Raw genomic sequence first — 127,129 nt, forward strand, 5'->3', positions numbered from 1 at the left:
CATCCTTGTAGGCTGGGGAGATTTCTTTGGCTATCAATGCATGAGATTCCCTTCCTGCTTCGGGTGTGCCTGGCTCATACTGAATGTGCAACAGATGTTGAATGAAAGTTTCTGCCCACCTGAATGATGACTTCTTGGGGCAGAGATAAAATGAGTTGAAAATGTTGATGAGGCCACGTTTCTCAGTTTTGTCTGCAAGGGTTCACAGACACATCTTGGTGGAATCCTGTGCTACATGGATCCTTGACACTCAAGTCATGATCTATGAGCTAGCATCATCAGGATCACTGGGAGCTTGTTAGAAATGCAGAGTCCCAGGCTCCTCCCTGAACTGCTGAGTCAGAATCTGTGTTTTAACAAGGTTCCCAGGAGATCTGTATGCACACTGAAGTTTGAGAAGCAGTGACCCAGAGCAGAGTTTGGCAAACTCTTCCTGTACGGAGCAGCCACAGAGTGAATATTTTTGACTTTGTGGGATGGCCGCTGTTGCATCTACTCCACCTTTTCATTGTAGCACGAAAGCAGCCATAGACAGTATGTAAATAAGTGGACATAGCTGTGTTCCAATAAAACTTTATTTCCCTAAACAGGTATAGCTAGAATTGGCCCAAGGGCCATAGTTTACTGTTGGTATATACCCAGGAGAGAAATTGCAGACTTGCATGGTGTTTGTCTTCAACCTTGACACTGTCAAAGTGTTCCACTGAGTGGTATTACCAATCCACACTCCTTTGTATGCAGAGGATGTCCGTGTTGTGCTGACATATAATGATTTTTATGAACTGTTTGGTTTTTGCCAATCTGGTGAGTGTAAAATGAATTTAACCTGCATTCATCTGCTGAACATCTTTGCCAAAATCTGTTGACCACTTGGGTTTCCTCTTCTATGAATTGCCTGTTCTGCTGGGATATTTACCTTTTTCTTGTTGATTTCTCAGAGCTCTTTATATATTTCAGATATACATCCTCTGTAACATGTGAACATCACAGCATTCTTGCCTGACTTGTCTTTTCATCTTTTTTCTGGCAGATTTTGTTGAAGACAAGTTCTAAAATCAGATGTTGCCAAATGTATCCTTCTTTTCTATTACAGTTGTACATTTCTGTCTTTTTTAAGAATCCTTCCATGCCTCAAGGTCATGAAGATAGTCTCCTAAATGTTCCCATAAATGTTTATAAGTTTTGCTTAACCCATCTCTTTGTGTATGTGTGTGTGTCATTTTGTGGTGGGTTGTGGTTTAGTCCCTAAGTCGTGTCCGACTCTTGCAACCTCATGGATTGTAGCCTGCCAGGCTCCTCTGTCTACGGGATTTCCCAGGCAAGAATACTGGAGTGGCTTGCCATCCCCTTCTCCAGGAGATCTTCCCAACCCAGGAATCCAACTGCAGGTCTCCTGCCTTTCTTTACCATCTGAGCCACCAGGGAAGCCCTTCATCCTCACAGAGAATGTAACTAATCTTGTTTCCCTTTCTGCTTTGGCCACCAGGGGGCTTGGGGGTAAACTTACAGCTCAGTCATCATAACCATTCATTCATTCATTCATTTAGAAAATTCCTTTACTCATTTAGGAAATATTTATTGATTGGATACCATGTTCCAGGTACTGAGGAAAGAGCAATGAACAATCTTGACTCTGTAGTGCCAGCAGCCTAGTGAGGGAGACATATAAAAGAAATAAACAAGAAAAAATGTATAGCAGGGTCAGTGGTGATAAACGTCATGGAGAACAAAGAGGTAAGGGGATTGGGAGAGGTAGTGTTGGATGAGTCATAAAAATTGAAATTGAGAGATCAGGAAAGGCCCTGCTGAGAAGATGACATTTGAACAGAGTTGAGGGATCTATATATGTACTGGGGGAAGACCCCCTCCTTCGGCTAAGAGAACTGTCTGTGCCAAGGTCTGGAAATGGGACCATGCTGGGTGAGTTGGTGAAACATAGAGGAAGCTCATGTGGCTGAGGCTGTGATGGAGGGGGAGAGTGGGAGGAGGTGGGGACAGGGAGGTGATGGGGGGCAGGTCACGCAGGGCCTGTGGGTCGAGGTGAGGACTCTGGTTTCCTCTCTGAGTGAGATGGGGGTGCCGGGGAGTTTCTGAGTGTATTTCTGCTATAACTGTCCTTCTTTCCCACCCCACTCCATCCTGTGGTGTGTGAGACTGAGTGAAAATAAATAAAGCCACCACACAAGCACAGGAGAGCTGGCTGGCTCATCATCTTGAGAAAAGGGGTGACTGACCACAGCCTTGCTGTGCCTCATCTTCCCACGGGTGGCCAAAGGCCATCCCCCTCAGCCCTCCTGCCAAATTGCTCATCTATCCCTGTTTCCGACCCTCTCTGAGCTGTGAGGGGATGAAGCAGGTAAAGCTGCTCCATGAGGAGGATTCATGGAAGGAAAATTCATGTGGTTTTCTTTTCTGCTTCGTAAAACTGCCTTCCACAAAAACCCATTTAGGGCAAGTGTGAGAGGGTGGGCTTTCAGATGTGTGTGTGTTGGCATGGGGGGAGCGGTGGAATGCCAGAAAGATGAAGGACCTGCTGAGGCTGGGGGGAAAGGTCAGCAAGGTAGTGAGCAGGAATAGTTGAGGTGGAGGGGGCTCAGGTAAATTGGAGGGGCTGTAGATAAGCTGTAGATAATTGGCTCCAGCTGGCAACAGTGGGAGACTGGCTCTGCAAGACGAAAGGGTGGAGGAGGCAGAGGTTTACACCTACCCGACAACGGCCGTGACCCCCTGGAGTCCATCCCCCAGGACAGGTGGGCTCATCTCTCGGCTGCCAGTTCTGAGCTGGTCCCTGTGCACTGGATTTTGTTTCATCTTTTACAAAAGGCTTCATTATTATATCCTCATGAACAGACAGAGAAACTGAGGCTTGGGGCAGTTAAATGTATGCTGCCTAACCTCAAACAGTCAGCAGCGAATGGGCCACTCATCTCCCTCATCACTGCACTGGTGTCATGGCCAACTTTCTCCTCCTTGAAATCCTCAGGTCTCTGTCCTTTCTATTCCTTCTCCCTATAATGCTTTATTTACCTTCAGTCTTTAAATGACTCTCTCTTGGCTCAAACATTACTTTTTTGAAAAAAAATTATTTATTTATTTATTTAGGCTTGTCCAGGTCTTGGTTGCAGCATGTGGGATCTTTAGTTGGAGCGTGCAAACTCTTAGTTGTGGCAGGGGAGATCTAGTTCCCCAACTAGGGATTGAACCTCCACCCCCTGCATTGGGAGTGCAGCGTCTCAGTCACTAGACCACCAGGGAAGTCCCAAACACTGCTCTCTTGGGCAAGACTATCCTTCAACACCCACTGTAAAATACCAGATATTAATATTTATGTCAATCCTACACACAGTAAGTTTTCCATAAATATCTGTGGAATGAATAAGCAAGTTGGATAGGAACAGTTGATCCTTCTAGTAACAACTTTGATTGCAGTTAAATCCTGTGTCGGCAGTGAGAAATTGACTATTTTATGCCATATCAGTAAACAGGGATGTCACAGTTTATCAGCGATTGCAACCCTCCAAGGTGAGCCAGTGAGCCCTAAGAGCACTCAGGAAGGAGAAGAATACCTACAGTCTAGCAGCCATCCCTGGGTTGGGAAGATCCCCTGGAGAAGCAAATGGCTACCCACTCCAGTATTCTTGCCTGGAGAATTCCATGGACAGAGGAGCGTGGTGGGCTACAGTCCATGGGGTCGTAGAGAGTTGGACATGACTGAGCAACTAACATGTTCAGCAGTCATCAGTGACTGCAGCCACTCCCTACGGTGAGCACCAAGGGAGCTCAAGGTGTGAAAACAAAGGTTACTGGCCCTGGAGAGCTGAGCTGCATAAGAAAGGAATAATTTCAGTGACTCCAGGCTCTTGCATGTTCCCCTACATAGAAAAGTGCTAAATTCCTTAACTTGGGATATCTGGTTTTCTTTAATTAACAATCATATTTTGATGTTCAGACTACTTATCTTTTATTGCAAAACTTTTAAATAACCTGTCTCCTCCCCTGCCTCCTCAGAGGAGCAGTTCTCTCAGGGTCATTTGAAATGCTGTCTCCCAGGTTTAAAGTCTTAAAAATTTCCACTGAATAAAATATAACTCTCAACTTTTAGGTTGTAAATAGTTTTTAAGTTGACACCAGGTAGACTGCTTCCACCTGGATGATGAAGGTGCTGTGGGGAAGGGGATCCCACCTGTTGTTTCCCCTGGGGGAGCCCAGTATCTGGGACAGGACCTCTCAAGCAGTAGGTGCATGATTAAATACTGTTGTACTGAATCTGAGGATTGAAGAGGAAGTTGAGGCTACGTTACTGGGCAGAGAGAGACAGGAAAGGACAGAGTCACACGGGTCATTCATTCAGTCACTGACAACTTTCCAGAGAGGATGAAACCTATCCTTGTCCTTTAGAGCCTGTGCCTTTGGGGAGAAGGACCACTGAGAGAATCAGAAGGTCAAGACTACGTCAGATGCTGCTGAGGATTGTGGGCCAAGGTTTCTGGGGATGGGGGAGGTCAGGGAAGGTCCCTTGGAAGAGGTGACATTTGATCTGAGATCTAGAAAGCATAAGTGTAAGAAGCCAGTCCCTGAAGGCCACGTGTTGTATGATTCCATTATATGAAATATTCAAAATAGACCAATCCACACAGGCAGATAGTGGTTGATGGTTGGTTGTCAGAGGCTAGGGGGTGGGGAGGGGGGAGTCAGGAGTGATGAGTTCTTGAGCAGGGGGTTTCCTCTGGAGGTGATGAAAATGTTTTGGACTGAGATAGAGGTGGTGCTGAATGCATTAAATTCCTCAGAATCGTTCACTTTAAAATGTTAATTTTTCTTGTTTTGTGAATTTCACCTCAAGTTAAAAAAAAATTTGCCATCGAGTCTGTCCTGCACAGAGGACTGATGGCCAATTGAGGGATGGAAAGGAAGAAATTGGCCAGAGAACTGGGTTCAACCTGCAGGGGGAATGTGGAAGGAAGGACATGGCCCCGGGTTTGGTCCCAGCCTGTACACACTGCCCTCAGGGAGATGGGGGCGGGGGCCATCTCCGGTCGCCTCAGCCTGCAGCCGCTAGAATCAAGGTTTCGATTCCGGCCGGAGACTGAAGTCTGGCTGCAGCAGTGAGAGCACAGAATCCTAGCCACCAGACCACCAGGGACCACTGGCCAGTGACCAGGCCCCTGGCCCGTCAGCTGTGCAGAAATGAATTTCCACACAGAGACAGAAAGTAGTGAAACAAGTAAAGTGCTTGTTAGGAGGAAAAAGGGGTACGTGTTGATAGACACACGGGTGGGCTCGGAGAGAGTCGCACCCTCCTGGTAGTTTGAATCACTTTTATGGGGCATGTCTTCCGGGTTTCCTCTGGCCTCTCATCTTGCTTTTCCTGAGCCCGTATTGGGTGTATCGCAGCGTCCTCCTGTGTGCGTGCGCATCTCTTAGCCAAGATGAATTCCAGCAAAGAGGCCTATCAGTAGGCTGACATCACTCCATTTCTGACCTCCAAGGAGCCTTTCTGCGCTTGTGTAATCAGGAAGGTCTCCTTGACTTCCAGAATGAGAAATCTGCGGTCTTATCTGGGCAAGGCTCAACTCTGCTCTAGCTTCTGCTATTTTGGAGTTTCTGTTCATAGGGGACGAACTCCAGCTGCTCAGCTTGGGGGCTTATCTATCTTGGGTTTTGTGATGTACCTGGGTGACTGGGGGTGAAACGCCTGGGTCTACCTGAGTTGACTCACTGAGCAGGTGTGCACGCGTATGTGCGCGCGCACCCCCCCCCCCCCCCACCTGGCCTGGGTGTGCATGTGTGACATGACATGCATGTATACCTGTGTACCGGGGCCTCCGTGGAGACATGAACCACACATGCACACACAGGCTAACGCCTAGTGTAAAGGGGGCCCCACAAGTCTCCTCATTATGTGGGGGGTGAGGTGGAGGGATGGAGGAGAGAGGAGGCCCTTTTCATAAGGCCTGAGCTGGGCCTCCCCACCCCCATCACCCGCCTCTCCGGCACCCACTCTCCCTGTGGTTGCGCAGGCCCTGGGGGGCAGCCCAAGCGTCCCCTCCCCCCATCCTACTGTAAATTCTGAGAAACCCTGTCCGCGGTTTGGCGCATCCCCGCCCCCGCCCTCTAGCAGGGCTGTCCTGGGCACTGTCTTCCTGTCTTGGGGCCTGGGTGGGGGGCTCTAAAGCGGGGTCGGGGGAATGGCTGGGAGCCACGCCCTCTTAGCCCCGGGGTCCCAGGCCGAGGCGGCTCTGGACTGCTTCAGGGATCTTAGCATCCCCTCCCGGGGCCCTAGTCTTCTCTTCTGTAGAACGGAGATAATATCAATTAGTCCCAACCTCAGAGAGACGAGTGCAGGTGGTGACTCGCACTGGGCGGTGAGCGCAGCTGAGTCTGGCAGGTAGGAAGGGCTAGAGGCTATTATTATCCACTTCCTGCCCCTAGCTCCGCCCCACTTCCCCGCCGCCTCCAGCTTCCACACGGAAGCTTGGTGGTCTGCTACCCAGAATGTCTGTCTCCTGTCCCCCTGGTGAAACCTAGGAATCATTCAAATTTCAGATTCTCCGGAAATAAGGGAGAGCAGTGGGACCAGCCGGATCTGGGAGACAGGGAACCTGGGTTCGAATCCGGCTGTGCCGAGGGCGCACCGGGCAGCCAGTTTTCCTTGAGCGCTCCGATGCTCTGTGGTTCTAAGCCTCCTTGATGAACAACAACTCTTCTGCCTCAAGGTTACTCTTATTTTCCGATGCTAAGCCACCTTCCTGGGCTGTTCTTGCCACAAACAGTGGAACTCTCTGGAATTTAACTTGCTGGAGGTTTGGAGACCTCCAGAGACTTGCCTCTAATTCTCATATTTCTGCCCACTCGCCCTCCAAAATGCAGCTTAAATCTGTCCATTCTCCAGCTAGATCTACAGCTTGAGCATTTTCATGGTTTCCCTGAATCCACTTGGTTGTCCCAAAGGCGCCCCGCCCCTGCTCTCAAGCCTTCCATGGGGCCCTATTGCTCCTAGAAGAAAAAATCTGAAGTCTTCCCTGCAGCTGTCAGTTAAAAAAACAAATCTGGACTCAGTAAGTTAGTTAGTGTTAGTCGCTCAGTTGTGTCCGACTCTTTGCGACCCCATGGACCATAGCCTCCCGTGTTCCTCTGTCCATGGGATTCTTCAGGCAAGAATACTGTTGGGGATTGCCATTTCCTTCTCCTGGGGATCTTTTTGGACCAGGGATCGAACCCAGGTCTCCTGCACTGCAGACAGATGCTTTACTGTCTGAGCCACCAGGGAAGCCCAGACTTAGTAAGGAGAGCCTTTATTCAAAAGGATTATGGCAAGGGGAGAGGAGAAAGATGATGCCCTGGGGAGAAGGCTCTGACTGTGGAGTCTGCAAGCCTCCCAAGAGTGAGGCCAGAGGGTGCTCTTTTCATGAAGACAGTGAACAAGGCAGAAGAGGACCAGGTGTAGGGAGGGGATGAGAGAGGGGCAGGATGAAATACCGGATGAGAGGATACTTTGCGCTGGGCCAGCCTGTTCTCAGTGGGCTGTCTGCTGGTGCTTAGGTTCAGGGACCTGAAGGAAGGAGAGGAGTTAAGCAAAGTTTGGTTGGCAAGCATTTTGTTCTAGCTGGTCAGTGGGGACACCCAGTCCAGCTACTCATTTAGGAGGCAAAGAATGGAAATTTGGAGGGTTGGCATCTGGTCTTGTTACACAAGAAAATCTGTATTGGGATTCTTGATAGAACAGATAGAGTGGATCAGTCTATCTTATCTATCATCTATCAATCTTCAATCATCTATCTATTTATCTATCATCTTTCTATCAATCTACAGTTTCATCTGTCTCTCTTTATCCACTATATATACCTCTATCTATTTATCTCTCTATCTCTACACAGCTATAAGAGCTTCTCTGGTGGCTCAGAGGGTGAACAATCTGCCTGCAATGTGGGAAATCCATGTTTGACTTTTGGGTTGGGAAGATCCCCTGGAGAAGGGAATGGTAACCCACTCCAGTATTCTTGCTTGGAGAATTCCATGAACAGAGGAGCCTGGCAGGCTACAGTCCATGGGGCCACAGAGAGTTGGACATGACTGAGTAACTAACATTTTCACTTCACTTTTCATATGGCTATAAATATATAGATAATATCTATATAATATAGATATCTATAGATCTTAGAGATATCTATAGATCTGTCTAAATCTTAATATAGGTATCTCTATATACCTATACATTCTAGCCAGGCTCCTCTGTTCATGGGAATTCCCAGGCAAGAATACTGGATTGGGTTGTCATTTCCTTCTCCAGAGGATCTTCCTGACCCAAGAATCAAACTCGAGTCTCCTGCATTGCTGACATCTCCTGCATTGCAGGCAGATACTTTCCTGACAGAGCTACGAGGGAAGCCCATATCCGTAATATATCTATATATTACATATCTATACTATATATTGGGCTTCCCTGGGGGCTCACATGGTAAAGAATCTGCCTGCAATGTGGGAGACCCAGGTTCAATCCCTGGGTCGAGAAGATCCCATGGAGAAGGGAATGGCTACCTACTCCAGGATTCTTGCCTGAAAAATCCCAGGGACAAAGGAGCCTGGTGGGCTACAGTTCATGGGGCTGGAAAAAGTCAGACACGACTGAGTGACTTCCACTTTCACTTCATACTACATATGTATATCTATATCTATTTAGATATCTATCCACTTTGATATAATATCTGTCTATAGATCTACCTGTAGCTCTAGATATATGTCTGTAGCCTGGAATATCTATTATAAGGAGTTGGCTTGTGTGATTATGGAGATGAGCAAATCTCAAGATCTACAGGCTCAAACTGAGATCAACAGGAGGAAGTGAGGTTTCAGTTCAAGTCCCAAGGCCAGAAAACAGATGGTCTTTCAGGCAGGTGGAATTCTGTCTTAGTAGGAGGACCGTCAGCTTTCTGGTCTAGTCAGCCTTCAACTGATTGGACAAGGCCCACCCTCACCAGGAAGGGCAATCTGCTTTACCCAGTCTACAGATTTAAATGTTAGTTCATGCACAAACACCCTCCCAAACGCACCCACAATAATGTTTGACCAAATATCTGGGCCCTGTGGCCCAGTCAAGTTGAGACATAAAATTAACCATCAGAGCATGTTGTCTGTGGGACTCCTCTAAGTCATATGGGAGGGTGGTTCCTTAGAGTAACCGTGAAAGGTGGAACATGAGAGGTTGGGAAGGGGATTCTTAATCTTCAGCATTTTCCAAGATCACAGAGCTTTGGTAAAGTTTATTTAAAAAAATTTTTTTACATGTTTTGGAGTATGTTCTATTCCACATACAGCCAAGTATGTTTATTAAGATTAATTATTTTAATTGAAGTATTGTTGATTTATAATGTGTGAATATTGTTTTTAAATATGTTTTTAATTTAATTTTGACTGCGCTGAGTCTTTGTTGTGGGGTCTGGGCTTCTCTCTAGTTCCCTCACAGTGTGTGGGCTTAGTTGCCCTGCAGCATGGGGGATCTTAGCTCCTTGATCAGGGATCAAACCCATGTTCCCTGCATTGGAAGGAAGATTGTCAACCACTGTACCATCAATGCAGTTTAATATTGTTAATATTGAAGTCTCAGGCAAGTTTAATATTGTTGTGCTTCATAAGGGCCTGCATGACCTGTGGTCACCCCTCCCTTGCTCCCTCCCACCCAATCCACTGTGATCTCCAAACCCGTCAAGCTGGTCCTTGTGGGTCCTTCAGTCTGGAATGCTTTTCCCTCATCTTCTTGGATCCTCTCCTATCACCCATCCCGTCACCCTGTTTAATTTTCTTTTTTTCTTATTTATTTATATATACTTAGTTGGTTGTGGCGCGTCTTAGTTGTGGCACGTGGGATCTAGTTTCCTGACCAGGGATTGAAGCTGGGCCCCCTGCATTGATAGTGAGGAGTCTTAACTGCTGGCCCACCAGGGAGGTCCTACATCACCTTGTTTAATTTTATTCAGGGCATTTTCTACCATGTGTCTTATTTCTTTCCATGTTTATTATCTGTTTCTTCCACTGGGCAGAAAGCTCTCAAACTGTCAAGTAAGTGTTGGCTGAGGACTTACTATGTATCAGTGTCCAGACCTCCCAGAAGTCACAGTTCACTGGGGGAGGCTGAAGTGAGTTGTGTCACCTGGGCAGACAGACATAATGTATAATCCTGATACATGTTAGGCTGAAGCCTGGTGCTTGGAGGACTTGACCTGCCTGGGTGGTCACAAAGGGCTTCCCAGAGCTGAGATCTGAAGCAGGGGCATAGCATTAACTCGGGAAAGACGAGAAAATAAAGTGCTCTGGGTGGAGGGAACAGCTTGTGCAAAGGTCCTGAGGTGGAGGGAAAGTCCCCCTGACCTTGAACCCTGTCACCTGGCCCAGTACTCCCTCCACCTCCCCATCCCCATCTGGCAGCCATGTCTGTCCATGCAAAGTTTCAAGAGACCCCAGGTAATAGGGGTAGGAATACATGTGTGATTGTGTGAACAGTCCTGCTAAAACCAGAATTTAATTACACTGTGCTTGGGTGGGGTGAGTGTTGGCTGTGTCCCTCTTCTCCTGGGGCAGTGAGCTGGACGGGGGCCAAGAAGCAGCTGCAGGTGTCCCACCGTGGGTATGGGTGGCGGTGCCGATGACTTCCTGGTTTCCATGGGAAGCCCTGTGGCCAGGGTCTCCAGGAGCCTGACCTTCCAGTCTCTACTTCTTGGGCCAGCCTCATGCACACTGTCTCAGTGCCTCACCGCCTCCCCTGTCTTCATACACACAGCTGAGATTAGGGCAAGGCAAGTGAGGCATTCTGCCTCATAGCTCAGTAATCAAAGTGAATAAACCTTGAAATATGCTTCACATATGACATTGTGTAAATTTAAGGTGTACCACATGCTAATTGGATATATTGCTACATTGTAACATGATTGCCATTGTAGTAATATTTATACCTCTGTCACTATTACTGGGGCTTCCTAGGTAGCTAGTGGTAAAGAACCTGTCTGCCAATGCAGGAAACTTAAGAGATGCAGGTTCGATCGATCCCTGGGTCAGGAGGATCCCCTGGAGGAGGGCATGGCAACCCACTCCAATCCATGGGGTCCAAAGAGTTGGACACGACTGAAGTGACTTGGCACGTGCGCACATCACTATCATTATCACCTCTGTTCCATTATTATAGTTTCTCTTTAGTGGTTAGAACAATAAAGTTCCAGTCTCAGCAAATTTGATGATTACAGTATTGTCTATATGCTCTAGACTGTGCATTAAATCTCTAGGGCTTATCAAGTAAATAATATTTCAGTGCAGTGTTTTTTGTTGTTTGTTTTGGGGTTTTTTTTGGTCACACCATGTAGCAGGTAGGATCTTAGTTCTTTGACCAGGGATTGAACCCACGCCCCCTGCAGTGGAAGCAGAGTCCTAACTGTCAGGGAAGTCCCAATGCAATGATTTTAATTGAGAGTGTTTTCTGTGCCATACAATTCACCCTTTGGAAAGTGTATAGTTCGGAGGCAGTTAGTATATTCATGAGGTTGTACGGCCATCACCCCTGTCTCCTCCAGAATTGTTTCATCATCCCAGAAAGAAACCCCATACCCATAGACATCACTCTGTATCCCTCTCTACCCTCAGCTCCTGGCATCAATGCACGTAAAAAAATCAACATTAATGCAAAAAATTCCATGATAAACAAAGTGTCAAATTTTAAGATGCAACCTTTCAGTTGTTCAGACTTATTCAGTCAGTAAGTTGTGTCTGACTCTTTGCAACCCCATGAACTTTAGCCTGCCAGGCTCCTCTGTCCGTGGGATTATCCTGGCAGGAAGATTGAAGTGTCTGCCATTTCCTCCTCTAGTAGATCTTCCAGACCCGGGGATCAAATCCAGGTCTCCTGTGGCTCCTTCTCTGGCTCATGAAATGCTAAGTCACTTCAGTCGTGTCTGACTGTTTGGAACTCATGGGCTGTAGCCCGCCAGTCTCCTCTGTTCATGGGATTCTCCAGGCAAGAGTACTATAGTTGGTTGCCATACCCTCCTCTAGGGGATCTTCCTGACCCAGGGATCGAACCTGCATCTCTTATGTCTCCTGCATTGGCAGACGGGTTCTTTACCACTGAGCCACCTGAGCAGCCTGATATTATCCTCAAAGAGTGAAAAGTGGTTTGGGGATATGTGCACAGACATACATAGACTGTATATGTTTAGATATGGTAGACACATACTGGTTCTGTGGCATTAAACTTTTATACAGGGCAATTAAAAAATGTCTAAAAATGATTGCTCCTTAATGTGTAATAATGAAATAAAGTTTGAGAACCTCTGATCTAATAGCAGCCACTACTCAGAATTTTTTCTGAGAACTTCCAGAGATATTCTAGGCATTTTCAAGCAAATATCTACACTTCCATTTATTCATTTTTTAAAAAAAGATTGATTGATTTATGGCTACACTGGGTCTTTGTTCTGCACATGGTCTTTCTCTAGTTGTGGCGAGTGGGGGCTACTCCTCATTGGGGTGCACAGGCTTCTCGTGGCAATGGCTTCTCTTGTTGTACAGCACAGGCTCTCGGTGCTCGGGCTTCAGTAGTTGTGGTACATGGGCTTGGTAGTTGAGGCTCATGGACTCTAGAGCACTAGCTCAGTTGTTCTGAGGCATGTGGGAATCTTCCTGGACCCGGGATTGAACCTGTGACCCCTGCATTGGCAGGTGGATTCTTATCTACTGGACCACCAGGAAAGCCCCTCCTTTATTTATTTATATTTCTAGCATAAATGGTCACAAACCATCCTGTGGCCTTCTTTTTTTTCACTTTGAGTATATCTTGGTGAACACTCCATGTCAGTGAACAGAGCTTGCTGGTCCCTTTTTTAGAGTTATGCCTGGAAAATCCCATGGGCGGAGGAGCCTGGTAGGCTGCAGTCCATGGAGTCGCACAGTCGGACACGACTGAGTGACTTCACTTTCACTTTTCACTTTCATGCATTGGAGGAGGAAATGGCAACCCACTCCAGCGTTCTCGCCTGGAGAACCCCAGGGCCGGCGGAGCCTGGTGGGCTGCCGTCTATGGGGTTGCACAGAGTCGGACACTGAAGCGACTTAGCAGCAGCAGCAGCAGTATTCCTCTATGTTTGAATGAAATGTATGTTCTCATGGATGTGTTCTCATGGATGCTCACATGATGTTGGCAACATATGATGTTGTTTCCAACCTTTTGCCACAATAAAGTGCTGCAGTGTGTGATGGACAAGTGCATTTGCGTCATCTCACATACAAGCGATTGTATCTGAAGGAGAAATTCCTAGAAATGTGATAACTGGCTTGGAAGCTGTGTGCATTTGTCATTTAGGTAGATATTACCACTTGTTCTGCATAGAGTTGGTACCAGTTTCCTTCTTCATCATCAGAATAAGAGAGTGCCAGTTTCCTCAGAGCCTCACCAACAGGAGGTGTTATCAAACCTTTTGATCTTTGCCAATCTGATCGGTTAAACATCACATTGTGGTGTAGTTTTAATGTTCACTTCCCTTTTGAAGTTGAGAATCTTCTCTTGTGACTAAGAACCATTTGTTTCTCTTCCTCTGTGAGCTCAAAGTTCATATCCTTTGTTCACATTTTTATGGACTGTTGTAATATTTTTCTTATTGTTTCTAAGCGTTCTTTATATATTAAGGACATTGTCCCTTTGTGTTACGCCCCTTTGTTTATTATTTGTCATTTGCCTTTTAAAAGTTTATTATTTTTGAATTGTCATTTGTCTTAACATTGTTCAGGGTGATTTTTACCAGATTTTTTTTTGATGTTTACATGAGATAACTATTTTAGTTATTCCTTTTATGGCATCAGAGCTTTGTGTTATACTGACAAGACAGGCCTTCCTTTGATAAGATAGGAGGTGGAAAGGAGCATTCTGAGTAGAGGGAGTAGCAGGTGCAAAGATCCTGAGGTATGTAAGTCAGGGTTCTCCAGAGAAACAGAACCAACAGGATGTGTGCATAGAGAGGGAATATCATTTTAAGGAATTGACCCATGTGGTTGTGGAGGCTGACAAGTCCAAAATCTGCATGATGGCCAGCAGACTAATGACCCTGGAAGCGTTGCAATTTGATCTGAAGGCAGTCAGCTGAAGAATTCCTCCTTTCTTGGGGGCAGTCAGTCTTTGTTTCCTTAGACCTTCAACTGATTAGATGAGACTCATCTGCATTATTGGCGGGGGTGGGGGAGGTAATCTGTTTTATTCAAAGTCTACTGATTTAAATGATAATCTTACCTAAAAAAAAAAACAAAAAAACCTTCCCAGCAACATCTAGATGGGCACCATGGCCTCACCAAGTTGATACATAAAATAAGCCATCACAAATCTACCCATTGTCAACCTGACATGCACACAAACTCCTTAAACCACACTTAATCTGCAAAAAAAGGCAATAACAAGATGATGCTCCCACCTAATATGATAAAACTGTCCTGCAAATGACTGAAAACATGCTAACCCTTGCCTCAGAAGAGGAGACAAAGTCCTTGAGTGATGTTTACCCTTCTCTTTGATATCCTAATTTAAATACTACGGTCTAGGGGCTTCCCTGGTGGCTCAGTGGTAAAAAATTTGCCTGCCAAGACAGGAGACATAGGTTCAATCCCTGGTCTGGAAATATCCCACATGACATGTGGAAACTAAGCCCATGGACCACTACTACTGAGCCTGTGCTCTAGAGCCTGGAAACTGCAACTGCTGAAGCCCGCACGCCCTGGAGCCCCTCCACAGCAAGAGAAGCCACCGCAGTGAGAAGCCTGTGTACCACCACTGGAGAGTAACCCCTGCTCTACACCACTAGAGAAAAGTTCGTGCACAGCGACGAAGACACAGCGCAGCCAAAAACAAAGAATTAAAAAAATACTACGATGTGAAGTTAATGATACTTAAACACTATGTTATAAAGTCAACACATCTTCTGTTACACGATATGGAAATAAAAAAGGGAGGAAAACAAAGGTATTTGCTTAATTTGTATACCTGCGTCTCCCACAGCTCCTGTATTGCAGGTGGATTCTTTGTCATCTGAGCCACCTGGGAAGCAATTATATGTGTAAATTTGTACTATCCACACATATTCATAACAAAACAGGGGAGAAATTCTCATGAGAGTTGTAGTCATTTCTTGTGTAACTTGTCACGTGGTTGTAGCCGATATTTATAACTACCTTCTGAGCCACCCTTGGTACCAAATTTCTCTTAGTCTCCTGGGGTCGCCATAACAAAACACTTAACAGATTGTGTGGCCTAAACTTCAGACATTAATTTTTTCACATTTCTGGAGGCTAGGAATTCAAGACTGAGATGTTGACAGGGCTGGTTTCTTCTGAGGCCTCTCTCCTTGGTTTATAGATGGCCGTCTTCTCGTTGTGTCCTCAGAGGCTGTTTTCTCCAAGTGGTATAATAATTTCTCCCTCTTTATAAGGACTCTAGCCATATTGGACTAAGACCCAGCCTAATGGCTTTATCTTAATTATATCTTTAAAGGTCATATCTCCAAACACAGTCATATTCTGGGGTGCTGGGGTTAGGGTTTCAACATACGAATTTGCCGGGGTAGGGGGTGGTGGCAGTGTCACAGTGCAGGCCACGACAGTACTCCCTTTGAGGAACAAAGATGTGACTGGTGTGGTAACAATGAAGATGTGCTCAGTCATGTCTGACTCTTTGCAACCCCATGGACTGTAGCCCGCCAGGCTCCTCTGTCCATGGGATTCTCCAGACAAGAGTACTAGAGCGGGTTGCCTCCTCCAGGAGAGCATCCTGACTCAGGGATAGAACCCATGTCTCTTGCATTGGCAGGTAGGTTCTTTACCACTAGTGCCAACTGGGAAGCCCAGAAGAAGAAGGTGGTGGGAAGGAAAGCCAAGGAAAAGTTTGGAGAGGTTGGCAGAGGGTTCAGAGCTGTCGTGAGAACTTGGTTTTTTCTTTTCCACCAGAGTGTTTTAAGTTGCAGTTTGCAAAAATCCTCTGCAAGGTCTTCTGGAAGGTGAGAGGGGTGACCGAAGTGCCAGTGAGGAGGCTCCCCTGATCTTCCAAGTGAGCAATGAAGGGACTTGGGCTGGGGTGCGAAGGAAGGAAGTGGGTGGTTTTGAAGCCACAAGAAGGAAAGGACTGGAACTTTCCTGGTGGTCCAGTGGTTAGGAATCCACCTACTAATGCAGGGGACATGGGTTTGATCCCTGTTTGGGGAAGATCCCACATGCCTTGGAGCAACAGAGCCCGTGCGCTGCAACTACTGAGCCCACGCTGTAAAGCCTATGCCCCACAACAAGAGAAGTCACTGCAGTGACAAGCCCATGCACTGCAACTTGAGAGCAGCCCCAGCTCGCTACACGTGGAGAAAGCCCACGTGCAGCAATAAAGACCCATAAATACATAAATTACTTAAAAAAAAAAAAAAAAAGAAGGGAAGGACTTGTGGGTCAGTGTGTGGAACAGATATCAGCCAGTGGGAAATTGATGGAAAGTGATCAACCCACTTTCTCTGGTAGGACCTTCCAAGGAGGGTTTGGTAGGCTGAGACTGCATTTCCTGTTCACTGTGGTTTCCTTAGATTTGAGTAGAATGCCAGACATGTAGTGGGTGGCCAGTGAATGTTTCTGGACTGGATGCATGAATGACTTAAAACCAGAAGTGGGAAAATTTGATGATGTTGGGTTTGGGAGAGTAGACTCCACGGGTGGAGAAGGCAATGGTACCCCACTCCAGTCCTCTTGCCTGGAAAATCCCCTGGGCAGAGGAGCCTGGTAGGCTGCAGTCCATGGGGTCGCTACGAGTTGGAAACGACTGAGCAACTTCACTTTCACTTTTCACTTCACGCATTGGAGAAGGAAATGGCAGCCCACTCCAGTGTTCTTGCCTGGAGAATCCCAGGGACAGGGGAGCCTGGTGGGCTGCCGTCTATGGGGTCTCACAGAGTCGGACACGACTGAAGTGACTTAGCAGCAGCAATAGCAGCAGCAGACTCCACGGGTGCTCGTGCGCCTGAGGTGGGGGGAACTCAGAGTCTCTGTAGCCCTCAGTGCTCTGGATTGAGGGTGGCAAGCAGAGTGCAGAGGTTTACCTAAGTCTGCTGGGAGGAACTGCTATTTCTAACAGATTTGAAGTAGTGAGCTCCCTGTTCCCAGGAGTATGCAAGTGGGAGAGGCACATTTCCAGAGGGTTGTAGAGCAAATCTCTGTCCCAGGGAAGGTTTGGAGCTGGGAGAAGCTTAGTGTGGTCTAAATGAGAGTCCTTTGGGTTTCCCAGCAGCCCAAGGGTCGTGGGGATTTCTGCATCATCACTTTCTGTGATTTCTGAGTCTCAGCCTGTCCCACATCCCTTCTGTGTGTGTGTGTGTGCCTGGCAGTGCCCTAATATTGTGGTGTGGGTGGGTCTAGGGTGCCAGGTTTGCTGCAGTCATTGTGGTTCTAAATTCCGTGCTGCGCTCCCCAGTAGCCTTGTGTTTGGAGGGGCTGCCCCCTGGTGGGAAGAATGAGCAATTCCCCTCACCACTTCCTAACCTCTTGGGAGTTCCCTGGTGGTCAGGTGGCTAAGACTCTGCCTGTAGTCCCAAAGCGGTGGGCTACAGGTTCGATCCCTGGTCAGGGAATTAGGTCCCACATGCTGCAACTAAGACTCGGTGCAGCCAAATAAAAAAAAAAATTTTTTTTTAACTGTTAAGAAAATAAAAAAAGAAGAAGTAGTGCTAGGCGGTGAGTCAGAGGGACACATCTAGTTTGCAAATAAAAATCCAAAACAAAGAGACTCACAGAAAGACTCACGGAGAGACAAAGACAGGCAGTGATGCTCAGTAAGTAATGATTGGTTGAAGGAATGAATGAAGGATCCCTTGGAACAAATGTAAACATGAATAAAGCTCTGGCAGCTCAGGCTTAATTCTGTTGATACACTGGGAGGATGTGTCCAGGGGTCCTGATATTCACCAGGCTGGATGGCATAAAGGCAAAGAGTCTTGCCTCCAGCAGGGGCCCAGGTGTCTGAGGATGAGGGTGGCAGGGTGGAGTGGAGGGGACTGAGGGCACCCTTTGGGGAGAATGTCTGGCCCCTCCCCAGCAGGTGAGGTACGAGAGACCACCTAGGGTGTCCTCAGGCAGGTCCCTGAGAAAGTCCCTGGGGTGGCATAGTAGGAATAGGTTGAAAGAGGTTTGGGGAGATGGAGTTAACTTGGAATGAATTACTAGAGGAATGGAAGGAATGGGGAATGGACATCCCAGGACGATAGGCCCCTGCAGACTTGTATGGGGGTGGCAGGAGGGAGCCAGAGTCCAGGGGGAGCCCCCCTCTACCCCAAGCATGCCTCAGGGTTACATTGTCCTGGGCCACTCTTGTGAATGTCACTGGCCATTGGTGTCTCAATTAAAGGGATGGGACCTTGGGGGGGGTGGTCCTGGGGGTGAGTTCTGGGGAGTCTGAGAACCCCAGGGTGGGTGTTCTGGGGCTCACCATAGGGCAGCCTTGGGAAAGTGTCTTTGGGGAGGCAGTTGGAGAATCAGAACACAGGGGTCAGCCTAGGGTGTTAGTGGGATCGTCACAGGATGATCCTGGAGACTGGAGCTTTCCTAGGATCATTCCAGGGGCTGAAGAATGTGATCCGGAAGTACATTGAGAAACCATGTGGGAGGGTTTCTGGGGGAGTTGCAGAGCAAGGGGGAGGGCTGAGAGCAGAGGGCACCATCCTTGGGGCGGGGGAGGGGGGATGGGGTGGTCTCAGAGCATGGTGTCCTCTGGGAGTACAGATGGGGTGGGGTTGTGGGAGCATCTGGATGGAAGAAGTTTGGGAAAACAGATCATGCAGGGTGGGCAGAGGTGGAACTTAGGGGATGAGCTTTGAACATGGGATCCTTTAGTGAGTCACAGTAGGGAGAGACCCTGAGGGTCAGAATTGGGATCTTTGTAATGGGTGTGGGGGTTCAGCACTTGGGGGGATGTTCAGGACATCAGGGTGTCAGAAAATTTTGGATAATGAGAACTGAAAGGCCAATGAGAGGGTGGATTTGAGGTGCCCAGAACCAGATATGTCTTTGTGGATGGGCCTGGGAAGTAGACCCCAACCTGAGTTTGTAGGAGACTAGGATCCTACTACTACTACTACTAAGTCGCTTCAGTCGTGTCCGACTCTGTGCAACCCCATAGACGGCAGCCCACCAGGCTCCCCCGTCCCTGGGATTCTCCAGGCAAGAACACTGGAGTGGGTTCCCATTTCCTTCTCCAATGCATGAAAGTGAAAAGTCAAAGTGAAGTCACCCAGTCACGACCCCATGGACTGCAGCCTACCAGGCTCCTCCATCCATGGGATTTTCCAGGCAAGAGCACTGGAGTGGGTTGCCATTGGATCATGGAAGCTGGGTCTGACAGAGTTAAGACATGATGGTATGTGTGTGTGAGCAGTGTGGACTGATTGTGGGGGAGGGGGGTTCTGGGAGTCAGATTTGGGGTGTATCATGGGGCTTCCCTGGTGGCTCAGGCTAGAATCTCCGCCTGCAATACAGGAGACATGGGTTCGATCCCTGGGTCAGGAAGATCCCTTGGAGAAGGGAATGGTTATTCACTCCAGTATTCTTGCTGGGGAATCCCATGGACAGAGAAGAGCCTGGAAGGATACAGTCCATAGGGTCGCAAAGAATCGGACACGACTGAGTAATTAAAAATTTTCACTTTCATGGGAGGTGAATGCAGGCAGGGAAGAACCAGAGATATCTTGAGAGGCAGACCACCTTGGGTGGGGGAAGGTGAGTCTGTGGCGTGGGAACCAGGTGCCTCGGGATGGGTTCAGCAGTGGACCTGGGCGAAGGCAGGACAGAACCAGCTTGGGTAGCAGAAACTTTACTGCTCAGGACTGTCTCCCCGCCACCCCACCTCGCCAACACCCACCCCCGCCCCCGGTCAGTAGCATTTGCGGTACACGATGTAGGGCCCCTGTTCCTCATATTGCTCCCGCAGGACCCAGCAGGACTGGAAGGTGCGCAGCGAGGCCAGGATGGAGCCCCCGATCCACACGGAGAAATTCCTGGTTGGCTGGGCCATCACCACTACGTGTGCCTCTGGTGGCAGATTGCGGAGCAGTTCTGTTTGGAAGCGCGCCTGGAACCCGGTGAAGAGAGAAGAGCCCCCGCACAAGAGCACGTTCTGGGCCAAGTCGGTCCGCAGCTCCGCGGCCACTTTGGAAAGGCTCTGTTGGGCCATGGTGGGGACGCCCACGGGGGACAGCCCTGGGATCTCCGGGGGACTGAACAGCAACTCGGGGCACTGGAACAGCTCTTTGCCCAGCGTGACCGTCCGTCCATCTGGCAGCTTCAGGGTCTGGCGGCATTCCAGCTCTGGCCGGGCCTGTTCCTTCAGGAAGTCCGGGGCCACGTAGCAGTATCTGTGCTTGATGTTCTCCACCGTGTCCAGGTCCTGCTGTCCCAGGGGTAGCCCAGAGCCGAGCAGCATCTCCGCCAGGAAGGCGGTCAGGTGGGTGCCTGCCAGGTCCAGGCGCTGTGTGGCGTGGGGCAGGTTGTAGCCTTGGAAGACGGGCACGGTGTAGGTGACTCCGTGGCCCGTGTCCACCACCAACCCGCTGACCCGCCCGTGTGCGTAGACCGACAGCACTGACTGAGAAGCCACGTACATGGCCGGGGAGCTCAGCGACTCAAAAGCCACCTCCACTAGCTTCTCGCGGTTGGTGGAGGGGCTGAAGGGCGGGTCGGAGAACAGCAGCGGGTGGTCGCGGGTGGCCACGCGGAGGTCATGCTCCAGCATGTGGCGCCAGATGAGCTCGGCCGCATCCCAGTCCACCACGATGCCGCTGTGCACGGGTTGCACTAGCGTCAGCTCTGGGCGTTTGCGGGCTGCTTCGCCGATGAAGGTTTCCATCACCGGCTGCCCTGAGGTGGCCGGTTTCTGGGGCTGGCAGCCGACGATGGTGGCCACGGTATAGGTGGGCCAGGCCTGCCCGGCGAAGCCCACCTTACACGTGCCTGTGCCCATGTCGATGACCACCGCCCCGGTCTTTGGGGGCAGTCTGTCGCCCACCATGCTGGGGGGTTCCTGAGGGAGGGTGCTTTTTGCCAGGATTGAGCTGAGGTTCAGGCTAGGCTTGGGGATCTCCGGAGAGTCTTGGGGCTCTGAGGGGTTGCCCTGATTTGGATCCATGGCTGTGAGTAGTTGCCTGGGCTGCTTGGCAAAGCTGACTACTTTCCTCTGGGGTGCGGGTGGGGGAGAGGTGGGAGTGGAGAGGCTGGGCCTGGAGCAAGCACAGGCAGAGAGAGGGAGAAGGGGCTGGGCCGGGGGGGGGGGGCGGTCTGTGACATCATTCTGTTGCTCACAATGCAGAAGGGGGGGTGGGGGTAGGGGTGGACCCTTCCTTTCTGCGGAAAACCCCCAGAGTATTCATCTATTCTGAATTCCCTACCCTCACCTACCCACCCCAGTGCCAAATTTGGAGAAGGAATAAGCTAGAAGGTGTCCAAAGAGGAACCTCTGACCCAGCGCCCTGATTCAGTAAGACCCATGAATCCTTCTCTTGGTGACTTGTCTTGAAGTTATTTATAGTGTGGTCTCTAAGAGCTGCTCACAGTTCTCCTTAGAATATTAAAATATCGATCCTTAGAATATTAATCAGAAAGTGGTTGGTGTTAGGGTGACTTTTTGATTTCTTTAAGTACTTTAAAGTACATAGCTATTTATTTAACTGTGTGGGGTCTTTCATTGCAGCATGTGGGCTCTAGTTCCCTGACCAGGGATTGAACCTGGGCCCTGGGCATTGGGAACGTAGAGCCTTAGCCACTGGACCACCAGGGAAGTCCCGGCTTTTTGTTTTCCCAGAGGAAACAGAAACCAGCTTGGGATGGGAGGCAAAGAGAGACACAGACACCCCCTATACTAGATTCTTTGACATTTCTGCTTTTCCTGCTGCCTGAAACAGCCTCCCTTCCTGCAGGGCAGGAATTTGCTCTTCAAATCACAGCAGGAAAACATCTCCTTCTGTAAGTCTTCCTTGATTCCCTCTCCCTCTCTCTACTGCCTGGTGATGGTAGGAGCTGTCTGCCTTCACTGCAGGGACTTTATCTGCTTTCTCTTGGTGGAAGGGAGTGTCTGGGAGATACAGAAGGGAGCTTTCAGGATAGATAGGGCTTCCCAGGTGGCACAATAGTAAAGAATCCACCTGCCAATGCAGGACTGTGAGTTCTATTCCTGGGTCGGCAAGATCCCCTGAAGTGGGAAATGGCAACCCACTTTAGTATTCTTCCCTGGATAATCCTATGGACAGAAGAGCCTGGCAGGCTACCGTCCATGGGGTCACAAAGAGTTAGACACAACTAAACGAGTGAAAAACATCAACAATAAAATAGATCCAGATGGCTCAGTGGTAAAGAATTTGCCTATCAATGCAGGAGACACAGGAGACGTACATTCAGTCTCTGGGTTGAGAAGATTCCCTAGAGGAGGGCATGGCAACCCACTCCAGTATCCTTGCCTGGAGAACCCCATGGACAGAGGAGCCTGGCTGGCTACAGTCCATAGGGTTGCACAGAGTCGAACATGACTGAAGTGACTTAGCACTCATGCTGGTGTTTCACCTCAAAAAAGAAATGATAATTATGCAAGATAGTAGATGGTGGTAAGCATTTTGCAATATGCAATTGTATCAAATCAATCCATACATTTAAACTGACAGTGTTATATGTCAATTATATCTCAGTAAAACTGGGGAAAAAAAGCACCTCCCATCTCCCCCCTCATCCTCCACCACCCACCTCCAATGTGGATCTCAAACCCATTGCTTCTTGGGGGAGAACCTCTGCAATTGTAATTATTCTCCCATTTGTGGGTCATCTATCCAGGGGTATGGGTCTTGACTATACCATATCTTTGCCCTTCCTACCCATTTCATTGTGGTTCCTTCTTTTTTTTTTTTTTAAATTATTATGATGATATTGGCATACTTTTTTTTTTTTTTTTTTGGCCAAGCGGCACATGGATCCTAGTTCCCTGACCAGGGATGGAATGCGCATCCCCTGTGTCAAAAGTGTGGAATCTTAACCACTGTAGCACCAGGGAATTCCCCTGCTGTTCCTTCTTTATATCTTTAGATATAGAAGATCTTCTCTGTTAGTCTTCAGGCCTTCCTCATCTATAGCTGCTCTGTAAATAGTTGCAATTTTAGTGTGCCTTTGGGGAGAGGCAAACTCAAGTCCTCCTGGTCTGTCATCTTGGTCACTCCCCATCCATCCATCTTTGATGCAAATCAATGTGGTAGGTGTTGAGAATCCGAGACCCACCAGCCACTTCTCCATATCTCATTTTCTCTTTCCAACCTCCTGTCTGCATCAATAAATATTGATGTGTCCATGTGCCTTGGGTACCAGCTACACAGAAATGGCTAATAGCAGGTACCTTACCAGCATGTGTCTATGGTCTATGACAGTGTTACTCACATTGTGGTCCATAAACTGTTACCGTTTCTTAAAGAGAAAGGAACTTTGGAAGAAACCATAAATCAATATCACTAAACTTTCATTCAACCGATATTTCTTACACAGCAAGCATTTCTCAGTGAAGGAAGCAGTGTACTATATAACTTTCTGGTGCAAGCTCTTTATCTCCATGCGGACTGTCACCACTGCTTTGAGTACTGGTCTAGAGTTTGAAAAGATCCTTTCATGATGAATGTCAAATCCAGTTCGTAAAATTTGTTTGTACCTTGTGCTGAATCATGAAGCTTTATCCAGACTTAGGTAGAAAGCAATGAGATCAATGCTAAAGTATGCCATGGAGTAAGGTGGTGTGACACGCTGCCTGGGATCCTTTCCCAACTGGGACTCCAGATGTGCTGTGACACAAAACTTCCCAGCATTGCTGAAGTCTGGATGAAGTCAAAATCCAATTTGGTGATGTAGTCTCTGTTCTTTCTACTTCTCTTTTCTTTTAATGTTAGTATGTTGAAAGTAAGCTAGATAATTCTCTAATAAATACCTGTATTATTTATTTGTATATAATAAGAGGCTTATTTTGTTAACAAATCCTTTGAACCTGAGACAAAGTGAAAACTTCTGGCAAAACATTCCTTCAAGTGTTCAATATGATTCATTATTTGTATATATTGCAAAATGCTCACCACAATGAATCTAATTCACATCTGTCTCCATACATAGTTACACATTTTTTCCCCTTCATGATGAGAACTTTTACGATGCACTCTCTTAGGGACTTCCCTGTTGGCCCAGTGGCTAAGACTGTGCTCTCAATGCAGGGCAGCTAGATCCCTGGTCAGGGAGCTAGATCCCACATGCCACAATAAGACCCAGCACAGCCAAATAAATTAAAAAAATTAAAAGATCTACTCTCTAAGCAACTTTCAAACATGCAATACAATATTATTAAGCATAGTCACCACTCTGTACATTGCACCCCCCGACTTGTTTATTTTATTATTGGAAGAATGAACCTTTTGATCCCTTTCAGCTTTGTTTCAAGCAGCACTCTTGGCAATGTTGTAGGAAGGGGGACCCCTTCCAGGGCCCGAAACTGGGCTCTTGTCTAACACTTGGAAATAAATTGTCTGAGGAGACACATGTGCTGACAAAGCAAGAGATTTTATTGGGAAAGGGCACCCAGGTGGAGGACAGTAGGGTAAGGGAACCCTTTTATGGTGATGGGATTAGTTTCCGGGTTGTCTTCAGCCAATCATTCTGTCTCAGAGTCCTTTCTGGTGGTGCACGCCTTGTTCAGCCAAGATGGATGCCAATGAGAAGGATGCTGGGAGGTGGTCGGACATGTGGTGTCTCCTTTTGACATTTCCTGAACTCTTCCAGTTGGTGGTAGCTTATTAGTTCCGTGTTCCTTACCAGGACCTCCTGTCGTAAAACAACTCATGCAAATGGTTACTATGGTGCCTGGCCGAGGGCGATTTCAGTCAGTGTGCATCCCCTAACAGTAACTCACTCTGTCTTGGCCACTCCTGTGAATTCTTGTGGTGAGCATCCGTGATCCGGGTGGCCTGGCTCTCTGATCTCTGTCCTTACCCTAAGCTCTGGCCATGGGCACACAATAAACTCTCAACACTAGAACCATCTATGTCTAAACCATTGTATCTCCTGAGTCTTAAAGGCCCCTCAAGAATGGAGTTTAGAGGAAGGAATTTCCTGACCCAGGAAAACTGTCTCCTGACTGTTCCCCTACCATCATTGTCTCATTATTTAATGCAGAGGAAATATCCTGGACTTCAGAATTTCTTTTTTCCTTTTGAGCATGGGGCCCATTGGCAGTAATGCATTGCCACACCCCTTCCTCCTAATTAGATGCTCAAAGAAGGGCTTGGATATCTGTCACATGCAAAGATCCACATCAGTGATGCCCATCCTGCCTTTGGTTGAGATGAGTGAATGTTTTTCCATTATCCTCCAGGGACAATCCAAATAGCCAGGCTTCTTGGCTTCTGCTGCAACTCATTCTCCCTCTGGCAGAAAGACCCAGAGGGACTGATGATGCAACAGTGCTCTCTGGAGCCTCAGCTCCTAGATGATGACATCTAAGTCTGCAGAGACAGAGGAAACCCTGGTGAAACCCATGGCATGGGAATCCAGGGAGGTTTTATCAGGGACAATCCTGGAAGAAAGGTGTTGACATGCAAATGGGGTGTTGAGAAAGGTTCTTCAGTCTACACACAGACCTTGGTAAGTGGGGCAGAGGACTTGGAACTCAGCCAGCCTTCTGGGGGTCTTGGGGATGCAGGCTTGATTTAGGAGTTAGGCATTAGTGGTGGGATGGAGCCAAAGAACTGACGAAATTTTCCATGGATATACTGGCTTGAGTCAATACAGGTACTTGAATGGAAAGATGGGTTCTTGTCTATTTCTTTGATATTCGCTAACTGGCAGGCAGCTATCTTATTATATTGAATACTTATTAATTCCCTGTCTGTCTTTGTTGTTATGAACCCAAGAAGGTCAGTCCTCCAGACAGCAGAAAGTCATCTCTATTGATGTGCAGTCCATGTTGAATGTCAACCCATGCTGACCTTCTAGAAAAGCTCTTGGAAGCTGCCAAGCACTGGTACCTGACCATGGTCTCAGAGCCAATGCCAGAATGACTTGTATGGCATGGGTTGGGGGCACCTTTAGCTCACTTTCTGAGGACTGGCCATCCACAAGGGTGCTTCCTCTGAGGAATTCTGAGTTCTGAGCTCCTGGGCAGAAGAGTGGAGCCTTTTCTCTAAGAAAGAGGCAACATGCAGAGTCGAGAGTGCTCAGAATTTGGACTCCTTAAGACAGATTCCAAATCCTAGCCTGCTTTCTTAACAGCTGTGTGACATTAGTTAAGTCACTCACCGTTTCTCAACTCATTTGTCAGTAACATTAGTTCTAACACAATAGTGTTTCCCTCACAGAATGTGTTCATTCACCTACTGTTTATTGAACAGGATCTGCTGTGGATCGTTGAGCAGGGGTAATTGAATGTGAGGATTAAATCAACAATGTCAGTGACAGGGTTCTGATTATTAAGAGGATGAAGAGTCCAGATCTTACCTGGTCATGGTGGAGAGATGTGAGAATTTTAAGGGCAACCAGAAAGTGAATAACGCCAGCCCCTTTCCCCAGGTCACTCAGCATCAGCAGAGGGCCCCCCAGATCAAAATTTTGGTATCATGCAGGAAAATGGGGAAAGGAAGAGTAATATACAGTTTGGAAACTTGCCAAAGGAGATCCTCTTGGACCCAAATGAGAAGCAATGTTGTGAGTCACAGTAGGATAATCCAGCTCAGATTTGAGTGAATCCTGGCTAGCTGTGCCCAGCTCTTGGAGGAGGTTGGAAATGTTTTTTTTTCCAAGAGATTTTGTAGGAGAACGAGTTTATCAAAAGCTTAGGACACAAGGGAATCACAATCAGAGTCTCTAGCCACCAAAGAACTTCAGGCTAGAGATTCCAAAAACCCAGAGGTTTAGAACCCATCTCTTTAAAGATGCATCAACAGTGGGACCACCTGGGAATCCTGGAAGGAAACGTAAGTTTGTAGGCACACAGGACTGAGTGTGTGTGAGTGTGTATAACAAATTCGAAATGTATAACTACAGTGCTTGGGAGGAGTGTGTAGAATGCAAAGGGAAAAATGGGAACTTTGGAATTGGATCCCTATGCTATGCTATGCTATGCTACGCTGTCACTTCAGTCATGTCCGACTCTGTGCGACCCCATAGACAGCAGCCCACCAGGCTCCCCCGTCCCTGGGATTCTCCAGGCAAGAACACTGGAGTGGGTTGCCATTTCCTTCTCCAATGCATGAAAGTGAAAAAAAAAAAGTGAAGTCGCTCAGTCATGTCCGACTCTTAGCGACCCCATGGACTGCAGCCTACCAGGCTCTTCCGTCCATGAGATTTTCCAGGCAAGAGTACTGGAGTGGGGTGCCATCGCCTTCTCCGAATCGGATCCCTATTTTGTTCAAATCTTGATTCTGTTACTTGTTGCTGGACAAGTCACCAGACTTCTCTGAATATCTGCTTCTCATCCAAAAAATACAGAAAAACAGCAAGACCTATAGTCAGTGTTTCTTTTTTTATTGTTATAAAATATATATTGTTGTTGTTCAGTTGCTCAATTGTGTCGGATTCTTTGAGGCCCTATGGACTGCAGCACACCAGGCTTCCTTCCCTGTCTTTCACAATCTTCTGGAGTTAGCTCCAATTCATACCCATTGAGTCTGTGATGCTATCTAACCATCTCATCCTCTGTTGTCCCCTCCTCCCGATGCCTTTAATCTTTCCCAGCATCAGGATTTTTCCAATACATAATTTTAATACATAAAAATTACCATTTAGACTACTGTCAGTTTAGTTCAGTTCAGTCGCTCAGTCGTGTCTGACTCTTTGCGACCCCCATGAATCGCAGCACGCCAGGCCTCCCTGTCCATCACCAACTCCTGGAGTTCATTCAGTCTCACATCCATTGAGTCAGTGATGCCATCCAGCCATCTCATCTTCTGTCGTCACCTTCTCCTGCCCCCAATCCCTCCCAGCATCAGAGTCTTTTCCAATGAGTCAACTCTTCGCATGAGGTGGCCAAAGTACTAGAGTTTCAACTTTAGCATCATTCCTTCCAAAGAAATCCCAGGGCTGATGTCCTTCAGAATGGACTGATTGGATCTCCTTATAGTCCAAGGGACTCTCAAGAGTCTTCTCCAACACCACAGTTCAAAAGCATCAATTCTTCGGCACTCAGCTTTCTTCACAGTCCAACTCCCACATCCATACATGACCACTGGAAAAACCATAGCCTTGACTATACGGACATTTGTTGGCAAAGTAATGTCTCTGCTTTTCAATATGCTATCTAGGTTGGTCATAACTTTTCTTCCAAGGAGTAAGCGTCTTTTAATTTCATGGCTGCAATCACCATCTGCAGTGATTTTGGAGCTCAAAAAAATAAAGTCTGACACTGTTTCCACTGTTTCCCCATCTATTTCCCATGAAGTGATGGGACCAGATGCCATGATCTTCGTTTTCTGAATGTTGAGCTTTAAGCCAACTTTTTCACTCTCCACTTTCACTTTCATCAAGAGGCTTTTTAGTTCCTTTTCACTTTCTGCCATAAGGGTGGTGTCATCTGCATACCTGAGGTTATTGATATTTCTCCTGGCAATCTTGATTCCAGCTTGTGCTTCCTCCAGCCCAGCGTTTCTCATGATGTACTCTGCATAGAATTTAAATAAGCAGGGTGACAATATACAGCCTTGATGTACTCCTTTTCCTCTTTGGAACCAGTCTGTTGTTCCATGTCCAGTTCTAACTGTTGCTTCCTGGTCTGCATACAGGTTTCTCAAGAGGCAGGTCAGGTGGTGGTGAGGAGATACCCCTCACCTTAATCTGATTTCAGTGTTGACCATCTGGTGATGTCCATGTGTAGATTCTTCTCTTGTGTTGTTGGAAGAGGGTGTTTGCTATGACCAGTGTGTTCTCTTGGCAAAACTCTATTAGTCTTTGCTCTGCTTCATTCTGTATTCCAAGGCCAAATTTGCCTGTTACTCCAGGTGTTTCTTGACTTCCTACTTTTGCATTCCAGTCCCCTATAATGAAAAAGACATCTTTTTTGGGTGTTAGTTCTATAAGATCTTTTAGGTCTTCATAGAACCATTCAACTTCAGCTTCTTCAGCATTACTGGTTGGGTCATAGACTTGGATTACTGTGATATTGAATGGTTTGCCTTGGAAATGAACAGAGATCATTCTGTCGTTTTTGAGATCACATCCAAGTACTGCATTTCAGACTCTTTTGTTAACTATGATGGCTACTCTATTTCTTCTAAGTGATTCCTGCTCAAATTAGTAGATATAATGGCCATCTGAGTTAAATTCACCCATTCCAGTCCATCTTAGTTAGCTGATTCCTAGAATGTCAATGTTCACTCTTGCCATCTACTGTTTGACCATTTTCAATTTACCTTGATTCATGGACCTAACATTCCAGGTTCCTATGCAATATTGCTCTTTACAGCATCAAATCTTGCTTCTATCACCAGTCCCATCCACAATTGGGTGTTGTTTTTGCTTTGGCTCCATCCCTTCATTCTTTCTGGAGTTATTTCTCCACGGATCTCTAGTAACATATTGGTCACATACCAACCTGGGGAGTTCATCTTTCAGTGTCCTATCTTTTTGCCTTTTCATACTGTTTATGAGGTTCTCAAGGCAAGAATACTGAAGTGGTTTGCCATTCCCTTTTCCAGTGGACCACATTCTGTCAGACCTCTCAGCCATGACCTGACCATCTTGGGTGGCCCCACATGGCATGGCATAGTTTCATCGAGTTAGACAAGGCTGTGGTCCATGTGATCAGATTGGCTAGTTGTCTGTGATTGTGGTTTCAGTCTGTCTGCCCTCGGATGCCCTCTCAGTGCCTACCATCTTACCTGGGTTTCTCTTACCTTGGACATGGGGTATCTCTTCATGGCTGCTCCAGAAAAGCGCAAGAAAATTAGAGATACCAAGGGAACATTTCATGCAAAGATGGGCTCAATAAAGGACATAAATGTATGGACCTAACAGAAGTAGAAGATATTAAGAAGAGGTGGCAAGAATACACAGAAGAACTGTACAAAAAAGATCTTAATGACCCAGATAATCAACATGGTGTGATCACTCACCTAGAGCCAGACATCCTGGAATGTGAAGTCAAGTGGGCCTTACGAGGCATCACTATGAACAAAGCTAGTGGAGGTGATGGAATTCCTGTTGAGCTATTTCAAATCCTAAAAGATAATGCAATGAAAGTGCCGCATTCAATATGCCAGCAAACTTGGAAAACTCAGCAGTGGCCACAGGACTGGAAAAGATCAGTTTTCATTCCAATCCCAAAGAAAGGCAATGGCAAAGAATGCTCAAACTACTGCACAATTGCACTCATCTCACATGCTTGTAAAGTAATGCTCAAAATTCTCCAAGCCAGGCTTCAGCAATACGTGAACTGTGAACTTCAAGACGTTCAATCTGGTTTTAGAAAAGGCAGAGGAACCAGAGATCAAATTGCCAATATCTGCTGGGTCAATTGAAAAAGCAAGAGAGTTCCAGAAAAACATCTATTTCTGCTTTATTTACTATGCCAAAGCCTTTGACTGTGTGGATCACAATAAACTGTGGAAAATTCTGAAAGAGATGGGAATACCAGACCACCTGACCTGCTTCTTGAGAAACCTATATGCAGGTCAGGAAGCTACAGTTAGGACTGGATATGGAACAACAGACTGGTTCCAAAGAGGAAAAGGAGTACATCAAGGCTGTATATTGTCACCCTGCTTATTTAACTTCTATGCAGAGTACATCATGAGGAACGCTGGGCTGGAGGAAGCACAAGCTGGAATCAAGATTGCCGGGAGAAATATCACTAACCTCAGATATGCAGATGGCACCACCCTTATGGCAGAAAATGAAGAACTAAAGAGCCTCTTGATGAAAGTGAAAGAGGAGAGTGGAAAAGTTGGCTTAAAGCTCAACATTCAGAAAACTAAGATCATGGCATCCAGTCCCATTACTTTTGGCAAATATATGGGGAAACAGTGGAAACAGTGTCAGACTTTATTTTTCTGGGCTCCAAAATCACTGCAGATAGTGATTGCAGCCATGAAATTAAAAGGTGCTTACTCCTTGGAAGGAAGGTTATGACCAACCTAGACAGCATATTGAAAAGCAGAGACATTTTTTGTTGACAAAGGTCCGTCTAGTCAAGGCTATGGTTTTTCCAGTGGCCATGTATGGATGTGAGATTTGGACTATGAAGAAAGCTGAGTGCCGAAGAATTGATGCTTTTGAACTGTGGTGTTGGAGAAGACTCTTGAGAGTCCCTTGGACTGCAAGGAGATCCAACCAGTCCATCCTAAAGGAGATCAGTCCTGGGTGTTCATTGGAAGGACTGATGCTGAAGCTGAAGCTCCAATACTTTGGCCACCTAATGTGAAGGGCTGACTAATTTGAAAAGACCCTGATGCTGGGAAAGATTGAGGGCAGGAGAAGGGAACGACAGAGGATTAGATGGTTGGATGGCATCACCGACTCAATGGACATGGGTTTGGGGGGATTCCAGGAGTCAGTGATGGACAGGGAGGCCTGGCATGCTGCGGTTCATGGGATCTCAAAGAGTTGGACATGACTGAGTGACTGGACTGAACTGAACTGAAGCCATGTCTGACTCTTTGTGATCCCATGGACTGCAGCACTCCAGGCTCCCCTGTCCTTCACTGTCTCCCAGAGTTTGATCAGATTCACGTCCATTGAGTTGGTAATGCTATCTAACCATCTCATCTCATCCTCTGCCACCCTCTTCTCCTTTTGCCTTTGATCTTTCCCAGCATCAGACTCTTTTCCAATGAGTCGACTCTTCAAATCAGCTGGCCAAAGTATTGGCATATTGAAGTGTTAATTGTGAAATAGCCAGATACCCACTATACAGTCAGTGCTCAGTTGGTGTCAGCTCCTCTCAAGATGAGCATAGTGAGTGAACAGAGCAAGACTAGGTTCATTTTGACTCTTAAATAGCCCTTGACATTTTACCAGCTGGGACTGGTAAAATTGGTGACTAAGGTAATTGATTGGTTCCACATTGGCAGAAAATTGTTAAGGATTGTTAAGGATTAGTTTTTAAGTTTTTCTTTATGAAGCCGTGGAAATAGTGAGATATTCCCAGGATTTATTTAATATAGTTTTAGACTGGACTGCCAGGGAAGTCCCCAGACCATCAATTTGATCCCAGTGCTTGCTCATCAGATTTCTCTTTAATCCAGATTCTCATCCAGGCTACTGGACCAGATCTTTCTCTGTTTTCTTGCTTGGTTTGTTGATTCAACTCCATCTATTTACCAGTCCTTTTGGAATATTACTTCTGCTTTGGCCCCAGCACCACTCGGATGAGGGGTATTGAGACATTCTACTGGGGTTGTGTTCTTTGACTTGGGCCATGAAATTGGGACTGCAAGAGTCAGTGGGAACACAACTTTGTAAAGCAACTATGTGTGTGTGTGTGTGAGTCACTTAGTCATGTCTAACTCTTTTTGATCCCACGGACTGTAGCCCACCAGGCTCCTCAGTCCATGAATGCTCCAGGCTAGAATACTGGAGAGGGTTGCCATTCCTTCTCTAGGGAATCTTCCCAACCCAGGAGTTGAACCCAAGTCTTCTACATGTCTCCTTCGAGGCAGGCAGATTGTTTTACTGCTGAAAGCAACTATACTCCAATAAAAATTAATGTTTAAAAAAAGTGAAAGTGAAGTCCCTCAGTTGTGTCCGATTCTTCACGACCCCATGGACTTGCAGCCTACCAGGCTCCTCCATCCATGGGATTTTCCAGGCAAGAGTGCAGGAGTGGATTACCATTTCCTTCTCCAGGGGGTCTTCCTGACAGAGGAATCGAAACCGGGTCTCCTGCATTGCAGGCAGACGCTTTACCATCTGAGCCACCAGGGAAGCCCATTTAAAAAAGGGGAAAAACTAAATTGCTATTATTAAAAAAAAAAAGAGTAAGTAGGTAGCTCTTGATCAACGTGTGGCCAAGTATCTCATTCAGAGGTTCCAGTTATGGTTTTCCCATCCTATGCCTGTGACAGACATTACTAATCAATCATGCCTTTTTCTACCTATTAATCTTAGCTGTGACCTCATAGTTCTCAAGATGGCACTCCAGGCAGCCTTTACCAATCAATAGCCATTGGCACGTGGGATGAGACGTACATACCAGCCCCAACTTGGGCTTCTTGCCATGGATCTCCAGTTCTTCTTGCAGCAAAAGTATGTTGTGTAAAATACGACAGATATGAATCAGTCAGTGGCTTCTGACTTCATTCTGGTGGGGCTCTTCAGCCGCTCAGGGTCACCTCAGCTACTGTTCTTCCTGGTGGCTGTCATGTTTATCATGGGGCTTCTGGGCAACACCACTCTGCTCTTCCTGATCTGCGTGGACTCCCGGCTCCACACACCGATGTATTTTCTGCTCAGTCAGCTCTCCCTGTTTGATGTTGGCTTCCCCCTGGTCACCATCCCCAAGATGGCCTCAGACTTTCTGCAAGGAGAAGGTTCCATCTCCTTTGGGGGTTGTGCAGCTCAGATATTCTTCCTCACGCTGATGGGTGTGGCTGAGGGCATCCTGTTGGCCCTCATGTCCTATGACCGTTATGTGGCTGTGTGCCACCCGCTGCAGTATTCTCTGCTCATGAGGCGCCAGATGTGCCTGCTCATGGTGATCTCCTCCTGGCTGGCGGGTGTGCTCAATGCATGCATCCAGACCTCCATCACTCTGCACTTCCCCTACTGTGCCTCGCACACCGTGGACCACTTCTTTTGTGAGGTTCCTGCGCTGCTGAAGCTCTCCTGTGCGGACACCTCCACCTATGAACTGGCGCTGTCCACCTCGGGAGTGCTGATCCTGGTGCTTCCCCTTTCCCTCATTGCCACTTCCTATGGCCACGTGTTGGGGGCTGTTCTACGTATGCGCTCAGAGGAGGCCCACCACAAGGCCTTCACCACCTGCTCTTCACACATCACAGCAGTGGGACTCTTCTATGGAGCAGCTGTGTTCATGTACATGGTCCCGGGTGCCTACCACAGCCCACACCAGGACAACATGGTCTCCCTGTTCTACAGCCTTATCACCCCCACACTCAACCCCCTCATATACAGCCTGAGGAACCGGGAAGTGTGGATGGCTTTGGTCAAAGTTCTCCGCAGACCTGGGCTCAGGGCAAAGTGATAATCACAGAGGGAGCTGCGGGTGTGATCTTAGTGGTCCTCCATTCCACCCATCTCACCCAAGTACCAATTTATGGTGCAGCTGCTAAGGCCTTAGATCCAAGGCTAAGTGTCTGCCCAGCTTCTTCCCATCCCTTGAGGAGTTGGGTTCATGTTTTCTCGCATGGACTTGTGGAAAGCAATAGTAGCAGTCCTGTATTAAAAAGAAATATACTTTTAGTGTATTCTTGCCCTATTTTTAGCACTATTTACATGAATAGAAGGGGGACTTCCATTCATGGCTCAGACGGTAAAGAAATTGCCTGCAATGCAGGAGACTCAGGTTCCATCCCTGGGTCGGGAAGACACCCTGGAGAAGAGAATGGTTACACACTCCAGTATTCTTACCTGCAGACTTCCATGAGAAGCCTGGCAGGCTACAGTTCATGGGGTCACAAAGAGTCTGACATGACTGAGTGACTAACACACATGCATGAATGGAAGACCCTACTTTGTAAACTTGAAATTTCCTTGTTATTGAATTGATAATTATACTAGTAATAATTAACGTTTTTGACCAATTGATCTACTGAGTAAATGTTATTTTGTCCTCATGACAGCTTTTGAGATGTAGTGACTATGATGTGTTATGTGTAAGAAAAAAGACTCAAAAAGGGAAAATAAATCATCAGTGGTCAAACTTCCAGGAAGTGGCACAGCTGGGGCTTGAGCCCATGATGTTCTGATGCCAAACTATTGTGCTATTTGACTGCTAAGCAGTGATCTGTTACCTGCCATAGGTGTGTGTGTATATGTATAAAGATGGAAAAACCATGCATATCTCCTTAAAAAATGAAATATGGAGTGTTTCATTTGGAACCCTAAAAAGAAACTCCATCTTTGCTCTTAAGCCCAGCCTTGAAAACAGTTGTAAACAAGAGCAACTGAAACAAAAAAAGCCAAAGTGTAAATATTGAACATAAATCATTAGTCTGCTTCATGTTCATTAGACATCCAAACTTTATTTTGCCCTTGGTTAGATAACTAAAATAAGTGCTTGATTTTTAAAAAATAGATTTAAAACTATATATTTCCTAAAGAAATAATATTTGCTTTTCTCTTTATTTCTTCCTGCTTTCCTTGATATTCTTTTGTTCTTTTAAAAAGATTCTTCATTTTTAAAATTAAGTTAAATACTTTGCATGAGTTAAAAAATGTTTTCGGTGAAATATTTCTTCTCAATGATCTGCCTCTTGAGAAACCTATATGCAGGTCAGGAAGCAACAGTTAAAACTGGACATGGAACAACAGACTGGTTCCAAATAGGAAAAGGAGTACGTCAAGGCTGTATATTGTCACCCTGCTTATTTAACTTCTATGCAGAGTACATCATGAGAAACGCTGGGCTGGAAGAAGCACAAGCTGGAATCCAGATTGCCGGGAGAAATATCACTAACCTCAGATATGCAGATGACACCACTCTTATGGCAGAAAGTGAAGAGGAACTAAAAAGTCTCTTGATGAAAGTGAAAGAGGAGAGTGGAAAAGTTGGCTTAAAGCTCAACATTCAGAAAATGAAGATCATGGCATCTGGTCCCATCACTTCATAGGAAATAGATGGGGAAACAGTGGAAACAGTGTCAGACTTTATTTTTTGGGCTCCAAAATCACTGTAGATGGTGATTGCAGCCATGAAATTAAAAGTTGCTTACTCCTTGGGAGGAAAGTTATGACCAACCTAGATAGCATATTGAAAAGCAGAGACATTACTTTGCCAACAAATGTCCGTATAGTCAAGGCTATGGTTTTTCCAGTGGTCATGTATGGATGTGAGAGCTGGACTGTGAAGAAAGTTGAGCACTGAAGAATTGATGCTTTTGAACTGTGGTGTTGGAGAAGACTCTTGAGAGTCCCTTGGACTGCAAGGAGATCCAACCAGTCCATTCTAAAGGAGATCAGTCCTGGGTGTTCATTGGAAGGACTGATGCTGAAGCTGAAACTCCAATACTTTGGCCACCTCGTGCGAAGAGTTGACTCATTGGAAAAGACCCTGATGCTGGGAGGGATTGGGGGCAGGAGGAGAAGGGGACAACAGAGGATGAGATGGCTGGATGGCACTACCAACTCAATGGACATGGGTTTGAGTGGACTCCGGGAGTTTGTGATGGACAGGGAGGCCTGGTGTGCTGCGGTTCATGGGGTCGCAAAGAGTTGGACACGACTGAGTGACTGAACTGCACTGAATGTATTATGTATTTTCCAGTGATTTCAATATAATAATTCTATGTATTTGGGGGGCCATTTTTTTCAGAGTGTTTAAGAAGCATTAAAAGACTTGTTGGTGAAAACTGGTTTCTTGTTTTAATATACTTTATTTATTTGTTTGATGTGGACCATCTTTAAAGTCTTTATTGAATTTGTTACAAGACTACTTCTGTTTTATGTTTTGCTTTTTTAGGCCATGAGGAATGTGGGATCTTAGCTTCCCAACCAGGGATCGAATCTGAGCCCCTGCATTGGAAAGCAAAGTCTTAACCACTGGACTGCCAGGGAAGTCCATTAATGTATTTTTTAAAATTACTTTCAATTACAGGATAATTGCTTTACAATATTGTACTGGTTTCTGCCCTACATCTACATGAATCAATCATAGGTATAAACATGTCCTTTCCCTCTGGAAGATCCCTCCCATCTCCTACCCCATCCCACCCCTCTAGGTAGTCACAGAGCACTGGGTTGAACTCCCTACAGCACACAGAAAATTCCCACTGGCCATCTGTTTTACGTATGGTAATGCACATGTTTCCATGCTCCTCTCTCAATTTTCCCCATCCTCTCCTTCTCCCACTGTGTTCACAAGCCTGTTCTCCATGTCTGCGTCTCCATTGCTGCCCTGCAAATGGATTCATCAATACCATCTTTCTAGATTCCCTATATATGCATACTGTTAAAATTGAACTATAGATCATGTATAATAGTATGTTAGTTTTAGGTGTACAATATGGTGATCCAACAATCAAATACACTGCAAAATGATCGCAGTGAGAAGTTCAGTAAGTTCTCTCACTCTCCAAAATTATTAGTGTTAATGACTGTATCTCTTGTGCTGTATATTATATCCCCATGACCTATTTATTTGATAAATAGGAGTTTGTATTTCTTAATCCCCTTCACCTAGTTTGCCCAACCCCCAACCCCCCTCCCTCTGGCAACCGCCAGTTTGCTCTGTATCTGTTTTGTTTGTTTTTAGATTCCACGTATCAGTCAGATTATATGGTATTTGTCTTTCTCTGTCTGACTTATTTCACTTAGCATAATACTGTCCTGATTCATCTGTATTGTTGCAAATGGCAAGATTTAATTTTTTTGTTGCTGAGTAATATTCCATTTTATGTACATACCACATCGTCTTTATCCATTCATCTATTTAAAAATATTTTTAGATTTTTAATTGAAGTATAATTGCTTTAAAATGTTGTGTTGGTTTCTGCCATACAACAGCCATAAGCATACATATATCCCCTCCCTCTTGAGCCTCCATCCCATCCCTCCTCCATTTGTCCATTGATAAGACATTTAGAATGTAAGTTCAAAACACTAAGTAATTCCTGAGCCCAATTGTCTTGTAGACTTTAACATAAAATGAAGAAAGATTATGGTAAATAAATATTGAGATTCACCATGAAAAGGGAAGACCATGATAGATACTGCAAAGACATGCGGGTGAAAGTCAAGTCTGTCTTTCTCAAGGACCACCACACTCTCCTTTTCTTTGGCACCAATGTAGCCTGTCTCATTGTGTTTTCAGGGCTCTTTCTTGGTTCCTCTCTCTTCCTCCCTGGCAATCCTATTGGCCCTCAAGGCCAGAGTCAGTCTCTCCTCTTACTTCTTACCATATGCATCTGACTCTTGCTATCTTCAGAGGTTACTTGTTTCTTGCAGACAGGCTGTGAGAGATCCCAGCTGGTTCCTGGACTCCTCTATAGCTGATATGGACACCACCGGGGCTGTCAGGGCTGGTGTGCACACACCGACCCATCCTTAGGTTGGTCCAGACTTTCACCTGAACTACTTGGTGGAATTGTTGTTAAGGCATTTGTAAAATCCAAAGGACTTTCACCTTCGTGGCTGCAAGTAGGAGTCCTCGCGTTCTCTTGTTCTCCAAGGTCTCCTCCCTTTGGCTGTCACCTGAACTCACTGTCAGCCTGGAAAGGTATTCTAGTCACTGATCTCTGGAATATGCAGCTGATCAGTCTTCTTTTCCTTTTTTTTAAAAAAATAATTTTATTTACTTACTTTTGGCTGTACTGGGTCTTTATTGCTGCTCAGGCTTTTCTCCAGTTGCGAAGAGCCAGGGCTACTCTCTAGTTTCAGTGCCTGGGTTTCTCACTGTGTTGGTTTCTCTTGTGGAGCACAGGATCTAGAGCACAGGCTCAGTAGCTGTGGTGCATGGGCTTAGTTGCTCTGAGGTATGTGAGATCTTCCTGGACCAGGGATTGAACCTACTTATGCATTGGCAGATGGATTTGTCACCCCTGGACCACCAGGGAAGCTCTGGTCAGTCTTCCCGAGTGTCTAGGGCTTCAGCCAGTTTTCTGCTTGGCCTGTGTCATGGTCTCGTTTCTTCCTCTGTGAAGTTGGTGTGGAGCCCTATACCACAGTCACAGGTGTGGAACTTTGTACCAAGGTCACAGGACAAGAATCTCTGGAATTAACCAAGCTCCATAGCAAATGTTGTCATGAACATCCTGATCTAAACCAGCTAGTTCTCTGACCTTCAGATTGCAGGTTTCCCAGATAGTGCTAGAGGTAAAGAATCTGCCTGCCAATGCAGGAGACATAAGAGACTCGGATTCCATCCCCGAGTCAAGAATATCCTCTGGAGAAGGAAATGACAACCCACTCCAGTATTCTTACCCAGAGAATCCCATGGACAGAGGAGCCTGGGGGGCCACAGTCCGTGAGATCACGGAGTCTGACACTACTGAGCTTTTGAGCACACCATTACCCACCTGCAGCATCCTAAAGCGAAAACGTTAGTCACTCAGTCATGTCTCTTTGTGACCCTCTGGACTGTAGCCCACCAGGCTCCTCTGTTCATGGGATTCTCCAGGCAAGAATACTGGAGTGGGTTGCCATGCCCTTCTCCAGGGATCTTCCCAACTCAGGGATGGAACCCACGTTTCCTGTGTCTCCTGCACTGGCAAGTGGATTCTTTACCAGCTGAGACATAATACAGCATACACTTAGGTAAAGATATCACATTTTGAATGATATACTGCAATAAACTAGGAATTACAGCTTAGATTTCAAATCTTTTTTCCACATAATCCAATTTCGAGATTCTAATCACAATGATCTGTTTAAAATGCAAAACTGATCATTTACTTGAACTTTTCGGTCCTTTTCATTTTTGTCTTTGGCAGATATTTATCCTGTTGTCCTGCCCTAATAACACTGCCTTCTTTATTCCCCAATGTGTCTCAATTTGGAGAAAAAAAATTTGGTCACCTTTTTTGCAAAGCACCTACTATGTGCAAAGTGCTGGTATAGAACTTGTGGTCCAGAATTAAACAGTGCTGCTCCTATTTCCTTAGTGAAAGGAAATGGTAAGTAGAGCAAAGAGTTCATAACATCATATAGAAATAAATGCTGTGATCAACAGTAAGACAGAGAGAGACGGAGGGAGGGAGATAGTTTAAGTATGAGCATTTATTCACATTTAAGTGTTTTTTCATGTGTTCATGTACATAAACTCTTGGTGGGGAGTGGATTGTCTCCTTCCGGGGTTTGAGGGAGGCTCCTATGCATTGTAAATTCCTTCCAGGTGCACTTTTTTTGGACTTTATCTTGTTTTTTAAATTGATTTGGCTGTACTGGGTCTTAGTTGTGGCACAGGGGTTCTTGGTTGCAGCAAGTGGGATCTAGTTCCCTGACCAGAGATAGAACCCAGGCCCCCTGCATTGGGAACATGGACTCTTAGCCACCGGACTACCAATAGGATATAAAGTATATTGAAGAGGAGACTTATTTAGAAATTCACTCACCTAGTTATGAAAGTGAGAAACCTTGCAGTCTGGTTTCTGAGTCTGATACTGAGCAGGGGTCTATGGGACTCCAGGGCACAAAGCCTTTCCATGTCCCCCATTTCTTCGACTACAGGAAATAGCCTTCATTTAGCCCCCATGACCTTCCCTGAGCCCCAGTGGGCAGATTCAAGCAGTTGTTAATTAGGGAAGGGTGGGAATGCAAGACCAGGGAGAAATGGTCAAGAGCGACCTTAGAGCAAGGTCTTGTGTTGTTGTTCAGTCACTAAGTCGTGTCCAACTCTTTGCCAGCCCATGGGCTGTAGCACGCCAGTCTCCTCTGTCCTCCACTATCTCCCAGAGTTTGCTCCAACTCATACCCACTGAGTCAGTGATGCTATTTAACCATCTCATCCTCTGCTGCCCCCTTCTTTTACCTTCAATCTTTCCCAGCATCAGGGTCTTTTCCAGTGAGTCAGTTCTTTGCATAAGGTAGCCAAAGTATTGGAGCTTCAGCTTCAGCATCAGTCCTTCCACTGAATATTCATGGTTAATTTCTTTGAGGATTGACTGGTTTGATTTTCTTGCTGTCCAAGGGACTCTCAAGAGTCTTCTCGAGCACCACAGACTCCTACTTACCTCACCACTAACCCAGCAGAATGCAAGCCTGTCACTCACTGCCTTGATCCTTATCACCTACCCCTGACCAAGAGCCCAGACTATAAGACCGCTCCCTATTCCCCATTGAGGGGGTGCAGTTCTTGAGGCGCTAGCCTACTCTGGTCCCTCTTTGCCTGGCAAAGGAATAAAGCCACTCTTTTTTTCTCCTTCATAACTGTCTTCATCTTTCCACTTGGCATCAGTGCACAGAAAGGCAAGATTTTGGCAGCATTACCTGCAAGCTGGAGAAGCAGAAAGCCAGTAGTAAAATTCAGTTCAAGTCTGAAGGCCTGAGCTCTGAGTCCAAGGGAAGGAAAAGGTGGACATCCCAGTTCAAGAAAAGAGAATGGATTCACCCTTCCTTCGCTTTTTTGATCCATTTGGCCCTCAGCAGAGTGGATGACACCCCGCCTCCACCTGCCCACTATCCTCCGCCACACTGGGGAGGGTGGGGTCTCTTAACTTAGTCTATGGAATCAAATGCTAATCTCTTCTAGAAATATCTTCAGGAACACACTCAGAATTAATACACAACCTGCTAACTGGGCATTCCCTAGCCCAGTCATGTTTCTCCCTATAATTAAACATCACATGTTGTATTATCCACTCAACACCAATAGAACAAGGTGACCTAGGTGATTTTTTTAAATTAATTTTATTTTATTTTTAAACTTTACAAATTGTATTAGTTTTGCCAAATATCAAAATGACCTAGGTGATTTTATGTTTTAATTTATTTTTATTTTTTAAACTCTTCTGGGCTTCCCTGGTGGCTCAGATGGGTAAAGAATCTGCCTGCAATATAGGAGACCTGAGTTTGATCCCGGAGTTGGTAAGATCTCCTGGAGAAGAAAATGGCAATCTACTCTAGCTTTCTTCTTGGGAAATCCTAATGGACAGAGGAATCTGGCAGGCTACAGTCCATGGGGTCGCAAAGGAGTTGGACACAACTTAGCAACGAAACCACAAAATACATTCTTGTGGAAGGACTGATACATGGCTGCAGCTTAATGTTCACTCATGATTACTTTCTGCACATTGTTGGGGGTATAACTGATTATATAATTTTAAATTAAAAAAATGTTATAGGTGTATAATTGCTTTACAGTTTTGAATTAGTTTCTGCTGTACAACAACATGAATCAACCTTAAGCATACATATATCCTTTGCTTCTTGAGCCTCCCTCCTGCTCCTCCCATCCCAGCTTGCTAGGTCATCATAGAGCACCGGGCTGAGCTCCCTGTGCTATACAGCAACTTCCCACTAGCTATCTATTTCACACATGGTAGTGTACATAGGTCTGTAATTTTAAATATTTTAAAACACACGTTAAAGAAAGTAAACAGAGAGGAAATTGGTTTCTATACTATTTCTATTTACCAAAGAAATTGAAATTATTTCAAAATGTAGTCCACATCAGAATGAAGAAAAAGTTAAATCACAGTCAGTGAAATAAAGATAGTTAAGAGACTATTTAAAGGGCTTCCTAGGTGGCTCTAGTGGGAAAGAACCTGCCTTTCAGGAAATGTAAGAGAGGTGGGTTTGATCCCTGGGTGGGGTAAATCCCCCGGAGGAGGGCATGGCAGTCCACTCCAGTGTTCTTGCCTGGAGAATCCCATGGACAGAGGAGCCTGGTGGGCTGCAGTCCACAGGGTCCCAAAAAGTCAGACATGACTGAAGCGACTTAGCAAATGCACAAAACACTGATTTCTTTGGAATGGCTATTGGCATAGACTTTATAGATTTTTAATAAAGATTTGGACTTTTACTGATAAACATTTAAACAGCCTCTACTTTATTGTGTTAAAACATAAGCTTATGGATATTTCAGTCCCTTGGACTGCAAGGAGATCCAGCCAGTCCATTCCAAGGGAGATCAGCCCTGGGTGTTCTTTGGAAGGAATGATGCTAAAGCTGAAACTCCAGTACTTTGGCCACCTCAGCAAAGAGCTGACTCATAGGAAAAGACTCTGATGCTGGGAGGGATTGGGGGCAGGAGGAAAAGGGGATGACAGAGGATGAGATGGCTGGATGGCATCACCGACTCGATGGACATGAGTCTGAGTGAACTCCAGGAGATTGTGATGGACAGGGAGGCCTGGCGTGCTGCGATTCATGGGGTTGCAAAGAATCAGACACTGAGCCATCAGATCAGACTGAGCTACTGATCTGACCTGATCTGATGGATATTTCTGTGTATAAAAATAATTTTTTTTTGTAGAATGTATCCTGACTGAGAGTAAATGTTAAAAATGTTGGTAGAAACTGCCAACAGCACTCCCAGACACAAATGTATTACATTTTTTTCATTTACAAGAGTATCTGACAGTGTCAATAGCCTCAAATTCTCAACTTTGTGGATAAAGTTTCATAAATCTCTTCAAAGCTTTTGATGAGAGGGAGGGGTGTGTCCTCTGGATTGGGTTGTCCCCTGATTGGGTTGTCCCCTGATTGGGTTGTCCACTCTCTTCCCCTATAAAAGGAGAATCAGAAGCAGAAGTTCCTGTACTTTCCACCAAGTCACAGGCTTTCTGCATCTCCAGAGTGGTCAGAGGACAGCACTTGGAAGACAGGGAATCCTGCATAGACCAGAGTTCCAAGCAGGCCTCTTCTGGTGAGTGTGGAATCTCTCTTGATTGCAAGAGAGTGTTCACGTATATACTTGTTTTTTTTGCAAAGTCTTTTTAAGTTGGCAGACAATAGCTCTTAAAGAGGTTACCTTGTTGAAAGTTATTTCCTTGGTGTTAGTGTTAGGAATACTGAAAATTTCGTATATTTTTGAGTCTGAAGATTTTTTAGGATAGTAGCCCAGATTTTTTTCTTGGCATGTGGGATCTTAGTTCCTAGACCAGGGATCAAACCCCATGCAGTGGAAGCTTAGAGTCTTAACCACTGGACCACCAGGGAAATCCCAGGTTGTACGTATATATTTTTTTTTAAAAACAAAATCACTATGAAGTAGAAGTATTTGGCTGTGTTCTTTAAATAGTTCTCTCTGAGAAGTTGTTTTACACACTATGTGTTTAGTTTTCCTTCCTTTCTTTAAAAAAATTCAGTTCTTTGCTTCAAGAACTATTTGAACCTATTGCTTCAAATAGGTCATCAGTTTGGCCTTCCACAATTTCTTCATCAACAATTGTCATTAATTTTTTCTCCCTTCTTACCTCTCTTCCTCCATATCTCCTTCTTTCTCTGTCTCTCTGTTGGCTTTATTGATGCTCACAATACTTAATTATACCTGAAACTATAGTAGATATGGGCTTCTCAGGTAGCTCAGCTGGTAAAGAATCCACCTGTAATGCAGGAGACCACCGTTAGACTCCTGGGTCAGGAGGTTCCCCTGGCGAAGGGATAGGCTACCCACTCCAGTATTCTTGTGCTACCCTGGTGGCTCAGACTGTAAAGAGCCTTCATGCAATGTGGGAGATCTGGGTTCAATCGCTGGGTTGGGAAGACACCCTGGAGGAGAGTATGGCAACCCATTCCAGTATTCTTGCCTGGAGAATCCCCACAATAGTAGATATTCTTTAGTCTATAACCCTTTTTACTCATTAGGATTCAAATAAACTGGGGCAGTGACTTTAATTTAAACTCAAGGGTTTTAGTACAATGTGGCATATAATTGTTGTTCGGTGGCTAAATCATGTCTAACTCTTTGCCATCCCATGGACTGCAGCATGCCAGGCTCCCCTGTCCTTCACTATCTTCCAGAGTTTGTTCTAATTCGTGTCCACTGAGTTGGTGATGCCATCCAACCATCTCATGCTCTGTCATCCCCTTCCTCTCCTGCCTTCAATCTTTCCAAGCATCAGGGTCTTTTCAATTTTTCTTTAGATCAGGTGGCCAAAGGATTGGAGCTTCAGTTTCAGCATTAGTCCTCCCAATAGATGCTCTGTAAATGGGATGATCAAATAATTTTCCCTCCAAACTTGGGACTTCTAGATCAATGTTCAGGGATAGTGTTAATAATTATGGCAGGACAACAGAAATAAAATAAAAATTTTAGTTTCTCCCTTTAAAAATATTTTCTGAAGACAGAGATGATGGATTTAAATGAAAGGGTGTGCTGATTAGGTTTACATGTTAACCAGATTATTGTGATTAGAGGTTAAATGGATTACATAGAGAAAGGATTAGAAGCCCTAGTGCCAATTAGACAGTCTACCACAAAAGAGATTTTTATCACTGTATAACTGAAGTTGAGTGAATTTATTAGAAAAGTTTAGAAAGTACTTTTTTGAGTTTGAACAGTCTTTTTCAAAAAATATATCTGAGCCCAGTCTAAGGGCAAAGTGAATAAGTGAGTCTGTCAGTGTAAACTGCTAAAGTCCACATTACTCTTCCCTTCATTGGGCATCCAACTTAGTGAGAAAATCAAGATAAAGAGATGATGTGCCTGCGTGCTAAGTTTGTGAACCCATGGACTGCAGCCTGCCAGGTTCCTCTGCCCATGGGATTCTCCAGGCAAGAAAACTGGAATGGATTGCCATGCCCTTCTCCAGGGGATCTTCCCGACCCAGGGATCGATTACATCTAACCTGCATTGGCAGGCAGGTTCTTTACTAGCACCACCTGGGAAGTCTGGATAGTATACATACAATTCAAAATTGGAAACATTAATAGGGAAAGTGCAATATTAATCTTAATGACTGGATCAGGAAAGGTCACTGTGTTAAATGGTGTTTTGCAGGAACATTGAAAGGTGCTCAAGACTGATTCGAAGGCTCCAGAGGCAGCGGCTCTGGAGGTCTGAGCCACATCACCGACTCCCTGTGGAGGTTCCTAGACCTGCCGTTCCTGGAGCAGTAGAGGGCCTCACCCCGCAGTAGAGACCTGCTGGGTCTCTGTTCATCCCGCGAGATCTCGCGTTAACCTCGGCTACTGGAAATATGGCTGCAGCGAGTGAACGGGCAATGGAGAAAACTGTGAAATCTGTTCCTGTGAAGAGGGAAAAGAAAGAAAACGAACAAATCCGTAAACTCTTCATTGGTGGCTTGAGCTCTGAAACCACAGAAGAAAGTCTGAAGAATTACTACCAGCAGTGGGGAGAACTCACAGACTGTGTGGTCATAAGGGGCCTTGCCAGTCAAAAATCAAGAGGGTTTGGTTTTGTTACTTTCTCCTCCGTGGCTGAGGTGGATGCAGCCATGGCAGCCAGACCTCATTCCATTGATGGGAGAGTGGTTGACCCCAAACGTGCTGTTGCGAGAGAGAAATCTGAAAAACAGGGGTCGCTTGTCAATGTGAAGAAGCTGTTCGTTGGTGGAATTAAGGAAGATACCGAGGAGCATCATCTTAGAGAGTACTTTGAGAAATACGGAAAAATCGATGCCATTGAGATCATTACAGATAGGCAGTCAGGCAAGAAAAGAGGCTTTGGATTTGTGACTTTTGATGACTATGATCCCGTGGATAAGATAATGCTGCAGAAATACCATGCCATCAACGGTCATCGTGCAGAAGTTGGGAAGGCTTTGTCGAGACAGGAAATGAAGGAAATTCAAGGTCCTAGAAGTAGAAAAGGAGGCCCTTTTGGTTTTAGTGTTTCTTCTAATGGGGGTGGAAATTTTGGACGAGGGCCAGGAACTAAATTTAGAGGAGAAGCTGATGGATATGGAAATGGTCCCGGATCTAGGGATGGCTGTCATGGGTATGGAGGAGGACCTGGAGGTGGGAATTTTGGAGGTTACCCTTGTTATGGAGGTGGGAATTTTGGAGGTTACCCTTGTTATGGAGGAGGAGGTGGAGAATATGCTGGTCGACGTCCTGGGTATGGCAACCAGTGGGAATTCTCTGGAGGTGGTTATGGCAATAATTTTGGAAATTACGACCAGCAACCTTCTAATTATGGTCCAATGAGGAATGGAATCTTTGGTGTTGGCAGGAACATAGTGGCCCCATACGGTGGAGGAAATTATGGCCCAGGCGGCAATGGAGGAAGTGGGGGTTATGGAGGCGGAAGTGGATATTGAGCTTCTTCCTGTTTGCCCTGGGCTTCACTGTCTGAATAGCAGAGGATGAGAGCCCAGACATAACAGAACAGTTTCAGGTTCTTGAAATAAGGACATTAAGAAAACTCTTATCTCAGCCATGAATAAATATTTAGTGATGTGTCAGAAGACCTCAGAGCAGATTCAAAGAGTCATTTTTGTGAATGGACTGGATTATTTAAGAACATTACCTTCCTGTGGAGGAAAAATTGTGAAAAAAACTGACTTTGAGACAGTTTCCTAGCTTCTTAACTGTTTATTTCTAGTGAGTGTAGAAGTATTCCTTCTTTGATAATGTTAAATGTGTAAGTTTCAGGTGACATGTGAAACCTTTAAAATGTTTTTTTCTCAAAGTTTTGAAACTATTAGCCAGAATCAGCACAATAGACAGAATGTTGTTCCTTTTATTGGAAAAATAAAAATATATTAAACTTGAAAAAAAATAAAAATAAAACTGTCTGTAGAGTTAAGAAGCAGTTGTACTTTTATGATTTAATAAAATAATTCTAAAAGAAAAGCAGTTGTAATTTGTCCTTTTTCATTTATAACTTTTTCACTTTAAAATTTTTATCTTTAAGTAATTTTTTTCTACTTTATGAGGTATTATTGATATATACTATTTAATTTACTGTTTATTTTTAGCAGCTTCCCAGGTGGCATCAGTTCAGTTCAGTCAAGTAGTCATGTCCGACTCTTTGCGACCCCATGAATTGCAGCACACCAGGCCTCCTTGTCCATCACCAACTCCTGGAGTTCACTCAAACTCACGTCCATCGAGTCAGTGATGCCATCCAGCCATCTCATCCTCTGTGATCCCCTTCTCCTCCTGCCCTCAATCCCTCCCAGCATCAGAGTCTTTTCCAATGAGTCAACTCTTCGCATGAGGTGGCCAAAGTACTGGAGTTTCAGCTTCAGCATCAGTCCTTCCAAAGAACACCCAGGACTGATCTCCTTTAGAATGGACTGGTTGGAACTCCTTGCAGTCCAAGGGACTCTCAAGAGTCTTCTCCAACACCACAGTTCAAAAGCATCAGTTCTTTGACACTCAGGCTTCTTCACAGTCCAACTCTCACATCCATACATGACCACTGGAAAAACCATGGCCTTGACTAGATGGACCTTTTTTGGCAAAGTAATGTCTCTGCTTTTGAATACGCTATCTAGATTGGTCATAACTTTCCTTCCAAGGAGTAGGTGTCTTTTAATTTCATGGCTGCAATCACCATCTGCAGTGATTTTGGAGCCCCCAAAAATAAAGTCTGACACTGTTTCCCCATGTACTTCCCATGAAGTGATGGGACCAGATGCCATGATCTTCGTTTTCTGGATGTTGAGCTTTAAGTCAACTTTTTCACTCTCCACTTTCACTTTCATCAAGAGGCTTTTGAGTTCCTCTTCACTTTCTGCCATAAGGGTCGTGTCATCTGCATACCTGAGGTTATTGATGTTTCTCCTGGCAATCTTGACTCCAGCTTGTGCTTCTTCCAGCCCAGCGTTTCTCATGATGTACTCTGCATACAAGTTAAATAAACAGAGTGACAATATACAGCCTTGACGTACTTCTTTTCCTCTTTGGAACCAGTCTGTTTTTCCATGTCCAGTTCTAACTCTTGCTTCCTGACCTGCATAGAGGTTTCTCAAGAGGCAGATCAGGTGGTCTGGTATTCCCATCTCTTTCAGAAATTTCCACACTTGTGATCCACACAGTCAAAGGCTTTGGCATAGTCAATAAAGCAGAAATAGATGTTTTTCTGGAACTCTCTTGCTTTTTCCATGATCCAGAAGATGTTGGCAATTTGATCTCTGGTTCCTCTGCCTTTTCTAAAACCAGCTTGAACATCTGGAAGTTCATGGTTCACGTATTGCTGAAGCCTGGCTTGGAGAATTTTGGGCATTACTTTACTAGCATGTGAGATGAGTGCAATTGTGTGGTAGTGTGAGCATTCTTTGGCATTGCCTTTCTTTGGGACTGGAATGAAAACTGACTGGCATAGTGGTAAAGAATCCACCTGCCAATGCAGTAGACGTGGATTCAATTCCTGGGTGGGAAAGATCCTCTGCAGAGGGAAATGGCAACACAGTCCAGGATTATCAACTGGGAAATCCTATGGACAGAAGAGCCTGGGGGCTTTAGTCCATGGGGTCCCAAGAGTTGGACATGACTTAATGACTAAACCACCAGACCACTATCACTCATTTATTTAGGCGGCACTGGGTCTTCATTGCAGTGCGTGGATGCCTCTCTTGTTGTAAAGCACCGACTCTAAGGTGCATGGGTTCTCTACTTGAGGCACACAGGCTCAGTAGTTGCAACAGGTAGGCTTCGTTGTCCTGCGGTATATGGGACAAAAATCAAGTGCTAACTATAGTCATCATGTACATTACATCCCTTGTTGTTCATTCACTGAGTCATGTCTGACTAGTTGCAACCCTATAAACTGCAGCATGCCAGGTTTCTCTATCACCATCTCCCTGAGTTTCCTCAAATAACATGCCCATTGAGTCAGTGATGCCATCCAACTGTCTCATTCTCTGTTTCCCCCTTCTCCTCTTGCCCTCAATTTCCCCAGCATCATGGTGTTTTCCAATGAGCCAGCTCTTCCCATCAGGTGGCCAAAGTGTTGGAGCTTCAGGTTCAGCATCAGTCCTTCCAATGAATATTCAGGGTTGATTTCCTTTAGGATTGACTGGTTTGATCTCCTTGCAGTCCAAGGGACTCTCAAGAGTATTCTCCAGCAACACAGTTTGAAAGCATCAATTATTTGGTGCTCAGCCTTCTTTATGGTCCAACTCTCACATCCATACATGACTACTGGAAAAAGCATAACTTTGACCAGATGGACCTTTGTTGGCAAAGTCACGTCTCTGCTTTTAAAAACAGTCAAGGCTTGACATTGCTATTCTTCCAAGGAGTAAGTGTCTTTTAATTTTGTGGCTGCAGTTACCATCAGAAGTGATTTCGGAGCCCCCCAAAATAAAGTCTCTCACTGTTTCCATTGTTTCCCTATCTATTTGCCATGAAGTGATGGGACTGGATGCCATGATCTTTGTTTTTTGAGTGTTGAGTGTTAAGCCAGCTTTTTCCCTCTCCTCTTTCACGTTCTTCAAGAGGCTCTTTAGTTCCTCTTCACTTTCTGACATTAAAGTGGTATCATCTGCATATCTGAGGTTGTTGATATTTCTCCTGGCAATCTTGATTCTAGCTTGTGCTTCAGCCAGCCAGGCATTTCTCATTATGTACTCTGCATTGAAGTTAAATAAGCAGGGTGACAATATACAGCCTTGATGGACTCCTTTCTCAATTTTGAACCAGACCATTGTTCTGTGTCTGGTTCTAACTGTTGCTTCTTTTCCTGCATACAGGTTTCTCAGGAGGAAGGTAAGGTGTTCTGTTATTCCCATTTCTTTAAGAATATTACAGTTTGTCATGATCTACACAAAACTTTTAGCATATTCAATGAAGCAGAAGCAGATTTTTTGGGGAATTCTCTTGCTTTTTTCTATGACCCAGGGTATGTTTGCAATCTGATCTCTGGTTCCTCTGCCTTTTCTAAATCCAATTTGACATCTGAAAGTTCTTGGTTCACATACTGCTGAAGGCTAGCTTGAAGGATTTTGAGCAAAATCTATTGGCATGTGAAATGAGTGTAATTATACAGTAATTTGAACATCTTTTGGCATTGCTTTTCTTTGGGATTGGAATGAAAACTGATGTTTTCCAGTCCTGTGGCCACTGCTGAGTTTTCCAAATTTGCTGGCATAATGAGTGGAGCACTTTAACAGCATCATATTTTAGGATTTGAAATAGCTCAGCTAGAATTCCATCACCTCCATTAGCTTTGTTCATAGCAATGCTTTCTAATCCTTTGTTTAATGCAATGCTCCATAGTCCAGGATGTCTGGCTCTAGGTGAGTGATCACACCATCGTGGTTAACTGGGTCATGAAGATCTTTTTTGTATAGTTGTTCTGTGTATTCTTGCCACATTTTCTTAATCTCTTCTGCTTCTGTTAGGTCCTTGCTGTTTTTGTCCTTTTTTGTGCCTATCTTTGTATGAAACGTTCCCTTGGTATCTCCAATTTTCTTAGAGATCTCTAGTCTTTCCCATTCTATTGTTTTCATCTATTTCTTTGCATTGGTCATTTAAGAAGGCTTTCTTACCACTCCTTGCTATTCTTTGGGACTCTGCATTCGGTTGAGTTTATCTTTCCCTTTCTCCTTTGCCTTTTGCTTTTCTTCTTTTCTCAGCTATTTGTAAGGCCTCTTCAGACAACCACTTTGCCTTGCTGCATTTCTTTTTCTTGGGGATGGTTTTGGTCACCACCTCCTGTACAATGTTAGGAACCTCCATCCATAGGTTTTTAGGCACTCTGTCTATCAGATCTAATCCCTTAAATCTATTTGTCACTTCCATTGTATAATCATAAGGGATTTTATTTTGGTCATAACTGAGTGACCTAGTAGTTTCCCCTACTTTCTTCAATTTGAGCCTGAATTTTGCAGTAAGGAGCTGATGATCTGAGCCATGGTCAGCTTCAGGTCTTGTTTTTGCTGACTGTATAGAGCCTCTTCATCTTTGGCTGCAAAAAATATAATCAATCTAATTCCGGCACTGACCATCTGGTGATGTCAATGTTTAGCATCATCTCTTGTGTTGTTGGAAGAGGGTGTTTGCTATGACCAGTGCATTCTCTTGGCAAAACTGTTAACATTTTCCCTGCTTCGTTTTATACTCCTCTAAGGCCAAACTTGCCTGTTACTCCAGTTATCTCTTGACTTCCTACTTTTACATTTCACTCCCCTATGGTGAAGAGGACATCTGTTTCGGTTTTTGTTCTAGGAGGTCTTGTAGGTCTTCATAGAATAGTTCAAATTCAGCTTCTTCAGCATTAGAGGTTGGGGCATAGACTTGGATTACTGTGATATTGAATGGTTTGTCTTGAAAACGAACAAAGATTATTCTGTTATTTTTGAGATTGCATCCAAGAACTGCATTTTGGACTCTTTTGTTGACTATGAGGGCTACTCCATTTCTTCTAAAGGATTTTTGCCCTTTAGTAATAGATAGGTCATCTATATTAAATTTGCCCATTCCCGACCATTTTAGTTCACTGATTCCTGAAATGTTGATATTCACTCTTGCCATCTCCTGTTTCAGTTCTGTTCAGTTCAGTTGCTTAGTCGTGTCTGACTCTTTGACACCCCATGAATTGCAGCAAGCCAGGCCTCCCTGTCGATCACCAACTCCCTGAGTTCACCCAAACTCATGTCCATCGAGTCAGTGATGCCATCAAGCCATCTCATCCTCTGTCGTCCCCTTCTCCTCCTGCCCCCAATCCTACCTAGCATCACAGTCTTTTCTAATGAGTCAACTCTTCTCATGAGGTGGCCAAAGTATGGAGTTTCAGCTTTAGCATCATTCCTTCCAAAGAACACCAAAGACTGATCTCCTTTAGAATGGACTGGTTGGATCTCCTTGCAGTCCAAGGGACTCTCAAGAGTCTTCTCCAACACCACAGTTCAAAAGCATCAGTTCTTTGGCGATCAGCTTTCTTCACAGTCCAACTCTCACATCCATACATGACCACTGGAAAAACCATAACCTTGACTATACGGACCTTTGTTGGCAAAGTAATGTCTCTGCTTTTGAATATGCTATCTAGGTTGGTCATAACTTTCCTTCCAAGGAATAAGCGTCTTTTAATTTCATGGCTGCAATCACCATCTGCAGTGATTTTGGAGCCCCCCCAAATAAAGTCTAACACTGTTTCCACTGTTTCCCCATCTATTTCCCATGAATGATGTGGGACCAGATGCCATGATCTTCGTTTTCTGAATGTTGAACTTTAAGTCAACTTTTTCACTCTCCTCTTTGCCGGGAGCCGGCATATTGCATATTGAGTGCATATTGCATATTGAGTACAGCACTTTCCACAGCATCATCTTTCAGGATCTGGAATAGCTCAACTGGAATTCTATCACTGCCGGGAGCCAGCGTGAGGAGCTCCACCCATGATAAAGGTCATGAGGAAGGAGGCTCGGCATACGCAAAGGCGGGATCGAGCCTCAGGAGTCCCCCTGGAAATTCTAAAGCATTTACACCCAAAACCAGAGTCTGCCTACTTTCTGCTTTGTGCTGTCACCTACACCTCTGACTTTACGGGGGGCTGTCCCCCACTACCTCTCTGAAAAAAGAGTTAGCTTACAGCTCCAGTTAATAATTCCTGGGTGTGACAGTGTTTCAACCTACAAACTCCTTTGGAAATCCCCTAGCCTGCCTGAATAGGTTTTTCCGGCCACATGTGATTGTTCAGAGCCTCCCAACTGTGAGAGGCAGGAGATGTTCTAAACTGTCTAAACACAGATTCTTTTGAGTAGTTAAAAGATTGATTAGAAATTGTATTGGTGAAGGGATTTTCACTTGTTGGGCCAATGTTTGCTGCTAAGTTTCCATATCCCTTACCTGCTGTGTCCCTGGCAGTGTATTGATTAATATAATTGGTGTAAGTAGTAGCTTTAATGTTTGTAACCTGGGACCCTTGAGTTAATTCTTTTTCTTGTTATAGCCCACCACACCTTTGCTCTGTAGGAATGCAACTTTATCTAATGCTTTTGGAGGGTGGCTCCTGACCAATCACCTTTAGAGAAAAATAAGTTTTCTGAAGAAAGGGTCTTAAAATGTTAACAGGCCTCCGGGCCAGAAGATGATGTAAATCACCTAAGCTTTTGCACATGATAAGTTTGCAGGAAGAAAGCCTGGCTTGCTGCCTGACTCTACCCCTTCACCCATTATCCTCTATGCATAACTTAAGGTATAAAAACTACTTTGGAAAATAAAGTGCGGGCCTTGTTCAACGAAACTTGGTCTCACCATGTCGTTCTTTCTCTTACCTTCTGGCTGAATTATTCAGCCTCTTTTCTACACTGAATTTCCTCACTGAGCTATCTTATTTCAGCCTCTTTTCTCCACTGAATTTCCTCACTGAGCTATCCTCATTCTATTACTCTTTATATCCTTAACGTTTAATTAAGCAGTTGTTTCCTGATCTTCGCCTACGCCGTCTCTCCTTCGAATACCCTGGATCAGCCGGGGCTGGTCCCCGGCACCTCTTTCACTTTCTTCAAGAGGCTTTTTAGTTCCTCTTCACCTTCTGCCATAAAGGTGGTGTCATCTGCATATCTGAAGTTATTGATATTTCTCCCGGCAATCTTGATTCCAGCTTGTGTTTCTTCCAGTCCAGTGTTTCTCATGATGTACTCTGCATATAAGTTAAATAAGCAGGGTGACAATATATATCTCCTGTTTGACTACATCCAATTTACCTTGTTTCATGGTCCTAACATTCCAGGTTCCTATGCAGTATTGTTCTTTACAGCATCAGACTTCCCTTTCACCAACAGATACAATCACACCTGGGTGTCATTTTCACTTTGGCTCAGCCTCTTCATCCTTTCTGTAGCTATTTCTCCACTCTACCCCAGTAGAATATTGGGCCCCTACCGACCTGGGGGTTCACCTTTCAGTGTCATCTCTTTTTGCCTTTTCAAACTGTTCATGGGGTTCTCAAGGCAAGAATGCTGAAGTGGTCTGCCATTCCCTTCTACAGTGTACCACGTTTTTAGCACGGATGTGCCCTTCAGCTGCTCAGCATAGCTGGATGAAATGCTTTGTGCTTTGGCTTTCCCACTGCTGGTCCTCAGTGAGCATTTAAACCTTCACTGGCATCAGGAGTCAGTCAAGATGTGGCCAGAGTTTGAGGCAAAGGCCCTGTTGGAGTGGCTGAAAAGGGGGTCTGGGGAAGTCTGGAACTGATGTTGGAGGATGCCCAGGAGTGGAGGGCACCCCCCACCTCTGCTGCCACTGGCTACCCTGGAGTCGATCCACTGCCTGGGAGCTGCTGTCCGCCAGTGGAGCTGATAAGCCACCCAGGAGCTGACTATATCCTGGCTTTCCCACTGCTGCTGGTTGCCCTAGTACTTTATTTATCTTCTTAACCAAAAGCTTGTAGCTTTTGGCAACCTTCATTCTATTTCTCTGCCCACAAATTCCCCACCTCTGGTGGTATCTTTTCCTTTGAGATTAAAAAGGAAACTTTAAGTTCATCATATAAATGAGATGCTATAGTATTTGTCTTTCTCTGACTTATTTCACTTAGCATAGTGCCCTCAAGAGATTATCCATGTTGTTGGAAATGGCACAATTTCCTTATTTTTTTTTATGGTTGAACAGTCTATCATTATATGTGTATATATATGTGTATGTATATATGTATATGAGCATGTGTATAGATACATGTATATATGCATAAAATGTAAAATCACATTTTATTTATTCATTCATCTTTTGATAGATATTTAGGGTCATTTCCATGTCTTGGCTATTGTAAGTAATGCTGCAATGAACATGGACTATTCAGGATCATGACTTTTGTTTTGTTCAGATATATACCCAGAAGTGGAGTTGAAATAGAGCAAGTCCCCCCTGTAGTCTTTCCCATCCCCCTACCCCATGTCCTCAACCTGCCTATTATCTGTGAAAAAAAAAAAAAAAAACTTAGCTAGAAGAATAAGTTTAATCATAGAAGTGAGAAAATGCAGAAGCAAAGAAAAGCAGTCAAATAGGACAAAACAGTAATAGTTTAGTCATTAAGCATAGTCAAGGAACTTTAGCTCCTTCTCAAGGGCTATAGATAATATTTTGAGCCATATCCTGAGCTGTCTTGTAGATACTGAAACTCCCACCAAATGGAACAGGTTAACTTCATGATGACCAGACTGGAGCCATGACAGAAGCTCCCACAGTTGTGAGCATTGGCCTTAAGGAAATGGGAAAAATACAACCCTGGAACTTAAAATCACCTGTGTTTAAAACAATCACGATGATGTTGGTCAGACCACTGGTAACCAATTTCAAGATTACTGTTAGAGCTGACTGCTGTTTCTACATGTAGCCCCATTCTTCTGCCTATACACTCTATTGCCCCATGATTGTCAAGGGGGGAGTTGCGCTTTGGACAGGAGTCTGCCCTCCCCCATGGCCCCAGTCACTGGCATTCAAAATATAGCAAATTTTCCTTTCCATCAACCTTGCCTCTTTATTGGCTTTTGAGCAGTGAGGATCTGGACCCCACTTTCAGTTATAGTTTGATGAATTCTGACTCCAATTATATCTTAATATGATCCATTTTAAGATATAATTGGAGTCAGAATTCATCAAACTGCAAGGAGATCCAACCAGTCCATTCTGAAGCAGATCAGCCCTAGGATTTCTTTGGCAGGAATGATGCTAAAGCTGAAACTCCAGTACTTTGGCCACCTCATGTGAAGAGTTGACTCATTGGAAAAGACTCTGATGCTGGGAGGGATTGGGGGCAAGAAGAGAAGGGGACGACAGAGGATGAGATGGCTGGATGGCATCACTGACTCGATGGACGTGAGTCTGAGTGAACTCTGGGAGTTGGTGATGGACAGGGAGGCCTGGCGTGCTGCGATTCATGGGGTCGCAAAGAGTCGGACACGACTGAGCGACTGATCTGAATCTGATCTGAATATGATCCAAATTACAATGTTCTCCTATCTATTTGACTTTTATCATATCAGAAGGAATAAATTCTCATCACAAAACTGCTTTTTTATTAAAAAAAATTAAATCTGTGGAAGAAGGCATTTAAATTATAACTGATATTAAGGAATTAAGTAACTAAGAAGGTTTTGATTCCAAGATAAGACTGATTTAGTAAGCTTCAAGACAGTTCAAGAGCAAATAGTCAAACAAAAGCACAGAGTGAAAAATAGACAAGACAGAGCTAAAAGATAAGTGGGAAGTGATGAAGAGTGGACTAGAGAGAAGGTGGGGAGGAATTGATATCACGAGTGAAAATACATGCAAGCATGTTCCAAATGGATGAAATACATCAACCCACAGATGTAAGTAACTCAACGTCCTTTGAGCAAAAAATAAAACAAAACAAAAACAAAAACACAGGGGAAAGAATGAGATACACTATGGTCTCAATGCCAAAGTTAATGTAAAAAGATTTTAGACATTTTAGAGAATACAGAGGCTAATTGGTGATGCCTAGACATAAATAAAAACTAAGATAGATAGCAATACAGAACCTTTTTATTTTAGAAAATATTTTAATTTCTCTTTTTTTTTTTTGGCTGTACTGGGTCTTCACATGGGCTTACCTCCAGGGGCAGCATGTGGGCTTCTCTTGCTGCCCTCCATGGGCTTCTGGTTGCAGTGCAATGGGCTTCTCTTGTTACAGATCATGAGCTCTAGAGTGCAAGAGCAGTAGCTGCAGCCCAGAGGCTTAGCTGACCTGTGGTATATGGGATCTTAGTTCCCTGACCAGGGATCTAACCTGTGTTGGAGGGTGGATTCCTTTTCTTATATAATTTTATTTATTTATTTCTGGTTATGCTGGGTCTTCATTGCTGTGTGGGTTTTTCTCTAGATGCAGCGAATGGGGGCTACTCTGTAGTTGCGGTGCTTGGGCTTCTCACTGCAGTAGCTTCTCGTTTTGGAGCATAGGCTCAAGAGCACAGGCTCAATAGATGTGGTGCACCAGCTTAGTTGCTCTGAGGCATGTAGGATCTTCCTAGATCATGGATCAAACCCATATCTCCTGCACTGGCAGGAGGATTCTTTACCATTGAGCCACCAGGGAAGTCCCTGGAAAATGGATTCTTAACCAGTGGACCACCAGGAAAGTCCCGAGAACCTTTTTAAAGTGCTAAAATAAACCTCATGTCAAGACAAAATTCTATACCTAGCATCAAAATGGTCCAAAATAAAGATGCCTGAAAAACTTAAAGTGAAGCATTTCATTGTTAGTAGCCTTGAACTGGACAAAGTACTAGACAGTGTTATTAAGTCCAAAGGACAATAATTCCAAATTAAACACTAGGGATGCAGGAAAGAATAGAGTCAATAAAAGAGAATTTAAAATAAATATCAATGAATTTTGGCTTATAAACAGTTCAAGAAATATGTCATGGAGATTAAAATATATGTAGAATTAAAATGCATGACAGCAGTAATAGAAAAGCCAGGAAAGTTAAAATGAAATTGAAAGTATTCTAAGATTTTAGCTTTGAGAAAAGTCATAAAAATGATTATCTGTATTTGTTGTTTAGTCACTAAATTTTGTCCAACTCTTTTGTGACCTTAGGGACTGTAGCCCACCAGGTTCCTCTGTTCATGGGATTTCCCAGGCAAGAATACTGGAGAGGGTTGCCATTTCTTTCTCCAGGGGATCTTCCCCATCCAGGAACCAAACCTGCTTGACAGGCGGATTCTTTACCACTGAGCCGGCAGGGAAGCTCAATTATCTGTATCAGGCTACATTAAATGAAGGAATCATAATTTAATCATAATTCATAATACTCATTAATTCATAATTTAGTGCAACCACAAATATTTGTATATGAAAATAACAAGTTTATACAGAGAACAATGTGATAATGAAAGAGTTAGGTTATAGTCAGTGAAGTAAAGAGAGTTTAGTGCAAAGGGTAGGGAAAGTCAGATGGTTGAAGTAATTTCATATTTATTAGTAATTTTCCCAGGTGGCGCTAGTGGTAAAGAACCAGCCTGCCAATGCAGGAGACGTAAGAGACTCAGGTTTGATTTGGGTCGGGAAGATCCCCTGGAGGAGGACATGGCAACCCACTCCAGTATTCTTGACTGGAGAATCCCATGGACAGAGGAACCTGTCAGGCTATAGTCCATGGGGTCGCAAAGAGTCAGACATGACTGAACCGACTGAGCATGCGTGCATGCAGGTGAAACACAAATGAACAAAACTACTTTCTCTGGCATGGCTGTGGGATGCAGACATTCCAGATTTGTTAATACAATTTGGGCGTTAATTACTGGTAAACATGTGAATGGTCTCTATCGTATTGTGTTAATACATGAGTTTACGGATATTTTTAAAAAATAAAGCTTTTAACACTTAAACATATATAGTACTGTACCTTAATGAGACAATGGATGTCAAAGCTATTGCGGTAATCATTTCATGATATAGATGTCATATCATTATACTATTATATTCCCTTTAAACATCCATACTGTGTGCGTGTGTGCTAAGTTGCTTCAGACTCATTGCGGCCCTATGGACTATAGCCCATCAGTCTCCTCTGTCCATGGGATTCTCCAGGCAAGAATACTGGAGTGGGTTGCCCTGCCCTCCTCCAGGGGATCTTCCTGACTTAAGATTGAACCAACATCTCCTGCAACTCCTGCATTGCAGGCAGATTCTTTACCGCTGAGCCATGGGTGAAGCCGAAACATATATAGTACTGTATGTCAATGGTGTGTCAATGATATCTCATGAAATCAGAAAAAAATTTTTATGAAAAAAATTAAAAGTACAAAAAAGTATAAATCAAAGAGGACAAACAACTGTATTTTTCTTTTTTTAAATTTTATTTTATTTTTAAACTTTACATAATTGTATTAGTTTTGCCAAATATCAAAATGAATTTTGATGTATTTTTCTTCAGAATTATTTTATTGAATCATAAATGTACACCTGCTTTATAACTACACTCTAAAATTTAAGGAACAGTGTTATGCCTCATTACAACATACTCCTGGCTAACAGCTTTTCAATATCTGAGAAAAATCTTGCAAAAGTTTTCACATGATCAAAATAAGGATGCTTCTACACTCTGACAAAGACCACTAGAAAAAAATAATTAAGCTAAGAAACCATCTCAACGGCATTTTCTATATAGTTTTTCCTCTGCAGGGAGGTAATGTTCTTAAATAATCCACTCCATTCACCAATGGCTCTCTGCAGCTGCTCTGGTGTCTTCTGCCACATCACTGCATGTTTACTCATGGCTGAGACAATTCACCCGAGGCTGTCCTGTTACCTCTGGGCTCTCATCCTCTGCTATTTAGACAGTGAGTGAAAGTTGCTCAGTCATGTCTGATTCTTTTCGACCCCATGGACTATACAGTCCATGGAATTCTCCAGGCCAGAATACTGGAATGGGTAGCCTTTCCCTTCTCCAGGGGATCTCCCCAACGCAGGGGTTGAACCCAGGTCTCCCGAATTGCAGGCGGATTCTTTACCAGCTGAGCCACAAGGGAAGCCCATGGCAAATAGGAAGCTCAATATCAGCTTTGCCCTCTCAACCCCCACTTCCTCCACTGCCTTCTGGACCAGAGTTTCAGTCTTTAAGTTTTCCCCACTGCTGGCAGTAGTTCCTCAGACTTTCTTCTGTGGTTTCAGACTCAGTTGCTTCAGTTCAATTCCCCATAGCTGAAGGAGATGAGAGATCTCAGCAAAGAATGCAGGTCTGAACTGTCCTGGCTCTGGTGAGAACCTAAGGTGCTCCAGGAAAGTACCTCCAGGAGCATCTCCACGAAGACTCAGCAATGCTGCTATGGCCTCTCAGCTCCTGTCTCCCTTGAAGTAATCCTGAGCGATTGTCTATCTTCCTGCAAAACATATCCGTTGAAGAGAGTGACCTTTCCAGAATCAGTCATCAAAATTAATATTCTATTTTCTCTATTAATTTTCAAATTGTGAATTATATATGTGTTATCATCTCTTCCTTTTATGTTGATTTTCTCACCTAGTTGAATACCCAATGAAGGGAAGAGTAATGTGGACTTTAATGGTTCACACTGACATTCTTCATACTTATTTATTCACTTTGCTTTTAGAAGGGGATCAGATATATTTTGTTGGAAGAAAGTATTCAATCTCCAAAAACACTTTCTAAAGTTTTCTCTGAAAGTCACTCAACCTCAGTTATACCATGATACCACCTTTTTGGTGGGAGACTGCAGTCAACGGTCACTATGATTTTAACATTCTTTCTCTCTTAATCCATTTAAGACTCTAACCATAATAATCTACTTAAAATGTAAACCTAATCAGTGCACCCTTTCTTTTACAGCCCATCACTTCTGTCTTCAGAGGATGTTTTTAGAGAGAGAAAATAAAAATATTTTAATCCTCTTATCCTGCCATAAGTATTAACACAATCCCTTTCAACACCCAGTATTTCCCAGTTTGGAAAGAAAATCATGCGATCCTTATGTTTACAGAGTTTACACCTATTACATGCCAAGTTGTGGACTAAGACCCATGATTCAAAATGTCACTGAACAAAGTCGTTGCCCCAATTTATTTGAATCTTTGTGACAGAAAAGATTTTTTTTTTACTCTATTCCTAGGTTTATTTAACTCTACACAACAAAGATCCACCACAACATCATCTAAAATGCCACGAAGTTACAAAACCCAAAAGAGAAAATAAATAGTACTGACTGTACAATAAAAGCCAAAAAAGCAATGTACACATTGCCAGGGTAGCCTGCAGGGCCATGAACAGCAACACAACTGCCCCCGGTAGGGGTGGTTCTGTAATGACCTGGCAGATCTGGCTCGCAACTTGCCAATTTCAGAGAAAGGGAGTGGAGTGTGTGCGTGCGTGTGTGTGCGTGTGTGTGTGTGTATACACGTGAAAAGAACTATTTGGGGCAGATAACATGGGGCATTTGTCCCTAGAGGTCAGAAGAGGACCCTAGCAGGGGAGCAGGGCTAGGATAACAGGAATGGCATCACGACAGGACCAGGCCACCAGATCAGCCCAGCTCATTTGGGACATGGGAAAACGTGTTCCCAGGCCGGGGATGTCCCTCCACCTGGAGCCCCCTGGCTCATCCCTGCTGCTTTGCTAGCTACATGACTCCCAGAAACTATAGAAACTTGGAAGTTTTCCAGCCAGAACACTAGAGGGCACCTTTCCAAGCACAACCGCAAACCAGCAACACCCCTGCAGCCAGAGCTCTGCTGCTCGAGGACACGTGTCAACTGCTGCCCTCACCTTCGGCAGGAGACGGAGCTGGAGCCGCTCCAGTGGCGGCGGCGGCGGCGGGGGGATCGGGGTCGCTGGCGCTTGGGGGACCTGCCCCAAGGGGAACGCGACCTGCTCCTCTTCAGCCTGTGCCACGTGGAGGGGGCGGTGGCAGCATTCTCCGGGGAGGGCTCAGTCGTCTGGGGGTGGCTGGGGCCAGGGGGCCAGCATGGCTGTGGCCGTGATCTGCTGGGCGTCGATTGCTCTCCCTCCATGTGCTTGAGCGCCTTCGCAGCCTCTTCCGGATTCTTGAACTCCACGTAGGCGTGGCCTTGAGACGGATGCGCGCGCATCCTTTCTCAGGGCAGGTCGATCGCTCTAACTCTCCCGAAGGTGGAGAATATCTCCCGAAGGTGGAGAATATCTCCCAGATGTGCTCCCTGGTCACCTTCCGGGTGAGCCTTGCTACGTGCACTTTGGTGGGCTTAGGGGCGGGGCTGCGCCGTCTCCTTTCCTTCTAGTCTTGTCCGGGTGGTTTGGGTTTGGAACCGGACCGCCGCCTGTGATCTCGGGGACGCCAAGGCCTCGGAGAGCCGGGGGAGCTGCTGGAGCTGGAGCTGCGGGACCCACTGGAGCATCCCGAGCGGCCAGATGCTGAGAGCGAGCTGGAGCCGCGGCTGGAGCCCGCGCGGGACCGAGCCCCGGAGCTGCTGCTACCGCCCGAGGCCCTGAGCCGCTTCCGAGCTTTATCCCTGACGCGGTCCTTCTCGCCGGACTGCTGGGTGGCGCCTGTATCTTTACAGCGATCCACGGACTGCTCGCCAGAGCGCTCTTTGAGTGGGATGGGAGACGGAGTCATCTCGCCTCCGCGCTTCTCAGCTTCAGGAGAGAAAGGGGTTAATAGATTAAAGGCTGTTTCCTACAGTGTTAGGTACGATAGAGTGCTGTGATCATCAATAAGGCCATCACAGAGACAGAAAAAGAGGGAGATATAGAGGAAGAGAAGTAAGAAAGAAAAAAATATTAATGACAATTATTGATGATAAAGAGATTGGAGAAGGGCAAACTGATGACACATATGGATCAGGGAGCTGAATTTTTAAAAACATTCTATTGTTTGCTAAATGTTCCCAGAAATACAAGAGCCAGTGATGTACTAGATTATTTTAGCCCAACATCAAAGCAGGTTCCAAGTTGTTTTCAGTTCAGTTCAGTCGCTCAGTCGTGTCCGACTCTTTGCGACCCCGTGAATCGCAGCACGCCAGGTCTCCCTGTCCATCACCAACTCCCGGAGTTCACTGAGACTCACGTCCATCGAGTCAGTGATGCCATCCAGCCATCTCATCCTCTGTCGTCCCCTTCTCCTCTTGCCCCCAATCCCTCCCAGCATCAGAGTCTTTTCCAATGAGTCAACTCTTCGCATAAAGTGGCCAAAGTACTGAAGTTTCAGCTTTAGCATCATTCCTTCCAAAGAAATCCCAGGGCTGATCTCCTTCAGAATGGACTGGTTGGATCTCCTTGCAGTCCAAGGGACTCTCAAGAGTCTTCTCCAACACCACAGTTCAAAAGCATCAATTCTTCGGCGCTCAGCTTTCTTCAAAGTCCAGCTGTCACATCCATACATCCAGTTTTTTAAATGTTTTATACAACATTAAATGTACAAAGAGGGCTTCCCTGGTGGCTCAGATGCTGAAGAATCTGTTGGCTATGCAGTAGACGTTGGGTGCATGCTAAGTTGCTTCAGTCGTGTCCGACTCTTTGTGACCCTATGGACTGTAACCCTCCAGGCTCCTCTGTCCATGGGATTCTCCAGTAGAGAATACTGGAGTGGTTTGCCATTCTCCCTCTTCAGGGGATCTTCCAGACCCAGGGATTGAACCGGAGTCTCTTCTGTCTCCTGCATTGGCAAACAGGTTCTTTCCCAGTACCGCCACCTGGGAAGCAGTAGACATTAAAGAAAGCTTTATAGAAACATTAAAATACACAAAAGGACTGGATTAAGTTGGAAGAGAAGTGAGGTAAAGTTCGACGTCGCCTCAGAGGATATCTCAGGTAGAGAAATCAAAAAGTGAGAAAAAAGAAAAGACACTGTAAAATAACAAGTCACCTTGACCCTGGTGTGAGTGATATAGGCAAGTCACAGACAAAACCCTTACCACAAGTCCTAGCACCTCACCACTGTGTCACCCCCAGGGCCCATGGACGTTCAGTCTGTACTGTCTTCGTTACAGCTCAGGGCCACCACAGGGGAAACTAAACCACGAGAAGCAGACCCCGTGCTGCTGTATCAGGCAGATGGCTGGAACATTCTGTCTTCTTCCAGCTTAAAAATGGGATAGTCTGGGCTTTGTAGTGTCATTTAGTTCAGAACTGCCTTTCATGGGAGCACTGCCTCCTCAGCCCACATTATAAGCACTATTAATAGGAAGAGAAAGAAATCTGAAACCCAGTATGGCAGAGTCTGGGGTAGTGTCTATGCATTTCTGCCAAGGGGTCAACCCAGGCCTCTATCTGTAATAAGGACCCTCCTATCAAGTCTCAGAAAGCTTCTCCACCTCACCAGGCTTGACCAGTGGTTTTCAGAATGAGAAAATGAATCCTTGGACCATAAGCAGCAGCAGCGCCTGGGGAATTACTACTAGAAATGCAGAGTCTCAGGCCTTGCTCCCAGATGTGATGAAGCAGAGACTCTGGGATGGAGCAGCAGAGAGCTGAATTAAAAAAGAAGGAAGGAAGAAAGAAAATACCAGAAAAATAAACGACCCAATCAAAAAAATGGGCCAAAGAACTAAACAGACATTTCTCCAAAGAAGACATACAGATGGCTAGCAAACACATGAAAAGATGGTCAACATCACTCATTATCAGAGAAATGCAAATCAAAACCACAATGAGGTACCATGTCTCGCTGGTCAGAATGGCTGCCATCAAAAAGTCTACAAACAATAAATGCTGGAGAGGGTGTGGAGAAAAGGGAACTCTCTTACACTGTTGGTGGGAATGCAAACTAGTACAGCCACTGTGGAGAACAGTGTGGAGACTTCTTAAAAAAACTGGAACTAGAACTGCCATACGACCCAGAAATCCCACTGCTGGGCATACACACTGAGGAAACCAGAGTCAAAAGAGACACATGTACCCCAACATTCATTGCAGCACTGTTTACAATAGCTCAGATGTTGAAGCAACCTAGATATCCATTGGCAGACAAATGGATAAGGAAGTTGTGGTACATACACACAGTGGAATATTACTCAGCTATTAAAAAGAATGCATTTGAGTCAGTTCTAACAAGTGGATGAAACTGGAGCCTATTATACAGAGTGAAGTAAGTCAGAAAGAAAAACACCAATACAGGATATCAACGCATATATATGAAATTTAGAAAGATGGTAACGACAACGCTATGTGCATGACAGCAAAAGAGACAAAGATATAAGGAACAGAGTTCTGGATTCTGAGGGAGAAGGTGAGGGTGGGATGATTTGAGAGAATAACATTGAAAAGTGTATTGGAAAGAAAAGTGAAAGTGAAAGTGAAGTCGCTCAGTCGTGTCCGACTCTTTTCGACCCCATGGACTGTAGCCTACCAGGCTCCTCCCTCCATGGGATTCTCCAGGCAAGAGTACTGGAGTGGGTTGCTGTTTCCTTCTCCAGGAGATCTTCCCAAACCAGGGATCGAACCCAGGTCTCCTGCATTGCAGGCAGACGCTTTACCATCTGAGCCACCAGGGAAGACTCGAAAAGTGTATTACCATATGTGAAATAGATCACCAGTCCAAGTTCAATGCATGAAACAGGGCACTCAAAGCCAGTGCACTGGGACGACCCAGAGGGATGGAATGTGGAGGGAGGTGGAGGGGGGCGGGTTTGGGGCGGAGGGGACAGCATGGCTGATTCATGTCAATGTATGGCAAAACCCACAATATCGTAAAGTAATTAGCTCCAATTAAAGTAAACTGAAAAAAAAAAAAAGCCAAGAAACTTGTGGGTAAAACATTTTTCAGAGAGAAATATTTAAACAGAGCCTGGGCAAATACTACTTCTACTTCATAGTGATTTTGTTTAAAAAAATATGCCTTCTTACCCCAAGAAAACTTCATATGTACAGATATAAGAACCCTTGAATCTTTGTTAATACTAACACCACAGAAAAAAACTTTCAATAAGGTACCTTTTTGTCTTAAGGGCAACTGTTTGCTAAATTAAAGAGATTTTACATAGGACAAGGGTAGATAAATGGACACTCTCTTGCCATCAATATGGATTCCAAGCTCATCAGAAGAGGCCAGCTTGGAAATAGGTCTATGCAGTTTCCCCCAGTTCCAAGAGCTTTCCTCTGACTATGCCTGAGTTGCAGACAGCTTGTGACTCCCTGGAAAGTCTACTGACTTCTGCCTCTGCCTCTCCTTTTATAAGGGGAGAGAGTGGACAACACAATCTAGAGGACACGCTTTCTCTCCGATCCAAGGCATTGGAGAGATTCTGAAATCTATATCCATAAACACAAGATTCTGAGGCCATTAACATCATCAGATACTGTTGTAGATGAAAAAAAATACATTTGTGCCTGGGTAGGTATTTGCATCGTCTACCGATATTGTAATGTTTTCTTTCCCTCGGTTGGGATACATTCTACAAAAATAAGAATGGAAGTTGTTTCTGCACTTCATAATAGCTTTAGAAGGACCAGGGCTCCAGGTCTTCTTTACAACTCACAAGCTCCCTTAGCAACAGAGTAGACCTTCCTTTCCCTGAAAGAACACTGTGCCTGAAATTTCCTTACTATACCTTGTAACAAACACCAATCTACCTAATTCACCAGAGCAGGTGCAGAGAGTCATTTTGTGAATCCATCAACTTATTTAAGGACATTACCTTACTGTGGGGGCTTCCCAGGTGACTCCAATGAATGAGGTGACTCATTCATCTACCAATACAGAGACTCGAGTTTGAGCCTTGGTTTAGGGAGATCCCCTGGTGTAGGAGATGGCAACTCACTCCAGTATTTTGCCTGGGAAATCTCATGGACACAGGAGCCTGGTGGGCTGTGGTCCACTGTTGTTGTTTAGTTGCTCAGCTGTGTGACCCCATGGACTGCAGCACGCCAGGCTTCTCTGTCCATCACCAACTCCCAACCTGCTCTAACTCATGTCCATCGAGTCGGTGATGCCATCCAACCATCTCATCCTCTGTCGCCCCCTTCTCCTGCCCTCAATCTTTCCCAGCATCAGGGTCTTTTCTAAGGATTCAGCTCTTCACATCAGATGGCCAAAGTACTGGAGCTTCAGCTTCAGCATCAGTCCTTCCAATGAATAGTCAGGATTGATCTCCTTCAGGATTGACTAATTTGATTTCTTTGCAGTTCAAGGGACTCTCAAGAATCTTCTCCAACACCACAGTTCAAAAGCATTAATTCTTCAGCATGCAGCCTTTTTTATGGTCTAGCTCTTACATCCACACATGACTATTGGGAAAAAACCATTGCTTTGACTATATGGACCTTTGTCTGCAAAGTAATGTCTCTGATTTTTAATATGCTGTCTAGGTTTGTCATAGCTTTTTTTCCCCAAGGTGCAGGTGTCTTTTAATTTCATGGCTACAGTCACCATCTGTAGTGATTCTGGAGCCCAAGAAAATAAACTCTGTCACTGGTCCATAGGGTTGCAAAGAGTTGGACATGACTGAGCAACTGAACACACACACACACACACACACACACACACACACACACCTTACTGCGAAGGAAATATGGTATAAAAATGCCTTTTTAAAGGTTATTCACATAAAATATTGGCTACCAACTGAGTAAAAGAAAAACATTACATGTTCATAGAGATTGCAAATACCAGCCCTCCAAACGTATTGAGTTTTTTCATCTACAGTAGTATCTGACGGTGTCAGTAACCTCAAATTCTTGTGTTTGTGGGTACAGATTTAGGAATCTCTCCAATACCTTGGATTTGAGAGAGACCATGTCCTCTGGATTGGGTTGTCTAGTGATTGGGTTGTCTACTGATTTGGTTATCCACTCTCTTCCTCTATAAAAGGAGAGTCAGAGGCAGAAGTCAGTGGACTTTTCAGGGAGCCACAGCCTGACTGCATCTCAAGAGTGGTCAGAGGACAACTCCTGGAACTGGAGGAACCTGCATTGACCAGATTTCCAAGTTGGCCTCTTCTGGTGAGTGATGGCAAGAGAGTATCTGTCTGTCTACTTCTGTCTTTTGTAAAATCTTTCTGTGTGAGGTAGATGTAGTGTTTGCCTAGGCTCTGTTTAAATAGTTCTCTCTGAAAAAATGTTTTACCCACAAAGTATTTGGTCTTTTTCTCTTCAAAACTTCACTTCTCTGCTTCACATGCCATCAGTTTGACCTTTCCCAATCTCTTCATCATTAATACTTGTCATTAATATTTTTTCTTTCTTATTTCTCTTCCCCCATATCTCCATCTTTCTCTGTTACTGTGTTGTCCTTATTATCACAGCACTTTACTGTACCTAACACTGTAGTAAACATTCTTTCTCTCATCAAGATTCAAATAAACTGGGGCAATGATTTTGTTAAGTGAAATTCTGAATCGTGGATTTTAGTCCACAACTTGGCATATAATAGATGCTCTGTAAGTGGGAGGATCAAGTGCTTTTTTCCTCCAAACTGTGGCATCTTAGATGTTGCTGCTGCTGCTAAGTCGCTTCAGTCGTGTCCGACTCCGTGCGACCCCATAGACGGCAGCCCACCAGGCTCCCCCGTCCCTGGGATTCTCCAGGCAAGAACACTGGAGTGGGTTGCCATTTCCTTCTCCAATGCATGAAAGTGAAAAGTGAAAGTGAAGTCGCTCAGTCATGTCTGACTCTTAGCGACCCCATGGACTGCAGCCCACCAGGCTCCTCCGCCCATGGGATTTTCCAGGCAAGAGTACTGGAGTGGGGTGCCATTGCCTTCTCCGATTAGATGTTGAGAGGGGTAATATTAATAATTATGGCGGGACTACAGAAATGAAATGATATTTGTATTTTCTCCTTTAAATATATCTTCTGAGGAAAGAAGTGTTAGGTGTAAAAGAAAGGATACCCTGATTAGGTTTACATTTTAAGTAGATTATGGTGATCAGATTCTTACATGGATTAACAGAGAAAGGAGTTGAAATCCTACTGAAAGTTGATTGATAACAATAAAGGTGATATCATTGTATAACTGAAGTTGATTTTTTGAGAAAACTTCAGAGAGTGTTTTTGGGAGTTTGAATAGTTTCTTTCAAAAAAATATATTCGAGCTCCTTCTAAAAGCAAAGTGACTAAGTGAGCATGCCATTGTAAACCACTGAGTATCAAATTTAATGAGAAAATCAACACAAAATGAAGAGCTGATAAAACATGCATTTCACAATTGGAAACTAATAGAGAAAATGCATTGTTAATTTGATGACTGGGTCTGGAAAGGTCACTCTTGGAAATGGTGTTTTGCAGGAAGGCGGAAACGTGCCTAGAGGCCATAGCAGCATCGCTGGGTCCCTGTGGAGGTGCTCCTAGAGGCATTTTCCTGGGGTACCTGAGGTTCCCACTGCAGAGCCAGGACATGTCTGGTCTGCATTCATCCCTGAGACCTCTCTCATCTCCCTCAGCTATGGGAAATCAGGCTGAAGCAACCGAGTCTGTGATGGAGAAAACCTGGAAATCTGTTCCTATGAGAAGGCAACAGAAAGAGGCCGAACAAATCCGTAAACTTTTCATTGGCGGCTTGAGCTTTCAAACCACAGAAGAAAGTCTGAGGAAGTACTACCAGCAGTGGGGAGAACTCACAGACTGTGTGGTCCTGAGGGACTTTGCCAGTCAACGATCAAGAGGATGTGGTTTTGTCACCTTTTCATCCGTGACCGAGGTGGATGCTGCCATGGCGGCCAGACCCCATTCCATTGACGGCAGAGTGCTTGAACCCAGACGTGCCGTCCCAAGAGAGGCATCTGGACAGCGGGGGGCTCACTGGACCCTGAAGAAGCTGTTCGTTGGTGGAATTAAGGAAGATACCGAGGAGCATCATCTTAGAGAGTACTTTGAGAAATATGGAAAAATCGATGCCATTGAGATCATTACTGATAGGCAGTCAGGCAGGAAAAGAGGCTTTGGATTTGTGACTTTTGATGACTATGATCCTGTGGATAAGATAGTGTTGCAGAAATACCATGCCATCAATGGTCATCATGCAGAAGTCAGGAAGGCTTTGTCAATATGGGAAATGCAGCAAGTCCAAGGTTCTAGAAGTAGAAAAAGAGACCCTTTTGATTTTAGTGTTTCTTCTAGTCGGGGTGGAAATTTTGGACGAGGGCCAGGAACTAAATTTAGAGGAGAAGCTGATGGATATGGAAATGGCCCCAGGTCTAGGGATAGCTGTCAAGGGTATGGAGGAGGACCTGGAGGTGGGAATTTTGGAGGTTACCCTGGTTATGGAGGAGGAGGTGGAGAATATGCTGGTCGAGGTCCTGGGTATGGCAACCAGTGGGAATTCTCTGGAGGTGGTTATGGCAATAATTTTGGAAATTACGACCAGCAACCTTCTAACTATGGTCCAATGAGAAATGGAAACTTCGGCGTTGGCAGGAACAAGGCGGCCCCATATGGTGGAGGCAATTATGGCCCAGGAGGCAGTGGCGGAAGTGGGGGTTATGGAGGCAGAAGTGGATATTGAGCTTCTTCCTGTTTGCCCTGGGCTTAACTGTCTAAATAGCAGAGGATGAGAGCCCAGATAAACAGTTTCAGGTTTTTGAATTAAGGACATTAAGGAAACTCTTATCTCAGTCATGAATAAATAGTGATGTGGCAGAAGACAACAGAACAGGTCCAGAGAGCCATTCTGTTGGTGGGTTGGAAGGCTGTATAAAAAGACACTTGTGAACTTTATGCAAGTGAATTTGAAAACTTTGATGAAATATATATATATATATATATATATATATATATATATATTTAGTAAAAGACAAGTTACTTGTCCTCTTCCTGGAGGGGTCAAAGAAAATAATTCTATATCATATAATGAAATTATATTTAGACTTAGAAGGCTTTCTACCAAGAAGAAAATGCCTTGGAGACAGTTTCTCAACTTCTTCCTGTTTCTTTGTTGTCGTGGTCTTTGTGAGATTGTAGAAGCATTCCTTCTTTGATAACATTAAATTTGCAAGTTTCAGGTGACATGTGAAAACTTTTTAAAGATTTTACTCAAGTTTTGAAAAGCTATTAGCTAGGAGTATGTTGTAATAAGAAATAATGTTATTCATTAAATTTTAGAGTATAGAGGTATGAAGCAGTTGTAGATTTTTTATTTAATAAAATAATTCTAAAAGAAAAACAATTGTAGTTTGTCTGCTTTCATTTATAGCTTTTTGTACTTTAAATTTTTATTTTTGTAATATTTTTTTCTACTTTCAAGAGATATGGATGTACAGTACTATATATTTTGAAAGTGTGTAGCATAATGATATGACATCTATATCATGCAGTGATTACCACAATAATATTTAACATCCATCATCTCAAATAGTATTAAAAAGATAAAGAAAAAAAGATTTTTGTGTGTGCAATGAGAATTCTTAAGATTACTCTCTAAACATCTTTCCTAGATATCAACAGCAGTGCTAACTGTACTGACCACAAGTCCATGCTCTGTAAGCACAGTGAGACCACATAATACCAAAATGTGGGAGTTTGTAGCAGGGAAAGATTGATTGCAGAGGCAAGCAAGGAGATGGGTGGCTCATGCCTTAAAACCCTCCAAACTCTGTGAAAGCTTTCAGCAAAGCCCTTTTCCAGGAAAGGTGACAGAGGGGCATGGTAAGTTGTTGCAAACTTCTTGTTGTCAGATCTTAACATCAGGGTCACATTCAGGTAATGATTTTCTTGTAAAGTGCAAGTGTTAGTCACTCAGTCATGTCTGACTCTTTTCGACCCCATGGACTGTAGCCTACCAGGCTCCTCAATCCATGGAATTCTCCAGGTAAGAATACTGGAGTGGGTAGCCATTCCCTTCTCCAGGGGTTCTTGTAAATCTCCATCAAACAAATGTTATTCTCTGTTCTGACAAGAAAGGATAAGGTCCCAAGTTACAGCTTTCACCCTCTGAGGTCATGTCCTGCCTAAGAGGTGGGGATCCCTGCAGGGGCCTGTTACCCTGCCCAAGAACCTTTGTCCAGTACCCAGTCTGGATCCTCCAACCAGTACCCAGGCCAGGATGAAGAGGAAGATCTCTGCTAGCAGCTTCCTCAGGGCCAAGTCCCCAGACTGCTGCCCAGCCATTATACTGAAGGAGCCAGTCACCCAGGACCCAGCTGGCCCTCAGATTCCTTGGTAGGGGAATGTTCCCTGGCCTGCAACCCATGCAGACTGCTTTTGCAGTAGGTCACAGAGGCCATGGGGATGGGGAGAGGTCCCCCTCCAGCTCAAGACTGAGTGCAGCCCGCTGAGTGCAGCCCTTAGCCTGGAGCTGCTCAGATCAGATCAAATCAGTCATTCAGTCGTGTCCGACTCTTTGTGACCCCATGAATCGCAGCACGCCAGGCCTCCCTGTCTCTCACCAACTCCCGGAGTTCACTCAGACTCACGTGCATTGAGTCTGTGATGCCATCCAGCCATCTCATCCCCTGTAGTCCCCTTCTCCTCCTGCCCATAATCCCTCCCAGCATCAGAGTCTTTTCCAATGAGTCAACTCTTCGCATGAGGTGGCCAAAGTGCCATTACTTGCCCCACCCTGTTACTAAGCAACGGTTAAGGTGGGGCCATTAGTGGTTCTGCTCAGTCATTGGTTGGCGCCACAGTGGGCCCTTCCCCCAAGCAAACGGATGTCAATGGGTGACTCTTACTTGGCTCATTCAACCAAGGGTTGGTGGAGTGGTGTTCATGAGGTGGAGAGTTTGGTAACAGGCAGAGCTTGGCCTTCTCCCAGGGGCACTCCAGCTTACCCAGCCTATGGCCAGCTGGTGAGCTGGGAGCGGGGCAGGGGGTGGTGGTGCCCAGGGATCAGGCTGGGGACTGTGTCCTGCAGAGCTCTAGAGCCCTCAGCAGAGCCTCACACTGACCTTGGCCCAGGCCTTGAGGTAGTAGTGAACCTCTCCCCCATCCTTGTCTCTGTGACCCGCACCATTTGGGTGGCCTGAGGAGCCTGAGGATTAGGAGTTACCCCACGTCCGAGGTCAGGGGCAGCGGCCGAGAGTGCCAGGCTGCGACCGTGCAGGAACGGCCGAGAAGAGCTACCCAAGTCCGAGGTCAGGGGCGGCAGCTGAGAGGAACTACCCCGTCCGAGGCCAGGGGCGGCGGCCAGGAGGACCAACCCCAGGTCCAAGGAGCGGGAGCTGCGCAGGCGCAGGAGGGCCTACAGGAGCTATCCCACGTTGAAGGTCAGGAAGGGAGGTGGTGAGGAGATGCCCCTCTTCCAAGGTAAGGAGCAGTGGCTGCGCTTTGCTGGAGCAGCCCAGAAGAGATACCCTATGCCCAAGGTAAGAGAAACCCAAGTAAGACGGTAGGTGTTGCTAGAGGGCATCAGAGGGCAGACACACTGAAACCATAATCACAGAAAACTAGTCAATCTAATCACACTAGGACCAGAGCCAGCCTTGTCTAACTCAATGAAACTAAGCCATACCCGTGGGGCAACCCAAGACAGGTGGGTCATGGTGGAGAGATCTGACAGAATGTGGTCCACTGGAGAAGGGAATGGCAAACCACTTCAATATTCTTGCCTTGAGAACCCCATGAACAGTATGAAAAGGCAAAATGATAGGATACTGAAAGAGGAACTCCCCAGGTCAGTAGGTGCCCAATATGCTACTGGAGATCAGTGGAGAAATAACTCCAGAAAGAATGAAGGGATGGAGCCAAAGCAAAAACAATATCCAGCTGTGGATGTGACTGGTGATAGAAGCAAGGTCCAATGCTATAAAGAGCAATATTGCATAGGAACCTGGAATGTCAGGTCCATGAATCAAGGCAAATTGGAAGTGGTCAAACAGGAGATGGCAAGAGTGAACATCGACATTTTAGGAATCAGTGAACTAAAATGGACTGGATGGGTGAATTTAACTCAGATGACCATTATCTCTACTACTGCGGGCAGGAATCACTTAGAAGAAATGGAGTGGCCATCATGGTCAACAAAAGAGTCCGAAATGCAGTACTTGGATGCCATCTCAAAAATGACAGAATGATCTCTGTTCATTTCCAAGGCAAACCATTCAATATCACAGTAATCCAAGTCTATGCCCCAACCAGTAATGCTGAAGAAGCTGAAGTTGAACGGTTCTATGAAGACCTACAAGACCTTTTAGAACTAACACCCAAAAAAGATGTCCTTTTCATTATAGGGGACTGGAATGCAAAAGTAGGAAGTCAAGAAACACCTGGAGTAACAGGCAAATTCGGCCTTGGAATACGGAATGAAACAGGGCAAAGACTAATAGAGTTTTGCCAAGAAAATGCACTGGTCATAACAAACACCCTTTTCCAATAACACAAGAGAAGACTCTACACATGGACATCACCAGATGGTCAACACCGAAATCAGATTGATTATATTCTTTGCAGCCAAAGATGGAGAAGCTCTATACAGTCAACAAAAATAAGACCAGGAGCTGACTGTGGCTCAGATCATGAACTCCTTATTACCAAATTCAGACTTAAATTGAAGAAAGTAGGGAAAACCACTAGACCATTCAGGTATGAACTAAATCAAATCCCTTATGATTATACAGTGGAAGTGAGAAATAGATTTAAGGGACTAGATCTGATAGATAGAGTGCCTGATGAACTATGGACTGAGGTTCATGACACTGTACAGGAGACAGGGATCAAGACCATCCCCATGGAAAAGAAATGCAAAAAAGAAAAATGGCTGTCTGGGGGAGGCCTTGCAAATAGCTGTGAAAAGAAAAGAAGTGAAAAGCAAAGGAGAAAAGGAAAGATATAAGCATCTGAATGCAGAGTTCCAAAGAATAGCAAGAAGAGATATGAAAGCTTTCCTCAGCAATCATGCAAAGAAATAGAGCAAAACAACAGAATGGAAAAGACTAGAGATCTCTTCAAGAAAATTAGAGATACCAAGGGAATATTTCATGCAAAGATGGGCTCAATAAAGGACAGAAATGGTATGGACCTATCAGAAGCAGAAGATATTAAGAAGAGGTGGCAAGAATACACAGAAGAACTGTACAAAAAAGATCAAGTCCAAGATAATCACGATGGTGTGATCACTCACCTAGAGCCAGACATCCTGGAATGTGAAGTCAAGTGGGCCTTAGAAAGCATCACTACGAACAAAGCAAGTGGAGGTGATGGAATTCCAGTTGAGCTATTTCAAATCCTGAAAGATGATGCTGTGAAAGTGCTGCACTCAATATGCCAGCAAATTTGGAAAACTCAGCAGTGGCCACAGGACTGGAAAAGGTTTTCCAGTTTTCATTCCAATCCCAAAGAAAGGCAATGCCAAAGAATGCTCAAACTACTGCACAATTGCACTCATCTCACATGCTAGTAAAGTAATGCTCAAAATTCTCCAAGCCAGGCTTCACCAATATGTGAACAGTGAACTTTAAGATGTTCAAGCTGGTTTTAGAAAAGGCAGAGGAACCAGAGATCAAATTGCCAACATCCGCTGGATCATGGAAAAAGCAAGAGAATTCCAGAAAAACATCTATTTCTGCTTTATTGACTATGCCAAAGCCTTTGACTGTGTGAATCACAATAAACTGTGGAAAATTCTTCAAGAGATGGGAATACCAGACCACCTGATCTGCCTCTTGAGAAATTTGTATGCAGGTCAGGAAGCAAGAGTTAGAACTGGACATGGAACAACAGACTGGTTCCAAAGAGGAAAAGGAGTACGTCAAGTCTGTATATTGTCAGCCTGCTTATTTAACTTCTATGCAGAGTACATCATGAGAAACGCTGGCTGGAAGAAACACAAGTGGAATCCAGATTGCTGGGAGAAATATCACTAACCTCAGATATGCAGATGACACCACGCTTATGGCAGAAAGTGAAGAGGAACTAAAAAGCCTCTTGATGAAAGTGAAAGAGGAGAGTGAAAAAGTTGGCTTGAAGCTCAACATTCAGAAAAGGAAGATCATGGCATCTGGTCCCATCACTTAATGGGAAATAGATGGGGAAACAGTGGAAACAGTATCAGACTTTATTTGGGGGGCTCCAAAATCACTGCAGATGGTGACTGCAGCCATGAAATTAAAAGACGCTTACTCCTTGGAAGGAAACTTATGACCAACCTAGATAGCATATTCAAAGGCAGAAACATTACATTGCCAACAAAGGTCCGTCTAGTCAAGGCTATGGTTTTTCCTGTGGTCATGTATGGATGTGAGAGTTGGACTGTGAAGAAGGCTGAGCACCGAAGAATTGATGCTTTTGAACTGTGGTGTTGGAGAAGACTCTTGAGAGTCCCTTGGACTGCAAGGAGATCCAACCAGTCCATTCTGAAGGAGATCAACCCTCGGATTTCTTTGGAAGGAATGATGTTAAAGCTGAAACTCCAGTACTTTGGCCACCTCATGCGAAGAGTTGACTCAATAGAAAAGACTCTGATGCTGGGAGGGATTGGGGGCAAGAGGAGAAGGGGACGACAGAGGATGAGATGGCTGGATGGCACCACTGACTCGATGGACATGAGTCTGAGTGAACTCCAGGAGTTGGTGATGGACAGGGAGACCTGGCGTGCTGCGATTCATGGTGTCACAAAGAGTCGGACATGACTGAGCGACTGAACTGAACTGAAATATACAGATATTTCTTACAAGGTACAGGAAAGACATTTTGGGCACTGTGTTCTTCCGGAAACAGGAAGTAGTAGGAGGAGATACAACAAAGAATGCTCTGAAAAGTTCTTAGTTATGAGATACCTTTTACTAGGATAGAGGAGAGGCTGGAAAAATAGAGGCTGTGCATATTTAATAATGGAAGAAATGGTTAGATTCAATAGCTTTTGCTATTAGTCTGAGGCAGAAAACCTACGGGTTGCCATTAGTCTGAGAGAAAACCTATGTGTGAGTCTTGATGACAGTGCAGTTCTACACAAACATTCTGAAAAAGAGAGCAGAACCCACTGATAAATAGAGGTAAAGCAATTTTGGTTGCTTTTTGATATCTGAATGAACATTTGATATAATAGTAAATTTGATGTAATGCACTCAGATATTATAAATTATATATAATATTTAAACATTTTGTTGTTCAAAATTCTAAAAATGTGATAGAGACTCATGAGATAAAACCCAAGAATGTTTATTTCCCTTGGAACTCAACTTATTCTTTAAACTTTTCAAAGAGTTTTTATCAGTTCTTATAAGAACAATGTAGTACTTTGGGGCAAAGATGCAGCCTAGGAGCCCAGCACTGGAGGCCAAGATGGAGACGATCTCCATGGCCACCATGACCTTGCCCTTGGTGCTGTGGCAGATAGGGAGGAAGGTGACCCAGACACTGAGGAGCACCAGCCTGCTGAAGGTCAGGAACTTGGCTTCACTGAAGGTGTCAGGCAGGTTCCTGGCCAGGAAAGCCAAGGACAAGGTCCCCAGGGCTAAGGAGCCCAGGTAGCCCAGGACACAGTAGAAGGCAGTGACCGAGCCCTTGTTGCACAGGATGAAGAGCTCCTTGGGCTCAGAGTGAGTGTCCATCTCAAGGAAAGGGGGAGAGGCTCCCAGCCAGACTCCACAGATGATCACCTGGATCATGGAGTACATGGGAAAGACATAGCAGGTCCTGTTAAGAGCAATCGCCTCATGGTTCTTCCTGGTTTCCTGGCCTTGAATGCCAAGATCACAGGGACGATTTTGGCCAAAACAGTGACCACAGCCACAGTGAACACAGCTCCAAATGTGGTCTGTTGGAGGATGGAGGTGGCTGTGTGGGGACGACTGATAAAGAGTAAGGAGCAGAGGAAGCACAGGAGGAGGGAGATGAACAAGTCGGTGACATCCCCAGAGAATCATCAAATTCAGGATGGTCAAGTCCTTGGGGAGGGAGGCAGTGATTTCTCTCGCTGTTTGGATACTCTTAGGCTGGGTGCTGGATACAGACCATTAGGCTGCTCTGCATCTGGGGAAAAAGCAAAGACTCGGTGTTTCAGTTTCAGAAATTCTTCATTTTTGGCCTGTTTTTAACACGATCACCTTTGTTGTCACTGTGTAGACAGACTGCCTGTGATGTAATACTCAGATACAAGATTAAGATTCTGTATTCATAACACAGGAAGAAGGCATTTAGCTACAGGTAAGACAAGACACAGTCAGCCTGGAGCCTGAATCTTCAGCATATGGTGGGTCTAGGCTGGCTCAGTGATGTCACCAAGGATGTGGATTCTTAATCTGTGAATTTATTTCCCCAGGTATCCATTCTCTCTTCTTAGAGCCAAAAACTGCTCCTGGCCTCTCTCTCTCTCTCTGTCCTTTCAGATACAAGCTTGGTACCCACAAACACATGTATGTTTTATTATGGGTTCTCAAGTCCCATGTCCTTTATTTCTCTCTTGTTTTAAACACTACTTTGATGTTGTAAACCCTTCAGTAAGTTCCTGAGCAAGAGAAGTCTATTTTAAAGTTAGCTTATTCATCAGTTCAATTCAGTTCAGTCACTCAGTTGTGTCCGACTCTTTGCGACCCCATGAATCACAGCACGCCAGGTCTCCCTGTCCATCACCAACTCCCGGAGTTCACCCAGACTCACATCCGTCAAGTCAGTGATGCCATCCATCCATCTCATCCTCTGTCGTCCCCTTCTCCTCCTGCCCCCAATCCCTCCCAGCATCAGAGTCTTTTCCAATAAGTCAACCCTTCGCATGAGGTGGCCAAAGTACTGGAGTTTCAGCTTTAACATCATCCCTTCCAAAGAAATCCGAGGGTTGATCTCCTTCAGAATGGACTGGTTGGATCTCCTTACAGTCCAAGGGACTCTCAAGAGTCTTCTCCAACACCACAGTTCAAAAGCATCAATTCTTCGGCGCTCAGCCTTCTTCACAGTCTAACTCTCACATCCATACATGACCACAGGAAAAACCATAGCCTTGACTAGTCAGACCTTTGTTGGCAAAGTGATGTCTCTGCTTTTGAATATGCTATCTAGGTTGGTCATAACTTTTCTTCCAAGGAGTAAGCGTCTTTTAATTTCATGGCTGCAGTCACCATCTGCAGTGATTTTGGAGCCCCCCAAAATAAAGTCTGACACTTTTTCCACTGTTTCCCCATCTATTTCCTATGAAGTGATGGGACCGGATGCCATGATCTTCATTTTCTGAATGTTGAGCTTTAAGTCAACTTTTTGACTCTCCTCTTTCACTTTCATCAAGAGGCTTTTTAGTTCCTCTTCACTTTCTGCCATAAGGGTGGTGTCATCTGCATACCTGAGGTTATTGATATTTCTCCTGGCAATCTTGATTCCAGCTTATGCTTCTTCCAGCCAGCGTTTCTCATGATGTACTCTGCATAGAAGTTAAATAAGCAGGGTGACAATATACAGCCTTGACGTCCTCCTTTTCCTATTTGGAACCAGTCTGTTGTTCCATGTCCAGTTCTAACTGTTGCTTCCTGACCTGCATAGAGGTTTCTCAAGAGGCAGATCAGGTGGTCTGGTATTCCCATCTCTTTCAGGATTTTCCACAGTTTATTGTGATCCACACAGTCAAAGGCTTTGGCATAGTCAGTAAAGCAGAAATAGATGTTTTTCTGGAATTCTCTTGCTTTTTCGATGATCCAGCGGATGTTGGCAATTTGTTCTCTGGTTCTTCTGCCTTTTCTAAAACCAGTTTGAACATCAGGAAGTTCACGGTTCACATATTGGTGAAGCCTGGCTTCAAGAATTTTGAGCATTACTTTACTAACATGTTAGATGAGTGCAATTGTGTGGTAGTTTGAGCATTCTTTGGCATTGCCTTTCTTTGGGATTGGAATGAAAACTGACCTTTTCCAGTCCTGTGGCCACTGCTGAGTTTTCCAAATTTGCTGGCATATTGAGTGCAGCACTTTCACAGCATCATCTTTCAGGATTTGAAATAGCTCCACTGGAATTCCATCACCTCCACTAGCTTTGTTCGTAGTGATGCTTTCTAAGGCCCACTTGACTTCACATTCTATCTATATATCTGCCAGATGATGGAAACCTAATGAATCCTACTGTTAAGATGATTGGAATTGTGCAGTATTGATGGAGAATTCAAGTCATTCAATATTGTTATATTTTAGCAAAGAAAAGCACTATAACCCTTCTACACTTTATATTTTATGTTTTGTTGCAATACAGAAGTCTTCAAGTTTCTATCTCATGTAACAGCTACTTTTAAGGTCTCTAGGTTGTGACTTAGATTAGAATGTCGTGTCTTTTTCTTTTTTACATGTTTCTCTCCAGGGTGGAGAAGATCCCCTGGGGGAGGCAATCCATTCCATATTCTTGCTTGAAGAATCCCATGGACAGAGAAGGCTGGCAGGCTACAGTCCATGGGGTCACAAATAATCAGACATGACTGAAGTGGCTTAGCATGCATGCACTCAGCCTGATGTTCTGTGCTCTGTTTGTTTACAATTCTGGTGCCAAGCACTCAGCATTAAATCTTTTAATGTGTCACAATTAAAAAGAACTTTGTTCTTTATCCCACATTTCCCTTCTGTTGTCATATCTTTTTTTTTCTACCATGTTTCATCAAAAATGTTCTCAAAATATTTTTCTAATGACACAGTTTTTTTGTTATCTTTCTTTACAAGGGCTTCCCAGATAGCGCTAGTGGTAAAGAACCTGCCTGCCAATGTGGGAGACATAAGAGACTCAGGTTTGATTCCTGGGTCAGGAAGATCCCCTGGAGAAGGGAATGGCAACCCACTCCAGTATTCTTGCCTTGGGAAATCCCATGCACAGGAAGCCTGGTGCACTGCAGTCCATGGGGTCACAAAGAGTTGGACATGACTGAGCTTGCACGCACATCTTTTTTTACAAACTTAAAAAAAATTGGAGTATAATTGCTTTACAATGTTGTATTAGTTTCTTCTGTACAACGAAGTGAATCAGGTATATATATACATATATCCCCTCCCTCTTGAGCGTCCCTCCCACCCCTTTAAGTCATCACAGAGCACCAAGCTGAGCTCCCTGTGTTATACAGCAGCTTCCTCTGCTGTGCTTAATCGCTCAGTGTTGTCCGACCCTTTGCAACCCCATGCTCTGTAGCCTGCCAGGGTCCTCTGTCCATGGGGGTCTCCAGGCAAGAATACTGGAATGGGTTGTCATGCACTCCTCCAGGGGATCTTCCCAACCCAGGGATCGAACCCAGGTCTGCTGCATTGCAGGCTTATTCTTTACCAGCTGAGCCACCAGGAAAGCCCAAGGATACTGGAATGGGTAGCCTATTCCTTCTCCAGGGGATCTTTCCAACCCAGGAATCGAACCAGGGTCTACTGCATTGCAGGCGGATTCTTTACCAGCTGAGTTACCAGGGAAGCCACAGCAGCTTCCTACTAGCTATCTATTTTACACACGATAGTGTATATATGTCATTTCTACTATCCCAACTTCTCACTCTCCCCTTCATTCTTCCCCCACTGTGTTCATACATCCATTTTCTGTATCCGCGTCTCTACTCCTGCTCTGCAAATTAGACAACACTGAGCGACTAAGCACGGCAAATCAGTGACATTTTTCTAGATCCCACATATATTCATTAATATATGATATTTGTTTTTTTTCTTTCTGACATATTTGTTTTTCTCTTTCTTCACTCAGTATGACAGACTCTAGGTCCATTTCAGTTTAGTTCAGTTCAGTCACCCAGTCGTGTCTGACTCTTTGCAACCCCATGGACTGCAGCATGCCGGGCCTCCCTGTCCATCACCAACTCCCGGAGTTTACTCAAACTCCTGTCCATTGAGTTGGTGATTTTATGTAAGCATCTCATCTTCTGTTGTTCCCATCTACTTTGCTACAAATGACCCAGTTTTGTTCCCTTTTATGTCTCAGTAATATTCCACTGTGCCACATTGTCTTTATCCACTCATCTGTCAATGGACATTTAGCCTGCTTCCATGTTCCGGCTATTGAAATAGTGATGCAGTGAGCACTGGGGTACATGTGTCTTTTTGAATTATGATTTTCTCAGGGTATACACCCAGGAGTGGGATTGTTAGGTCATGTGGTGGTTCTATGCTTAGATTTTTAAAGGAGCTGGTATAATGGTCTCTATGAGTTAAATTTCATCAAATGCTTTTTCTGCATCTATTGAGGTGATCATGTGATTTTTATCATTTGTTTTGATAATGTGGTGGATCATATTGAATGATTTGTGAATGGTTTGCATCTTCAGAATAAGTCCTAGTTTATAATGGTGTATGATCTTTTTAGTGTATTGTTGAATGTGATTTAAAAATCTTTTCAATCCCAATGGTGTGAGATAAGATATCTTCTTTGGATTATCCACTGATTGAATTACTCACTCTCTCCATAAAAGGGGGATCAGAAGCATGTTTTCCAGCAAATCACAGACTGCCTGCATCTGAGTAGTGAGTAGGTCAGAGGACAATTTCCAAAGATGGGAGAAGCCACACCAATGAGTGTTCCAAGCCAGCCTCTTCTGGTGAGTGAGAAGTCCATATTGATGTCAAAAGTGGCAAATTTTATCTTTCTTTTCCTTTTGTAAAATCACTTTAAGTCAGCAAATGGTAATTGTTAACACAATAAGATATTTTTTTGAACGTTATTTCCTAGGGGTTAATGTTTGTTAAGACATATTTAAGATTTTGTATATTTTTGTATATAAGGTTTTCTTAGAATAATAGACAAAATGTGTTTTCCTTTTTGATCAAATTTACTAGGAAGTGGAAATGCCTTTTGACTTTAGAGTGTTTAAACTGTTCTCTGCTCTGGAAAATTCTTTACGCATAATGCATTTGGTCTTTTTTTTTTTTTTAATTAAATTCTTTGCTCAAATATGTCCTTAGTTCTCTAATCTCATCATTCATCACTACAGTTAATTTCTTTCTCTGTCTATTCCTTCTGACCTCTTTTCCTCCATCCCATCTGCTTTTTCTCTCTGTCTCTTGAGTTGGTCTTATTGTTTATCACAGCTCCAAATTATACCCAACACTGCATTAAATGCTCATTGCTCTATTAATTTTTTCCTCTTACCAAGATTAAAATAAACTAGAGAAGTGAAATTGTTTGAAATTCTGAGTCAGGAGTTTGAATACACAGCTTGGTATATAATAAGTGCTCTATAAATCAGAGGATCTAATGATTTCCCTAGGCTTCCCAGGTGGCTCAGGAGTTAAGATTCTGCCTTTCAAGCAGAAGACATGGGTTCAAGCCCTGGGCCAGGAAAATCTTCTGGCATAATAAATGGCAACCTACTCCAGTATTCTTGCCTGGAAAACTGCATGGACAGAGGAGCGGGTCAGGTTACAGTCTATGGGGTCACAAAGAGTCAGACATGACTTAGTGACTAAACAGCAGAAGCAGCAGTAATCTCCCCACCAAACTGGGACATTTTGACTCACAAAAGGAGTAGAATTAATAATTATGGCATGACAAAAAGAATGAAATGAGACTTGTTTTTCCTTAAAAAATCTGAGGACAGAAATGAGAGATTTGTGAGGAACTGTGCACTTATTAGGTTTACAGTTTAAAAAGATTATTGTGAGTAGAGTCTTAAAATGGACTACAGGCACAAAGAGCTTAAAATCTTAGTGACAATTTATCGAAGTTTACTACAAAAGAGATTATGTCATTTTATGCTTTGTAGTTGGGTAAATTTGTTTGAAAAATTTAGAAAGCTTTTTCTCAGTTGAGTTTGCAGAATTTCTTTCAAAAAGATATCTGAGCACCTTCAAAGAGCAAAGCAATAAGTAATAAACATTAAAGTTCCCATTATTCATCTCATTATTGAGTATCCAACTTAGTAAGAAAATCTACATACACACAAAATAATAGTACATAAGATTTAAAAATGGAAAAATTCACTCTCTGGAAATGGTATTATGATGAAAATTGAAAGATACTCAAGAATTATTTCAAAAGCTGAAACTTTTAGGTGGATTCAGAAAGGAAAAGTGAAAGTGTTAGTCAGTCACTCAGTCATATCCAACTCCTTGTGAACACTTGGACTGTAGCTGCCAGGCTCCTTTGTCCATGAACTTCTCCAGGCATGTATACTGAAGTGGGTAGCTGTTCCCTTCTCTGGGGGATCCTCCCTGCCCAGGGATTGAATCTGGGTCTCCCACATTGCAGGCAGATTCTTTACCTACTGAGCCACACCAATGAGTGTTCCAAGCCAGCCTCTTCTGGTGAGTGAGGAATCCATATTGATGTCAAAAGCAATCCTTTGTATCTTTTTTTTCCTTTTGTAAAATCACTTTAAGTTATCCAGGGAAGCCCTCAAAAAGGAAAATGGAGGGTTAACTGATAGAAGCATGGAGTGGCAGGGAGTTCAGAATGACACTCAGTGGCATAGGGTATTAATATCAAAAAGTAAGTTTAGGGGACACTGAGATATGGGTGATGTATTTGGAAAAGTAATTGGTTCAACTTGGGACCTGCCCAGTGAGAGTTGAGTCACAAATATCACTGATGTGGTGGGTGGGCAGACGGATATTTGGGTCTTGAGGCTGAAGCCAGATGGGTGAATCTGTGAGCATTTCTAGTTCATGAATGGTATCTGAAGCCAGGGAAATGGATGGGATTGCCTGGAAGAAGGTGAAGATGTAGAACAGATGTGAGAACAGAACCAACTTCTAAGAAGCATTGATCATTAAGTGAGATAGGGGAGAGAGGATTAGGAGGAGGGGAGGAAGAGAGTCAGGGAGTAAAAATGGTTATTTACAGTGGGAAAAGGGAGCTTGGTGATGAGAGTATGGTTCAGGGGAATACTTGAGTGAAGAAGGGAGTTGGGGTAGAAGTGAAGGTGTAATGTCTTGGGAGTCAAAGAACCCTGTGATCTCTTCATCTGAATGTTGGTGGATTTGGGGTTATCAGCATGTGTGTGGTTGACAGTGACAGAGACTGGAAGGTGAAAACATCCTCTAAGAGGATGGTGGAGGGGCAAGTCTGGAATTGGTACTGGGTGATGATCTGGAGCTTTCTGTCCTTGAGTTCCATCTGGCTGATGCCCCAGGATTCAGTTCTCTGTGTCTGGTGCCTGCAGTAGCAGGATTGGTGTAGTTAAGAAGCCAGAAATCACATTGTGGGTCTCTTCCTGGATCCACTTGGGTTTAGATTCAGAAGTCAGAGTTATAACAACCTTGTGAGTGCCTGTGATACACAATGTAATTTGCAGTTCACTTCAGCAGGGAGAGAGGAGGAGGGTGGTTACCCAAATGCTATGAGAATATTCTCCATGACTGGCAGTCATTTCATTACCCGCTCCCCTTATCTAATCATCTTCTCTTTTTATTCAAAGTAAAATTTCATTTTGCTTTTAAAGGAGAAGCTCAAAAGTAATATGATGCCTCAGACATTGGAGAAGAAAAGACAATACTATTTAGACAAGTCAGAGCAGAGCCACTGTGATGAAACTGCACTTCCTATAAGGCTGACCAGCTGCATTTTCCAGAGACCAGTCACAAGGATAACCCCACATCCTGGCAATGTGGTCAGACATCGTCAATGCGAGGGGACCTTGGAAAAGCCCCCAGCAAGTCTGCGCATTCAGGAGACTGCAGGGTCTTCAGGCCTACAGCCCAGTAGGAGAACCTTTCAGGACCATGGACAGCGCAAATGTTTGCAGGATCTTTGCCCAACTTAGTGTGGGTGAATCCCTGGGCCATGTTGGTGCCTGGTCTCTGCACACCAACCCTGAGCCCATCCTTGCCCAGTCTTCAGATGGGGCAGAGCTGGACCCAGGATTGGAGCTCTTCCTCCCACACACCCTCTGCAGACAACCAGTAACAGATAGAGATATTCATCAGCAGTCTCAGAAAGTGAAGAGAGCAAGGAAGAGATTGGCTATGGCCTGGAGGGCAGACAGGCTTGCCAGGGAGGCAGAGAAAGCCAGGAGACTTGAGAGCTAGATTAAAAAATAGGAGAAAATCGTCCTGGAGAGGCTGAATGATGTGTGGCCCTTGGGAGGTAGTTTATGGGGGGGAGGGGGGAGGGACAGCCCTCCATGATACTTGCATCCTTGAATGTCAGCCCTGTTTCTTGATCTGGATTGAGATGCTTTGTTATATTAACACTGCACTCTGTTAAACCCTTTTGTTTGACAAATGTGAGATGAGGAAATGTTTCTGTGGGTAAGAGGTTGGGTTTCACGTGACAAGAAAAAAGATTTTTGCTTGTCCTTGTGCACCTCAATTTCTATTTACTGTGATTTTTAAAATTGACTTTTATATTAAATTCTACAGAGGTTATCTAGCCTGAAGGATTATTTAGTGTTTTATATGTTTTCTTACATTGTTTACACTCAAGGAAGAAATGTCTACCCTAAAGAGATTTTATATATATATATATATAAATTTCACTGAAGTATAGTTGATCCACAATGTTGTGCTAATTTCTGATGTATGGCAAGGTGATTCACTTATACATATATATTAATATTCTTTTTCACTATGGTTTATTACAGGTTATCAAATACAATTCCCTGTGCTATACAGTAAGACCTTGTTTATCCATCCTATATGTACTAGTTTGCATCTGTGCTGTGCTGTGCTTAGTCACGCAGTCCTGTTTGACTCTTTGTGATCCCATGCGCTGTAGCCTGCCGGCCTTCTGTCTATGGGAATTCCCCAGGCAAGAATACTGGAGTGGGTTGCCATGCCCTCCTGCAGGGGATCTTCCCAAACCGGGGATCTAACCTAGGTCTCCCACATTGCAGGCAGATTCTTTACCGTGTGAGCCACCAGGGATGCCCAAGCTCCCAATCCATCCCTCCCCCTCTCTGTCCCCCTTGGCCACCACAGATCTCTTTTCTATGTTTGTGGCTGTGTTTCTGTTTTCCAAATAAATTCATCTGTGTAATTTTTTCACTTCCACATATAAGTGATATCATGTAGTATTTGTGTTTTTAAAGAAATTATATTTTTAATGTCAACTAGCTCTGTAGAAATCTTATTTTATTTAGCTTGCTTTTACACCTCATTCTAATGTAAGCTACATCCTTGTTTCATTTTGTGCTAAATGTTAGATCAAACGTTAAGACATTTTAATGTAAATTTAATTAGCACTTAATGCTGATTAGCAATTATGTTTGCCTAAAAATTTGTGGCTATTTTTAAAAATTAGATTTAACATTAGATTATTAAGAAGGAACATATTCTCTAAAAACATTTGATGTGGAAAATGACTTGCCAGCAAACTTATTGTTTTGCCCTGAAATAGGTCTGGAGTCATTGCAATTTTTCCACCTCACAGTGTGGGATACATCATAATTTTGTAATTGTTTAACAAACAATTATTCATTAAATGATTCATTTTACTTAGAAACAACTTATTCAATAAAACAAGCACTAGAAGAAATTGAGACTCCATTCTTTTTTTTTAAATTTATTTTATTTTTGCCTGTGCTGGGTCTTCATTACTGGGTGTGGGCTTCCTCTAGTTGTGAACAGGAGCTACTTTCTGGTTGTGGTTCAAGGGCTTCTCATTGCAGTGCCTTCTCTTGTTGGGGGGAACAAGCTTGAGGGTGTGCAGGCTTCAGTAGTGGCAGCACTTGGTCTTAGGAGATGTGGGTTGTGGGTTTGGGCTCTCGAGCACTGGCTCAGTTGTGGTACACCAGTTCAGATGCCCCACAGCATTGTGGGATCTTGCCAGACCAGGACTTGAACTGATGTCCCATGCATTGCAAGGCAGATTCTTAACCACTGCACCACCAGGGAAGCCCTAGACTCCATTCTTGAAGAGCAGATGCACAGACTTTCTTGCTCTCTCATCCAGCACAGAGGCAGCAAGCTGAAAACAACCTGGTGCTCTGGAAAGCTGGCCTGGATGGCCCCAGGGCACATTCCATCCTCCTCTGGGCTCCCGCATCAAGACCTCCTTCTCTGGTGACACTTCCTGCTAATGCAGCAGCTGCCTTTACAGCAATCATGTGGACACTTGGAGGGGATGAAGCTACCTTAGGTACCAGTCCTGCCTCTGGCCAGGGCAGAAACTGCCATTATGGGCATGTGTGTGAGTTCATGTGCTTGGAAAGGAGAACAACCAGCTTATGTGGTGTTGGTCCAACCCCTATGGCCCTGACCCAGATGCCCTCTAGGGGAAAAGTGGTATCAGCTCAGATTTGCAGCCCCAAGCTCTTGAGTTCCAGCCATGCTCCCAACCAAAGCAGGGATGGTCATTACACCTGGGAGGAGCCCAACCTCCTTAGGTTTCCTGTTCCAGCCCTTGGTGCCCTGACTCAGAAACTTTGTTCATTGTTGTTGTTCAGTCACTCAGTTGGGTCTGACTCTCTGTGACTCTCTGCGACTGCATTACTCCAGGACCCAATCCTGGGCCCAACTCTGCCCCATCTGAAGACTGGGCAAGGATGGGCTCAGGGCTGGTGTGCAGAGACCGGGCACCAGCACGGCCCACGAATTCACCCACACTAAGCTGGGCAAAGATCCTGCAAACATTTGCACTGTCCATGGTCCTGAAAGGTTCTCCTACTGGGCTGTAGGCCTGAAGACCCTGCAGTCGCCTGAAGACCCTGTAGTCTCCTGAATGCACAGACTTGCTGGGGGCTTCTCCAAGGTCCCCTCACATTGACGGTGTCTGACCACATTGCCAGGATGTGAGGTTATCTTTGTGACTGGTCTCTGGAAAATGCAGCTGGTCAACCTTATAGGAAGTGTGGTTTCATCATAGTGGCCCTGTTCTGACTTCTCTAAATAGTATTTTCTTTTCTTCTCCAATGTCTGAGGCATCATATTACTTTTGAGCTTCTCCTTTGAAAGCAAAATGAAATTTTACTTTGAATAAAAAGAGAAGATGATTAGATAAGGGGAGAGGGTAATGAAATGACTGCCAGTCATGGAGAATGTTCTCATAGCATTTGGATAACCACCCTCCTCTCTCTCTGCAGAAATGAGTCTCAAATTACATTGTTCATCACAGACATTCAGAGGGTTGTTACAACTCTGATTTCTGAATCTAAACCCAAGTGAATCCAGGGAGAGACCCATAGTGTGATTTCTGGCTTCCCAACTGATGCCGGTGCCATTAGTACAGGCATCACACACTAAGAACTGAATCCTGGCACATCAATCAGATACGACTCAAAGACAGGAAGCTCCAGGTATTTACCTGAGAGAAGTGAGAACACGTGGCCACACATACACACACACAAACATTATATGAAAATGATCATAGCATCTTTATTTATAGTGGAAAAATGGAAATGACTCAAATACACATGAACAGGGGTATGGATAAACATATTGTGATATACAATAGTGTGAAATGCTACTCAGCAATAAAAGGAACAGACTGACAACATATGCATGAAATGGATGAATTCCAAAATAATCATCAAGATGAGTGAAACATGGCAGACACCAAGAGGTCATATTGTATGATTCCATGTATATGGACTTAAAGAATTGACAGAATTAATCTGTTGCTATAGAAATCAGAATAATTGTTTCTGGGGTGGAAGACTGGGGATAAATGATTGAAAGGATTATGTGGGAACTTTCAGGAGTAATGCAAATACTGCATCTCTTGACTTGACTTATGTAGTTAATAGATATATATGCAGGAGGAAGAGGGTTCAATTTCTGGGTTGGGAATATTCCTGGGGAAGGAAATAGCAACTGACTCCAGTATTCTTGACTGGGAAATCCCATGGACAGAGGATCTTGTTGGACTAAGTCCACGGGGTCACAAATGAGTTAGAGACAACAGAGTGACTAAACAAAAAGAGCATATACATGTATATATATTTACAAACTTACTAAGTGTAAGATCTACATGCCTCTGTGTAAAATATCTTAATTGAAAACATAGAGCGCTGTAACACTACACAAAATATTCAACCAAAGCATACATTCTGTGAGCGATTCTACTGTATGATGAAGCAGTTCTCCTGGGTGTTTGAGTCACGTGGCTGATTCTTTCTCCAGGGTGGTTGGGAGGATGACATGGAACTGTTTGTCATTTTCAGACTTAAGTATTGCTTCTTCTTTTCCCCCATAAATTGGATGATTTTTCCATCTCCATGTGTGAATTTATGGGAGAAACAGAAAGAGAAATAATGCTGAAATATTCCTGAAAGTAATTATTAACATCATTTGTTGGGAATTTCCTGACAAAAAGATGAGATTCATATTGAAGCATGGATCCCAGGGAAAGTCTGAGTGTTTTTCTTCCAGGCTTAATGTATTTGCCTTTGTTTTTTGCATCTCAGAAAATTGAAGATATGAAAGTAATCATAAGATGATGAAGTCTGGCCCACTTATCTCAGCCATGAGGAGACTGATGTCAATATCACACCCAAGTTAATTTCAAAAGTAGGACTGAAACCAAGGTCATACTGCTACATCTCACCTAAATCCATCCTATTTATCCCTTCATTCATTTTCCTTCATCATTATCAAGTAAAAGGAGAAAAGTATTTTGTAATGTCTACCAGCTTCTTCAAGTACTATTTTGCCTATGCCAACAGCCCTTAAATTAAGTCTTTTGTAAAAAACATCAGTGTTCTACAAAATGTAAAGACATTTTCTACAGGAAAAAAAAAATCCTGGCCAAAGATGTTTGGCAAGTCCCAAGTTCTGTGGCTTCTTTTAAGGTTTACAAAGCACAGGCCTGGTTAAGGCTCAGAGCATACCAGCAGTGAAACATCTGTTTGGCAACTTTGTGGAACTCATGAACTAGTATAACTTAGTTATGATGTAACATATCAAGAAAAAGTTTCATTCATGTTTCTGTAACTCCAAGGTTTGAACTCAGCTTGCTTCTGTTGTTTAGTTGCTAAGTCATGTCCTACTCTTTTGCAACCCCATGGACTACATAGCCTGCCAGGCTCCTATGTCCATGGGATTTCCCAGGCAAGAATACTGGAGTGGGTTGCCATTTCCTTCTCTAGGGGATCTTCCTGACCCTGGATCAAACCTGTGTCTCCTACATTGATAGATGGGTTCTTTACCACCAAGCCACCAGGGAAGCTCTTGGACTCAGAAACCAATAATTCTAGAAAAGTATAATCATTCACTGTGCAGATCATATGTGGTAAGTATGCTATTACCCCACCCTAGAGATGCTCAGCAGAGAAGGCAATGGCAACCCACTCCAGTACTCTTGCCTGGAAAATCCCATGGACGGAGCCTGGTAGGCTGCAGTCCATGGGGTTGCACAGAGTCGGAGATGACTGAGTGACTTCACTTTCACTTTCCACTTTCATGCACTGGAGAAGGAAATGGCAACCCACTCCAGTGTTCTTGCCTGGAGAATCCCAGGGATGGTGGAGCCTGGTAGGCTGCCATCTATGGGGTTGCACAGAGTCGGACACGACTGAAGCGACTTAGCAGCAGCAGCAGAAGAGATGCACAGAGTCAGATATTGCACAGTAAGCTGAGACAGAGCTGCTAACAGGTTTCTGTACCAAGAGTCAATGTGTGGTCTCATCACACTATTGGGTGAGGGGCAGACCCAACTGCCGGCAGAAGAGAATATTTCAAATAAGGAAACAGCATGGACGGGGACAGGAAATCATCTTACCACATGGGTTTGGATGGTAGAGCTGGAAAGGATGTAGCTGTCAGACTCTGTCTTTTTACGCATGCTCCTAAGCCACTTTACATATTCCTCTCTCACCTGAAAAAGATGGTAAATGAAAATCTTGCATTTAGATACATTCTAGATATATGCATGAATGCTACCAAAAATAATGTTTATTTTTCCATTTATATTTGCAGATAACCCATAGAGGCTATATCAAACAGATTGAACTATAAGTGATTGTGTGTTAGTGGCTCAGTCATGTCTGACTCTTTGAGACCTCATGGACTGTAGACTGACAGGCTACACTGTCCATGGGATTCTCCAGGCAAGAATACTGGAGTGGGTAGCCATTCCCTTCTCCAGGGGGTAATCCCAGCCCAGAGACCATACCTAGGTCTCCTGCACTGCAGGCAGATTCTTTAGTGTCTGAGCCACCAGAGAGGCCCCATGAGTGATTACAGAGATATTATTTGTGGATCAGCCTGTTCATATTCATGTTAATGATAACACAGCATTTATATCATCCCTAAGAACATGAGCAGTTTTCTGTAACTACTGAGAATTGCTTCCTCCTCTCAATGTTGTTGTTCAGTTGCTAAGTCTTGTCCTACACTTTGCAACCCCATGACTGCAGCACACCAGGCTTCCCTGTCCTTCAATATCTGCTTGAATTTGCTTAAACTCATTTCCACTGAGTCGATGATGCCATCCAACCATCTCATCTCCTGTTCCCCATTCTCCTCCTGCCCTCCCTCAATCTTTCCCAGTATCAGGGTCTTTTCTAAAGATTCGGCTCTTCCCACAAGGAAGCCAAAGGATTGGAGCTTCAGCTCCAGCATAAGTCCTTCCATTGACTATTCTGGGCTGATTTCCTTTAGGATTGACTGTTTTTATCTCCTTGCTGTCCTTTGGACTCTTAAGAGTTTTCTCCAGCACCACAGTTTGAAAGCATCAATTCTTCAGCGTCAGCCTTCTTTATGGTTCCACTCTCACATTCGTACCTGACTACATGTCTCTCTGAGATCCATACAACTCCATTGGAGTGAAACCTAGAGATATCTGCCTATTTATTGAGTCAGAATGCAATGTAAAATCACTGCTTAAAAAGCTTATATGGTCCAATCAATGCTGGCAAGTGGAACTTCACTACCACTGCAGTCTCCTATACTCAGAGCACTGCCCTCGCTACATGTCTTTGGGTTCTGGGACTGGCAAGGGTTGCCACATCAGCCTTACTTCCTTTCTTTGGCTGGTTGTCTCCCACCCACATTAAGCCCCTCATTGTCAAGCCTAAGGAAGCCCTATGTGGTAGTTTAATGTCCCCCTAACAGTTTTCCCCACAGTGCAAATCACAGTTGGTTATTCAATGTCTAATTATGTTGTTTCCCGTTTCTGATTTCCTCACTGTTCAGAAAGCTGCCCCTGGATCCCCCAGAGCCAAGCAAGTAATAATTGTTAAAATCCAATTTGAGTATTAAAAAATGGAAACCATTGTCCCCCAAACTTTAGTTTTGTTGCTGTCAGACCCCATATTTGTGATCGGAGAAGATGAATGGGGAAGTAACTATCCACTCCTCATTGCAGATTCATGTATTGGGAAACTGGAAAATGGAGACTTGAACTCCCAAAGGGGAATCAAGATGGCGGAGTCGTAGGATGTGGAACTAACCTCATCCTACAGATACATAAAAAATGCATTTACAAACAGGGGCTTGAACTCCCGGACTCAGTGGAGAATGGTAGGCTTGGGGAAAATGGGAACACACTATCAGACAGAAGGGCATCATGCAGGAGAGAAGGGCTAGCCAGGTAAATGACGTGTGAGGACCCCAGTTGGGAGCTTGGGGGAAGACAGGATGGGTCCTATTACCTGCTGGTTGAGGACGCAGTGGACCAGGAAGATGTAGACTCCCTGCAGGACGTTGGTGATGGTGAAAGCGTAGGCAACGATGGATCTGATGGGTTCCTTTATCAGTTCAGCGAGAAAGAAGCCAAGGCACCAGGAACAGCCCAAGAGGAAGAGCTGAGCAATGGCTTTAAACGTCAGCATCCTGTTAATACCAAGAAGGACAGTCACCAACTCACCACCTTCTCTCTTGAGTAGTATGTTTTCCTGTCTTCAGACCCCATCTGCCTTCCTCTCCAACTGTAGTACTTTAGTCCCTAAGTTGTGTTTGACTCTTTGCGACCCCATGAACTGTAGCCTGCCAGGCTTCTCTGTCCATGGAATTATTCAGAATAAAACAAGAATACTGTAGGTGTCCATAGGTTTCCATTTCCTTCTCCAGGGGATCTTCCCAACCCAGGGATCAAGCCTAAGTCTCCTGCATTGGCAGGCAGATTCTTTACCACTGAGCCACCTGGGACGCCTGTTCTAATTACTTGTGAACTTTTCTCAAGCCAGGATGGTTTGGAGTAACTGTGGTTGTGAGTGCAATATTTGGAAGTAATGGCTATCATTTCCATTGTAAAAACTCTAATAGATGAGCATGAGTTTATTCCATGGGTGTTTTCCTCTATTATGAATATTTATAATTGGAATGATATTTTGTGGTGGTTGTGGTTAGCCGCTAAGTCGCGTCCAACTCTTGTGACCCAGTGGACTGTAGTCCGCCAGGCTCCTGTGTCCATGGGATTTCCCAGGCAAGAATACTGAAGTGGGTTGCCATTTCCTCCTCAAGGAAAGGTATTTTACCATTATGTTTTTTTAATGTGGCAAAAACACATAACACAAAATTTACTACAACTACATTTGAACACACAGTTCAAAAGCATTAAATACACTCACATTGTTGCACTGCTAGAACAACACTATCCTTCTACTGAGCTTTTTTTCACCCTGAAGAATTGAAACTCTGTATCCAAAAAACAATAAATACCCATTCCTTCCTACCCTCACCCTTGGGCAACATCAATTCTACTTTCTGGTTCTATGAATCTGCTCATTAATTTCAAGGGTTCAAATATATATGATTTTAAGGGTGATTCTCATTTGACAGTGGTTCCTAACATGGTAGGCAACTCTTTACAGATGACTGTTTAGGGGCTTCCCAGGTGCCTCAGTACGTAAACAATCTGCCTGCCAATGCAGGTGACATGGGTTTGATTGTTGCGTCAGAAAGATTCCCTGGAGGAGGAAATAGCAACCCACTCCAGTATTCTTGTCTGGGAAATCCCATGGATAGAGGAGCCTGGTGGGCTACTGTCCATGAGGTTGCAAAGCGTTGGGCACCACTTAGTAACTGAGCATGCATGCATGCTTGAAAAAGCAATCCTTTAGGACTACAACTTATGCAAAGCCCATTAAACTGTCTAAACCCATTTTACCTTGTGTTTTGTATCTTGGACACATCTTTATTGAGGGAAGAAAGTCGGTCTCTCAAAATCCACAGGGTTATTGAATAAAAGATTAAGTTTATCTGAAAGAAAAAAAAAGATACTAACTGTGGACCAACATACAGAGTCTTTTTTTTTTTTTATGATGGCCATTCACCCGTGTGAGGTGAACTACTCTTTGTAGTTTTGATCTGCATTTCTCTGATAGTTCATGATGTTGAGCATCTTTTCATGTGTCTCTTGGCCATCTGTGTGTCTTCTTTGGAGAAATGTCTACATAGGTCTTCTGCCCATTTTTTGATTGGGTGTGTTTCTTCTCATATTGAGTTTTCATGAGCTGTTTGTAAATTTTAGAGATTCATTCCTTGTAAGTTGCTTTGTTTGCCATTATTTTCTCCCATTCTGAGGGTTGTCATTTCATCTCTTTATGGTTTTCCCTGACATATGTGTACTGCCGTGTGTGAAGATACCATGTGTAGAGAGCTACAGATAGCTAGTGGGAACCTGCTGTAGAGTGCAGGGAGCTTAGCTGGGTGTTCTGTGATGACCTAGAGGGGTGAGATGGGGGTGAGTGGGAAGAAGGGCCATGAGAGAGGGGATATATGTGATGGCTCAGAAAGTAAAGAATCTGCCTGTAGTGCGGGAAACCAGGGTTCGATCCCTGGGTCAGGAAGATCCCTTGGAGAAGGGAGTGCCAACCCACTCCAGTAATCTTGCCTGGAGAATTCCACGGACAGAAGAGCCTAGTGGGCTATGGCCCATGGAGTCGCAAAGAGTTGGACATGGCTGAGTGACTAACATGCTACATGCTGTAGCTAATGCACTTTGTTGTGCAACATTGCAAGGCAACTATTCCCTAAGAAAGAAATAGTCAAACTAGAAAGCACTGAAGATCATGGGAAAAGGTATGAGATTTTATAGTTAGAATATGTTGCAACTTGGGGACTTCCCTGGCGGTCCAGTGGTTAAGACTCCATGCTTCCAATACAGGGGATGCAGGTTCCATCCCTGGTCAGGAACTAGGATCCCACATGCCTCATAGCACAGCCAAATAGTTAAAAAAAAAAGAGAGAATATATTGAAATTCCTTTGGAGCAGACTGGGGATACTTGTACAATACCACCAAGGAGCTCCTGAAAGGCCACAAAAGAACATGCGTGGGTGGTCAGGTGGCACAAACGCAGTGCAATGTGGTGTCTCCACCAACACCTTTCCTTGCACACACGGGCCATGGACAGGTATTTTCCAGGCTCATTTCAGATAGTCTGGGGCATGTGGCTGAATTCTAGCGGATGAGATGTTGGTCGCAGTGATATATGCCTGAATCCTACAGTCTTCAACTCTTCCCCTCCAGCAACAACCAAGGAGGTCACATGTCAAAATAATAGAATCATAAAAGAAAAGCTGAGGACTTCCCTGGTGCCACAGGGGCTAACGATCTGCCTGCCAATGCAGGAGATACGAGTTCAATCCCTGGTCTGGGAAGATCCCACATGCCTTGGAGCAACTAACTTCATGTGCCAGAACTAGTGAGTCCATGTGCTGCGACTTCTGAAGCCCTCATGCCTAGAGCCTGTGCTCCACGACAAGAGAAGCCACCTCCATGAGAAACGTGAGCGCCCAAGAAAGAGTAGTCCCCACTCACCACGACTAGAGAAAGCCTGCACAAAGCAACGAAGACCCAGCACAGTCATAAAAAAGTAAAGCTGAATCTCACATGGGGAGCCTCTTGATCCACACTGGACTTTGCAAAAATAGCACACAAAAACGTATTTGCTCTGCCAAGCCACTGAGATGTTGGGACTTCTTTGTCACCGTACCACACTGTAGCCTAAACTGACTTATCATCAGACTATATCCTAAGAGTTGAACCAACTGAAGAAGATTTAAGAACACTTGGTGAAATCACTTCCAAATCACATAATTTTATCATAGTCACAATTATATTTTTACACATCCACTTATTTGTTTATTCAACAAATATATATTAAGTATATATGGCATGCTAGATATTAGAGATACAAGGATGATTTCTTTTCTATTCATCAGCATTTAAATATGCTCAAAAATTTTTTTCCTTTTTTTAGATTTTTATTTTTATCATTAAAAATTTTATTTATTTTAATTGGAGGCTAATTACTTTACAATATTATGGTGGTTTTTACCATACATCGACATGAATCAGCCATGGTGCATATGTGTCCCCCCCATCCTGAAGCCCCCCTCCTAGCTCCCTCCCCACACCATCCCTCTGAGTTGTTCCAGAGCACCGGCTTTGAGTGCCCTGCCTCATGCATCACACTTGCACTGGTCATCTGTTTTATATGTGGTACTATACATATTTCAATGCTATTCTCTCAAATGATCCCACCCTTGCCTTCTCCCACATAGTCCAAACGTCTGTTCTTTACATCTGTGTCTCTTTTGTTGTCTTGTTGTAGGGTTGTCGTTACTATCTTTCTAAATTCCATATATATGTGTTAATATACTGTATTGGTGCTTTTCTTTCTGACTTACTTCACTCTGTATAATAGGCTCCAGTTTCATCCACTTGTTAGAACTGACTCAAATGTATTCTTTTTTGATAGCTGAGTAATATTCCATTGTGTATATGTACCACAACTTCCTTATCCATTTGTCTGCTGATGGATATCTAGGTTGCTTCCGAGCAATTGTAAACAGTGCTGCAATGAACATTGGGGTACATGTGTCTCTTTTGACTCTGGTTTCCTTGGTGTGTATGCCCAGCAGTGGGATTGCTGAGTTGTATGGCAGTTCTATTTCCAGTTTTTTTTAAGGAACCTCTACACTGTTCTCCACAGTGGCTGTACTAGTTTGAATTCCAACCAACAGTTTAAGAGGGTTTCCTTTTCTCCACACCCTCTCCAGTGTTTATTGTTTGTAGACTTTTTGATGGCAAAAATATGCTCAAAAAATTTAAATAAAGACATATGCTCAAACATCTACTATTAAAAGGAAACAAATGAATGTTAAAATAGTACTTAGATTGCCCTCCTACACTGTTGGTAGGAATGTAAACTGGTAAAACCGGGATGGAGATCAGTATGGAGATTCTTTAAAAAAGTAAAACTAGAACTACTATATGATTCAGCAGTCCGACTCCTGAGCATGTACCCAGAGAAAGCCATACTTCGAAAAGATACATGTTCCCCAGTGTTCATGCAGCTCTATTTATAGTATGCAAGACATGGAAGCAACCTAAATGTCCATCAGCAGAGGAATGGATAAAGAAGATGTGGTACATAAATACAATGGGATATTATTCAGTCATAAAAAGAATGAAATAATGCCATTTGCAGCAACATGGTTGCAACTAGAGATTATCATACTAAGTGAAGTTAAGTCAGAGAAAGACAAATATCATATGCTCCTGCTTATATGTGAAATCTAAAAACAACATACAAATGAATTTAAATACAAAAGAGAAATAGACCGACAAACAGAAAACAAACTATGGTTACCAAAGGGGAAGTGGGGAGAAGGATAAATTAGGAGGTTGGAATTAACGTATACACATTACTGTATATGAACAGGTAAACAACAATGACCTACTGTATAGCATAGGGAACTATATTCAATTCTTTGATATAACCTATAATGAAAAATAATCTGAAAAAATATATATTCTTTTATATATATGAGACTTTTATATATATATATAAGTATCCATATATATACTTTTCCAGATTCTTTTCCATTATATATATATATATATATATATATAGCTGAATCTCTTCACTGTACACCTGAAACTAACACAACATTGTAAATCAGCTGTATTGCAATAAAAAATAAAAAATAGTACCTCTTTTGATCTTCAAATTAAGTTGAATACTACATACCACACACACATACTCTATACACACATGGCACCTGAGGCAGACACACGCACACTACAAACCTACCAAGATGACGGCTGATACGGGTCCTAAGAAACTCAAGATAAACCCTTTCTCTGTGTTGATCCAGCAACTGAAAAACAGAAAGCAACAGTGGCAGCATTTTGAAAGGTAATGGAATACAATACATGATCTGCAATAGAGAATATTTATATAGGACTTTTTGGGCTTCCCAGTGGCTCACTGGTAAAGAATCCATCTTCTATGCAAGGAAATGCAGGAGATGTGGGTCCAGTCCCTGGGTGGGGAAGAGCCCCTGGAGAAGGGTATGGCAACCCACTCCAGTATTCTAGCCTGGAGAGTATTAAGGGAATAAACAAATTACATGCAGTATCTTTATCATGACCCCATTTTTATAAAAGTATATATTTATATTTATATATATTTAAGGGCTTCTCAAGTGGTGCAGTTGGTAAAGAATCCACCTGCCAAAGCAGGAGACACTGGAGACATGGGTTCAAACTCTAGGTCGGGAAGATACTTTGGAGTAGCAAATGGCAATCCACTCCAGTATTCTTGCCTGGAAAATTCCATGGACAGAGGAGCCTAGTGGGCCACAGTCCATGGGGTTGCAGAGTCAGATGTGACCGAATGACTAACATATACTGGGCTTAGTGGTATTACAGAGGTTCTTTATTAGAATATTATTTTTTATAAAACCAGTTATTACTTTCAGTAATAGAAGTATTAAAGATCTATAAACATGTGACATTTATAAATATAGACATTTATATAAAAAATAAAAATTCATGCTCCTTCCAGTTTACTGTCCGTGTTACTTTACACTAGTCATTCACCTTTTTCTCTAAACCTCAGTTTGCTTAGTATACAAAATGGGAACAATTGGAGCACTTTCCTCTAGGGATGTTTTGATAGACATGAGAAATGGTGTATATGAAACACTTCGCCCCAGGGGCTGGAGAAATAAATGTTCAGCATCTTTGTTCTCAGCCTGAGTCGTGACCTACTCCACCCTTCCTTCCACCCTCAGTTTCCCAGGGAGACACGTGTGTACCCACGTCCCCGACAGCACATTTTCAGCACCGGACTCACTGCTTAGTGGTGCCATATCCTTGGGGGTTGATCGCTGCAGACACAGCCACAATCACCGCTGGGACCCCGTAGCCTACAGGGTACATGAACCTCTTCTTGAATCTGCCTGCGCTGGTGTAGTTGGCCACCCTGAGGTTCCTGACAGTGAGGAAGAGGTGCAGCCCTTCGAGGAACATCCAGGTGAAGGCACACCCAACATAATTTTGGCTCGCTAGTGATCATTGAGAGTTAAAAGTATGTTGATCAGGGTAAACAAATGTTCACAGATCCATGAAAATATTTTTGAGACTTCAAGGAAAAAATGGATAAAATAGGGGAAAACTTAGAAAGATGAGTCATACTGATGAATAAATGTTCACTTTAATGCCTTTTGCAGGTATATAGGTAGAATTATATGACTTCTTCACTTCTTGAATTTGACATTAATTAGCAGTCTATTCTACTTGAAAATAATACATAAGTTAGGTTTCTCACTTGACAAGTGTTTCATAAAAGTCATAGGAGCTGGGGAATTCTCTGGCAGTGGTTAAGAATAGCAAGGAGAGATAAGAAAGCCTTCCTCAGCAATCAATGCAAAGAAATAGAGGAAAACAATAGAATGGGAAAGACTAGAGATTTCTTCACAGAACATTAGAGATACCAAGGGAACATTTCATGCAAAGATGGGCTCAATAAAGTACAGGAATGGTAGGGATCTAACAGAAGCAGAAGATATTAAGAAGAGGTGGCAAGAATACACAGAAGAACTGTACAAAAAGATCTTTACAACCCAGATAATTATGATGATATGATCACTCACCTAGAACCAGACATCCTGGAATGTGAAGTCAAGTGGGCCTTAGGAAGCATCATTATGAACAAGCTATGAGCTATGAGCTAGTGGAGGTGATGGAATTCCAGTGGAGCTATTTCAAATCCTGAAAGATGATGCTTTGAAAGTGCTGCACTCAATATGCCAGCAAATTTGGAAAACTCAGCAGTGGGCACAGGACTGGAAAAAGTCAGTTTTCATTCCAATCCCAAAGAAAGGCAATGCCGAAGAATTCTCAAACTACTGCACAATTGCACTCATCTCATACGCTAGTAAAGTGATGCTTAAAATTCTCCAAGTCAGGCTTCAGCAATACATGAACCATGAACTTCCAGATGTTCAAGCTGGTTTTAGAAAGGGCAGAGGAACCAGAGGTCAAATTGCCAACATCCACTGGATCATGGAAAAAGTAAGAGGGTTCCAGAAAAACATCTATTTCTGCTTTATTGACTATGCCAAAGCCTTTGACTGTGTGGATCACAATAAACTGTGGAAAATTCTTCAAGAGATGGGAATACCAGACAACCTGACCTGCCTCTTGAGAAACCTATATGCAGGTCAGGAAGCAACAGTTAGAACTGGACGTGGAACAACAGACTGGTTCCAAATAGGAAAAGGAGTATGTCAAGGCTGTATATTGTCACCCTGCTTATTTAACTTCTATGCAGAGTACATCATGAGAAACGCTGGGCTGGAAGAAACACACGCTGGAATCAAGATTGCTGGGAGAAATATCAATAACCTCAGAATATGCAGATGACACCACCCTGATGAAAGTGAAAGAGGAGGATGAAAAAGTTGGCTTAACGCTCAACATTCAGAAAAATAATATCATGGCATCTGGTCCCATCACTTCATGGCAAATAGATGGGGAAACAGTGGAAACAGTGTCAGACTTTCTTTTTCGGGGCTCCAAAATCACTGCAGATGGTGATAGCAGCCATGAAATTAAAAGATGCTTACTTCTTGGAAGGAAAGTTATGGCCAAACTAGACAGCATATTCAAAAGCAGAGACATTAATTTTTCAACAAAGGTCCATCTAGTCAAGGCTATGGTTTTTCCAGTGGTCATGTATGGATGAGAGTTGGACTATAAAGAAAGCTGAGCACCGAAGATTTAATGCTTTTGAACTGTGGTGTTGGAGAAGACTCTTGAGAGTCCCTTGGACAGCAAGGAGATCCAACCAGTCCATCCTAAAGGAGATCAGTCCTGGGTGTTTATTGGAAGGACTGATGTTGAAGCTGAAACTCCAATACTTTGGCCACCTGATGCAGAGAGCTGACTCATTGGAAAAGACCCTAATGCTGGGAGGGATTGGGGGCAGGAGGAGAAGGGGACGACAGAGGATGAGATGGCTGGATGGCATCACCGACTCGATGGACATGAGTTTGAGTGAACTCCGGGAGTTGGTGATGGACAGGGAGGCCTGGCGTGCTGCGGTTCATGGGGTCACAAAGAGTCGGACAGGACTGAGCGACTGAACTGAACAGTGGTTAGGATTCCACGCTTTCACTGCCGGGGGGCTCAGTTTGAACCCTGATCCAGAAACTAAGATCCTGCAAGCTACCCCGTGCTGCCAAAAAAACCGAAAAAATCATAAGGCTTGGACAATTAAATGAGTTTATCCTGGGCAATAATTCTAGAAATGCTCTTGGTAATTTTAGCAAAAACAAACAAACAAACAAAACCCCATAAAACAAAACAAAACCCACGTAATATGGAATGAGGAACAATTTTAATGTTTTATATAATACAGGTTGGGGCTTCCAAAATTAGGAGTAGGAAGCAAATGTGATCTCTCTGCAACAGAGGAAGGGTCCTTATCAATTTTCAGTTCCTGTCATGGGACATTCAGATTGAAAGAGAAACGTTTCAGTGTTACGAGGCCTTTGCATGCTTTGTCCCATCCACATGTGACCACCAGGAGGCGCCGTCCACACGCAGCTCAGCTGTCTGTTCTGAGCCAAGAAACACCAAGGTGAGACCCGGGCGGAATTTTGACTCGCTAAAGCAAATGGATCCGGGAGAATTCAACTCAGTTTCAGGAAGAAAAATGAGCACGGGACAGCTTTCCATGTCAAAAGTCTGGCCCTGACACGAAAAACTCCATTCTTACAAGAAATTCATGTTTTGCAAGGGTTTCCCAGTTGGTTCAGTGGTAAAGAATCCTCCTGCTAATGCAGGAGCTGTAGGTGACCAGGTGGCAAAGATCTCCTAGAGAAGGAAACGGCAACCCGCTCCAGGATTCGTGCCTGAAAAATCCGGTGGACTGTAGCTCGCCAGGTTCCCCTCTCCGTGGAGTCGCAAAGAGTAGGACACGACTGACCACAGCGCAACAACCACCCCAGAAGCTCACTTTGATCCTATCCTTGTACGACGGAATATAAGAGCAAGCTTTGAAGAGCCCCATTGCCTGATGAAATCATGTTGAAAGTGCCCCGTCTTAATTCCTCCAGGTATTTCCATAGGAGACATACCTCAGCCATGGTTTAAAAGAGCAAACCAAGTGGATGCCCCCTGCCCAAGCCACAGTGTTGAAAACAAGATAGAGTATGAGAGTTGAAGTGTCCTTGCTGTTTCTACTTAGAGAGAATAAAATATTAAATGTTTTTATTATTTAGCTTAAAATTTATTTTTAATTGGAGGATACTTGTTTCTTTTTTTAAATAAAACACTTTTTTAATTGAAGGATAATTGCTTTACAGAATTTTGTTGTTTTCTGTCAAACCTCAACATGAATCAGTCATAGGCATACATACATCCCCTTCCTTCTGAAACCCCCTCCCAATCCTACCCCCTCTAGGTTGATACAGAGCCACTGTTCAAGTGTCCTGAGCCATACAGCAAATTCCTGTTGGCTGTCTATTTTACATATGGTAATGTAAGTTTCCATGTTACTCTTTCCATACATCTCACCCTCTCCTCCCTTCTCCCCATGTCTGTATATCTGTTCTCTATGTCTGTTTAAGATAATTGCTTTATGACGTTGGGTTGGTTGTGGGCATATAACAAGGTGAGTCAGCCGAAAGTATACATATGTCACCTGTCTCTTGAACCTCACCCCCACTGCCCCCCACCCCAGTCCACCCCTCAAAGTTGTCACAGAGCACTGAGTTGCACTCTCTGTGTTATATAACAACTCCACACTAGCTATTTATTTTACACATGGTAATGTATGTTTCAATGCTACTCTCTCAATTCATCACACCTTCCTCTTGCCCCCGCCTCCCTCTGCTGTGTCCACAAATCCGTTCTCTGTGTCTGTGTCTCTATTCCTGCCCTGCAAATAGGTTCATCGGTACCTTTTTTTCTAGATTCCACATATATGTATCAATGCACAATATTTGCATTTCTTAAAAGAGAATAAAATATTTTAAAGACTTACCACTCCAAGGCAAAAACAGACTTCGAGCCATCACGACAAAATGAAAGCAAAAATAGGAACTTACATCATCTTTTATCTTTCTCTGGTGTTTCTCAGGGAGAATTGGGGGTTTCGTAACAGCTGCTATGGGACGGTTTTCTAGTATTGTGCAAATGAAGAGAATAGCAATTTTTTTTCTTTTTAAATACAGAAACAGAGACAGTTTACTGAAGGCTTCAACTTACTCTGAAATGCATTAAAAAAAATAAGATGAACGAATGAATGTGAATGCGTTAGTGGTTCAGTCATGTCCAGCTGTTTGCGACCCCATGGACCGTAGCCCATGAAGGGAGAGGGCAATGCAGACATGGAGATACACTGAAAACACAAGTAAAACTTTCACTGAAGATTGCAGGTCCATGTGCAGGACCCTCAGTCTGCTCCCACACCAGAAATGGCAATTGGTTTATAATTTGCCCCCAGCTGCGAAACTGTGAAGCTATTTTTAGTCCCCTATAGTTTCTTTGCATCTTGTTGTTCAGGAAGGTGTTTGTCCAGGTGGAACCACTGCAACAAATGGTCCCAGGTCCCAGCCTCTCTCAGGTACGTGGGTGTTCACTGTACAATTCTTGCAGCTTGGCAAGTTTTCCTAATAAAGTGATGTTTAAAAATCTTAAAGTACCATTTCACACCAGTCAGAATGGCTTCGATCCAAAAGTCTACAAATAATAAATGCTGGAGAGGGTGTGGAGAAAAGGGAACCCTCTTACACTGTTGGTGGGATTGCAAACTAGTACAGCCACTATGGAGAACAGTGTGGAGATTCCTTAAAAAACTGGAAATAGAACTGCCTTATGATCCAGCAATCCCACTGCTGGGCATACACACTGAGGAAACCAGAAGGGAAAGAGACACGTGTACCCCAATGTTCATCGCAGCACTGTTTATAATAGCCAGGACATGGAAGCAACCTAGATGTCCATCTGCAGATGAATGGATAAGAAAGCTGTGGTACATATACACAATGGAGTATTACTCAGCCATTAAAAAGAATACATTTGAATCAGTTCTAATGAGGTGGATGAAACTGGAGCCTATTATACAGAGTGAAGTAAGCCAGAAGGAAAAACACCAATACAGTATACTAACGCATATATATGGAATTTAGAAAGATGGTAACAATAACCCGGTGTACGAGACAGCAAAAGGGACACTGATGTATAGAACAGTTTTATGGACTCTGTGGGAGAGGGAGAGGGTGGGAAGATTTGGGAAAATGGCATTGAAACATGTAAAATATCATGTATGAAACGAGATGCCAGTCCAGGTTCGATGCACGATACTGGATGCTTGGGGCTAGAGCACTGGGACGACCCAGAGGGATGGTATGGGGAGGGAGGAGGGAGGAGGGTTCAGGATGGGGAACACATGTATACCTGTGGCAGATTCATTTTGATATTTGGCAAAACTAATACAATTATGTAAAGTTTAAAAATAAAATAAAATTTAAAAAAAATAAAAAAATAAAGTACATTTCTTATAGAAATCTTAGAAAACTTTGATTTAAAAAAGAAGAAAATATGTAGAGGATCATGTCATCTGCAAATAGTGAGAGTTTTACTTCTTCTTTTCCAATTTGGATTCCTTTTATTTCTTTTTCTGCTCTGATTGCTGTGGCCAAAACTTCCAAAACTATGTTGAATAGTAATGGTGAAAGTGGGCACCCTTGTCTTGTTCCTGACTTTAGAGGAAATGCTTTCAATTTTTCACCATTGAGGATAATGTTTGCAGTGGGTTTGTCATATATAGCTTTTATTATGTTGAGGTATGTTCCTTCTATTCCTGCTTTCTGGAGAGTTTTTATCATAAATGGATGTTGAATTTTGTCAAAGGCTTTCTCTGCATCTATTGAGATAATCATATGGTTTTTATTTTTCAATTTGTTAATGTGGTGTATTACATTGATTGATTTGCGGATATTGAAGAATCCTTGCATCCCTGGGATAAAGCCCACTTGATCATGGTGTATGATCTTTTTAATGTGTTGTTGGATTCTGATTGCTAGAATTTTGTTAAGGATTTTTGCATCTATGTTCATCAGTGATATTGGCCTGTAGTTTTCTTTTTTTGTGGGATCTTTGTCAGGTTTTGGTATTAGGGTGATGGTGGCCTCATAGAATGAGTTTGGAAGTTTACCTTCCTCTGCAATTTTCTGGAAGAGTTTGAGCAGGATAGGTGTTAGCTCTTCTCTAAATTTTTGGTAGAATTCAGCTGTGAAGCCGTCTGGACCGGGGCTTTTGTTTGCTGGAAGATTTTTGATTACAGTTTCAATTTCCATGCTTGTGATGGGTCTGTTAAGATTTTCTATTTCTTCCTGGTCCAGTTTTGGAAAGTTGTACTTTTCTAAGAATTTGTCCATTTCTTCCACGTTGTCCATTTTATTGGCATATAATTGTTGATAGTAGTCTCTTATGATCCTTTGTATTTCTGTGTTGTCTGTTGTGATCTCTCCATTTTCGTTTCTAATTTTGTTGATTTGATTTTTCTCCCTTTGTTTCTTGATGAGTCTGGCTAATGGTTTGTCAATTTTATTTATCCTTTCAAAGAACCAGCTTTTGGTTTTGTTGATTTTTGCTATGGTCTCTTTTGTTTCTTTTGAATTTATTTCCACCAGAAAATTACTAGAAATAATCAATGACTACAGTAAAGTTGCAGGATATAAAATCAACACACAGAAATCCCTTGCATTCCTATACACTAATAATGAGAAAACAGAAAGAGAAATTAAGGAAACAATTCCATTCACCATTGCAACGGAAAGAATAAAATACTTAGGAGTATATCTACCTAAAGAAACTAAAGACCTATATATAGAAAACTATAAAACACTGGTGAAAGAAATCAAAGAGGACACTAATAGATGGAGAAATATACCATGTTCATGGATTGGAAGAATCAATATAGTGAAAATGAGTATACTACCCAAAGCAATTTATAGATTCAACGCAATCCCTATCAAGCTACCAACAGTATTCTTCACAGAGCTAGAACAAATAATTTCACAATTTGTATGGAAATACAAAAAACCTCGAATAGCCAAAGCGATCTTGAGAAAGAAGAATGGAACTGGAGGAATCAACCTACCTGACTTCAGGCTCTACTACAAAGCCACAGTTATCAAGACAGTATGGTACTGGCACAAAGACAGAAATATTGATCAATGGAATAAAATAGAAAGCCCAGAGATAAATCCACGCACATATAGACACCTTATCTTCGACAAAGGAGGCAAGAATATACAATGGATTAAAGACAATCTCTTTAACAAGTGGTGCTGGGAAATCTGGTCAACCACTTGTAAAAGAATGAAACTGGACCACTTTCTAACACCATACACAAAAATAAACTCAAAATGGATTAAAGATCTAAACGTAAGACCAGAAACTATAAAACTCCTAGAGGAGAACATAGGCAAAACACTCTCCGACATACATCACAGCAGGATCCTCTATGACCCACCTCCCAGAATATTGGAAATAAAAGCAAAAATAAACAAATGGGACCTGATTAACCTTAAAAGCTTCTGCACATCAAAGGAAACTATTAGCAAGGTGAAAAGACAGCCTTCAGAATGGGAGAAAATAATAGCAAATGAAGCAACTGACAAACAACTAATCTCAAAAATATACAAGCAACTCCTACAGCTCAACTCCAGAAAAATAAACGACCCAATCAAAAAATGGGCCAAAGAACTAAATAGACATTTCTCCAAAGAAGACATACAGATGGCTAACAAACACATGAAAAGATGCTCAACATCACTCATTATCAGAGAAATGCAAATCAAAACCACTATGAGGTACCATTTCACACCAGTCAGAATGGCTGCGATCCAAAAGTCTACAAATAATAAATGCTGGAGAGGGTGTGGAGAAAAGGGAACCCTCCTACACTGTTGGTGGGAATGCAAACTAGTACAGCCACTATGGAGAACAGTGTGGAGATTCCTTAAAAAACTGGAAATAGAACTGCCTTATGATCCAGCAACCCCACTGCTAGGCATACACACTGAGGAAACCAGAAGGGAAAGAGACACGTGTACCCCAATGTTCATCGCAGCACTGTTTATAATAGCCAAGACATGGAAGCAACCTAGATGTCCATCAGCAGATGAATGGATAAGAAAGCTGTGGTACATATACACAATGGAGTATTACTCAGCCATTAAAAAGAATACATTTGAATCAGTTCTAATGAGGTGGATGAAACTGGAGCCTATTATACAGAGTGAAGTAAGCCAGAAGGAAAAACATAAATACAGTATACTAATGCATATATATGGAATTTAGAAAGATGGTAACAATAACCCGGTGTACGAGACAGCAAAAGAGACACTGATGTATAGAACAGTCTTATGGACTCTGTGGGAGAGGGAGAGGGTGGGAAGATTTGGGAGAATGGCAATGAAACATGTAAAATATCATGTAGGAAACGAGTTGCCAGTCCAGGTTTGATGCATGATGCTGGATGCTTGGGGCTGGTGCACTGGGACGGCCCAGAGGGATGGTATGGGGAGGGAGGAGGGAGGAGGGTTCGGGATGGGGAACACATGTATACCTGTGGCGGATTCATTTTGATATTTGGCAAAACTAATACAATTATGTAAAGTTTAAAAATAAAATAAAATTGGAAGAATAAAAAAAAAAAATAAAAGCCAAAGTCATTACAAAAAAAAAAAAAAAGAAAATAAAAGCTACATCTAATCTCTATGCTCAGAGCTCCTACTAATGTTAGAAAATTGTAATTAAATGCTGCATATTTTTTTCTATATCTTGGGATTATTGACGTTGGGGTTGGATTATTCTTTGCTGTAGGAGTCAGCTGTAAACTCCACCCACTAGGTGCTAGAAGTACCACCCCCCAGATGTGATAGCCAAAACACTGTCTCACCTCCCATTCCCCCATCCTACCGTTTCTCCTCCTCCCACTGGTAACCACTCGTTTATACACTACATCTGTGAGTCAGCTTCTTTTTTGTTATATATAGTCACCCATTTCTTGTGTTTCTTAGATCCCACCTCTAAGTGATATCAGACAGTTTTTGTCTTTCTCTGTCTGACTTACTTCACTTAGCCTAATGCCCTCCATGTACATCCATGTTGCTGCAAATGGCAAATTTTCATTCTTTTCTATGGTTTAGGAGCATTCCACTGTGTTTGTGTATATACACACCCTCCAACAACACAAGGAACAACTCTACACATGGACATCATCAGATGGTCAATACCAAAGTCAGATTGATTATATTCTTTGCAGCCAAAGGTGGAGAAGCTCTATACAATCAGAAAAAAAAAAAAAAAAGACTGGGAGCTGACTGTGGCTCAGATCATGGACTCCTTATCGCCAAATTGAAGAAAAAAGGGGAAAACCACTAGGTCATTCAGCTATCACCTAAATCAAATCCCTTATGATTATACAGTGGAAGTGATAAATAGATTCAAGGAATGAGATCTGATAGAGTGCCTCAAGAACTATAGATGGAGGCTTGTAACATTGTACAGGAGGTGGTGATCTAAACCTTCCCCAAGAAAAAGAAACGCAAAAGGCAAAATGGTTGTCTGAAGAGCCTTACAAATAGCTGAGAAAAGAAGAGATGTGAAAGGTAAGCGAGAAAAGGAAAGATATCCATGCAGGGGAGATAAGAAAGCCTTCCTAAGTGATCATTGCAAAGAAATAGAGGAAAACAATAGAATGGGAAAGACTAGAGATCTCTTCAAGAAAATTAAAGATACCAAGGGAACATTTCATGCAAAGATGGGCTCAATAAAGGACAGAAATGGTACGGACCTAAGAGAAGCAGAAGCTATTAAGAAGAGGTGGCAAGAATACACAGAAGAACTGTACAAAAAAGATCTTCATGACCCAGATAACAATGATGGTGTGATGACTCCCCTAGGGCCGGACATCGTGGAGCAAAGTCAAGTAGGCCTTAGGAAGCATCACTATGAACAAAGCTAGTGGAGGTGATGGAATTCCAGCTGAGCTATTTCAAATCCTAAAAGATGATGCTGCTAAAATCCTGCACTCAATATGCCAGAAAATTTGGAAAACTCAACAGTGGCCACAGGAGTGGAAAAGGTCAGTTTTCATTCCTTTTGGGAACATCAAAGAATGCTCAAACTACTGCACAATTGCAGTCATCTCACAAGCTAGTAAAGTCGTTGTCAAAGTTCTCCAAGCTAGGCTTCAACAGTACATGAACTCAGAACTTCCAGATGGTCCAGCTGGAAATAGAAAAGGCAGAGGAACCAGAGATCAAATTGCTAGCATCTGTTGGATCATAGAAAAAGCAAGAGAATTCCAGAAAAACATCTACTTCTGCTTTATTGACTATGCCAAAGCCTTTGACTGTGTGGATCACAATAAACTGTGGAAAATTCTGAAAGAGATGGGAATACCAGACCACCTGACCTGCCTCTTGAGAAACCTGTATGCAGGTCAGGAAACAACAGTTAGAACTGGACATGGAACAACAGACTGGTTCCAAATAGGAAAAGGAGTACGTCAAGGCTGTATATTGTCACCCTGCTTATTTAACTTCTATGCAGAGTACATCATGAGAAACGCTGGGCTGGATGAAGCACAAACTGGAATCCAGATTGCCAGGAGAAATATCACTAACCTCAGATATGCAGGTGACACCACCCTTATGGCAGAAAGTGAAGAGGAACTAAAGAACCTCTTGATAAAAGTGAAACAGGAGAGTGAAAAAGCTGGTTTAAAACTCAACATTCAAAAACTGGAAGATCATGGCATCCGGTCCCATCACTTCATGACAAATAGATGGGGAAACAATGACAGACTTTATTTGTTTGGTCTCCAAAATTACTGCAGATGTTGACTGCAGTCATGAAATTAAAAGATGCTTGCTCCTTGGAAGAAAAGCTATGACAGACCAAGATAGAATATTAAAAATCAGAGACATTACTTTGCTGGTCAAGGTCCATATATTCAAAGCTATGTTTTTTCCAGTAGTCATGAATGGATGTGAGAGTTGGACCATAAAGAAGGCTGAGTGCTGAATAATTGATGCTTTTTAATTGTGACGTTGGAGAAGACTCTTGAGAGTCTCTTGGACAACAAGGAGATCAAACCAGGCAATCGTAAAGGGAGTCATTCCTAAATATTCATTGGAAGGACTGATGCTGAGGCTGATGCTCCAATACTTTGCCACCTGATGTGAAGAATGGACTCATTGAAAACGGCCCTGATGCTGGGAAAGATTAAGGGCAGGAGAAGGGGATGACAGTGGATGAGATGGTCGGATGGCATCACCGACTCAATGGACATGAGTCTGAGCAAGCTTTGGGAGATGGTGATGGCCAGGGATACCTGGTATGCTGCAGTCCATGGGGTCGCAAAGAATGAGACAAGACTGAGCAACTGAACAACCACCACAAATATATATATATACACACACACACACATATACACACCATGTCTTTTTCCATTCCTCTGTTGATGGACACTCAGGTTACTTCCATATAGTCAGTAATGCTATGAACTTTAGGGTGCATAGCACCTTTAGGGTGTATCTTTTCAATTAAGTGTTTTTGATAATCCACAATAAGTGGTTTCTTGAAGGATATGTGATTTCAGATGATGCTGGAGAGATTAATTAAGTCTTGACACATAAAGGAGCATGATGGGCTCCACTTATGACACATAAGTGGGCATCAGGGCTAATATTCAGAATTTTCAAAGTCCAAACAGGGCCAGGAATATCAGGGTGTTAGTTCCCATTCTGATCTGATATTTCTGACCAAAATAAACTTGCAAATTTGAGGGGATGGGTGGGGAGGAATCAGAAGAAGGAAGTCTCTTTTTTTCTGCTTTTCTAAGAAATATGATGTCTGCAGACTAGCTTTTACTTAGAGGCTGCTTTTCAGTCAAGCCCTACAAAGATGAAGTTATCAAATCACTGAGCTGATCTCTTCCAGATGGAGGCCCAAGTTTGTGAGATGCTGAATGACCCACCATGGCCTTTCTCTCTGCATTCACCTCTCGGCCCCAACATATGCCCAACAACAACTTGATCATGCTATATTCTCCACCTGAATCTTACTTCCTTCCATCAGAGACCAGATTGATGCCTTTCATTCATAGAAGGCTATTTCTATTTTCTTTTCTTTTAGTTAATTTTTTTTACATACAAAAATGCCTTGCATAATGAATATATGCAACTCGATGAGTTTGTAGATGAGTACACGCTCGTAAGATCATCACTGATGCCAAAATATTGGTCCTCTGTACACAATGCTGAAATGAGATATGGTGACAGAGTTTTGAAGGAGAAAGAGCAGATTTATTCTTTGTCAGGCAAAGAGGGAGTATAGCAAGCTAGTGTCTCAGGAAGTGTTCTCCCCTCTCCAGGGGGAGGCCAATTGAGACATGGAAATCTTTTCAGTCCCTCAGAATATTCTGCAATGTCCCCTTCTGGTCAGTACCATCCTCCCAACCCTGGAATTAACCCATCTCCTGATTTCCGCCATCACAGATTATTTTTGTCTGTTCTTGAACTTTATATAAATAGACTCTTACCATCTGTTGTCTCTTCAATTGCTCTTCTTTTGTTAATTGTTGTCTATTAGATTTATCCATGTTGGGGCATATAGCTGTGTTTTGTCCTTTTTCACTGGTATATGGGATTCCATTCCATGAATATACCCTAATCTATTTATCCATACATATCAATTGGTGTATATAGGTACTCATTTCTCTTGGGAATATGCCTAGGAGTGGAATTACACACACACACACACACACACACACACACACACACATAGCAGAAAGTATATATAGATAACTATAGATAGGGATAAAGATTACAGAGATACAGTAGATGTGGCAAAATAATTTTCCAAAGTTCTATACCAGCATTTATTGTTTCTCCCACATTTCTTAAATGGCCTGCACTGAGAAATGGGGTGCTTTAACTATGAGCTATCTGGTTGCTATACTTGCTTCCTAGATACTGACGAGTATTTTTTGCCAGACTAGATTGTTTAGCTCTCTAAGGGTGGCACCCTGATGCATGTTGCTGCAAAAACCCACTTCCCTCATTTTCTTCCTGTGGTACTAGCAGAACTCAGGGTGCACACAAAGGATGAATGTGTGTTTGGTTATTTTTTTAAATCAATTTATCTTTTATTGAAGGATGATTGCTTTACAGAGTTTTGCTGTTTTCTGTCAAACCTCAGCATGAATCAGCCACAGGTGTACATATATTCCTTCCCTTTTGAACCTCCCTCCCACCTCCCTCCCCATCCCATTCCTGTAGGTTGATACGGAGCGCCTGTTTGAGTTCCCTGAGACAAAGAGCAAATTCCCTTTGGCTATCTATTTTACATATGGGAAACAGTGTCAGACTTTATTTTTTGGGGCTCCAAAATCACTGCAGATGGTGACTGCAGCCATGAAATTAAAAGATGCTTACTCCTTGGAAGGAAAGTTATGACCAACCTAGATAGCATATTCAAAAGCAGAGACATTACTTTGCCAACAAAGGTCCATCTAGTCAAGGCTATGGTTTTTTCAGTGGTCATGTATGGATGTGAGAGTTGGACTGTGAAGAAAGCTGAGCACTGAAGAATTGATGCTTTTGAACTGTGGTGTTGGAGAAGAGTCTTTTTTTTTTTTTTTTTTTGCTGTACTTAATCATAATATATCCATTTTTTTACATTTTTTAACATTTTATTTTATTATTTAACTTTACAATATTGTATTGGTTTTGCATATATCAACATGAATCTGCCACAGGTATGCTTGGACTGCAAGGAGATCCAACCAGTCCATCCTAAAGGAGATCAGTCCTGGGTGTTCTTTGGAAGGACTGATGCTGAAACTGAACTCCAATACTTTGGCCACTTCATGTGAAGAGTTGACTCATTGGAAAAGACCCTGATGCTGAGAGGGATTGGGGGCAGGAGGAGAAGGGGAAGACAGAGGATGAGATGGCTGGATGGCCTCACCGACTCGATGGACATGAGTTTAAGTGAACTCCGGGAGTTGGTGATGGACAGAGAGGCCTGGTGTGCAAAGGGTTGGACACGACTGGGTGACTGAACTGAATGTAAGTTTCCCTGTTACTCGTTCTGTACATCTCACTCTCTCCTCCTCTCTCCCCATGTCCATAAGTCTATTCTCTATGTCTGTTTCTCCATTTTTGCCCTGTAAATAAATTCTTCAGTACCATTTTTCTAGATTACATATATATACACATTAGAATATGATACTTATCTTTCTCTTTCTGACTCACTTCACTCTGTATAATAGGTTCTAGCTTCACCCATCTCATTAGAACTGACTCAAATTAGTTCCTTTCTATGGCTGAGTAATATTCCACTGTGTATATGTACCACAACTTCTTTATCCATTCATCTGTTGATGGACATCGAGGTTGCTTCATGTTCCAGTTAGTGTAAATAGTGCTGCAATGAACAATGGGATACATGTGCCTCTTTCAATTTTGGTTTCCTCAGGGTATGTGCCTAGGAGTGGGATTGCTGGGTCACATGGTGGTTTTATTCCTAGTTTTTTAAGGAATCTCCATACCAGCTTCCATAGTGCCTGTATCAATTTACATTTGCACCAACAGTGCAAGAGTGTTCCCTTTTCTCCACACCCTCTCCAGCATTTATTGTTTGTAGACTTTTTGGTGATGGCCATTCTGACTGGTATGAGGTGATATCTCATTGTAGTTTTGATTTGCATTTCTCTAATAATGAGTGATGTTGGGCATCTTTTCATGTGTTTGTTAGCCATCCATATATCTTCTTTGGAGAAATGTCTGTTTAGGTCTTTTCCCCACTTTTTGATTGGGTTGTTTGTTTTTCTGATATTGAGTTGTATGAGCTGCTTGTATATTTTGGAAATTAATCCTTTGTTAGTTGTTTCATTTGCTATTACTTTCTTCCATTCTGAGGGCTGTCTTTTCACCTTGCTTATAGTTTCCTCTGCTGTTCAAAAACTTTATTTTGAATCAGGTCCCACTTGTTTACTTTTTTTTTATTTCTGTTACTCTAGGAGGATCTTGCTTTGATTTATGTCATTGAGTGTTCTGCCTATGTTTTCCTCTAAGAATTTTACAGTTTCTGGTCTTACATTTAGGTCTTTAACCCATTTTGAGTTTATCTTTGCATATGGTGTTAGGAGGTATTCTAATTTTATTCTTTTACACGTAGCTGTCCAGTTTTCCCAGCACAATTTATTGAAGAGGCTGTCTTTGCCCCATTGTATATTCTTGCCTCCTTTGTCAAAAATAAGGTACCCATAGGTGTATGAGTTTATTTCTGGGCTTTCTATCTTGTCCCATTGGTCTATATGTCTATTTTTGTGCCAGTACCATACTGTCTTGATGACTGTAGCTTTGTAGTATAATTTGAAGTTAGGAAGGTTGATTCCTCCAGCTCCATTCTTCTTTGTCAAGACTGCTTTGGCTATTCGGGGTCTTTTGTGTTTCCATATGAATTGTGAAATTTTTGTTCTAGTTCTATGAAAAATGCCATTGGTAATTTGAAAAGGGATCACATTGAATCTGTAGATTGCATTTGGTAGCATAGTCATTCTCACAACATTGATTCTTCCTACCCAGGAACATGGACTATCTCTCCATCTGTTTATGTCATCTTTGATTTCTTTCATTAGTGTCTTATAATTTTCTGTGTACAGTTCTTTTATTTCCTTCAGATCAGATCAGATCAGTCGCTCAGTTGTGTCCGACTCTTTGCGACCCCATGAATTGCAGCATGCAAGGCCTCCCTGTCCATCACCAACTCCCGGAGTTCACTCAGACTCAGGTCCATCGAGTCAGTGATGCCATCCAGCCATCTCATCCTCTGTCGTCCCCTTCTCCTCCTGCCCCCAGTCCCTCCCAGCATCAGAGTCTTTTCCAAGAAGTCAACTCTTCGCAGGAGGTGGCCAAAGTACTGGAGTTTCAGCTTTAGCATCATTCCTTCCAAAGAAATCTCAGGGCTGATCTCCTTCAGAATGGACTGGTTGGATATCCTTGTAGTCCAAGGGACTCTCAAGAGTCTTCTCCAACACCACAGCTCAAAAGCATCAATTCTTCAGCGCTCAGCCTTTTTCACAGTCCAACTCTCACATCCAGACACGACCACAGGAAAAACCATAGCCTTGACTAGACGGACCTTTGTTGGCAAAGTAATGTCTCTGCTTTTGAATATGCTATCTAGGTTGGTCATAACTTTCCTTCCAAGGAGTAAGCGTCTTTTAATTTCATGGCTGCAGTCACCATCTGCAGTGATTTTGGAACCCAGAAAAATAAAGTCTGACACTGTTTCTACTGTTTCCCCATCTATTTCCCATGAAGTGATGGGACCGGATGCCATAATCTTCGTTTTCTGAATGTTGAGCTTTAAGCCAACTTTTCACTCTCCACTTTCACTTTCATCAAGAGGCTTTTTAGTTCCTCTTCACTTTCTGCCATAAGGGTGGTGTCATCTGCATTTATTTCCTTAGGTAAGTTTATTCCTAGATATTTAATTCTTTTTGTTTCAATGGTGAGTGGGATTGATTCCTTAATTTCTCTTTCCAATATATTCATTGTTAGTATATAGAAATGCAAGTAATTTCTGTGTATTGACTTTGTATCCTGCTGTTGCTGCTGCTGCTAAGTCGCTTCAGTTGTGTCTGACTCTGTGCAACCCCATAGACAGTAGCCCACCAGGCTCCCCCGTCCCTGGGATTCTCCAGGCAAAAATACTGAAGTGGGTCGCCATTTCCTTCTCCAATGTATACATGCATGCTAAGTCACTTCAGTCGTGTCCGACTCTGTGTGACCCTATGGACAGCAGCCCACCAGGCTCCTGCATCCACAGGATTCTCTAGGCAAGAATACTGCAGTGGGTTGCCATTTCTTTCTCCTGCAACTTTGCTAAATTCACTGATTAGCTCTAGTAAGTTTCTGATACTATCTTTAGGGTTTTCTATGTATAGTATCCCGAGAAGGCAATGGCACCCCACTCCAGTGCTCTTGCCTGGAGAATCCCATGGATGGAGGAGCCTGGTAGGCTGCAGTCCATGGGGTCGTGAAGAGTCTGACACAACTGAGCGGCTTCACTTTCACTTTTCACTTTCATGCCTTGGAGAAGGAAATGGCAACGCACTCCAGTGTTCTTGCCTGGAGAATCCCAGGATGGCAGAGCCTGGTGGGCTGCCATCTCTGGGGTCACACAGAGTCGGACACGACTGAATCATCTCATAAGCAAACAGTGAGAGCTTTACTTCGTCTTTTCCGATCTGGATTCCTTTTATTTCTTTTTCTTCTCTGATTGTCAGAACTATGTTGAGTTATAGTGGTAAAAGTGGACATCCTCGTTTTGTTTCTGATCTTGGGGGAATGCTTTCAGTTTTTCACCATTGAGAATAATGTTTGCTGAAGGCTTATCATATATGGCCTTTGCTATGTTGAGGTAGGTTCCTTCTATGCCCATTTTTTTAAAATTTTGTTTTATTTTTAAACTTTACATAATTGTATTAGTTTTGCCAAATATCAAAATGAATCCATCACAGGTATACATGTGTTCCCCATCCTGAACCCTCCTCCCTCCTCCCTCCCCACACCATCCCTCTGGGTCGTCCCCGTGCACTAGCCCCAAGCATCCAGTATCGTGCATTGAACCTGGACTGGCATCTCGTATTGAAGAGTTTTAATCATAAATGTCAAAGGCTTTTCTGGCATCTATTGAGATTATCATATGGTTTTTATTTTTCAATTTGCTAATATGGCATATCACATTGATTTATTTGTGTATATTGAAGAATCCTTGCATTCCTGGAATAAACCCAACTTGATCATGGTGTAGGAGAAGGCAATGGCACCCCACTCCAGTACTCTTGCCTGGCAAATCCCATGGATGGAGGAGCCTGGTAGGCTGCAGTCCATGGGGTCGCTAGGAGTCGGACACGACTGAGTGACTTCACTTTCACTTTTCACTTTTATGCATTGGAGAAGGAAATGGCAACCCACTCCAGTGTTCTTGCCTGGAGAATCCCAGGGATGGGGGAGCCTGGTGGGCTGTTGTCTCTGGGGTCGCACAGAGTCAGACACAACTGAAGCGACTTAGCAGTAGCAGCAGATCATGGTGTATGAGCTTTTTGATGTGTTGTTGAATTCTGTTTGCCAAAATTTTGTTGATGATTTTTGCATCCATGTTCATCAGTGATATTGGCCTGTACTTTTCTTTTTTTGTGCTGTCTTTGTCTGGTTTTGGTATCAGGGTGATGGTGGCCTCGTGGAATGAGTCTGGAAGTGTTCCTTCCTCTGCAATTTTTTGAAAGAGTTTTAGGAGGATGGGCATTATCTCTTCTCTAAATGTTTGATAGAATTCTCCTGTGAAGCCATCTGGTCCTGCGTCTTTGTTTTTGGGGAGATTTTTGATCACAGCTTCAATTTCAGTGCTTGTAATTGGGTTGTTCATAATTTCTATTTCTTCCTGGTTCAGTCTTGGAAGATTGAACTTTTCTAAGCATCTGTCTATTTCTTCCAGGTTATCTATTTTATGGCCATACAGTTGTTCATAATTGTCTCTTATAATCCTTTGTATTTCTGCATTGCCTGTTGTAACCTCTCCTGTTTCATTTCTAATTTTGTTGACTTGATTCTTCTCTCTTTTTTTCTTGATGAGTCTGGCTAAAGGTCTATCAATTTTGTTTATCTTCTCAAATAACCAGCTTTTAGTTTTATTAATCTTTACTATTGTTTCCTTCATCTCTTTTTCATTTATTTCTGCTTGGATCTTTATGATTTCTTTCCTTCTACTAATTTTGGTGGTGTTTTTGTTGTTGTTGTTCTCCTTCTTGTTTTTCCTGTTGTTTTAGGTGTAAAGTTAGGTTGTCTATTCGAAGTTTTTCTTGTTTCTTGAGGTAGGATTGTATTGCTATAAACTTGCCTCTTAGGACTGCTTTTGCAGCATCCCATAGGTTTTGAGTTGTTGTGTTTTCATTGTCATTTGTCTCTAGAAATTTTTTTGATTTCCTTTTGATTTCTTCAGTAACCTGTTGGCTATTTAGAAACGTGTTGTTTAATCTCCATGTGTTTGTATTTCTTACACTTTTTTTCCTTGTAATTGATATCTAGTCTCATAGCATTGTGGTCAGAGAAGATGCTTGATATGATTTCAATTTTCTTAAATTTACTGAGGCTTGATTGGCGACCCATGATATGGTCTCTCCTGGAGAATATTCCATGTGCACTTGAGAAGAAGGTGTATTCTTCTGCATTTGGATGGAATGTCCTGAAGATATCAATGAGATCCAGCTCCTCTAATGTATCACTTAAGACTTGTGTTTCCATATTAATTTTGTTTTGATGATCTGTCTGTTGATGAGTGGAGTAAAGTCTCCTCCTATTATTGTGTTACTGTCAATTTCTCCTTTTATGTCTGTTAGTGTTTGTCTTATGTATTGAGGTGCTCCTATGTTGGGTGCATAAATATTTCCAATTGTTATGTCTTCCTCTTGGATTGATCCCTTGATCATTATGTAGTGAGCTTCCTTATCTCTTGTAATATTCTTTATTTTAATGTCTATTTTGTCTGATACGAGAATTGCTACTCCATCTTTCTTTTGCTTCCCATTTGCATGGAATGTATTTTTCCATCCTCTCACTTTCATTCTATATGTGTCTTGAGGTCTGAAGTGGGTTTCTTGTAGACAGCATATATATGGGTCTTGTTTTTGTATCCATTCAGCTAGTTTGTGTCTTTTGGTTGGAGCATTTAATCCATTTACATTTAAAATAATTATTGATATATATGTTCCTATTGCCATTTTCTTAATTGTTTGGGGTTGATTTTGTAGATCTTTTTTCTTCTCTTGTATTTCTTGACTATATAAGTCCCTTTAACATTTGTTGTAAAGCTGGTTTGGTGGTACTGAATTCTCTTGACTTTTGCTTGTCTGAAAAGCTTTTTATTTCTCCATCAATTTTGAATGCGATCCTTGGTAGGTACAGTAATCTTGGTTGTAGCTTTTTCCCTTTTAGTACTTTAAATATATCCTGCCATTCCCTTCTGGCCTGCAGAGTTTCTGGTGAAAGATCAGCTGTTAAGCATATGGGGTTTCCCTTGCATGTTACTTGTTGCTTCTCCCTTGCTGCTTTTAATATTCTTTCTTTGTGTTTAATCTTTGTTAGTTTGATTAGTATGTGTCTTGGCGTGTTTCTCCTTGGGTTGTCCTGTATGGCACTCTTTGTGCCTCTTGGACTTGAGTGACTATTTCCTTTTCCACGTTGGGGAAATTTTCAACTATAATCTCTTCAAAAATTTTCTCATATCCTTTCTTTTTATCTTCTTCTGGGACCCCTTTAATTCAAACGTTGGTGTGTTTGATATGGTCCCAGAGGTCTCTGAGACTGTCCTCAGTTCTTTTCATTCTTTTTACTTTATTCTGCCTTTCAGAAGTCATTTCCACCATTTTATCTTCCAGCTCACTGATTCGTTCTTCTGCTTCAGATATTCTGCTATTAATTCCTTCTGTAGTATTTTTAATTTCAGTAATTGTGCTGTTTGTGTCTGAATGCTTATTCTTTCATTCTTCTAGGTCTTTGTTAATTGATTCTTGCATTTTCTCCATTTTGTTTTCAAGGTTTTTTTTTTTTTTTAAATCATCTTTACTATCATTATTCTGAATTCTTTTTCAGGTGGTTTGCCTATTTCCTCTTCACTTATTTGGACTTGTGTGTTTCTAGTTTGTTCCTTCATTTGTGCAGTATTTCCCTTATTTTATTTTATTTTTTTTTGTTTATTTTATTTTCATTTTTTAAAATTATTTTGTTTGAGGTTTCCTTTCCCAGGCTTCAAGGAAAGTTGAATTCTTTCCTTGAAGAAGGTTGAACTGTTTATTCCCTCCTAATGTTGGTCCAGTGGTTTGTATGATGTGTCCAACCCTGAAATCCAGGACCCTGGCTGGCTCTTATGAGCAACTAGCCTTGCAAGTTTGAGCACACTCATTTATCTTTCTGATCCACTGCTTCCTCTTCTGCAGAATGTGGAGTTAGCTGACACCTCAGTCTCTCTACATCTGGGAAGCTTGGAACCCTGGCCTGAAGTCTACCAGTAGTTTTTCCTCTCTTCATCAATCAACAAATATCTGTGGGTGTGCCCACATGCTATGGCTCCTTGCTATATACATTTGGTTGATCATTACCCTGGTTTTCTCTATTTATGTTTTCTCTTTTCAAGTAAAATGATTTAAAAAACTAAAGAGCTATGAGAGGGGACTTAACTGGCAGTCCAGTGGTTAGATTTCCAGGCTTCCACTACAAGGGATATGCGTTCCATCCCTGGTTGGGGAACTAAGATAGGGTGAGGTTTGTGCTGAGTTTTTTGTTTGTTTCTCCTCTGATGGGCAAGGCTGAGTGAGGTGGTAATCCTGTCTGCTGATGATTGGGTTTGTATTTTTGTTTTGTTTGTTGTTTAGATGAGGGTTCCTGCACAGGGTGCTGTTGGTGGTTGGGTGATGCTGGGTCTTGTATTCGGGTGGTTTCCTTTGTGTGAGTTCTCAATATTTGATACTTAGGGTCTAGGGTCTTGGAGTCAGTGCTCCCACTCCAAAGGCTCAGGGCTTGATCTCTGGTCAGGAATGAAGATTCGACAAATAGTTTGTTATGGCATTAAGTAGGATTAAAACAAATATCAAGAAGAGAGAAACCAAAGATGAGCCCCAGACAACTGACAGTTATAGAATCAGACAAATAATAATTAAAATAATGGAATATACACTTATATACCCATGAGCAAAGTGAAAACAGTCCAACAAAAATAAAGTACAGTAGACTGACCTGGTTAACAAAGAAAATCAAAGATTATATTTATCAGTTAAGAACAAAACTAAAGCACAAACTAGAAAACAAAACTAAAGCAAGGTGCCAAGTGGGGAATAAAGCAATGAAAACAAAACTAACAAATATGTTGTGAGGAAAGGAAAGAAAGAAAAGAAAGAAAGAATAGACATGCAAAGTTAAATAGAGGTAGTTGAAAAAGATTTATATACATTAAAGATTAACTACAAGGGGCAAAGAAAAGTAGGAAAAGCAAACAAAGGAATAAATGTAGAAAAATATAATAGGTTTAAAAAAGTTAAAAATTAAAACTATAAAAAAAAAAAGAAAAGAAAAAAGTGGAAGAAGAAAGAAAAAAAAAAAAAAGGAAAACTCCATAGAACTGCAAAAGCCCAATGTAGAGGCAGACGTTTGTAACAGCAATATAAAGTGTGACTGAATATATACATACACATATACACCCATAAAGAAAACATTCCAGTATTCTTGCCTGGAGAACCCCCTCTCTGACAGACAAGCCTGGCTGGCCACAGTCTACTGGGTCGCAAAGAGTCAAACACTACTGAAGCAACCCTACACGCATAGAAGCAAGACTTTTGTTTTGCCTGTGGCCGCTCTGCCCCAGTGAGAGTTGAGTGTGAAGGTGGTGCAGCTGCTTGGCTTGTGGGGACCCTGCTGGTACCAAGTGTGTAGGGACATGGACTGCCTCTGCCACAGGAGTTATGGTCCTATGAGAGTCTTTTTTCGAGTCTCTTGTAGCTGGCGATCAGAAGGTCTCTTTGGCCACTCTTTCTCTGTAGCTCCACCTGTTCAGGCACTTAAAGGGCTTCCTTGCCTGGGGTCCTTCTCTGTTGTGTGGTGTATCAGGCACAGAGCGCCCTCCCCGCTCCCCCCACCCCTAACCCCTCCCCCCACCACCCCGCTCCCCCCACCCCCCTGCCAGGTGTTTGATGAGCCAGCCTCTCTATTGTTCAGCTGCAAATGCTGACATGTAGGGGGAGAGAAGCTATGGGGATTGTTCCACCCCCTATACGTGACTCAGCAGTATCGCCATGCTTCCATGGCTGCCTGGCTTTCCTTCACCCTCATTTCCCACCACGATCTCCCCTCTCACATCCCCTCAATCCGTCTCTCCGCAGTCAGCAGAGGCTCTTGCCCTGGGATTGCTCCACAATCGATAAGCTCCAGCTCCCAGACGCTGCACCTTCCAGGGGGCCAGCGTTCCTGTCCAGGGTATGTATGGCTGTGGCAAGGACTGTCTGATTCTCATTCCATTTGGGCTGCCACAGATCAGCTGTTTCAGTCTCAGCCTTTAAATGTTTCTCCTCTGACTCAAGACAATTGCCCTGATGTGGGGATTGGACCCCTGCTTCAGTTTCCCCACCCACTGAGGGCAGGTCCAGTCCTACCAACACTCCTGTTTTTTCCCCTAGTTCCTTCATCCTACTGAGTTTTGCGTGGTTCTATATATTCTTTTCCACTGGTCAGGTACTCCTGTCCGCTCTCAGCTGGCGTTCTGCATGCACTTCTGTGTCTGAAGGTCTATTCCTGATATATCCCTGGAGAGAGATGTACTCCAAGTCCACCTACTCCTCCACCATCTTGTTCTCTTGTGTTCGGTTATTAATTATAATATGCAGTATGACATTCCCATTTCACAGACATCATCTTTAAAGACAAGTTGAACTTAAAAATATAAGATGAACCGTAAGTACATTTATTTATTTATTTATTTATTTTATTTTATTTATTTATTTTTTCTCTTAATTTTATTTTATTTAACTTTACAATATTGTATTGGTTTTGTCATATATCAAAATGAATCTGCCACAGGTATACATGTGTTCCCCATCCTGAGCCCTCCTCCTTTCTCCCTCCCCATACCATTCCTCTGGGTCATCCCAGTGCACCAGCCCCAAGCATCCAGTATCGTGCATCGAACCTGGACTGGTGACTAGTTTCATATATGATATTATACATATTTCAATGCCATTCTCCCAAATCATCCCACCCTCTCCTCTCCCACAGAGTCCAAAAGACTGTTCTATACATCAGTGTCTCTTTTGCTGTCTCGTATACAGGGTTATTGGTACCATATTTCTAAATTCCATATATATGCGTTAGTATACTGTATTGGTGTTTTTCTTTCTGGCTTACTTCACTCTGTATAATAGGCTCCAGTTTCATCCACCTCATTAGAACTGATTCAAATGTATTCTTTTTAATGGCTGAGTAATACTCCACTGTGTATATGTACCACAGCTTTCTTATCCATTCATCTGCTGATGGACATCCAGGTTGCTTCCATGTCCTGGCTATCATAAACAGTGCTGCGATGAACATTGGGTTACACGTGTCTCTTTCAATTCTGGTTTCCTCAGTGTGTATGCCCACAGAAATCCCTTGCATTCCTATACACTAATAATGAGAAAATAGAAAGAGAAATTAAGGAAACAATTCCATTCACCATTGCAATGAAAAGAATAAAATACTTAGGAATATATTTACCTAAAGAAACTAAAGACCTATATATAGAAAACTATAAAACACTGGTGAAAGAAATCAAAGAGGACACTAATAGATGGAGAAATATACCATGTTCATGGATTGGAAGAATCAATATAGTGAAAATGAGTATACTACCCAAAGCAATTTATAATTCAATGCAACCCCTAGAACAAATAATTTCACAATTTGTTTGGAAATACAAAAAACCTCAAATAGCCAAAGCTATCTTGAGAAAGAAGAATGGAACTGGAGGAATCGACCTGCCTGACTTCAGGCTCTACTACAAAGCCACAGTCATCAAGACAGTGTGGTACTGGCACAAAGACAGAAATATAGATCAATGGAAGAAAATAGAAAGCCCAGAGATAAATTCATGCACATATGGACACCTTATCTTTGACAAAGGAGGCAAGAATATACAATAGATTAAAGACAATCTCTTTAACAAGTGGTGCTGGGAAAACTGGTCAACCACTTGTAAAAGAATGAAACTAGAGCACTTTCTAACACCATACACAAAAATAAACTCAAAATGAATTAAAGATCTAAACGTAAGACCAGAAACTATAAAACTCCTAGAGGAGAACATAGGCAAAACACTCTCCGACATACATCACAGCAGGATCCTCTATGACCCACCTCCCAGAATATTGGAAATAAAAGCAAAAATAAACAAATGGGACCTAATTAAACGTAAAAGCTTCTGCACAACAAAGGAAACTATAAGCAAGGTGAAAAGACAGCCTTCAGAATGGGAGAAAATAATAGCAAATGAAGCAACTGACAAACAACTAATCTCAAAAATATACAAGCAACTCCTACAGCTCAATTCCAGAAAATATTTTTAGTTTTTTAAAAGAGCTTCCATATTGCTCTACATAGTGGATGCACCAATTGATGGTCCTACCAGGAGTGTTCTTTACAGCACTGAACTTTATTTCCCTCACCAGTCACATCCACAACTGGGCATTTTTTCACTTTGGTTCAGCCTCTTCATTCTTTATGGAGTTATTTCTCTGCTATTCTCTAGTAGCATATTGGGCACCTACTCATCTGGGGAGTTCATCTTTCAGTGTCATATCTTTTCATACTGTTCATACAATTCATGGGGTTCTCAAGGCAAGAATACTAAAGTGGCTTGCTATTCCCTTCTCCAATGGACCACGTTTTGTCAGAACTCTCCACCATGACCCATCTGTCTTGGGTGGCCCTACACAGCATGGCCCATGGTTTCATTGAGTTCAACAGGACTGTGATCCATGTGATCAGTTTGGTTAGTTTTCAGTCATTGTGGCTTTCATTCTGTCTGTCCTTTGATGGATAAGGATAAGAGGCTTGTGGAAGCTTCCTGAAGGGAGGGACTGGCTGTGGGGGAATCTGGGTCTTGCTCTTGAAGGGTTGCAGCTGTGAGCCATGTGTTACACTAGGATCTGTGACCTCTGGAGGAGAGAATTTCAATCCAGGGTCAGCGACAAGGTTTGAATACTTGGAGATTTTTGTGCAGCAAAGTTTTATCAAAATATAACAGAGATGGAGAAAGCTTCTGACACAGACATCAGAAGGAAACAGAAAGAGAGCCTGCTTGCTAGTTTTTAGCAAGGTGTTTTATGTCTGCTGGTGAGCTGTTAATCAGATAAATGAGACACCTCAAGGCTGAGGGAGTTTCACCAGGCCCCTCTCTCACAGTATGCATTTTTGAGATAGAATGGCGTGAGGTGTCATGCCCCAGCCTAAAACAATTGATACGAACACTGGTTTGTGGAGCCATTATCAGCCCAAGGTTTGAGAAAGGAAAAAAATGGTTAGTCTTAGGCAGAACTGGTTTTGTCAACAAAGAAAGGGGAAAAAAATACATCTGTCACTTGCACTTTATTTTTACCTGATGCCTGGGGACCTCTGGCCTCCTAACTATTACCCTCTCATTTCCCCCTTTTCCTTTAGGAGAATTATGTTGCCTAGGGAACGGGGTGGCATTCTCATCCCATAACTGCTTCCACTGATAAGGGGTGTTGTCCCTAAATTCGTGAGGCAACATATTCTCCTAATCCTCATATTAAGGGTCCCTGATCCAGAGGCCCCAGGTAGTAGTTGGAGGAAGCTGTGGCACTCGTAGGAGTTTGGCCAACTGTTTGTAACTTAAAAGCCTTCATGTGGCTAGAAACAAATCCAACTACACAGTTACAGATGCATGGAACAAAGAGCAAAAACAGAACAATCAGCAAAGTTAAAAGTCACCTTATGTCCATAGTTAAGGTACAAAATGTTACACTAGTCCATTTTAGGATTGTTAGATGTCATCAGATTAAGAAGGGGGATCACATATGATCGTTGCTGTCGAAGGTAGTTGCAGACTTGGAGAAAGTCCTTTCCCTGACATGGAGATGCCCACCCTGGGAAGCCTTCCACCAATGAGGAGGGGAGCACTCCGCAGACCCAGCAATTAGACCTATTGTGGAATGTGGCTTAGGAATGAGCCCAGGACAGGAAGGTGGTGTCTTGAGAGTCAAACAGCAGAGTCAGGATTTTTGGAGTCAGCAGATGCAGGGCCACAGAGATTATTGGGCCCATATAAGAAGTGAAAAGTAAAATCATAGAGAATAAAGACATTAAAATGACATCAGTTAGTCTGAGGGGTCAGTATGCCACTTTTTAACTCAAGTGTGGTATACCCATGAATCAGTTCTTGGCACCTTGACAGCTGTGAAAGAAGAAAGAGTAACCTGCTAAGGGCCTTCCCAGAGGGGCTTGAGAGATTGCCCCCACCCCCAGGTCCCAATGTCTTTATCAGGACCTCAGTTCCTGGCTCAAACAGTGGCTTGCTTGACTCAGAGGCTGAGTCAGGAGTCCCTTCCTGGAATTCCTGGGGAGAGAGACTTTGGTTTTAAAACCTGTCCAGCCAC

General features: G+C 43.4%; 3 protein-coding genes and 4 pseudogenes across 7 annotated transcripts; 4 read left to right on the top strand and 3 right to left on the bottom strand.

Annotated features, from left to right (window-relative positions):
* Positions 1 to 19,839: 19,839 nt before the first annotated feature.
* Positions 19,840 to 27,539, bottom strand: ACTL9 (actin like 9). Its single transcript, XM_086409737.1, has one exon. It carries the CDS (start codon positions 21,164 to 21,166, stop codon positions 19,916 to 19,918), a length of 1,251 nt encoding a protein of 416 aa, XP_086265863.1. The 5' UTR covers positions 21,167 to 27,539; the 3' UTR covers positions 19,840 to 19,915.
* A 4,458-nt stretch (positions 27,540 to 31,997) lies between these two features.
* Positions 31,998 to 34,454, top strand: OR2Z1 (olfactory receptor family 2 subfamily Z member 1). Its single transcript, XM_086409738.1, has one exon. It carries the CDS (start codon positions 33,305 to 33,307, stop codon positions 34,235 to 34,237), a length of 933 nt encoding a protein of 310 aa, XP_086265864.1. The 5' UTR covers positions 31,998 to 33,304; the 3' UTR covers positions 34,238 to 34,454.
* An 8,282-nt stretch (positions 34,455 to 42,736) lies between these two features.
* Positions 42,737 to 47,409, top strand: LOC147368697 (heterogeneous nuclear ribonucleoproteins A2/B1 pseudogene; annotated as a pseudogene). Its single transcript, XR_015166753.1, has 2 exons — positions 42,737 to 43,516; positions 45,593 to 47,409. The product of XR_015166753.1 is annotated as a heterogeneous nuclear ribonucleoproteins A2/B1 pseudogene (transcript).
* An 11,986-nt stretch (positions 47,410 to 59,395) lies between these two features.
* On the bottom strand, positions 59,396 to 65,690 carry LOC147368698 (uncharacterized; annotated as a pseudogene). Its single transcript, XR_015166755.1, has 2 exons — positions 61,752 to 65,690; positions 59,396 to 60,354 (listed from the first exon to the last, which is right to left on the bottom strand). The product of XR_015166755.1 is annotated as an uncharacterized LOC147368698 (transcript).
* Positions 65,691 to 67,769: 2,079 nt separating this feature from the next.
* On the top strand, positions 67,770 to 71,058 carry LOC147368699 (heterogeneous nuclear ribonucleoproteins A2/B1 pseudogene; annotated as a pseudogene). Its single transcript, XR_015166752.1, has 2 exons — positions 67,770 to 67,901; positions 69,186 to 71,058. The product of XR_015166752.1 is annotated as a heterogeneous nuclear ribonucleoproteins A2/B1 pseudogene (transcript).
* On the top strand, positions 67,782 to 86,711 carry LOC147368700 (methyl-CpG-binding domain protein 3-like 2B; annotated as a pseudogene). Its single transcript, XR_015166754.1, has 4 exons — positions 67,782 to 67,901; positions 71,330 to 71,540; positions 82,189 to 82,314; positions 85,156 to 86,711. The product of XR_015166754.1 is annotated as a methyl-CpG-binding domain protein 3-like 2B (transcript).
* Positions 86,712 to 89,001: 2,290 nt separating this feature from the next.
* LOC147368701 (adhesion G protein-coupled receptor E4-like) lies at positions 89,002 to 103,921 on the bottom strand. Its single transcript, XM_086409758.1, has 6 exons — positions 103,880 to 103,921; positions 98,636 to 98,702; positions 94,701 to 94,792; positions 93,244 to 93,424; positions 91,371 to 91,466; positions 89,002 to 89,864 (listed from the first exon to the last, which is right to left on the bottom strand). Exons 4-6 carry the CDS (start codon positions 93,421 to 93,423, stop codon positions 89,817 to 89,819), a joined length of 324 nt encoding a protein of 107 aa, XP_086265884.1. The 5' UTR covers position 93,424; positions 94,701 to 94,792; positions 98,636 to 98,702; positions 103,880 to 103,921; the 3' UTR covers positions 89,002 to 89,816.
* Positions 103,922 to 127,129: the final 23,208 nt, after the last annotated feature.

This window comes from Bos grunniens, chromosome 7 (assembly GCF_055505025.1).
Source record: "Bos grunniens cultivar Pamir isolate PY7600 chromosome 7, Bosgru_T2T1.0, whole genome shotgun sequence".
NCBI classification, from domain to species: domain Eukaryota; kingdom Metazoa; phylum Chordata; class Mammalia; order Artiodactyla; family Bovidae; genus Bos; species Bos grunniens.

What these genes read in the sequence shown, in the direction of transcription:
- ACTL9 (XM_086409737.1), bottom strand. Translation starts at nt 21,166, where the DNA reads ATGGATCCAAATCAGGGCAACCCCTCAGAGCCCCAAGACTCTCCGGAG.
- OR2Z1 (XM_086409738.1), top strand. Translation starts at nt 33,305, where the DNA reads ATGAATCAGTCAGTGGCTTCTGACTTCATTCTGGTGGGGCTCTTCAGC.
- LOC147368701 (XM_086409758.1), bottom strand. Translation starts at nt 93,423, where the DNA reads ATGCTGACGTTTAAAGCCATTGCTCAGCTCTTCCTCTTGGGCTGTTCC. An exon ending in ACTGCGTCCTCAACCAGCAG is followed by an intron (nt 91,467 to 93,243) that starts GTAATAGGACCC and finishes CATCTTTTTCAG; the next exon opens with GTGAGAGAGGAATATGTAAA. An exon ending in CTACCATCCAAACCCATGTG is followed by an intron (nt 89,865 to 91,370) that starts GTAAGATGATTT and finishes TCACACATGGAG; the next exon opens with ATGGAAAAATCATCCAATTT.